Below are 144,179 nucleotides of genomic sequence, written 5' to 3' on the forward strand. Positions count from 1 at the left end.
AAATTTGACTGAACAGTGCAGCAGTGAGCAGCGAAACTGGCTGAGCAAGAGAAGATTGAGAGGGTCTCATGTGACTGCAGTGAAATGTGTCAGTAACTGCTTTGTCATTATGTGAAACCAGCCTGTGGAAAAGGAAATTCTGTATTTTCCAGCTCTGCTGCAATACAAATGCATTCCAGTGGGAATATCCAGGTGTAACTGATCCCATGCCAACCATTCCCAGCAGAGAGGGATGTCCCTGGCTGGGGATGCCCAAGTGGCACAATTAGCAGCTCTAACCCCCTGAGCCTGCCCCTTGTTTGCTGAACTGGGCTCCCGATCCTGCCCGCAGGAGAATTTCCTCTGTGCTGTTGCTCCCTGGGGATGGGGATGAGCCTGCAGCAGGACACCGGCCACAGGGAAAGGGCAGCTCAGGAGCAGTGTGTGTTGGGAATGTGCTGGCAATGGGCTGCTGCTTGGCACTGCTCCCACCACAGCTTAAAAATGCACATTTAAATTATCTTGGCTGTCTTACACCCAAGAAAGCACTTGAGGTAGCTGTTCCAGAGAGGGGCAGATTGTTCCCATTTCAAAAGAGGTTAAAAAAATATTAAATGGATATAATTTCTGTCAAGAGCTCTTCAGGGATAAAATGTGCTTTATCATACCTCGTAATCCAGCTGTGGAATCACTGTCTGCTCGGGGAAGAGAGCTGGAGACCTGGGAACACAGCTGGGGCTGTGTCCGTGCCAGGGGACAGGGATCAGGAGCATGCAGAGGGCTTTACATTTCAAGAAGGATCTAAAGATAGTGTGAGCAGTCCCCTGGGCCAAGCCTAAGCGTGCCAGCCCTGGGGAGTGCACCGATGGCACTGGGAATGCTGCTGTGGGTGTTGCTGGCTGGCACATTGAGAACACGAGCCGGTGGCAGTGTTGGGACACTGGAGAAGTCTCCATTCACAGGGAGCCTGAGCAGTGCCACTGCCAGGCTCCTGAGGTCCCCTCAGCCCAGCAGGGCAGCCCAGGGCTCACTGGGCACTCAGTGTCACCGGGCACAGCCGTGGGGCCCAGGTAGCCACACAGGGCTGGGACTACGCTACCACTCCAGGTCACACCAGCACTGCTGGCCTCGGGCTTTGTCTGCAGAGCTGATTTGCACACCCAGGCCAGCCTGAAATGCACCCAAAGTGCACTCAGGAGAGGGCAGTGCCCGAGCTGTGCATCCCTGAGGGTGTTTGTGCTGCCAGCTCTGCTTTCTGACATGGAAATGGTGCTTGGGCTGAAAGCAGCAGAGCTGATGTGTGTGTGGGGCTGAAGGCACAGCTGGAAGGCACAGCTGGAAGGTGCCTCTCACTGAGCTCCCAGAAGATGCCACTACAAATGCTGGGGCACCTCATGAAATACTGCGTGTCTGGGCTGGTTCCTCCAGGCCACGGTGCCAGCTACAAACCCCTTTTGCCAGGCAGGAAATGCAGTTTGCTGTGCGTTACTGACCTGGCAGGCAGCGATGTGTGCCGGTGCAGGGACGTTCTCCCCTGCCCTGCAGGGACAGGGGCTCCCCTGGGAGGCCTGTGGGGTGTCCTGGGCCTGCCTCCCACGCCCTCCCGGCACGGATCGGGGCCTCTCCCCCGGGGTTCAGCAGGGATGTGTTTCAGATGTGTTCCACCAACCCTCCTGAAGAGTTCTCATGGCGTCTCCCTCACCCTGAGCCAGGCCTGCCGTGTTTCCAAAGCCTGCTGAGCCAACAGGAACTTCGTGTCTCCTTCCTTTTAGGGCTTTTTTTTCTTTTCGGAGCCCCATTTCTTGCCTGGTTCACAGGGCTTTCTCAAACTCAGGTAATTACAAGCACTTTTTAAGGATTAACTATCTCCAGTGCCATTGGAATGCTGCTCACCCGGACCAGAGGACTGTGGAGGTCGACATTTGAAATTCAGCTGATTTCACCAGGGAGGGATTATCTGAAGAAGCTGAGGGACAAACAAAATGCCACAAAATGGGTCTTTTCAGGAACACAAATGCAGCACCAGCTGGTGTTCTCCAGAGCAGTCCCCATCCAGGTGAGTTCCTCAAGGCCCAGCACAGCTGCTGGGGCAGCAGCAAGGTTTTTATTGCTGTAAAGGATTTCCTGACAAATTCTTGTAGGGAAATTCTGAACTGCAGACTGAGCCTGTGGCAGCCCCACCAGTGGGGTTATGGTCCTAGAAAAGGTAGGGATGCTTGGAAGGAAGGCAGGATGTGGCCTGAGGTTTGCTTCTGCCTCACACACCAATTCCTGTCTCAGCAGGCAATACAGAGGCTTGGAACACACCTGTGATTTAAGAGCACTTTATTGTTCTTTAAGGCTACTTTTAAGTACAAAAAAAAAAGATGGCCTGCCAAACCTTTTTTTTTTTTTTTTTCCAGGTGAAACAAGGCCACAAAAGAATGGTATATTACAGATTTACAAACACAGAGAGAATCTTTCAAACTGAACTGTAGATAACCTGGCTCTGTGAAGAAGCTTCACCACGTCTCGTGATGGTGAGTTCAGTTTAGTGTCCTTCCACCTCCCCCCAACCCTTTGGCTTTTGTGACATTGTTGTGTCCAGCATCTGCTTTACTGGACGTAGCACATTAAATCTTTATTGCCCTCAAATCCATTTACCTATCTCAGATAAGTAAATGTAACCTTGTAAAACAGCTATTATTGAAAATATTAGCTTTAAAAACATTATCTTATTTGTGTTTACAAAGAAATAGAGGAGTCACATTTTCCACAGAGTCCATCTACAGTATTAGTATTGACTGTTATACTGCTCAGTAGCCTGTAGCAATAACAAACGAGTGGCTATTGATGCTAATGCAGTGTCCTCATAGAATAACTGTGTTCCTGCACTTTTTACTGTATTACAGACAAATCTACAACAAAAAAAAAAAAAAAGATCAACTTTTTTCTCCAAACAAACGAACGAAAAAAAAAAAAAAGAATGATTACAATAAAGGAAAGGGAAAAATTAAATAGCTACATATCATTAACAAATTAATTGTTCCTCAAAAAATACCTACAAATTTCTCTGTACATTCTTTACGCACAGCGTAACGATGGTCTTAAAGTTACCTATATAAAAAAGTGTTCTTTTAACAATCTTCCTACAGAGAGTAGGGTACTGAATGCCAAAGCAAGGAAGCGTTGACTACCCAGTAAGATGGTAGTGAAATGTGTAAAACTGGGGGGCTTAGGTGTTGGGTTGGGGTTTTTTTTGTGGTTTTTTTCATTTTTTTTAAAGAAAACTGAGCAGCCACCTTCTCACCAAGAGTAAGAGCCAATCTCCCGATCTCTTTCTACCCTGCACCTTTTCCAAATTAAATAGCTTAACTTTAAAAAAAAAAAAAACAAACAAAAAAAGCATAAAATAAAAGCCACAATGGACCCAATACTGTAACATAGTCCATAATACATCACGTGGAGTTCATCTTCCAGCCAGTTCTCACTTCCTACGCTGAGCCCATCCTTTCAGGGAGCCCAGGATAAAAAGCAAGCCCTGGCTGCAACTGTCCTGGGAAGATGGAATGTACTGGGGAGAGCAGTTACACTTAACAAGAAGAAGAGAAGCTCTTAGCACTAGCACAGCTGTGGTTTTATGCCTGCCTCTACTGCCTAATTTCTAGTTAGTAGCTATTAATATAGCAAATGATAATAAATGCAGTAATACCTGTATAAAATCTACTGGAGGAATGTATGCTGCGACTTGGCATAGGCTGATGGATAGGCTTAGAAAAACCAAAATAAAATAAACAAACGGAAAGATCATCTTTCACAAACTGTAACGATCTGTTGTCCAGCCAAGATCTGTAAGGGTAGCAGTTCCTGCAGCTAGTTCAGGGTGGATTACACAGACTGGGGTTTGGGAAGCAGATCCCTGTGAAGCAGCAGTGCTGCACGAGGCCTGTCCTGAGCTGCCCTCGGTGCTGCTGCCACTAAAGTGAATAGCAAATACAAATATCATAGAGTACAACTGTACCAGCAGTAAGTATATCTAGGGTTGTTACTGACAAAAATAAACTAATTCTGAAGAGAAGCTAATAAGTATTATGATTCTTACTGTCTATACATTAATAGATACCAGCTATTTTTCATAAAACATGCATCGTTAAGCACTATGGAACCCTCCAACCTCAGCTCTATTCTAACAAACTGCAGTGTTTAGGAAAAAATGCCCGTGTTCTGTAAATTATGCAGTCCAGTTGCAAGCACTAAGCACCTGAAATCTAAAGAGAGAAAGACCTATAACCTGTATGAGACTTCCCCTTCCAAAGCTGTTTTGCTCTAAGAAAAATCAAACTGATAGAAATGTCATCCTTAAACCCTTTTTTCAGCAGTTTGCCCTCAAAATATTTAGCCTCTTCCAGAAAGTTGCTGTGCAACTTCAGTCCTCCTCCAATAGTGCAAATCATACATGACAGTTCTTTTCAAGTATATACATACAAAATTACTTCACAGAGGGAAAAAAAAAAAAAAGCAATGTAAGCAAACCAGACAAATTCTAGTCTTGAGAAGCTAAGAAAAGCAAAAAAGCACTTGGGTCAACCAACTAAGTGTAATGGCTTTTGTGGATTAGCGTGCATTATTTTTTTAAGGGGCAGCAGATTTGCATCAGAGGTTTCTTTGGTAATTGAGGCAGGAAGAAAAGGATGCTACATCATATGAATCTTTATGAAATAGTTCCTGCTATCGTCTTGAAGGGCACCCTTTTACAAAAAAAAAAACCAAAAACAAAAACAACCAAAAAACAACAAAGTGAGTACACAAAAACATGTGTTGCAAACTAAACCTCCCCTCCCCAGCACTACCGAAGCACTTGTTCCAAGCTCAGTCAAACCATGCAACTCCCAGCGGGAAGGGCGCTGTCCTCAGGAGACCACGGAGGGCGAGTGATTGTGGCTGACCATGTGCGAGGAGGGGGACGCCTGGCCCCGCCGCGCCGCCGCCTCGGGGCTGCCGCCCACCGCGTCCTTGGCGGCCTTGATCTGCAGCCACGTGTCCCCCAGGGCTTTGGCAAAGTGGTCATCCACCGAGCCCGTGATGGACACCGAGTTCGCCACCGGCTCGGGCTCCTTGTAGTTCTTGCCCAGGCTCCTGCGGAAGTGCTCCTCCACCACCGGGTCACACGCAGCGGTGGCTGTGGGGACAGCAGCACAGGGGCACTTCAAACCCTGGCACTGCACGCACGACCCGCACCTCATCCTGGCTTTTCTCACACGTCTTGGAATGGCTTGCATTGGAAGGACCTTACAGCTCAACCACCCCTGCCAGGGACAGCTTCCCCTGTCCCAGGCTGCTCCAAGCCCCGTCCAGCCTGGCCTTGGGCACTGCCAGGGATCCAGGGGCAGCCCCAGCTGCTCTGGGCACCCTGTGCCAGGGCCTGCCACCCTCACAGGAATATTCCTTCCCAATCTCCCATCCATCCCTGCCCTCTGGGGCATGGGAAGCCCTTCCCCTTATCCCCCACCCCAGGCCGTTGTCCCCAGTCCCTCCCCAGCTCTCCTGGAGCCCTTTTAGGAACGGGAAGGGGCTCTGAGCTCTCCCCCCAGGGCTTTCTCCTCTCCAGGCTGAGCTCCCCTCATCTCTCCTAGCCTGTCTCCAGAGCAGGGGGGCTCCAGCCCCCAAAGCATCTCCCCTGTAGCTCAATGCCCTGTCACTACAAGTCCCTGTCACTACGATGGCCTTCCTCACACTCTTACACACCTGGGAGGGAAAGGGGTGGGCAAAGGAGGTGGGAAGGAAGGAGTTAAAATGAAAAAAAAAAAAGGAGTTAAATATTTTTACGTTTCTGTGACCTGGAACAGGTGAGCATTTATATGCAATTGTATTTCTCCCTCAGGCAACTAACAGCTCCAGCTCCAATTCTATGGAAACCTTCATCCAAAACCATCACCCAGAACTTATATTTAGGCTTAAATGGAGCTAATGATGTAAAGAGTTGTTTAAAATCAGCTCCCAAGCCTGCTGATAGCAGTCAGGTGTGAGGAGACCTCATCCTAAACTGCAGCATGCCAAAAGCTGAGCTCAGGGTTTCATCTTACTCCACACACTTGCGCTGGGAGCAGCCAGAACTAAATGAATCAGGAGCAGCAGTAAGTGCTGTAAGACTATTACAAAAGCCTTAAAAGGCAGGTTTGGTCCAAGAACTGTAGTAATTCCTCAGACTAAATGGAACAGCACTGCATTTTTACAATTTAGAATCAGTATTTGTGTGCCTTAGTAAGAATTACTTTTCCGAAAATACGTGGAACTGCTGGGATCCATGGCACAGCCCCCCTGCTTGATCCTAAAGCAATGCTTGATTGATCCTAAAATAAATCCACGTGTCATGCACAGACACCTCTTCACCTGACAGGAACAGATCTTTTGTGGAAACACCCAGCCCTGTTCCCATGCCCACTGGAGCAGCTCTCCTGGGACCAGCAGCACCAATTTGTGAGAAAACTTATAACATCTGAGATCCCCAAGGACTGATTTCTCCAAGAGTCCAAGGGTCTCCTTCAGCTCCCAATTCTAGTTATCAACAGTATACTGAGCTTCATAAAAATAATTTTAAAATTACTATTAATAAAAAATACTAATAATTACCCTGCTATGGGCGTTAGGTTGCTGCCTGCATCATGCTGGTATTGTTCCATGCACACATCCTGGCTGCTGGAGCCTCACTGCCCTGAGCTTTTGGCAGTGCTGCAAGTTAAAGCTCTGCCCCAGCAGGTAAAGGACTTGCAAGGGAAGGGCTGAGCCTCCCCTGTGCTTTCTGTGCAGTGAGAGTGAGCAGGAACAGCCCAGCTTTCCCAGCAAGTACCGCCTGAGCAGATTTCATGAGCAGTGCTAATAGCACACCAGGCACAAAGCTAAAGCTCCCTGCTTGGGTTGCTGTAGCAACTGCCCTCCAAAGGTTTTTGTGTTATCCATGCAGAGCAGGGTGCAGGGTCCAGGCTTTGGAAGGGTATTTGTGGCTGCAGGAAAGATTTCTGCGACTGCAGCTGAATCACAAGAGTCTCCTGGCCATTGAGAGAGCAGGGGAAACTACAGCTCCTAAAAAAAGAGCGTGGGGGGATCTGTCGGCCCTGGCTGCTGTTTGTCAGCTGGATTAAAATAAACATAATGACTTATTTGTCTGTGTGGGGTGCTTGGTTTTTTTTTGGTTTTTTTTTTAACAAGCTTTTCAAAACAAGAACACCTCTCTCTCCCTAGTTCTGCAGCAGTACCTCCAGCTGTGGCACAGGAGGAGACAAAGGGGTGGCCATCGTTTCACCTGCTTTTCTCCCTGTCAATATGGGCACAGTGGGGACCCCTCTGCTCTGCTGGGACCCCAGTGAGGGCAGGCTGGAGGGTGGCACTGTCTTAGGGTGCAGTGCCAGATGTGCTGGGGGTGTGCATTCTGTTTGCCCTCTGTCAGAGGTGGGGCAGTTCTCTGCTGTTCACGGGGCAGTTTTCTTTATCTTTCCCACAAACCAAGCCTCCCTCCAGGAGATCCCTTCTGTCCATGGGCCAGCGAGTGTCCCTGCATGGCTGATCCAATTCCATCATCCCACTGGGAGAAGCTCCACCATGGGGAGGAGCCAAGCATTCCTACCTGGATACAATCTGAGATTTTGGCACACCAGGGCAGCCTTTTCCCACTGCATTCCCAGAGGAGCAGCTTTCTTCTCCCCTGCATTCCCAGAGGAGGACCAGGCCCATCTCCAGCACCCCTGGACCTCCAGAGGAGAACTCCCCCCTTGTGCAGGATCCCTGCTCCAGCAGAACCACAGCTGGCACTGCAGGAGGGCTGAGCCACCACTGAATGGGACTGTGCCACCACCCTGACCCACAGGGTGCCAGCTCCTGCTCTGACTCTGCCAGTGGGGTTTGTTTTGTATCACTGCATTTTATTTCAATTTTCCCAGTAAAGAACTGTTATTCCTACTCCCTTATCTCTACCTGAGAGCCCCTAATTTCAGAACTATAATAATTCAGAGGGAGGGGGTTTGCATTTCCCATTTCAGGGAAGGCTCCTGCCCTCCTCAGCAGCCCCCTGTCCCTGCAGGCACTTACAGCTGGAGGGTCTCCTGTAGGCAGCCCCGGAGCAGGCGCTGTGGGCGATGGGGCAGTGGGACAGGTTGCAGTTGCGGTTGTTGGCAGAAGCACAGGTGATCACAGAGGGACGGTTCTGAGGGGACACAAGCACAGCGGCACGCTCAGCAGCAGCAATTCAACCCTCTGCATGTTAACCCCCGAAAATTCAGCTGTTTCTTGGATTAAAAATGAAAATCCACATCACATTTCCACAACAGTTGTTATGTAAGTGAACAGAAAAAGGGCAGTGTGAAGGTAAATCTTAAAAATAATTTTACACTGATTGTTGCAACTTCACAGCAACTAAACCCATAAGCTATCTAATTCATATTAACCCCCAAATGTTCAGCTGTTTCTTGGATTAAAAATGAAAATCCACATCACATTTCCATAATAGTTCTTATGTAAGTGAACAGGAGAAGGGCAGTGTGAAAGTAAATCTTAAAAATAATTTTACACTGATTGCTGCAACTTCACAGCCACAGCAATTAAACCCATAAACTATTCAATTCATATTAAACCCCTAAATATTCAGCTGTTTCTTTGATTAAAAATTAAAAATAAAAATCCATTTTTAAAAATCCATTGCATTTCCATAGAGGTTATTTCAGTGAACAGAAAAACGGCAGTGTGCAAGCAAATCTTTGAAGTGATTTTACAATGACTGTGTCAACTTCACAGAGTTCCATATCAACACATTAAATGTTTGTTTCATTCTGTGGCCACACATAGAAGGGGTTTGCAGATTTTCCAGGTATTTGTTGTCTTGATGTTATAATTTTTATTCAGAAGTTGAGTTTTCCTAGCCCTACCTCTGTATTCCACAGTGCATCCCAATCCTACGGGATGTACAATAAATATGAAGAACTCTGAGCCTGTCTAGACCACAAATCCTTTCTTGTGGGAATTCACCTGCCTTTCCAGGAGGTGAATTAATTTATACTCAATACTTAATTAACTTCACTGTCATTCTCAGCACATGCAAATTCCCCAAAATGTCTATTCACAGCTACATTGCATTAGGACTCCTCCATCTGTACTTTAAGTGTAACCATAAAATACTCTTTTCAGAGTTGTTTACTATGGACATTTACACAAAGCCTTGGGAAAAGAAATGCCCCAGTTTCTCCAGGTGGCCGAAGGGAAATAATACAGGTATTGGATTAATTCCATATATTTGATGATGCAAGGAGTCCATTACACTCAGTACAAATTAAGTAGTAAGTGTTCAAAAGATTACCTGAACTGATGGAATTTAATTTCTTGACCGTTTTACAAAATTTTACCCACAAAAAAAACCCCACCTACCCCCATAGAAGGTCAGTGAGGAAGGAGAGCATTTCCCTTCTTTGGTGGTACTTTAGGCAGAGTAAGAGCAAGGCCATAAAGTAAAAGAGCTGAGCTTTCCAGGGAAGTTTAACATCATTTTTGCCAGGCCAAAACAGCAATGAGGTTATTTACATCTTACTGCACTGGCAGCAAAGTAGAAAAAAGTAAATAAAGAAAAACAGAAGAATTATTTGATTTTTCTGTAAACAGTTCACATGTGGGAGTAATTATTTTCTGTAGGGGTGAGGATTTTGTGCCTCTCAGAAGTGGTTTTTGAGAAAGGCATGTATTTAATTCTCTTCAGAAGAGTATTTTGGACACGCAGGAGGTGGGAAGCAGAGAGAGACAGGTAATAATATCTCAGAAATGCACATGCCAACACCTTGAAGAACCCAATAAGGCACCTTGCAGAATCCTCTGCTATGGTTCTGTGTGCACAGAATATAGAAACCTTTATAAAAATATTGAGACAAACTGAGAATTTAGTAATAATCACTAACTACAGCAGCTGAATAACCCTGTCCTGCTGCAAATAAGGTATTCTTCTCCTACCTGTTCTATTAGAAATGAAATCCCATTCAACATGTTAAGGTTAAAAAACCCCCAAAACAAGGAATCATCAAAGTAGGATTTATTTTTTTTCAGTACACTTTTTATTTTGGATGATTCCTACTCTGTGCTCTTAGCAAGGCCTCGCCCCAACATCCCGGTTCAAAATGTCAAAGAGAACAGAGAGGGATCCCGGGAAAGCAGAGCTGGGGTACATGGGCCAGTTTAATTTCTCAGTGCTGCAGCCCATCACAGCTCAATTCTCTGCTTTGTCTCTCCACTTGTAGGAGGGATAAAAGTGAGTCTGACACATGAGGGAACTGTTCTTGCCCACAGAAATGGCTCAGCTTCAGCACTTCCGCAGCAAAACAAACGCCATGTGCAAGATGGCAAAGCAAAGAACCAACAAAAAAACCTTAGAACCACTGCAGCACATGGAAATCGGGCACAGAATAATCCAAAAGAATGACTTGGCTTCAGGAAAAGGGAATGAGTGACGCCACATTGCTCTGAACAGCACAGCAAATGCTTCTGGCTGGCTACAGCTAAGATCACCCAGAGTCAAACTGTCCCTTTGGTCTTGTACCCCTTCTGGAGGGGGGAGAGACCTGGGACAGAGGGGAGGGGAGCAACAGGGACCACCAGGAGGGGCTCAGGGGATGTCCCCAGGCACTGCCCAGCAGGTGCTGGGCCTCCCTGAACCAACCACACTCTGAATTCCCAGTTAAAACTCATGCATTCCCAAATGAAAACACACACATTCCCAAATACAAACTCATGCATTCCCAAATAAAATGCGTGCATTCCCAAATAAAATGCATGCATTCCCAAACAAAATTCATGCATTCCCAAATACAATTTGTGCATTCCCAAATACAAACTCATGCATTCCCAAATAAAATTCATGTATTCCCAAATATTTCCAAATAAAACTCATGCATTTCCAAATACAGCTTCTGCATTCCCAAATACAAACTCATGCATTCCCAAATAAAATTTGTGCATTCCCAAACACAATTCATGCATTCCTAAATACAACTCATGCATTTCCAAATACAACACATGCATTCCCAAATACAACACATGCATTCCCAAATACAACTCCTGCACTCCCAAATAAAAACTCATGCATTCCCAAATATTCCCAAAGAAAATTCATGTATTCCCAAATACAACTCCTGCATTCCCAAATAGTCCCAAATACAACTCCTGCATTCCCAAATAAAAACTCATGCATTCCCAAATACAACACATGTATTCCTGAATGCAACTCCTGCATTCCCAAATAAAAACTCCTACATTCCTAAATACAACGCATGCATTCCCAAATACAACGCATGCATTCCCAAATACAACGCATGCATTCCCAAATACAACGCATGCATTCCCAAATACAACACATGCATTCCCAAATAAAAACTCCTACATTCCCAAATACAACACATGCATTCCCAAATAAAAACTCACACATTCCCAAATACAATGCATGCATTCCTAAATACAACTCCTGCATTCCCAAGTATTCCCAAATACAACACATGCATTCCCAAGCTTGGGAATGTCACAATGAACACCGAGGAGCTGTGACATACAGGGTGCGTTTTTAACCCCGTGCTGCCCGGGAGCAGCCTCTCCTCTCCCCTGGCTGCAGCCGCCCCAGGCTGTGGCTGCAGCCGGAGCCCTCCCCGCGGCCCGAGGCCGATCCCGGTGCCAATCCCGGTGCCAATGCCGGTGCCGGTCCCTGTGCCCATCCCGTACCTGCTGCCGCTCCACGCTGCTCAGGCTGGGGGAGATGCCCACCGTCCTGGCTGCATCCACGCTGTTTTTGGTCAGTGCTAGGGGCTGCTCCATGCTCAGGCTGGGGATGGAGGCGTACATGTGGTTGGCGTGGAGGCTCATGGTGGGGGCAGCGGCGCGCTCGATGGGGCTGCGGCTCCGCTCCCGGTGCTCCTTCCGGTAGTCCCCGTTGGCAGTCTTGGTTCTGGCAGGGAGCAAACAGGGAAAAGGGATTCGTGGGTTCCAGGCTGTCCTGAGACACGCGGCACTCCATCAGCTCCGTCAGGAATGCACTTTGCCAGGTGGAATCCCCCAGTGGGATATCCCGAGAGAAGCCAACGCCCCCCACCTGCCAGCTTTGCCAACCAGCATCTCTCTTCAGCCTGGAATTTCTTCAGATACTCATCCACACGCACCAAGAAACAACTTTTCCAGACTTCTCTTTACCATACTACTGTCCCACTCCACCTAACACTGCAATATTCTCTAAGCATTGTTGAAGCCCAAGGAAAGTTTCTTTTCCTGAGAAGACATGGCTGATATCAGCAAAAATGCAGGGAATCAAGGCAGGAAGCAACATTTTCAGAGGAGAAAATGAAGGAAAAGCAAACTACACAGCACTTTTCTCAGAATCTTTTATTTACAACTGCTCTTTCAAAAGACTAATTTCCAGCTACTCCTGAACAGTAAATCCCTGTAGATGGGCTCACATAATGAGCCCATCATTCACTGCAGTGAAAAGAAAGCTGGGTTTGTATCTGTGGATGAGGGATTTCAGTTTGCACACTGCAACAGAATTGTCATTAAAGGCAAACCAGTGACTGAAGGGAAAAGCACTTCTCTCATCACCAGGTGAACGTGGGCATCCCCAGCAGCCTGGAGTCAGCAGTGCTGGAAGAGCTCACACACTGCAGTGGGGAACAGCAAATTCCAGCTGCAAAAGCACCAGAGGAGACCACTGGCTCTAAGGAAAATAAAAATAACAGCCTGTCTTTGGACCATTCCTGAGTACCAGTGAAACACCCTCTGTGTCCTGTCTATAAGTATGTGAAATTCAAGGTGGTTTTCCTCCTGTTTTTTTAAGCCTATCGTGGCAAATTAAGATGAAGGAACAATCTTTAAAAAGGCTCTGATGAAAGGCAGAGACAGAAAAGGAATCAATATTCAATGCTGAAGCTACAAGACCTGCTTATTTCAGTGTCTGAGGAAGTCTCTCCACAAGCAAGGCTGAGTTAAAACAGTCCTGCCAATCGAGGGAAAAAAGGAGCCCCTAAAACACCACATGGGGTGTGGGGATGTCCCATGGTGATCCTGCCCAGCCCTAAATCCTTTAGCCTCAACATCCCCTGGTCATGGATTCCAGGCTTTAAACTACATACTTTTTAAAGTCCCTTTTCTTCACATGCTCTTTTTGTTTCTTTTCAACCAAAAATTCAATGGCTTGGATTGCCCTAGCCCTGACTCTTGAATTAGGAGAGAGACAAACATTGCTCCCCTCTCATCATCGTGCAGCCACTCCCAAGTTCATCTCTTCAACAAGCTTTCATTCCAGTAATGCTTTCTTCAAATAAAACCTGTATCTTTGTCATCTTGGTGGCCCCTGTCAGTACGAGCTCAAAGTCACCTCCTTCCTGGAGATGAGGACCCAGATCTCTGCTGCATTCAGGAACAGCACCTTGGCTGGACTACTCCCAATTCTTCTGTGCTATTCCTCAGCTTGCTCCAGAGTCACTTGGCTGTACAGAAATTATTGCTCCTGAATCAAATCTCAGCTCATTTATCGTGGTAGAAGCTGGGTTAACATGATGCCAGGCAACCAGTGACTTGGGAAGCTCAGGACACAGGGACTCTGTGCCAAATTCCCCTGGCAGCCTGGGGAGGGAAGAGCCAAAGCACAACAATACAGTCTGTAACCCTTTGCATCTCCTTGGCCCTTTTCACTAATTACAAATTAGCAGCTGCAGATTAGGGGAATCCACCATAAAATCCAACCCTGGAGGTTTCACAGCTGGCCCTGTGTGTTCCCCAAGCCCATTTTCCAGGCTGGATTTGAGCAGCAGCTCACAATTCCCCAGGAATCACTGTCCCAGCACTGCCCCAGCTCAGCTCCAGCAGAATTCAACTGCAGGAGCAGCCTCAGCAGGAAAGTTTGGAATTGCAGTGCTCTGAGCTAATGACTGATGCAAATGTGAGTTAATGGCAGCACAAGGGGCTCTATATTTAACCTACAGTAGCTCCTCTTGGATTACAGCATGGAAACAGCTCCTGGACATGGGAATGATCCCACCCCAGCCCTGAGCACACAGGCAGGAGCCTCACACACAGCCTGGACAAAGCCTGGGATATCCTGGGAACCAGCAACCCCAAAACCCACCTAAAATCACTGTTCAGCAAATGCTTCTTCTTGGTGCTGCAGTGCAGAACCTCTGTGGCTGCAGCCAAACTCTCACTTTTCAACTGAATATTAGCTGGGCTACTACAATTAAAATTACAATTTGGAAGCTGCAAAACCAACAAGAGCTCCAGGAGATTCCTACTTCTCACTGCCTCAAAGAAACACAGAATCTCTGCTCAGAATCATTCTGTTTTGTTTTAGTAAGCACAGGCTGATTTTCAAAGCAAAAGTTTTGTTTACTCCCCAAGAAATGCTTATAACATGAAACAAAACATGTACCTACACCAGTTGTTTGGGGTTTTTTTGTCTTAGAACTCCCTTTTCAACAACTTAGTGTTGCATTTACTGGGAGGGTGGAGCTGTCAAGTGACCACTGATGAACAAACTTACTGCAATTCCCAAGCAAAATAAACTTTCCATTTTACACAACAATGCTTATTTCACTCATCCTCACCTTAAATGAAGAGTCACAGTCCTACATATTGTTGAACTGGCAATTTTTCTGCCAAAAAAAACACCAAACCAACAACAACACCAACAAAAAAACCCCAAACAAAAACCCAATCCAAACAAAAATTATAACACAGAAAAAACCCATCAAAACTTTTCCCTGAAGACTTTTGGAAGAAGAGACCAAAAAACTGGGCAATGGGGCCAGTTTGTCTCCAGGAACAAGCCCAGCAGGCAGACCTTCCCTAAAGACACCTAAAATTATTGAGTTATCTCAGCAATCTCAGCAGACCACACCCCAGGCCTTTCTGTAGGCAAATAATTCTCTCTTCTTAAATTAGAACAACTCCTCTTCCGGGCAGGGAACTGCTTATAATCCACTCCCTAAAAATCCTCTCCTCAGTTCATCCCCCTTCACCTCATACAGTCTCTGGAAAAACTAAAAAACACCTGAAGTTTCTACTTCCACATCAGATAATATTTCTTCTGGAAATGTACCGGCACCGTGCAGGACAGTACCATGAAAGCTCTGTCCTTGTGAAAATACAGCAACATTTGTGAGCCCCTCCTGTTCACACATAAATAGCAAATCCTACAGATTTGTCAGACAACTGTAAGATTATTTACAGGGCATTCATCAATTTCATGTTATGAGGTAATTTAGTTTAGAGCGTCACTTAAAAAATAATATTCTATGGAAAATTTGTTGTTATTATCATGATGATTCTTGTTTTGCTATTAAAGGCTTTATCTGAAGGGGCAATCACAAGATAAGTGTGTGAAGATAATCATATTTCACTGAAGTCCACGAGCTCCAACATTCCCCACACTCTGGACAAGTTCAGAGATGCAGCTCTCAAGTCAAACGTAAGGACCCAGAATGACAAAGAAGGATTTCTGACCAAGCTTGAAAAAGAACCTAAAAATAAATACTACAAACAAATCCAGCTGTCCAAACAGCTTTGCCATCCCTGGACTCCAGTTTGTCTTAAAAATCAGCATATTTTACCAACCCTGAGTCCATGAGCAGTGGGGGGGATGCCAGAGCAATTCCAGTGTTTAAAATCCAGTAATTCCCATGGGTGAACCCAGAGCAGAGCCAGGCACAGGGATCCATGCCCACCACCCCCATTCCCTGCCAGCACAGCTATCCCAGCTACTTCCAGCTTCATTTTAGCAAAGTTAGACATGATCCCAACCTCCAGTGAATTTCTCCAATCCTTAAAAGCCAGCCATGCTTTTCCAGCTGCTCCCCAGTGGATCAGGGCACTTACCAAGCATCATGTGCTGGGGTGGCTGTCCCCAAAGCCACAGCCATGGCAGCGAGCAGCTCCAAGGCGGGTGAATGCCCCTGCTCCCAGGGTTTTGTGCCGCAGAACCTCCACAAGAGGCTGTTCTGCTGGCTGGCACCGCCAGGGGGGAATTCACAGCCGGCCCACAGCAACAGGCGGCCCCTGCCAGCTGCTGCAGGAAAAGGGAAAAAAGAGGCCCACGAAGGGGACAGCGCTGCCTGCACTCACTTCCAGCCTGCAGAGCCCTCAGGAATGCTGCCAAAAGCATTACTGTACCTCCAAGGCAAGGAATCACAGACGGTTCTCACTCCCTTTGGCAGAACCGCAGCGCTGGCTTGAAATGGAAGCTCTAGAGTTTGACTCGCACAAAGAACAAGCACCCCTTTTCTTCACACAAACATAATGCCTTGCTGAAGAGCAAACTTTCATTTCTGCAACCTAATTCCAACAGGATTTGAACATTTTCAGCATCTTTATGATATTTGTTTTCCAACATCATCTACTGCCTTTATTCACTAGGTCTGGAAGAGGGCAGCTGCTTTTGTTAAAGGCTGCTTAAGGATTTCCAACCCACTGATACAGAATATCTGCTCCACATGGTGAGCATCATTCCCTGCAAAGGATCTACTGGCACACTTTAATGCTATTACTGTGAGGTGGGAAAACTGGAATTTAAACTGGTATTTCAAAATGTGATTATATACATCCAGGGAGAAAAATCCTAAGAGTTCCTTACTCAGAATTAAGCAATACAAATTCACTAAAAAAAACAAACAAAACCCCCAATAAAACCTGGAAGCAGCAGCAATTTGCTCTGAGTCTCAGCCAATTATCTAAAGTATTCAGAACATGAAAAAATACTCCAAGCAGCCCAATGCCCTCTTGAATGACTGTCATCTAAATATACAGCCCCGTTCCATCCCACTTTATCAGCTATGTGCTTCCCAGTTCCTTTGAGCAGCCTTTTTCTTTTCTGGCTCAGAACTCCATCCCAAAACTTGCAGGGATCCTTGTTTTTTGCAGGAATCACTCCCGCCACAGAATCAGCTATGGTTTCCTGAGAAACATAATGAATACCCTTCCTCAAAGGAAAGACTTTAAGTCTAAACCATTGAAAAAAACACTAAAAAGGAATGGGATCATCTCATACAAACAAACACAAGTCAGACTTTCTATATTTATCCTCACCAAAACAGGATTTTCAGAGATAAACCTTGGACAAGAGAGTTACTTGCAAATGGAATCAACCAGGAGAACAGATTTCACAGTAGAAGAAAGAAATCAATAATAAGCTGTGAAATGCACAAAGGAGTGTCCCATTACAGCCTGCACCAAGCACAAATATTCAGATACAGATAAATTTCCCTTCCTGAAGCCTTCATACTCACAAGTATGAAAGAATGCGAGAGACCCGCATGACATAAGAGCTCAGTCCAAAGCCAAACCCACAGAACTGAAACCTAAATCTAATGTAGAGTAAAATCAATTAACACAATCTCAGATCCTACTCGTTTTTCTCACAGGATTCTTTTTTAATGGCTGGCCACCTTTGCTCCGACACTCACAGGATGGTTTTAGAAGACAGCACTGGTTGCTTTATAACAGCAAAACTCAGGGATTTATTAAATTAGAAGTCCTGTCACTGCTGGAACATGTGTACAAAATGCAGAAACAATGACAAAGCGACCTCGCTGCAATAGGTACAGACTGCAGGTTACCCGCAATTCAACTTTTTTTAAAAAGGGGAAAAAATGACTCGCTAATCTCTCTGTTCTGCACTGCTGCTGCCTTGCACAGGTCCAAATATACTCCAACTCCAAACCTACTCCAACTCCTGTGTTTAGGTTCTCTTTTGCTGGGCACACTTGATGGCTCATTCTAAATTTCCATCATTTTTTGAAGAGCCTTTATGTGAGGCCATTCCTGAGACACAAACAACAAAAAATTCACTTATAATAAATACCCAGGTAACTTCTGAGATGGTAACCAATGTCATTAATCCTACTGAGGTAGCTTTAACAAAATTTGCCTGTAAAGAAAATGTTAAAAATCATTAATAGCTCAAAAAGTGCAGCTTTCCAAGGAACAAGAGAAAGCTCCAGACTGCAATGTTACCATAAAAAAAGTGTCTAGGTATAAATGAAAACTGCAGCAAAAGTTTCCTAAAATGCACAGTGGTTTCTGGACAATAAACATAACCTTTTTCCACATCTTCAAAGTTTTGTTTAACTCCTACTAGGTGGGAACCAGCAGCTGAGCTCCCATGCAAGGATTGAGGACAAGAAGTGAAAAAGTTTCAGCCTCCCACCAATCCCATCAGTCCAAAAGGAGAAACTTTCTGATCCTCTAACCTGTACCAGGGCATCTCTGTCTTCCTTCTCCCAGCTCCTGCCCAGGAGCAGAGCAGTCCTTGGAAAGAAGGCAGGACAAGCAACCAACTCTTTGGGATTTATCTGATTCAGCCACCTCTCCATAAGTCTCTCTTCAAAGAACAACAGTAGCTCCAGCTGCCTCTGGAAAATCCTGCACTGCACACTAGAAAAATGCTGCATGGAAGGATTCTCTCTGCCAGTGTGAAGAGCTAAGGATGGGAGACACAAGTGTTTGGGAAGCTGAGAAAGGCCCTGCAGAGGATGTGGTCTGTCCTTGGGAGGTGCTGCTACTGCACTTTGGAGAGCATTTGTCTGGATGGCAGTTTCAGCAAAACTCAGACACATCAAAGTGTGCCAGGAACTCCATCCTACAGCTGCCAGTCCAGCCCAGAACTCAGGTTTCCCTTCTAGCTCAAAAGTGAACCCTGAGGAAGCCACCACAGTGCCTGGGTGTCCTGAGGTACCTGAGGCAGTCAAACAGAGCTGGTGAAGCAGAGGGAGTGGAGCAAGGCAGGATACTGGAGGTGCTGGGATGAACAGGATGGGATCTAGAACAGCAAATCACTGCTGGAAGGGAAAGGAAGACTATCCTTGCAGAACTCTGAGCTGCTTCAAGTGCTTAACGCACTTTGGATGCTTGGAGGGGAGAACTTCCAGGAGAGCAAAGATAAAAACATGAGGTACAAGACACTCCACATTTCTAACAAGCAGGAAGGAAAACCTGAGTGCAGGGAAGGAGCAGGGAGGCTTTAATGGAAACATCTCCACGGTCAGAGGGGTGGAAAGGGATTCATTTGTCCCCACTGCAGTGCCCACCCAAACACCTCTGGCACACATTTCCTCCTGCACTCTACCCATCCATCAGAGGGGTCATGCGCAGCTTTTTAATTTCTTCTGAAGTCAAACTTGGCACATGCAACGAGTCTTCTATACCTAGTCACTGGAAAATACCATAAAAACTATTTATGATCACCCAGAGAACACTCTGGGCCAGTGTCAGGGAAAGGCTGCACATCCAGTGCTGCAGTGGGTCATGTCCCAGGGCACCAGGACCAGCCACGGGCACTCAGCACTGCCAGGGCACTTCAGGCTATCCTGCAGGCTCTGGGAAAACCTGCTGGTGCTCAAACTCAGTGGTGAAACCCGCCAGGAGAGTTAAAGGAAATACAAAATGTCAGCTACATTCTCTTAGAGAATTCACTGGGTTGTTTCTTGCAATACTTTTTACTATTTTATTTGGAAAAAGTACTTTTGATCATTGCCCAATGCCTGTCATGGAATTGTTTTTGTAAAAGTCAGTACCAGCTTGAATCAATCCTTGAACCCCAAATTCTCACAAGTCTGTGGCTTTTCCCCTAGTTCCACCACCTAAAAGCCTGCATCAGGTTGAATTTTACAGCAGAGGAGCAGATTAATAATTTTCTCCAAATAGACAATAGGGGAAGAAAAAGATATCAACAGCATGAGCATGGCCACTTTATTTGGTAAGAGCTTTAACAACACAAACCAGCCTCTGAAAATAAGGTCACAGTGCTGGAATTAACTGTGCCAAATCATCAGGAGAAAATAGGACAGCACAGCCTTCCCTCCCAGCTTCCCTGGGTCTAATGAGAAAAGGGCCTGGGATCCTTAAAACTTACAAATTATGGTCTCTGTCCATCAGACACACACTGTAACATTAGCTGAGGTGAAGCAGGAAAAGCTGAGAAACTACAATAATTCACTTCCAGATATTTTAAAAATTCTCAAAAAAAAACCAAAACAAAACAAACCAAAAAACCCAGGCTCTTTAGGCCTTCAGACCAAGAGTAGTGTTTAAACAACTGGTTTCAAGAAATTAGACTTTTTCACAGGCTGTTTTAAAGAAGGAATAAACATTTCATTAAAAGTTTATTGAAACTGTTTGCAATTGCTAATAAAATCTGAATTACCAAAAACTCTAGAAGCACTATAAAAACAGTAACAGCTTCATTGTATATTGCACAACTATTCAGACCAATATAGTAAAATATTTCCTTGGAAAGCTGGTAACCAAATGCACCCCAGCAGCAACAGATGAGTGTTTGGAGGGCATTTCTGCAGCTCAGCCACCCCACACTGTGCAGTCAACAGTCTCCTCCCACAGCAGCTTCTGGGGAATTAGAAAAGCAAATCACAAGCAAAAATGTTTGGGGACTTTGCTTACTCCCTCCCTTTTGAGGGTATTGGTTTGTGAATCATGACAGTTAGTGAGTAAAAATGTGACAGGTTTATGAAGGTTTATGAAGCATCATTTGGGGAGCAGAACATCACTCATGTCAGTGGTGTCAGTCATGTCCACATGGGATCCATCTCCATGGGATCCACCCACACCTGACACCACCACAACAGAGGGCTCAGTGCCTGTATGGGCCATTCACTGAAGAGCTGGACTGATGATCCTTGTGGGTCCTTTTCCACCCAGAACGTTCTGTGCTTCTGTAACCCACCCACACGGGGTCCACCCACAGTGGGATCAACCCAGCTGGGGACTCATCCACACCAGGATCCCCCCACATGGGATCCATGTCCGCAGAATTCCCACTGGGAAAGCAACCCCAGCACTGGGATCAAACCCTCCAGACCCCAATAGCAGCAAAGCCATTTTATTCCCTTCTTTCTTTGAGGATAAACCCCAAACCAACCCAGCCCCAGCCCTGCACAGCCCAGCCTTGGGGCATCCTACAACCCCCAGGCCTGTAGCTCAAGGATTCCCTGGGACCCCTCAGCTTCCTCCCTCAGCTCACCGTTAGGGAATTCCAGCAGTCTGCCAGCACCTGGCAATGCTGCAGGAAGGAGTTCAACCTGCCAGGCTGTGCCTGCTATCCCACAGCATCAGCACTGCCAGCCTGGGGAACAAAACTACTGATTCAAGTAGAAATTAATGTAAGGTTTTATTCCAAACTTTACCCTCACACAGTCATTGTCTATAGCAACTGTGTCCATAACACTCTCATTCTCAAGAGCACAACTTTCTAGTAAAAGGCACATCTGTCAAACTGCGGAAACATCTGGGAAAATGGTTAAATAGAAAGAAGTGAGATTAAACCTTTGTTTCCATGGGATTGGATATACATCCAGAGTATGTTTGCAAAGGTTACTGGTTCTTTTCTGGCTTCTAAGATCTCAGGATTTTGGATTGGTGCTGAATTTCACCCCATGTAGACGCAAGTTGATTCGCACAATGTCAAATTTTGCTTTCACCCTGGGGTAAAAATCCAACACCAGGGCTCAAGGGATTCTCCATTCATTTAGGAGCTGGATTCCATGATCCTTTCCAGCTCAGAATATTCTGTGATTCTGTGGCTCCCATTCCACCCCTGAGTGCCCAGGGCCCTGGATGTCTTCCCTAAGTGGGTGATCAAACTCCTCAGTGCAACACTAACACAGCTTTGCCCTGAGAGGCAGCTTGGAGCCTTGCCACGCCAGGGAAGGGTCATGCTCCTCCACAAAAGATGGAAAACGAAAGTGGAAAACACGATATCAAAGCAGAAATCTGGAGCTGGCTAACAAACCCCTTCTGTTTGTAAGTGGAGGAGACACCTGAGCTAACATTGCCTGGTTTTTCAAGTACCTCAACATCTACCCAAATTTTGACAGATAGGTCTTTTTGTGAAGTACTGATAAGCTATCAATCAAATTGCTTTTAGCCCTGAAACTGTTCCTAACAAACCTTTCACATGTGCTCCAACTGAAAGGGACTGGAGTGCTTTCTGAAATTCCCCCGTGGCTAAGAACTGCACAACTCTGTGTTAAATATTAACTCAGATATTGTGGCTCTTTCAAGTCTGTCTCTGAAGGTTCCATTTGACATATATTTCTTGAAAACAATTTAATTTTGTGCAGCATGTGATCTCCATTAATAAATAAGAAAATGTCTGATTCACTCCATCATTCAAGCAACGCAGACAAGAAAAGGGAAAAAAATTAGGAAAAGCAGTTTGAAACCTGCTCTGTGATCCTTTGACCACTTAATCAACAAGAGCCACATGGGCTAAGTTCCACTGAGGAGTTCAGCTCCAACAGGACTGCTTTGAGAGCCCCAGGTGAAGCCCAAAATCCTTCAAGGGCACATCTGTGCCGAGGACTGGGTGAAGATGCTTCACTCAGCGGATGAGAGACACTTTGGGTGTTCTTAACTGGTGTGCTGGGGTTTTTTCCTGACTCCAATTTGTCACAATAAAATGACAGTGGGAACATATTTCTCAATACCACATGAAGTTTGGAACCCAAAGAGCAGCAAAGAGCTTCTCTGACAACTCCCACGCTGCCTCTGAGAGCCAGCTCTGCATCTTTTCAAGCCCTGCTGGAGCCACGTTCCTCCACAACAGGGACCTGATTTTCTGCAGAGCATTTCCACCCTCTGTTCTCAGCCAAGCTAAGGAGGAAGGTGACAAGAATCCTCTAATGAGGAACTTTATTTACTCGATATTTCAAATCTTACTCAGAATCCCTTTGAGCAACTCTGCACTCACTGAAGATGCAGCTGAGCCTGCTCTGAGCAGGAGGTTGGATGAAATGGTCTGTTCTAGCCTGAATTATTCCATGGCCTTCAAATAAAGGTAACTTTCAGCACACTTTTTTTTTAAAGGATGCCCCACTAATTCCTATCGAAGTGTCATTAAAGTGAGCAAATGCCATTGGATATTCATGGTAAAAACTTGTGGTGTAAGGCAGCTTCAGAAGTGTTTTGGGTGGGATTGACATCATGCTTTAGTGTAACAAAACTGAAGACAGCCCAGAATTTGAATAGTCTGAAACTACACATCATTTTACACGATACACACTAAAGTAACTTATTCATGTGCACACCTTCTATTACAAGAAAAAGCCAAATTGTTTATCATACAAACCAAGAGACAATTATTCCCTCCCCTTCACAGCTGCGAACATTTAGCTTTAGGAAGATTTTTATACGCAAATAAATTGCCATCGCAATCCTAAAGCCACCAAACCAAACGGGAACGAGGGGAAAATTCTCCATGCACAAGCCCACTCGTCTCAAACCCCAAACACCAGCTTCCAGGCTGACGTACTCCGCACAAGGAACAAAGATCACGGTCCCCGGCTGAATTGCAAAGGCCATTTCTTTGGAAGGGGCAGCGCTGTGCCCGCTGGCCGCGCTGGGGACTCTTAGGGCGGCGGGGCGGCCGGGACAAGGCGGCCTTTGTGTGCCCGGGGCTGCGGAACGGAGCGGGAGGGACCGGCACAGGGAGGAGAGAGAGCCGGGAGGGACGGAGCGAACCAGCGACAGAGCCCGGGAGGGAAGCAGGGAGCCCTGCTGGGAGGCAAAGAACCCGGGAGGAGACAGGGAGAGAGGAAGGAGGGAAGAAAAAGGGAAGAGGGAGCAGGAGAGCGGGGAGGAGAGCGGGAAGGAGGGAGGGAGCACGGGAGGAGAGCGGGACGCAGCCAGGGAAGGAGAGAGGGAGGGAGGAGAGCAGGAGGGAGAGGGAAGGAGAAGGGGAGGGAGGAGAGCAGGAGGGAGAGGGAAGGAGAAGGGGAGGGAGGAGAGCAGGAGGGAGACCGAGAAGGAGAAGGGGAAGGAAGGGAGCAGGAGGGAGACAGAGAAGGAGAAGGGGAGGGAGGAGAGCAGGACTGAGACGGGGAGGGAGGAGAGCAGGAGGGAGGGACGGAGGGAGGAGAGCAGGAGGGAGCCAGGGAAGGGGAGCAGGACAGAAACAGGGAAGGAGAGAGGGAGGGAGCCAGGGAAGGAGGGGGCCCGGGAAGGAGAAAGGGAGGAAGGGAGCTCGGGCAGGAGGCCCCGGGCTGCAGCGGCGGCCCCGAGCCCGGCAGCGCTGCCCCAAGCGCCCCCCGGACGGGCAGGACGGAGCCAGCCGCCCCCGCACCGCACAGAATTCTCGTGTAACCCTAGTTCCCAATCACTCTGCTGTAAACCACGGTGGTTTTGGTGAATTCACGGGAAAACAAAGCCATGGTTCAAGCCGAGCCTCAAAACAAGCCCCCTTCTCCTCCACAGGGCAGCACGAAGCCAAAAGCACCTTTTACTTTAGCAAGACTTTGAACCTCAGTGAGTGAATTTCAAGTTAAACACCTGAGGGACACACCAGAAAAAATAAGGGAATTCTGTATTACCTGTCACTATATTTTAATTTGGAAGTACTTGTTCTTCCCAGCCAAGGAGTTTATGGGAGTTCACAACTTCTATCACCACAAAAACACAGAAGCTATAAAAGTACATGAAAGGGAGGCAGTGTCACAGGCTGGTTTTAAAAAAAAAAATTCATCCACAAGCTCTCAAGTACATTATTATCCCTACACTGAGAATTCTCTCCTTTGAAAAAGCACCTTCGATAAAGTGTTCTTCGCACAGTAATTCCATTACACATTTGAGGATCCTGCTAGGCTTGCCAGAGCATTTGATTCACTCTGCTCCAGAGACTGCACTCCAATAGTCGTGTTTTTCCACAATAAAAGTAAACATACCCAAGTACAGCTCACAAATGATCCTTCAGGGAATTACACCTGAGCAGGGAATGTCTCCAAGCACTCCATTTCCCAACAAAAGGCTGACGTAACTGGATTTCTAATAACACATCCAAAGCCTTTCAATGGATTCATTCCTGCTGAAGCACAGTGGGGTGCTGCTACCTCAGAGTTAAGATCAAATTGCTAACGAAAAGGTTCCACCATTTATAATGAACCAAACACACAATTCTTGGCCTATTTAATTACATTTCCAGCCACAAGATGCTGGTGTTAAGAGAATGAATACACAACTGCTTCCCAGTTCTACCAGCACCATCACAAAGACCCAAATGCCTGAACAAGAGCTGCTGCTGGAGGTTATAAAGACTTCTGTCAGCTGTGCCCAGGTTTTGTGTCAGGAACACTTTCATCCTGTGCTTTCAGGGCACTTGGCCCTGAAAAGTTCAAAACACACAGCCTCAAACTCATCTTTACAGTCCCAGTCACAGAAATGTCTTTGCTGACGCCACAGACATCGTGGCACCTGATCTCCACACTCCACATCTCTCACACGTTTGGATTTCTAAACTGAACGTTGTCAACCTTACATTTCCAGAACCTCCAAGTCACTACAACGGCTGCCATTATCGTACTCCAGAAAGCAATTCTTTCCTCAGATCTACTGTGTTTTCCTGGGTGTGAACAAGTCAAGCTTCCACAACATACTTCCCATCTCCCAACTAAAATTCTCTGGACAGATCCACAAGGCTTAAGTAAACCAATTCTACAGTTAAACCAGAACATCAGAATCATAAAAAGATGGAAAAATATAAAAAACAGTCAAAAAATAACTGCATTGGAGTCAGTGACAGGGAAATGAGAACAAAATTCAGAGAATGTTTGTGAACTTCTCTGATATATCTGAAATACACCGAAATCCAGCTATTTCAGATTAATCACAAATGTTTGAGTTTTTATAATATTCCATTGAAATCATACTTTTGTATGGCCAGATCAAACTTACAAAATAAAGTAGAAAAAGAGATGGCCTCATGGATGCTATTTTAGATTATAATTTATCTGCAGCAGATGGTTTAATTGAAACAGATTAAGTCACATGAACCCTGGGCAGAAAACCTGTGCTTTTTATTACAAGAAGAAAAGATGCATGTCTCATATACAAAATCACAGAAAGAATCTATTGCAAAAAACCATAAAAATGTACCACACTGGAAACTATTAGACAGCTCTGACATACAGCTAAGGGATCACATGAAATAACTGCCTGCATCTTTTAGTTTTGAACCTTGATTGCACATGAATCTGTTGCTTCAGACTTCATTATTTTTATGGCCTCCGCTATATAAAGTGTTATAATGTACGTAACCGCCAGCTGTGTTTTATTTCATCAGTAGAAAATGAGCCTTAAAAAAAAAAATCACACTTTTCCCCCATAAAGTTACATAACATTTCAAAAATGCCATAAATCTCCTCAGTTGTGTCATGTATCCAGAAATGCAGCGCACGGTTCTTTCCAAGCCCTCCTGGCCCCAGAGCAAGGCTATAAATAGTTAATTTTTTCGGGGCGAGGAGGAGGTATGTTGTAAATGAGAAGCCAGCTTTCATTGTTTTGCATTACTTCAGCGCTGGATTCCCGATTTGTAACAAATTCCAAGGCTGCAGACCACGGGCCCAGCCTGTGAGTAAGGCTGCTGTGATTTATGGCAGGATAAATCCCTCCGTCCACATCCCATGACTGTGGAATGCGCGGAATGCCGGGGCTGCAGGAGCTGAGGCAGCAGCCACAGGAGCTCCATCCATGCTTCCTGCAGGCAGGAATGACAGGAATTCTGCAGCAGTGCCAGCCAGGCTAGCATTCCCAGGAATGGCATCTGCTGATTGCCCAACACAGCTCATCAACGCCTTACCTGGCCGGCACATTCCACACCTGACTGTCAGAGCAGGAATGTTTAGCAACAACTGCCGCTTGCCCAGTTGTCAAGGCAGCCCAGGAAGCAGCTGGCTGGGAGCTTCTGGCCTCAGAAAAATGCAAAGCACTTGTGTTCCTCCTCCTGCTGCCGCTGCTGCCTCCCCACCCCCAGCCAGAGAGCCTCAGAATGGGGGGAAGTGAAAGGAGCGCCTTACAAAGAACGAGGGAACAATACTGCAGAAATCGCAAGGTGAATACGTATGGCTTGCTATAAATAGTTAGGCTGAGCTAATTCCTGTTACTTCACGCTGTACAAAAACAAAAGAAAACATGAAAACCCATCTAATCGCGGCGGCTCTTGTGCAGATCTCCCACACAAACTGGAACAAAGGGAAAAAACCGAGCGCAAAGTTGGAGCCAGGACACGATTTTAGCAGGCTTTAGCACGCAGCGCTCAGTTCCGCGCGGGGACAGAGGCGAGGCACTTACAGATGCGGGCTGAACATGCGGCTCATTTTGGAGACGTGGTCGTTTTCACAGTCCAGCTCCTCGTCCCCTTGGTCCATGCTGAGCTTCCTCTTGCTGGGGCTGATGGGCGGCGGGCCCGTGCGGTGGTTGCTGAGCGCGGGGGACTGCAGGGGCTGCATTCGGGGCTCCCCTCTCAGCGCCGCTTCACCTGCCCGGGGAGACACGACAGGGGTCACCGCCACGGGGACAACAGTGACAAACACCCCCCCGGGGAGCACGCAGCAAAACCCCCGAAATTCCCCAGTAACGCCCCCCGAAATTCCCCAGTAACACCTCCCGAAATTCCCCGGTAACACCTCCCAGACTGTACACGTGGGATGCGGCCGTAGGATGGACAAGGCATCCCAAACCAAACAAGCGGTGAGAAAAGGCACCAGGAGAGGGCTAGCTCAGCTCACCCTGGATGATCCCAAAGGTTGAACTAACCCATCTTTGCTGTAGCTTTTTCACTCAGATCCCCCCTCAGCTTTTCACTCAGATCCCCCTCAGCTTTTTCACTCAGATCCCCCCTCAGCTTTTTCACTCAGATCCCCCTCAGCTTTTCACTCAGATCCCCCCTCAGCTTTTTCACTCAGATTCCTCCCCTGGCAGGCTGCAATCCCGGTGCCGGGCTGTGATTACCTCACTCTGCAAACCATGACTATTCACAGAGAAATAAAAGCTTTGTTCCTCTTCTTACAGTCGCGGTTATAAATTCCAGGGCTACAGTTCGCATTAATGCCAAATATTCCAGATCTAAAACTGAATAAACGTTCAGATTCTCAGATGATTCCCTTTATAAAATGCTGTCCAAAACAAGCTTGTCTGGTATATAACTATGCAAGTGAAAAATTAGGGGGGAAACTGGAACTTGCTGATTCAACTTTTAAATATGTCCCTAAATGTCTTTCTCTCTACTTTAAACCGGCATTTGGACCCAGGAACAAAAGAGCACAATTCTTCACGGAGGAATCACAGAAATGCTAATTTCCAACTGGCAGCAGACTGAGTAGATGGTAAGTTTTTATATCATCTCACACTTCCCAGAAAAAGCCATTTTCAGCACACGGGAGCTGTGTGTGAGCATTTGCACGATGCTCCAGTTGGCTGTGCGGAGCACAGGGCAGATCGCTGCTAAGCAGGCGTTAAAGCGTGACTTTTCCCATTTCAATCGAATGTCTCACCACTCCTATAGCCTGGAGCACAGTGCTGCACTTCACCACCGTGGGCTTTACTGGAACTCACATCCTCAGGTCATATTTAGACCTCATAGGGATTTAAAGATGAAAAAAAAAAGTGCTTTTGGGGCTCCATCAGGGGCTTGGAGAGCAGCTAAATTAACTAGGGTTACCTATTCTGGTAATATCCCTGAAATAGCCGCCTTTGCTGGAGTTTAGAATTTGTATTTTTCCTACACCGCCAGAAGCATTTTGTTTTTTACACAGCCGTAATTTCCAGACCTAAAATTAGGCCTAAGTTAACTCCATCTAGAGCCCTGTGGTACCTGACAATGGAAATCTTTGTGCGCCACCACACATTTTCACATCATCACTGAGGCAGATGATTTATAAAATGCTGCCTTAATTCCTACACACGACAAATAGCATTTTGTTGGAAAAAGAAGGAGCGAGGAGAAAACCTCCTGAATGTTTACCAGTAAAAATAAGCATTCTGCCAATTTAGTCAGCATAATATAAACTAGCAAATATACGCTGACCTATAATACACCACAAGCCATGATTTCTATTAAAGACTCTGGCACCAAATCTAAATAGGAACTTTCCATCTCAGCTCTAAATAGCAAAAACTGTGCCCTGCTGCAAATGCTCTGGGACAGACACCCAGAGCTCTCCTGTTCCCACCAAACATTAATTGAGGAGTGTCCACAACCACCCCAGGGCCACGAAAAAAGCTTTTATCAACACAACATCTCTTGGGAATTGTTTTCAGATCACTACATTTGCGCATTTTTCCTTTGTATTTTGCCAATAGAAACCCCCACGTCCAGGGTGTTCACGTTCTAAACTTTCAAAGCAAACCACATCACACCAGTTCCTCTCCATGAGGAATCTCCCTCACTCGTGTCTTTGAAAAGGAATAACCTAAAAGCAATGTCAAAAGATAAAGCTTTCAGCACCTGAGGCTGGAGCTTGTGTCCTCCCACCCATGCACAATCACTCTTCTCCCTGCAGCATCTCCCATCACTTCTGGGGACACCAACACAAAATTCCACAACGGCAATTACAAATTCCATGTGGGCACCTCACTCCCACTGACTCCTGAGCAGCTCCTAACAGTGCCTTGGGCAGGTTAAACACCCATGTAAAGCCAACTTGGGTGTTTATAAAACATCAAAAATCTCCAGGCATTCTTCAATCTAGTAAATCAGAAACTTGCCCTTTTTCTCCCAACAGGACCTGATACTATACAATTACCAAAATTGGGGCTTTTTTATTTCAAAATTAAAATACTCATTTCTTCTATGTATGGTAAGAACAAAAATTATATAATTAGCATTCAGATTAAGTATAAAATCTGGTAAAAATGGTATTGTATGCTGGAAGAAACATACTTTAAAGAAATTTAGCAAAGAAAGGAAGGACTTCTAACGAAAGCCTATCCAATTTGGTAATGCATTTTCCTGATTATGCAGGGAACACCAAGACTTCAGCCAAACATACCAGGATCTGACCAGCACCACGGGGCCAAAATTAATCAAATTAACCAAACAAACCAAACTTTATAGGGGGGAGCAGTGAGAGTCTCTTACAGGACAGACAGACAGTTTGGTTTGTACAGCCCCTCCTGCCCACACCAGGCAGGAGAACAATGTCAAAAAGAGTCCAGATAAAAGGGAAAATCAAGGAAACAATCTCTTTACATTGTTTGGAGGGATAAAATGCAAATTCCTATACTGGTTTTGCACAGCACCCTGAGTTCTCATGGGGTCTGCACATTTGATTAGGGCTAAAACTGCTCTTCATTTAAATAACATTCCTTCCCCAGCACTCTCCTTCTTACCAAACGTGAATTTAAAGCAGAGAGAGAGAAACCACAGAGGAGACTATGGCCCCAAATGCTGTTTTAGGGACTAGATTTGTCTCCCCCAGCTGACCACACTCCATGGAAACCAGACTCCCATCACACAGCTGGCAAGGCAACACTCTGATAAAACAACTGTGTTTTATAAATTCCCCAAGTCCAAACTCCAGGCTTCAAAATTCATTACTGTGACGGCTTGTGTCTGCCCTGCAACTGAGAGCAGAGATAGCAAACACATTGATTGTGCCTCTCATAATGCTCCTCTTTGTTTCAGCCAGCAGCTGGTGGAAGGCACTCCAGATCTGCTGCTTTCAGATACTTCTACTTACAACTATTCATACGAGTCCTTTTTTTTTTTTTCCCTTCTCCTCCTCCTTCTCTTTTTTTATTAAAACTGTTGGGCAACATGATAAAGCACAGACAAGCTAAACAAAGATAACACCGTGACGTAGTGTCTGCCTATAGAGCAGCTCTGCTCTCGCTTGACACCAGCCCATGCAGTCAGCAGGAATGTGCTTTATTTTAACCACTTAGGAGCCTGCCTGAAAGTGCTTCCACTCGGCACAATGTTTGTCAGGCCAGCGGGGCTCTTCCCACCCTCACGGCCCCGGGACAGCTCTGTGTAAACAGAGGATGTCCAGCTCTGTTTGCCTTTCTCTGGCCAGCGGGCCCCAGCGGAACGTCCACAACAGCAAAAGTCGTGTTTTAACAAGTGTGCCTTGACAGAGAGACACCAGAGGGGTCTGAAATCTGTCTGAGAGCTCCAGGAGTCACCAAAGACTGGGAAAAAAATACACACTGCTCTGGCAGCAAGCTTCCTTCCTGTGACTCGGTATGGGCTGCAGGGACCCAGCGCTGCCATATGCTATCCCTGCTCCCAGCTTCCTCTGTGCTGCTGGTAACGCACGGGTGCGAGCATTAATCACAGCCCAGAAACGCACAGCTCAGTGCCTCTGTGCTGCTGGTAACGCACGGGTGCGAGCATTAACCACAGCCCAGAAACGCACAGCTCAGTGCCTCTGTCCTGCCAGCTGAAGAGCGGCACGGCGCAGACCCTTAGGCAGGTTAGAATCAAACTCCACCAAAGAAAATCCCGGCACTGCCCTCGCCCATTTTTTGTTCTGTGTCTCACAGATGGATTTATCCACAAGGGTGAATTTCTGACAAGTTTATTAACTTTTAGGGAAAAAAAACCAACAACTTAAAATTCTTCAGTTGTGGTGTTTGTCATCAAGGTCCTTACCTTAAAGGTCCTGGATTGAATTACTATGACCTCAGGCCACTCTATTAATTAAAAAAAATCATGGGCAAGAGCATTAAACAGACTTTAATTAACGGGCATCACACCTTTAATTACTTTTTCCAATACCTGCAGACAAACTCTCATTAGTGAGAGGAGTTGCCTCATGGTCTTAAGGCCAAATTCCCAGGAATGAGTACTACATGAAGACCTTCAAGGGCAGCTTTTTCTCTTGATTCAAGATCAATATTTACTTTCATGGCATATGCTGAAAAGCCAAGATCTTCACAAAAGCAATACAGATGTGAAAAAGATACTACAAAATAAAATTTATTTTATTTTCTATCACTATGTTCTAAAAATCATTAGGAGATTGAATAACAAATAGACGGTACAAATTTCTCAACTATTGAATGTTTTATTCCACTATGGCAAACACTGAAATCAGTCTGTGCCAACATAAATTGGGATAAATGGCATAAAAATTCCAATTCATGCACAAAATAAAAATAATCACATGATTTGAGATATCAAATACCAAGCAGAGAAGCCACCACAAATTACCCAATTCAACAAGTCATCAGAACAAGTTCTCAGCACAGAATTGCATGCAGCACTGAGTCCCCGTGCAGATGTGGCCAGCTGCCTGCTCTGGGTGTTACTGCACCTCCCACTGTACAGCGGGAGAGGATTGACAGCCCTGGCACTGGGAAATTCCCCTGAAAGCAGATCTGTGTGAAACAGCCTGCCGGCAATCTGCAAAGCGAGCTGTCCCAGGCAGATCTGCTTCACTCGCTCGACCAAAGGCAACAAATGAATCCATTCTCAGGAGGAAATCTCGGGTCACCATGAAAGGCATCCCAAGAAGAATTACAAATTATATTATATGTATCATTGCTGAGCACTTCTGCAACCCCCGCTCGGAAAAACAAACAAAATCCCTCATCCCAAAAAAACAGCATTCTGCACCACTACTTTATTTCTGGGCTGCTTCTACAGAAGTTATGATTTAAGATGAGCTTAAATAAGACTTAATTCTGGGAAGTAGTAGATCAACCACTGTAAACAGAGTCACAGTAGTCTGCATTTCCATTAGAGTACATTAAACAGGCCTATCTGGAGAGCATAATAAAACAGCTAACTACAGAACAAAAAAAATTAGGTATTAATGGCAACAGCCTGATTAAAACATGCTGCTAAGACATCAGATCTTGGAAATATTCTTTATTATAATTGACAGATTTCTTGCAGCGGCCAACTTACCGATTCCTTTATCTGCCACATATTTTACTGACTTTCTGCTATGATAACAAAAAGCTAATTTAGGAAACCAGAAAGTCACATACACATGTGGAGAAAAACTGGCAAAAAGCCTCTTCTCCTCCGTTTACAAAATATATGAACAGCACTTACTCCTGGAAGCAAGCTCTGGCTACCACTGTGCAGAGATTTGTACGCCAGAAAACCCATGGCCAAAACCAAAATACAGTGATTAAAGTGACTGCTCTGGGCTGCCTCCTCCAGCTGCCCCTGCCTGCCAAGCAGGGACACGTTCTGCTCCACACCGCAGGCAGGGACATTAAATAGTGACCTCTGCATTCAATCACCTCCACCCGCCTTCCTCCTCTTCCCTTCAACAGCTTCCCAAAGGAGCCAGAATTTGGTGCAGCAGCAGCACTGGCAGCCCGCAGCAGGCTCGCTCGAGGATCCTTCCAAAAATATCTTGTTAATCAAAATTAGAGATCATTTCTACTTAATGGTCTTGAAAACGCTGCATTATGCACCTACCAAAACCTACAGTGCAACAGGCAGAACATGGCAAATTTGCCTCCCCCAAGCCAACATCACCCTATCTGCTCCCTCAGAGGTAGTGTGAAAAACTAGACTACTCATCTGAAATTCCCTCTCCTCACGCTGTAAAAGCACAGCTGTACAAAACACCATGGCTACATCGACTGCCTTGGCTGGGGAACTGCTTCAGTTCCACAAACTATTTCACAAATACATACGATTAATTAAAAAAAATATTTGCTGAACACTTCAACAATGGCTGAAAATTTTCCCTGAAAAATTCAGGTACCTGGTATTTTCCCTGGTACCTGAAAATACCTGAGGGAGTCTCCTTGGTAAGGAGGCAAGAATTGATGGCGTGGGAAGAAACAGGGCAGCAGATGTGCCACAGAGAAAGCAGGGTGGAATAAATTTTAATGCTGTGGTCTGGCAGGGCTCCTTAATATTTCCTCTGTCAACTGCAGCTTTCACACCTCAACAGTTGTGACTGTGAGGCTGTGTTCACTTCAGCCCAACAATGAACTCAGGCCTGGGTCTAACTTTAGACCATGAGATTACTTCATGAATTCACAGCTCTCACTAAGATCACGTCCCATTTAGGTAACTCCTACAAAACTCTGAATAAAGTGTTGTTTTTTCTGCTCAGAGTACCTGTACTCGTGCAAACTGTGGTTAAAACAAGATTTCAGTTATCTGGCAGGCAAGATTTGGATGAAGTCAGTGGTAAAACTACACTGATCTCCAGGTAAATAACACCAGGGTTGGCTGCAATACTTGTTAACATCAGCATCAGAAAGAATTTCTCTGACAGAGGATGGGTTTGTGCTCAAGGAGCAGGGCTGCACCCCAGGAGCACCCTTTGAGCCTTTCTGCCAGCTCTCCTGGGAAACTCCTGCATCAACCATCCAGAGTCAGTTAAGAGGGACTAAAAATTAGCACAATTATCATTTTGTCTTTGCTCACAGAAGAACCAAGCTCTGGGCTGAGCCCAGCTCCTGAGTCCAGCCAAGGGCAGCAGTTTGGGCACCCCAACCACAGGAGGGGAGGAAGGAAGACAAAGGGAGAAGGATCCTCTACACTCCATGCAGAAAACAGTCAATTCCATACTCTTTTTTGCTTAGCAAACATGACATTCCTCTTTACTGGGCAGCAAAAGACAAGTGTGATAGTGAGATTTTACTGAAAATGTAAAAGCATTATAATTTTTTTTTTTTTGTGAGTGAAATATAATTAAGTGAACGTGTTGAAGATGTTGTTTCCCAGACCAAAGGTTTCAAATCTAGGTGTTCTTTTTTTGGTCACCGAGACTGAGTCTTAAATGACTTTGTTACATAAAAGATGGCAAAACAAAACCAATCAAAGACCAGCTGAAAAAATCCAAGCCAGAAGCCCTGCCATCCATTTCAAAAGGAAATGAAAGTCACAGCAAGGTCACGACAGAAGAAATTGTAAAACTGGGGCTAAAGCAGTATTTCAATGCACTAAATCCTACCTTATAGCTGTGTTGTCATGTGATGGCAAAGAGAGACAAATTCAATTTGTGAAAGCTCAGATTTGAATAATTCCCCCTGAAGAGAAAATATTTGTTATCCTCCCTCTGTTTGGTTGGTTTTGTGTTTTTTTTGGATATTGCTTCTGTTACTGGATATTCAGGTTTAACCTACCCCCACTCCAATGGCTGTTATTCCATGGCTGTGATCCTGTAACACAAATTAAATTCTGGGTGTTCAGTGTCCCTTGTGGGTATGAACACAGTCAGGATGTGCTACAGCAACCATGCTTCAAACATTCCTTCTGAGATGTTCACTTGCAACGGAGTCATATTAAAAGTAAATCCAATAAATTGTGCACAGTCTCCTTCATAAGGGTTTGAAGCAAAAGGTGCAATAGAAAGGTAAAAAAATATTCCACTTATTTCAACTGGAGCCTATTTTTAGAAGTACTACAGGCTTTTATTGCAGTTTAAATTAAGCATGCTCTGAACACCTTTTCTCACATTATTCTCCTTTGCTACATGTGGAAAAAAATTCAGACCATCAAGAAAATGAGCTCTCTAAAAGAGCTGTGAAATCTGATATCGCACTTTCCAGCAATGTTTCTTTTATTCCCATTTTATTTCTCCCCAGATTCCCTACCTGGAAGGCAAAACAGCCCTCAAGAGAGGATAGAAATGCTTTAAAATATGAACAGAAAAGCAGATGGATTTAAAATGTTAGGAAAAGACACGGACGGGTGGATGCTGCCTTTGGGATGGATCTGGAATAAAGCAGGGTCACTGCTCAGGGCACTGTACAAGATCCTGAGGGGATCCCTGGGACTTGCATCCAAGTGACCACATTCTCTTCCTAAACCACAGTGAAATGAGAAAAAAAAAAATCACATTTGGCACTACAAACACAGGGAAAAGTTGGATTTCCACTTTGGTTTTGCTACCTGATGTGCAGCCTCATGGTCTCCCACATGAGAGAGACACTGCGCCCCTCCAGCCAAGCTGGACAGAATATCCAAGATTTTAATCCACTGAGCAGCAGAACAATCCCAACCCATCTCCCACAAAGAATCCATTGTGGAGAACAAAATCCCTTTGTCCTTCAGAAGGGGCTCCAAAATCCCTTGTGCAGAGGGAGAGCAGAGCGAGGGAGCAGCGACAACTGCGCGGGGCAGGGGCACCCTGGGAACCCTCAGCGAGGCAGGGGAGCCTTCCAGAGGGAAACCAGATCCTCCCTGAGCATGGCAAAGGAGCGGGATGTGCCAGCCTGCCCCTTCCTCCTGGATGTGCCAGCCTGCCCCTTCCTCTGGGCAAGGAGCGGGATGTGCCAGCCTGCCCCTTCCTCCTGGATGTGCCAGCCTGCCCCTTCCTCCTGGCAGGGCTCAGACAGGGCCCAGCCACTGCCCCAGAGAGGAAAACAAAGCAAATGCAGCTCAGCACAAGCCCTGCATGGTGCATAATACAGGACCTTCAGCCTCTGGATCTGTGTTATTCTGAGGTACAGCTCAACACTCCCTCAGATGCTGCTCTCATGCAGTGTTTTATTGTCCAGGAACTTGTGACAGCTTCTAGAAAAGTGCAGCTTATGAGACTCAGAGGAAAGGATTCCATCTAATTTCTCCAAGGTTATGGATGTTGGTGCAAAGAAACTCATAAAAGCTAAAATATCAGCATTGTTCCTGATGGGACTGTCTTCCAAAACAAACAGGTACACAGCACCACTAAGGAAAAAGTTGAAACTAAATCTGTGCCTCTAACAGAGCAGTTTTTAATCTTGGGTTCATGACACACAACTACTACTTGATTTTAATGGAGGAAAAGAAAATGATTATGAAGGGATGTACAGAAAAAAAAATCAGCTAACCAGAGAGCAACAAAGCTTTCAAACTGTGGCTCCACTACAAGGTTTAGCTGTGCAAAAGCTGGTAGCCCAGAATGAATTCCTGCCCAGAAGGACTGAAGGTGGTGGATGTGAATTCAAGCACTCCCACCCAGGCCAGCAGCAGTGCTGGGATGGCTGGAGGCTGTCCCAGGGATAAAAGGGAGCCAGTCCTGTGGTGCCAGGGGATGGATGGCAGCACTGGCCAGCCCAGAGCCTGGCTGCTTATTTCACAAGCAGGGGGTGCTTTGTGGGGCCAAGTTGCAGGGTCACTCCAAATCACTGTTCTCTCCAAGGGGAAGAGAAGGCAGGGCAGATAGAGGGAGGGATTGTGTTTGCTACCAAGAAATTACATGCTGTCTGGGCAGCCTTTCTCACAGTTTTCTGGGCACTGAGGACAGGTTTTCCAGAACTCTTGGAAAAACAAGAACAAGCAGAGGTTCTTATTTTTGAAGTTATCTTGACAGTCATGGGGTTGGAAGGGGTGAGCAGCACCAAAGTTACATTCTGCCTTTAATTAGGGCTGTGTCTTCCTGCTCCATACCTAACTAGTCCTTAGCTGAATCTCCTTTTTGACAACAACTCCAGGCTCCTTCTCTATTTAATTCAGAGCTGCAGAAGCAACTCAACCCTGACAGAACCCAGAAACGACATGAAGTGCAGATGGGTTGGTAAAACAAAGGTAACCAAACCACATCAGCTGTGTGTTTGTGACCCACCACTCACATCACACTATTCCCACAGGAGGCAGAAATCAAACCTCTCACTGCACTACTGGGATATAATTCCCCAGTGAATCACCTGGTAAAACCTTCCCCATCTCACTTGAAAAACATTTCTGCAGATCTCTACCCCCTTATCACACATTTAAGATGTTCCAGCCCATAAGTAAGCAGGGGTTGTATGAACTGTGAAGTTTTTAATGGAACCAAACAGCAATGCTGGGGGCAGTGAGACACTGCATAATTAATTAAAAGGTTTGGAAGCCCTGCTTCAGGTCATAAATGGGCTCAGCCTGGCTTGCACTGCAGGAACACAGCTGGACTGCTATTTCATTAAGTCTCTGATCCCAACTCATCCTGCAAAGAGAATATAAAAATTAACATCTGTGGGCACATTCCTTTTATCCAACTCAACAGGCTCTGATCTCAAGGAACTGACCTGGGGAGGTCGTGTGGCTCAGACAGGGGAATTTCAAATTCTTCCCAGCATTGTCTGCAGGGCCTCGTTCCTTTTATCACCTAAAAAGACTCAACGCCACCCACATAAGGAGATTCCATCACCTCCGTTTCGGTGGGGTCCACTACAGAGGGACCAAAGTCACAGTATTTGGGTTCAAAAGCTCCTGTTTCTCCTCCATGACTGCTGAGCACAAAGTAAGGATCAAGCCCGTACAGCATCAGTCCAAGAATCATTGTTCTTACCTGCTTAGCTGAGTAATGACATATTTTATTTGAACATCTTAAACAGGTAAAAGCAACTTCCTTTACTAAGAGGTCACAGTAAGGTTTAGCAGCTGTGGCAAAATATTCCAACTGAGGCGCTTGGAAAGCTGCTGTCAGCTTTATCCCAGACTTCCGTCAGTTCAAGCAGTTACAGCTCTTTATTCCCCACTGTAAATAAGGATAACAGTCATTGTTTATTTCACAGGGCTGGCTAAAAGTTGCATTACCTGGACTTCTGTGAGAGCAAGGCTTCTGCAGAGAGGATTAAAAATATATGCAAATGCGAGCATTAAAATGTTTGTCATCACACTTGTTGCTAAACACACCAGTTGAGAAACTCTTGAACTCAAACAGGGTAGCGTTCAATTTACTGTACTGCAAAGAACGACTCAGAACATGCACAGATTAGCTGTTAAGGCAAGATAATGTACCTCAAAGCAGTCACACTCTTAGATATTTGGGCTTTTAAGAGTTTTTCAAGAAAGATAACAATTTTTAAAACTTTTCTTTTGTGATGAGCCGAGTTAAATACATGGATTATGTAACACTAGAGAGAAGCATTTTTGAAGATAGAGAGCCCAGCCAAGGCTCTGTAAACATCCTTGCTAATGCTGGAATTCCTATTTCTGCTACCTTTGGTAAATGGCTCAGTGTGATGCCTGCAGCAGGACAAGAGCAGAGTGTTCACCTCTGGGTTTGGAGTGTTCAGCAGGAAAAGTGTGCACGTCAGCATCGGCCCAGCTGGCCCGGGGAGATTCAATCCACGCCAAGCACAGAGCGGCTGCGAGAGCTCCGAGATGGCACAGCAGGAAACCTGCAGGGTGGGGGCTAAACAAGCACCAGTGCTCACCAGATGTCTGAGGAGGACATCTAAATGGGATCCGGAGCATGAGGAAGAATATTAAATAAAATTTTAAAAACCCCCTTCAATGCCATAAATATTTATACTAAATCCAAGGAACTGGCCGGGTTCAGACTTGCCTTATATGAATCATACAGCACTTCCCTCATTTCATGGGTTCTGGAGAAAAGCACCACAGAGGAGCTGCCACACTTGTGTCGGCTTCTTTTTCTCTATGGTAAGAACAGTTTTTGTCGAGCTGCTTTAGAAGATGTTGCTTTCCAAAGAATATAAACAGAACAACTGAATAGTCCTATTTTACTTGGCTAGCTCTTGTGTGGCATTTACTGATCTTCCCAGATCATTTAGATTCATAGAAATAGTTTCCCTTTGCCTGGACAATTTAATTTTCTTTACAGGGATATTTAATTACAATCAGCAGAGCATCACAGAAAACAACTCCAATGTTGTAATCAGGAGCCAAGAAATCATATTTTCTGAAAGGTTCTGCTTTGAAAGTGTCCAAACCTGCTACTGTCACAAGTATCTTCACTTACTTTCAGAAGTGAGACCTAGTAAACATTAGCAATTAAGTAACAAAATTTAAAGCGTCAATATCATCTCCAAAGTGCAAGCACAGTGGGTTGATATCATTTGCAAAAGAAATAAATCCCCACTCATTCCCAAAAGAACAACAGCTACTCAAAAAGATCCATTTGGCAGTTTTGGGTTTTACTCCTCTCATGCAGAAGATGGCTGGGCTGGACACTGTAGGTTGTAACTACAAAGGATATTGCCAACCTGCTGATCTGAGATTTTGAGTTAAAACAAAACATAATAAATGTTCCAAATTGGTTTATATTCCTATACAAGAGTGCATTTCTACCCTGGGCAAAAAAAAACCCTGACTAAATCTCTCTCACATCTAACTACAACCCATATTTAAATGCAAAAAAAAACCTATTTCTGCATGCTGAGAAATAAATATTAAGCCTCACAAGGCAGGAAAGTGCAGTGCTGAGAGGTTTCCATGCCTGCCCTGTCAAATGGGTTTCCAGGAAAATCTACTGCTTTTTAAACACAACTGGTTCCAAACTTTCCCTGGGAGAGCAAATATATTTCCTGGAACCTGCTAGCAACATTTGGAAGAATAGGAGGAAAGTTATACACTACAATGCCTGGTTCTCACAGCTGACAGGGAACACTCCAGAGTGATGAGGAGTGAAAAGGAGCATGTCTTTAAATAATCAGAGACTCTTGTAACAAGGGGAATTAGGAGACAACAGGAGCCATGGGTTCTGTGAGGGAACTGAGCTGACACCAGCCTGGTGAAGGCAACTTCCTTTCCTCCCTGTGTGCCACCAAGGCTGCAACATTCCACCTTATCCTAAAAATTATCTGCTTCTACCATGAACACCACTTGTGGATGAGCTTTTTCTCCAAAACCGAAATAAGGCACAAGAATCACACGCATTTTCGGGGGGAAAAGCTGGGCTGCACCAAGTGTTACTATGTGTAACAAGTTCTTGCTTTTAACACTAGCAACAACCAAGTTTAAAAGAAAAGGGAAAAAAAGTGTTGCTTAAAAAAAAAAACAAAAAACTGTTACCAAACAGTGCCATGAAATTTAGGCAAGGAAACACTCTAAACTCCTGTTTAAAAAAAACAATCTCATATCAACCAGCGCTGTGAAACTTAGATAAGGAATGATTCCAACCTCAGTTTCACACTGTTGTCCCCACCATCCATATCACCCTGAGATTTAAGGACTGCCATTCCTATTAAAATGGGATGTCTGAAGACCTTTGATGGAGTCCCATCACCTCACCTTTGGCTGGACTTTTCCTTTGGCTGGAAGCAATGCTGAGGTGCTGCTGGGTACCTCAGCTTCCCCAAGGTTGCACAAGAAGCTGCACTGAGACATTTCTTAACAAGAATGACCTTTTCTAAGGGAATGGCCTCAAGTTGCATCAGGGGAGGGTTAGGGTGGATCTCAGGGAAAGGTTCTACCCCAGAGGGTGCTGGGCACTGCCCAGGCTCCCCAGGGAATGGGCACGGCCCTCAGAACTCCAGGAGCTCCCAGGGATGCCCAGAGTGGGATTGCTGGGGGCCGTGCAGGGCCAGGAGCTGGACCCACGGTCCCTGTGTGTCCCTTCCAGCTCAGGACATTCTGTGAACTGAAGTCCCCCACGCTTGCCTTACCCTCCAGTCAGTGCCAGCTACTCCTGCTATTAAAACCAAACCTCTTCCAGCTCCATCCATCTGAGACGCGAGGTTTACAAGTGGGCAGAGATAACCCTAATTAAGAGCTCAACTGCCTGCTCAGTGCCCTGGAGGCTCCATGTGCCCCCATCCCTCCCAGGACACACACCAGTGCTCCCTGAGCTCCTCTCACCCCTGAGCCCCCTGGCAGGGAAGGCTGAGAATGAGAACATGTAAAAGAGCTGGGAGATGAAGCACCAGGGCCAATCTGCCCCCAGGAAATCCCGAGGGAGCCTGCTGGCACTGCTGCCTCTGTCGCTGCCTCATCCCACAGTTATCCCCAAAGGCGGGGACAAACAATGCCCCTGTGTGTGCAGCTATCCGTGCTGATCTGGAGGGCAATTTGCAGGGGGATGATCCAGGCTGCAGGAAAAACTGGCTGCCTTTAAAGAAGGAATTCAACCCCAAAGCCCTCCCGGTTCTCTAACGCTGAGGAAGTATAAAGCCATTCTTGTAAACACTTCTCCAGGAACGTGTGTTCACCACTACCTCACACTATTATCAGTGAGAAATTATAGGCTCTGTCCTGCTGGATTATTGTTAGTGTAAACAACTTTGCTAAATTGCTTGGCACTGTGTCTGCATGCAGCATGTTCAAACTCTGCAGTCTATTCAGCCAAAATCAAATATAAAGGCCCATCTGTATTAAACCTCGAGAAGAAATTAATAGACTACTATTTTCATGCAAAGCAGATATTTAAAAAAGGCAAAGCCAATACATATGGATGAACTTTTTCATTCATAATTTTAGATGCCACACAATGAAGACTGTTGTTTAAGCTTTATTTTTTCTCTAACAGCTCTCCATACAATGCACTGCATTGTTCAAACTCTGGAGCAATTTAAGCTTTTTCAATGTCTCCTAAAATCCCTGGATTTATATCCAAAGAGAGCTGGCACTGTAACAAATTTGACTTGTGAGTAACAAGTTACAGCCTTTAAGCAAATTGCTCATTAACACAGACTTCAACTTACTGCTACAAACCTCACTACCTTTTATCTCAGGAAAAAAAATATGCTGCCTATCTTATCTACAGAAAGCTGTGGGATAACACTCTATTATATTTGGGGTTTTAATTTCCTTGTTTGAGTTCTCAGTACAAATGCTGAACTAGCATCCAGGGCGAGAACAACAGAACTCCAGGGAAAAAAAGAAGTTCAAGTATGACCTAAATCTATCCTGCCTTTGATGAAGGAGGAAAATAAACTGAATTTTGATGTCAGTCCTGAAGAGGATATTCCCAACTTCATGCTAGGAGGAAATGAGCAAGAAAAGCCCAACTGTGAAGCTGAGGCTCTTTGTTTTTTTCCTGAAGATGAAAGAGATTGAAAATGCAAAACCCACTGAATGTCCTATAAATGGGGAGCGTTCTGTAGGTGCATCTTAATTTACATGGCTTTGAACAGAAATGTTACACTGTGCTACAAATAAGAACACCTAATTTGCCGTGAAGGAGATTTTTATCCAATTCTTAGCAGAAGAATAGTGCTTAAGTAATTTTACATATTTAGAAACTAACCCAAACTTCGCAGTTAATAGGAGAAACTGATGTTAGAGAAAGAGAAAAATGCAAGGTCAGCAGAGAGAGCTGATGGAAACTCTTTTTTATAACTTAAGAAAACATGTTGCATTTCATTAAAAAGCAAATGAAGTTAGCAGGATCTGTGCCTCTGATAGCAAACATCTGAAGCGGCCTTTTCGGGAGGACACAGACATTTTCAGGATGCTTTGCAGTGCCCTGAGAGGACACCTAGCTCTGCAAGCCAGGGAACGCTCCAGCCTTACAGGAAGTCAGTGAAATAATTATGTAATATGCCTCTAACTAATGAAAGCTGTCCTGCAACCAAAAAGGGGTGTTTTGCTAGAAATCTGGATCCAATTTTCTTCATTAAAAAAAAAAAAAAAAAAAATCCCAGTCTTCTGGACTATCCAGAGAACTCTGCATAACTGTTCTGAGTGCTCCAAGTAACATGCCTGGGGGATTTCTTAGCATCTTATTGCATTTCTTTATACCTTTCCCAGCACAGCAGTTCCAACCCTGAGAATGCAGCAATAACCCAGAGCATCTGAAACTGGGAGAGAGAGAGGAAGGAAGGCAGAAATCTGCCTTCCAACACAGCACCATCTGTGATAAACAACAGAACGAAAGGGATCTGCCTGGAGACTGCTCCTGCTCATGCATATTCCGTGGGAAAGCAGGAGCCAGAACTGGCTGGACAGCCCTGGAGTCAAAGAGCAGCATCACCTGTGCTCTGTTTTGTTTAACTCTGAGCACTCCATTACCTCAGCACCGGGCTCACAAGGAATATTGAGCTGGAGTGAAGCGAGTTTCCACCACAAAACGAGATGCAGATGTTCCAGCCCTGAATACCTGGCCGGATCGAGTGGCTGTCATTCGATAGGCAGCGCTGGGAATGCCAGCCTGCCTCCGAACGCTGCTTCTCCCTGGCCTCTGCACCTCAGCCAGGGCTCCCAGGAGCTTCCCCACGGCCCTGAGCTCATTAGGAGGAAAACAATGATCTGAAAGCACCACTCATTAAACTGGCCATTGTTGATCACTGGCAGCAAATGTTGAGTAGAAGAACATCAGATGTATTCACGCTAAAGATGAGCGTCCAGATGCCAAGGCAACAATTCTCTAATTATTTCTTCTTTTCTTTCCTATTGCACCAAAACTGTCACAATAAAGTGCTTGAAACTGTTGATCATCACTAACATAACTGTCCTTTTCCACTGGTGAGGACTAAGTATCCCCATTTCAATGATTTAAAATTTTTCTTTCACTGGAAAGGGATACAAAACTCAAATGTCTATTTTATGCAATTTGTTAAAAAAAAAACAAAAACAAAAACAAAAACCAACTCATTAACATTCAGATTTTCCTCCAACAGCATCAGTTGGATTTGATATTACCATGGGGCATCACTGGGGCTCAAAGCTAGTAATGAGATTAAGAAAACCCTCCAAAGGACACAAATAATCAGTGTAAAACAAACAACCTCAAGGAAAGGAAATAGCTTTATCCTGTGCTTCAGAGTTATGGACCCCCTTTCTAAAACTCTTTCCCCTCATTTCTGGTTATAATCCTTTTCCTGGCTGTGGCTGTTTTAATTACATGAGCGTGCAGAAATTTCCAAGAGGCTACAAAGGCACCTTTAGAGGTCATTTAGGAACCTCCTGCTCAAAACCAGCCTCAGGCAGGGTAGGATGCTCAGGTGGGGTTTGAGTATCTCCAAAGGTGGGGGCTGCACAGCCTCTCTGGAGAACCTGTCACCAACCTCACAACAAACACTAAAAGAAATCACCCCATCTTTGAGAAAACAGCCAACCTCAGCTGAGCTTTCACCTGCAGAGCTGAACCTGCAGCACAGCCTCACTTTTGGACAGCTAATGGGAGAACTTCCAGCTCTCCCAGTCCCAGCCCAGCCCCAGCAGAAGGACAATTTGCTGTCCACAAGGCAGATCCCGTCTATGTTATCACCATTTCTCCTCTTCCCCCGGAGAGGAGGCCAAAATCAGAGATGCGTTGAATGAACTAAACAGCACCTGTTTCCAAAATCAGAGATGTGTTGAATGAACTAGACAGCACAATATTTCCATGCTGGGAACTCCGTGGCTGGAGCGTGACCACGAATGGCACAATTTAGGAGCAGACTGAGATGAAGACACGGCTGAGGTTCTTGGGAGGTTCCTGCCCCTCCCAGGCAGGGAAGGCTCTCCAGGGCTGGCATTAACTCAGCAGCCTGCAGCTCACAGATAACAAATTGCTATCTGGGACTCTTGCTGGGCAAGAAAAAGCAGGACTCCTCTCGGGATGCAAATCACACCCCTGTGCTCCATGTCGAACTGAAAGGCTGCCAGATGCACACACTGGAGGAACTTTTCCTATTTCTTAGGTATCAACACATCTCTGATGCACAGGCTGTTGCAAATCCAACAGTCCTGGTGCCAGAAGAGTAAAATCACCAGTAAACTGAATAAAACACGCTGACATAGCTCACCAGCATAGAAATCATCTCAAAAACCAAAACCAATACTTCCAGAGAGAATCTAGAGGAACAAGGAACCCATCTATTTCCTGTGGCCTATAGGCCCATCACTCTTTCCTCTGATATTTCAAACCTATTTTTATCTTATCCTGCATCTCCAGAAGTACTTTTCAGGAAGGCATCAATTTATAAGTAGTTCAAGTGTGGCCTTCAGTAAATCCTAATTAGCTGAGTTTCAGAGGGCGTTTTGTTGTCAATGTAGTTACTGCTGCAACAGTGTCCCTGGAAAGACAAGATCCATCACTGCTGACACAACTCACTTCTAAAATAAATACTATGGCAGAGGCCAGGAAGATCTGTAGGCATCTCTGAAACACCCTTAGAGTTCAGAGCAGATGTTGCCAGTGTTTACACTTTTTAAACCACTGGGATATAAACACCTCACTATAAACACCACTGAAGTTTTGCTTTTCTTCTCTTCATTTTGTGTGTGTTTATTTTAGTGTTAAAAATGTTAACTTCCAGAATAAGGAAAATAGCAACAGATGTTTAACCTAAACAAAAACTGCTCCAGTGGAGTGTATTCCTTAAGCTGTTCTTTTGCTTTTGAACTATTAAAGCTATGATCTGATTAAATAACAATTACTGGAGAAGAGGGTGGGGAATATAAAGGGGACTGGAAAGAATCTTCCATAAATATTAGGTGTAATTACAATGAATTGAACTAATGAGCCAAAACTACACAGCAGCAAAACTTAGTGAACACAACACTCAGAAAGATGCATTACATAAATAAAGCTTTGCATAAAATTTCATGGTCTTCATCAGAAGTTACCAATTGCTTCCAAAGAAAACAGTTATTACTGCAGAGAGCAGTGAACAAGGTAAAGGATCCTGAAATGAAAAAGTTAAAGGATCCTGAAAGTTTGTTGTTTGTTTTTTTTTCCCCTTTTAAATGAGTTTTCTTGCTCTAACAAAGAAAGCATGGCATAAGAAAGAAGCTGGGAATTCAACTTCATGGAATCCCAGCTCTGTATTATTCAGCTCAATCTTCAGTAAAAGAGCTTAATCTGAATGAATATAAACATATTTGTGCAGGAAAGAAAAAGCAGGAAAAAGGAGAAACAAAGATATTAACAGTACAACAGGGAGCCCCTCCACTTCCTGAAGGGAAGAAATGTGGCCATGCTGGTTTAGGGATAGAAGACACTGTAATTTCCAAAGTGAGATTCAGCTGCCTGCGTTCTGGCCTGGCTTTTTTCTGAGCGCTGTGAACAGATATCTCCTTGGCCTGGGTACGCTCCTCATTGTTTCTTTCCTGACAACTCCAGCAAGTTTATTTTCTGAACGAACATGGAAAAAGCGTTCCTGCTGAATCAGAAAAAAAAAATTAAAAAAAAAAGAAAAAAGCTTGTGTGTGGCTACAGCAAAACCAGCCCCGCTGCCAAGCCGAATTAGCTCAGTGGTGCCTTTCTCTCCAGGCAAAGCCAAGCCATAACCGCTGCTCGCAGCCGCACGTAGAGAAAACTCCGCGCAGATTAACAAACTGCTGCTGCCCTGTTACCTCAGGCGCCTTCCCAGCAGGGCTCGGAGGGCTGGCAGGGGGAGGGCAGCGAGCCCCAGCCCCGCCGGACACTGCGGGCCTTGTGCAACGCCCGGGGCGGCGCTGGGGGCCGGGCGATGGCCACGGCCCCGCGGGGACACGCCGGGCGATGGCCACGGCCCCGGCAGGGACACGCCGGGAGATGGCCACGGCCCCGGCAGGGACACGCCGGGCAGGGACACAGCCCCGCGGGGACACGCCGGGCAGGGACACGGCCCCGGCAGGGACACGCCGGGCGATGGCCACGGCCACGGCAGGGACACGCCGGGCGATGGCCACGGCCACGGCAGGGACACGCCGGGCGATGGCCACGGCCACGGCTCCGGCAGGGACACGGCGGGAGATGGCCACGGCCCCGGCAGGGACACGCCGGGCGATGGCCACGGCCCCGGCAGGGACACGCCGGGCGATGGCCACGGCCCCGCGGGGACACGGCGGACGCTCGGCCCCACGCGTGTCCGGCCGCGGCCCAGCCCCGCGGCGCCGGGACAGACGGACAAACCCCAGACGGACAAACCCCCGCCCGCCCCCCGGCCTTCAGTGCCAGCAGTGCTGCCGGCCAGGGAAAGGAAAGTTGGCACTGAAAACGCGGGTTGTGAAAAAAAAAAATTAAAAAAAAATAAAAAAAGAACAGAAGAAAATCACAAAGAAAGAAAGAAAGATATCCCTGCCCTGGTAACAAAGCTCTGACAACGGCCCGCGGGGCGTCCCGCACCGGCGATCTCCAAACACATCCCCGCTGACAAACAGCAGCGAGGGGCGCTCGGATATGGATCCATCCCTGGAAGGGATCCATCCGTCCCCGTGCGAGGGACCGGGGATCGGTTCCTCCGCGCGCGAGAGCACCACTGATTTCCCGCGGCCAGGCACTGTTACCTTCGTAGCACAGGATGCCGATATTGTTGTTCATCTTGTCCAAGTACTGGTAGTTCAACAGGTCCATCCTCATAAACAGCATTTATCGGGCTGGCGGAGACGAGCGGCTCCGGGAGGGGGAGGCAGACGCTGCCGAGGCGCTCCCGGCTCGCAAAGCCCAGCAGAGGCCCAGCCTGGAGCGGGTCGGGAAGGGGGAGCGGGCTCCGGCAGCCCGGGCAACGCGAGGGGAGCGCGCTGCGGGCCGCGGGGCGGGAGCCGTGCGGGGGCTTCCCGGGGGTTCTTCCAAGTTTTAAAAAATAATAATAATTAAAAATAAGAGCGCAAAAGCAAAGCGAAGGCGGCGGGGCAGGGCAGGCAGGGAGGGAGGAGGGCGCAGCCTGCTGCGAGCGCCGGCGCTGACAGCGGCAGTGGCCGGCACTGCCCGCCGGGCCCCGCTCCGAGCCCGCTGCCCTCAGAGCCCGGCCCGCCCCGCGCAGGCGCCGCCGGCCGGCCGCGGGTGCTTTGTGCGCCGCGGGGCCCGGCGGGGAGCAGCGGGGAAGGAGGGGACGGGCGAAGGAGGGAGGGCACGGCCGCGTCAGAGCCGCTCGCACAGGAAACAGCGGCGGCAGCAGCAGCAGGAGGAGGAGGAGGAGGAGGAGGCGGCGGCTGCGAGGGGAGGAAGCGGCGCTGAGGGGCCTCCTCCGGGCACGGGCGGCAGCGCGGCGGCTCGGGGGCGGGTGCCGAGCCTGCTGCTCAAACTGATTCTGCCTCCGTGCGCTCCCCAGCACGGCCCCAGCGCCTCGCAGCGAGAAGTAATGCGGCGCTACAGCAACAGCAGCCATGGAATCACGGCGTGGCATCACAGGAATGACAAATGGAATCACAGGAATGAGAGAGACAAAATAAAAGGCGTGAGGCAATGGCCACTGTCCCGTGCATGTAGTTTATATATAAATAGTTTTAAAAGGTTTCTCTCTCTCCATATAAACAGGCATCGCACGCATTGCTACAGTTCTACCAGGGCACAGCCAGATCGGATTTTTTAAGGGCTATTAGTGGTTAAACATTCCGGGCTCTGGCTCTTTAGCAGCTGCCAAAGCTCCGGCTGAGATGACAGAGACGCGGAGGCTGGAGCTGCTGCAGCTCTCTCATCTCAGCATGCGGGCTGCCCTTCTGCAGCCCCCGCCTGCGGCTCAGGGCTCTCAGACAGATGTGTGCCACTCGTCCTGACGCGGCAGAACGAACATCTGGGCGGGTGGCAGCGTGTGCCAACCTGATGGGCACCAGCTCGCGTTTCCTGCGGCTCATCAGCACCTGGCTGATACAAGATGAGAAATAAAAAAGGTAATGGAATCCTAATGTTCCCTCTGCCCTCCTCAGCTTGGAGCACAATTCATCCCTGCCTGTCTGGGATGGGGAATCTTCATGGTGCACACAAGGGCAGAACCAGTAGAAAACTTCAACTTCCACCCTGAGAATTTCTCCCCTCTGCTAGAGAAGGGGAAGGGATGACATGACAAGGGCAACTCAGGGAGTGACACTCTGTGATGGCATTTTGAGAGTCACTGCTTGAATGCTCTGGGTATTTTGGTAAGAACAGGTAGCTTCAATTCACTGCTGGTGTCCACTGAATATTCTAAGATTGCCTATGACATAAAAAAGGTTTCTCCCCACTTCAGATACACAGTGCTGAAGTAACAGCACATTTCTTAAACAGTATCTAATAAAAAGTTTTGCAAAAGTTGCAAGCACACAGACCAAAGCAGCGCATGCTACTTTCTAGAGAGAGAAACATCTTTAATAAAGAGTAGCGTATGGTGATTCTTAAGCAGGGCATGAGAAGTTTTGCATACTCAGAGATATTCTACACCAATCCATCAAATTAAAACAGCCATCTAATAAAGACAGCAAGAGAAATCTGAGCCCTCTAAGATATAAACAACCACAAAAATCCACACCTACAACATTAAATAAGAGAGGCACATTTCTTCAGCATGAAGTGCAAGTTCCTCACCAATGTGGGGACAATATTTTGATATGTACAGTTTTTTTACATAGAGAGCATCCCTGAATTCACAGGAATGCAACACATTTATCTGGTGCTTGGGAAGGACAAGAAGATAAGTATTTGATTTTTTTCACTTTAAAATACTTGGATTTTTGTGGGAAGTGCAGGTGATGAGGAAGAAAACACTATTTAAACTCCTTCAGAGCAGAGTTCTGTGAGACAGGGGGCACATGGCCATTACACATCCCAGGCCAATTTGAATTCTCTATATTCAAAGTTACATATTTCTTCAAGCTGTTTGGAAAAGTGTGGTTGGGTGCTGTCCAGAAACCACTGACTACTCAGGAGTGCTGTCCAGACACTAATAAAGGAGTTAATTCTTCTTTATTAGACCAGCAGTCACCGGTGTGCAGGTTTTCAGACAGTAATGATCCTTGTTAGGTGAATGGCTTTCAGCATTTCAGTACAAACTCTGATTGGACTTGTCAAGTGTTGCATAATGAGCATGCTTCACAATAAATAATAATAAACTCTACCAAACATCAAGAGCTTTTTGAACTTCTAAATTTAAATATCTATGCTGCAAACAAGGCAATGCCTAGTGAAAAAGTGGGGGAGGAATTTTCAGTGTAAACATATCCCTTACACTGCATTTTAAACCCAAAATCCATTCTTAGGAAAACTTTCTTTGAAAGAAATTTTTATCAGCTGAACAAACCCCAGTCCAGCAGACATTAACCTCAAATCCTGACAGGGTCAGTGTAAAGTACTCGGTTCCTGTCAGCAAATTCTCAATTCAGATTGCCGCTCATCGCTCTGAGAGACCTTCCACTGAACTGAAACCAAGGATCAGTGCAGCAGTGGCCGGCAAAAAAGGCTGCTTTTCATCAGTTCCTGCTACATCCCCATAGCTGCGAGCACAGCCGAGCTGAGGCATCTCTGCCTCTCACAGTCTGCAGCTTTTCCTCCAGGATCGCACCCTCCCTGCTCCGGAGCGAATCCCAGCCCCGGGATCCGCTGGGAACGCGCTGAACTTTAACTTAACGCAACAGCAGCCTCTAGAGGAGACGGGAAAGGCACGGCTGGGATGACACGGGATTGATCCTGATCATCCCCAGAGCAGGGCAGAGCCTTCAGCCTCTCGGGGATCCGCTGCACTTAACGCAGAAAGCAAATTCGGTCTGCACACAGCAACGGCTCAGCACCTCGGAACACACAAAAAGCAAAGCAAAGCAAAGCAAAGCAAGGTAGCAAGGTACCTGCAAGAAGAGCAGGTAAATCGCCACTGCAAAGCACCACTTGATATAAAAGTAAATCCTTACAACTCTGTGTTATTCACCTGGATTTTTGTAGGGAAAATTCTTAATATATCAAGTCTGTGATATCAGATGTGACAGTGAGAGTTTGTATGGGGTTTAGAGCATTTGAACAAGCACTGAGCTGCTCTAGAGCATTACAAACATACAGGGAGATGCTTTTTTCTGTGCCTCTTCCCTTCTCGACCCTCTCCTCTCTCACAAGTGCTGCTGCCTCAGGCAGTGCTGAAGAGCCTGAGAAAATAAAATTCCTTTGGTGCCTGCACTCCACAACATCTTCCAGGGGGAAAATGGGCAACACTGGCTGAGAATCAACCCCGCCGATGGGAGACAACTGAAATTGCACGCGTGAAGATCATCAGCAGAGAGCAACTATTGAAACAGTGACCAGTTCTGCAACTGAGAGAAAAAATAGTATTTACAGAGGCGAGACACACTCTGCTGTGTCTGTGTGGCCACACAGTGCTGCTCAGCATAATTGCACTTCTGAGCTGATAATTATCAGCTGCAGCTCCTCAGGTCAGGCTGGCACCTACTGGAACCTCAACGCACACCGAGGAGGAGGTGGAGGAATAAAGCAAGAACAGTTAAAAACAGCTTTTACCTTTTTTCTCACCCCAAGAAAAGAGCAAATTCGAGCTGAGGGTTGCTAGGTGGCGATGTGCCTGAAGGAAAAGGCTTTTCTTTTTCCACGCACTCCACGGCAGTGGGTGGGAAAAGCTGCCCTCAACATCCCTGTTCTTACGTTCGTTAGAGTGCGCTGCACAGGAAAAAGGTGAAACAAAAATTCTCCTTGAAGCAGGATGGGGTGTTTGCTTTGAAAGCCATTCAGGTGCGATGAGGAAATCCAGTTAAAATGGATTGAACACACAGCAAGCCCAGAAATGGATGACAAGGAAAATGACATTTCAAGTTCCTTGCAAGCAGCAATCTCCCAGCTGTGCCTCTGAGATCCACAAGCACAGCTCTTCCCTCAGTGAGTCACATAGCACAAAAATAACTTCACACACTTCTTACAAAGCATTAAGCACTCACAACTGCACCAGTGAACAGAAGATACCAAAACACACATCATTCCCATGTGCATTCTTCCACTTGTTTTCCTTAATCATAAGTTGCATTGCAAATAGATTTTTATCACACCCAACTACCTGTTCCCTTAAAATAAATCAATAATTAAAGAAAGCCCCATCAGGTAGGGCATCTCTGAGTCCAAGCTGGTGCCTTCCTGTTTGACCTGTCCCCTGTTTAAGGTTTCAACCATGTGCCAGACATTATAGAACACAAAAGATGACTTTTAAATTATCACTGGAGCTTCTCGAGCCCAAAATAGGAAGCTTACACCCAATATTGTAACAAAAGAACTTGTGCGTTCTGTCATTCTTGTCATAACCTAAACTTAGGGAATGCTGCTTAAAACTCCCAAACACAGCATTATCTAGTGAGGAAATCTGTTTATGAGTGTGCGAGTGCCACAAAGTGCTGGGTAGCTCACACTGGAATCTCCAGAGAACAAAATGCCAGGGAAAGCAAAAATACAGAGATGCCAAAGAGTGTCTGGAGCTGCAAGCACTCGTAGGGCCCAGGAATAGATGGTAATGGCTTGTCTGGACCGGCAGACGGACTTTTTTTAATATCTTTTTTAAATGCCTTGCTGCACTGCAGTTCTTATTCTGTACTACTCATTTCTTTAAAGACACACAGATTTCAAGCAGCATCTCACCGTGGTGGTAAATAAAAACTTCAGATCACTCGTTTGTAAATATTGAGTGATTTAGGACCAGCTATTTCATACCAGATCAGAAATTTCCAAGGTGTTTATCAACTCAAAAAGCTTTTGGTTAATTAAAGCCTGCCCTCAGCAGCAGGAGTCATTTACCTCCCACCCCAAACTAAACACACCTGCTGTCCTTCCACAGCCTTTTCCAGGTGGGAATTTGGGCCATGAAAGGCAGAATCCAAGGCAGGGCACACACAAAGCTTCCCTTGTAGTTTGGAGGTTTTTTTGGCAAAAAAAAAATATTTACTTCTGGGTGAATATATAAAATAGGCTCAGAGATGCTGGGTGAGGCCCCTGGTTTATCAAGAATATTTTCCATTTCTCACTGGTATCTTGGAGCTCTCAATTTGCTGGTGTGTTTCTCTTTTTGTTTTCTTAGGCTGGGCTGAGAACACTTCAAAAATGCAGCTAAAGCACACAACAGATAAATCTAGTTTATCTGGGTGGGAAAATGGTTATGTGCTAATTAAAAACTTGATAATCTTTTCTGTTATTTGCATACTAATTTAAATTTCTGAGGGGTTGATGATAATCACAAACATAATTCAACACGAACTACAAAGAGTCTGAAACACCACCAGAGCCTCCAGATGCAAACAGTGAAGTGCAAACCTTGCCATGCCCTGACATTGTGTTAGCAGGGCAAAAAATTACTTTCTGTTCTTCCAATAGGAGAAATGAGAGGATAAAAAAAAAAAAAGAAAATTAAAGAAAGGAGAGATTACTAAAGAAAAAATGCCAGTTTTAAGTCAGCTTGATGCTCAGGCATCTAAACCACTTTTAACTTAGGAAAATGAGGAGCCAGACTGTGTTTAGAGGTTAGATTGCAAAATTACCGTGTGTATCCCTCAGCTCTGGGAAGAAGCAAATCCAGTTTCCAGAAGCCACTAATTGCAGGGTTTAGAAATAAAGCAGAGAGCTCTAAGATTGCTAAAGTCTTTGAAAACATTTCCCCTTATAGCTCGCTTGGCAAGACATGAAATACACTTTTTTATATAAATATATATATATATATAAATGTGCATGGCCTAATTGAGCTTAGGTATTAACATATGTAAATCTGTGGAGCTGACCTTTGCTTGCACACAGACTGAATGTTCCAATAATTATAATCACCTTATAAAGGATACAAAACCAGGATTCTCAATGCTGTCCCATGCACTAAAATCAATCACAACTTCTCTGACGAAATGGAATCATTTTGGCTTCTACACATCACAGCAATTACTTATCCTAAATTTTAAGACTGAAATATTAATAAGTGGCTATTGCAAAACCCAATTATGTCACTTGCAACTTTTTCCATTAAATTAAAATGAAATTTCATTTGAGCTCTAAGGCTATTCTTTTCCAATTGAGGGTCTTGTTCTCTATTATTTCAAAAGTATTTGACCTTAATAATATTTTTTACCACACCTAAAAAAAACCAACAAAAAACCCCACCCAAACAAAAAACCTCCACAAACAAACAAAAAAACCCCAAAACAAAAACAAACCCAACCTTAAACACATTCTCACTTATCCCAAATTTTAGTGCTCACAAAAACCCAGCCACTCAAAAAGCCTTTGCTCAGGATGCTGAGGGGTGTCCTCTAGATTGTTAGAAGAAAAAAGAAGAAAGAAAACAAGAAAAAGAACAATGTCCTTGCATTATTTAAAGTATGAATACAAGAAGAGCATGTTTCAGTATATAAACACATCATATTGTATATTATTTATTCACACACAGATGTGTGCAGGGTTCTGTAGGACACAAGTGGAATGTTACAAATGGCCCTAATCCCATTAAGTCCTGCAGAGGATGCCCTTGTTGTCCAGAAGCACAAATTCAGGTCTCAGAAATAGAGAAATAATAGGGAAAACCTGACAAAAGCAGCCCCAAAAGCCCTCCCTGTTCCCAAGGGGAACAGCTGCTCTCCAGGCAGGACAAGGACTGGCACTGAATGGAGGCTGAAACCCCTTTTCCAAAGGATCAAAGTTACCATTTCCAATCCTACAGGTACATTTTCCTTCCAAAAATGAAACCCTGAGAATGCTGAAAATTCCCCACCAAAACTATTTTGCAGTGGAATCAGCTTTTTTTATTGTGCTTTCGCTGTTTTCTCTTTAAAAATAAATGAAAAAAGAAGGATTTTTTCATGTTTTGGATTAAAAAAAGACATTTATTTGTTATTAACTCCCAGCTTTCTGACAAACCAGTAAAGTCTATATTTACATTTCCCATCACTTCCCCCCTGCCAGCTCCGCCCTGGTTTTCTTAGGGATCACACAACCACATTTCAAAGCAGAGACTGTTCTTTAAACCCAATATTTGGCTTTTAATTTACCGAAAAGTCAAAAATCTCCTTAATTTACTAAAAATTTCCCTTAATTTACCAGAAAGTCATCAAAATCTCCCTCTGGTGAGCACTGCCCATGCCACAGCTTGTCCTCAAGGCCGTGAGGAACCTCAGGTGCTGCAGGAATTTGCAGTGACCACAACCTGAGCTTTGTCATGTTTTAGCACTTGCTTGTTTTTTGCCCAGAGGCAGAGAGGAAAGGATCACAGCTACCAAATTTTAACCACGAGGAAAGCCTTGGCTGTTCAGGTTTGTGGGTTTTATATCAGGTTTTTCACATCAGGTTTTTTCCCCCAAGGCTGACATCCACCCCCCCTTCACTTCGTGAAATTCAGCATTTCCCCAAAAGTGACAAATATTCCACAACATCCCCAAAATTTCCTCAGCCTTTTAAAATATTTTCCATCTTAACATCCCCTTTCACTCACTTCAAGCTACTCTCTCTCTCCTTCCAACAATCCCAACACCTTCCTCAAGCTGTGTTCTCCAGCCACCCTAAAGCCATTCCTCTCTTCCTGAACCAATCAATCCCACCTCACCCAGAGCCCCCCATCCTGCCTCACCACAATTTCCTAATCAAAGATTAATTCTTCATTAATTAGGCTTTAAAATTCCCTGTTTCCCTCCAGAGCAGCCCCAGCACAGGCCAAGGCACACACAACACCATTAGATACTGAGTCGTGGGATGCTGAAATCCCAAAAATGAAGTGGCAGATCACACTCTCAGGGTACCCCCTTAACTCTCCCTGTCGTGGTTCATTTCCTATTGACTTTTTATTTCCTTTCTCTTGAGCCACAGGTGCTCTCAGATCCATGAACTCAGTGTTTGCTTCTCTAACCCAGTGATATTCCACCTTCTTTCCAAAAAGCTGGAAAAACAGATGTCCTGGCTGCACTGCAGTTCACATCTGCCTTCTTCCAGGGCAAAGGGGGAAAAAAGGCATTATTTTGGGACAGGACTGGAGGCTAAAGAGGAAGAAGTCCTAATGGTCCCAGCAGCTCACTGAGATTAAATTCCCCTATAAACAAATCTCAACTCCCAAGCAAGAAAAAGAAAAAAAAATCAGCTGTAGGTGCTGAGCTGGGCTAATTACGTAAATCAGATTGCTGCCAAAAATTCTGGGCTTGTTGCTTGCAGAAGCTGGAGGAATTGAAGTGTCATATGAAAATGATTGCTGGGGCTGGGCCAGGCCAGCGAAAGGAGGAATCACATCCCTGGTGTGAGGCACTGATTCGCTGCAAGGATGATAAACAGAGACAGGCGTGCACCAACAAGCACCAAAGCGGGCACCAAAGCAGGGCATGAGCCTCTGCAGCAAAGCTCCCGGCTCACGGCCTGAACACTGACTTGTGGCAGCCCTGGAAATGGGGCTCTTACAGCCTGGACACTGACTTGTGCCAGCCCTGGAAATGGGGCTCTTACAGCCTGGACACTGAGTTTGTGCTAGCCCTGGAAATGGGGCTCTTACAGCCTGAACACTGACTTGTGTCAGCCTGGAAATGGGGCTCTTACAGCCTGGACACTGAGTTTGTGCCAGCCCTGGAAATGGGGCTCTTACAGCCTGGACACTGAGTTTGTGTCAGCCCTGGAAATGGGGCTCTTACAGCCTGGACACTGAGTTTGTGTCAGCCCTGGAAATGGGGCTCTTACAGCCTGGACACTGAGTTTGTGTTAGCCCTGGAAATGGGGCTCTTACAGCCTGAACACTGACTTGTGGCAGCCCTGGAAATGGGGCTCTTACAGCCTGGACACTGAGTTTGTGTCAGCCTGGAAATGGGGCTCTTACAGCCTGGACACTGAGTTTGTGCCAGCCCTGGAAATGGGGCTCTTACAGCCTGAACACTGACTTGTGGCAGCCCTGGAAATGGGGCTCTTACAGCCTGAACACTGACTTGTGGCAGCCCTGGAAACGGGGCTCTTACAGCCTGGACACTGAGTTTGTGCTAGCCCTGGAAATGGGGCTCTTACAGCCTGGACACTGAGTTTGTGCCAGCCCTGGAAATGGGGCTCTTACAGCCTGGACACTGAGTTTGTGTCAGCCTGGAAATGGGGCTCTTACAGCCTGGACACTGAGTTTGTGTCAGCCTGGAAATGGGGCTCTTACAGCCTGGACACTGAGTTTGTGCTAGCCCTGGAAATGGGGCTCTTACAGCCTGGACACTGAGTTTGTGCCAGCCCTGGAAATGGGGCTCTTACAGCCTGGACACTGACTTGTGTCAGCCTGGAAATGGGGCTCTTACAGCCTGGACACTGAGTTTGTGCCAGCCCTGGAAATGGGGCTCTTACAGCCTGGACACTGAGTTTGTGCCAGCCCTGGAAATGGGGCTCTTACAGCCTGGACACTGAGTTTGTGTCAGCCCTGGAAATGGGGTGTTTCCACCTTAACACTGAGTTTGTGCCAGCCCTGCTCCTGGGGCTCTTAAAACCTTAATCTTGAGTTTGTGTTAGCCTTGGAAATGGGGCTGTTCCCACCTTAATCTTGAGTTTGTGTTAGCCCTGGAAATGGGGCAGGAGCAGGACTGGCCACAGGCACGCTCCCAGCCCTGGGGAGCTGCTCCAGGAGCTCCCAAAGCACACACTGCTGCGTATAATATATATTATATTTTTATAGATATTTATTATATTTTTCTTTATGTGTTCATTTATATTTAAATATATAAACATACAAACAAATAGTATAAAATATAATCTATTAAAAATGTAAACATATATAAAACATCTAAAGTATAAAATCTAAATATAACTAAATATATACATATATTAAAATATATGTAAAATATCTCTATCATAAAATCTAAAATATCTATATATTAAATAATATCTAATATCTAATATAATAACATCTAAAATATCTTTAACATAAAGTATAAATATATAAAAGTATAGAATTACAATCTAAAAGAAATACATAAATATATAATATCTATAGTATAAATATATATAAACTATAAACTATAAAAATAATTTCTATGAAACTATAGAAATAATTTAATATATTTAAATTAATTTGATAAAATTTTTAAAAATTGATATAATAGTTTTCCACTTATTAATAAACTAAATTTAACAAAGAGCCCAAAATCCTGAGCTGAAGATATTCTACTCTTTACCATTTCATGTCTTAGGAATCAGCTTTCAGGAAAAATATTGTAATACATTATTTTTAAAATACAGAAATGTTTAAAGAGCACTGCTCCTTTTTTCCTCCAGGTTCTTTATGTTGCAACTCCATAATACTGCAGTTTTGCAATGCTGATGCTGTTCTTCAAGGCCCATTTCTCCCGTAGGCACCTGAAGATATTGCACACAATTTCTTTCTTTCAGCTTTTGAATCTAACAGATTTTTTTTTTCCATGCAAATTAGGGCTCAAAGTGAATCCACAAGCTCAGAACTGGAAACCAGAGAAAGCTTTTGAGCTGAACATTTTTATAGGCCGATCGTGAAGTACCAAAATGTTTGGGTTGGGCAGAACACAACAACTTTTAAAAAGTGTAGGTGGATAAAGGCTGATAAAATACATTTTCTCCTCTGGTGTCCCATCCATCAAATGCACTCAGCCATGTAGAGATCTTCTGTCTCAGAACAAATTCACTATCTTGGGCTTTCCCTGACGTCACATACTCGGACATCCATAACACAATGGAACAAATTATGGTATTTTTAATTCTATATACAGACAAGAACGCACCCAAACCGAAGCGACGTGATCAGTATTTTGACTTCTAGAAGGTGAATTGTCTCACATTTCATACAGATGATGGATTAGAAATATTGTGCATACAGAAATTTCTATCTGCAAGGAGCCCTGCACACAGGAATCCATCCGGTTTTCACCTGGGGCAAGTCTCCACCTCTGTGGCAGCTGCAGAAACGCAGGCAGGAAGATGAGATTCCCCTGAAGGCACAGAAGCCAGTCAGATCCTGACTCTCCAAGAACCACACCTTGCTTTCATCCACGCTCAAAATTACAAATAAAAGAGCTCCTGCACTGGATATTCCTTTCAGGCAGAACCTGTCTGACCTGTTAATGCACTGACAATGGATTTTAAACAGCACCAGCCTTTATTAAAGCTTTATGAAAGGAGCCCTGGTGGAACACCCACCTCCTTCTCCAGACTCTGCTCGGGCTGCAAACGTGTTGGAGCCCTGGCTGCTGAGAAATTCAGCCTTTCTGTGCTCCAGGCACCGACCCCAGGAGAACACTGCATTGACCTGAGGCCCTGGAGAAGCTTCCAGAATGGAATGACAGAGCTGGGACTGTGGGTGTGGAGTTTGAATAGAAGTGTGTGATATCACAGGGTCAGAAAACTAGAGTTTAAGGGTTTAGAATAAAGTAATATAAATAAAGCAGGATGGAGGCTTTAGGGCAGTGGCTGGTGCTTCTCTTTCTCCTTCTTCTCCATGGGTTTGGGTGGTTTTGTGTCATTGGATAAAAAGTCCCCATTGCGGGCACGGGTGGTTGGGTATTGGGTTAAAAGTGAAAATAATTTAGGTGTCATTTCTTAATTGGACATTTTATCCTTAAAAGGCCTTGCAGAGAGAGGGAGATGGGGCTCCGTTTTTAGTTTGTTAAAGTGCTGTAGAACTCAGGGTTTGCGAGACTGTGACAGAGATAAGAGCTATCAGACATCTGAGTCCAACAAGAAATACCATCTCACACATTTAATCCTGACCTGGCACAAAAGAAGCAAAGACTCCACACAAACTCCTCTCTTTACCTTTATCTGTGGGGGATATAAATTCAGATTCTCCCAGGGCCCACGAGGAAGGTTTGATCTCACAAGAAAGGGAAGCATTTACCCCCTGCATGAGAGAGAAACGGCTAATTCCTGCCTGTACATCTGCAAGCGACCAAAACATTGCCTTTTGGGAAAAGCTGGGTGAGTTGCATATCTTGGACATTCTGGGGTTCTTGTGACCCTTCACATGTCCCAGGGAGCACAATCTGCTCCCTAACTTCAGCTAAAAACCCCCACAGCCTGACTTGGGGCTCAGGAAGATGTCCTCACACAGTTTCTCTGATCAAACATAAGAATGAGGACTCCATGTCTACAAACCTTACAATAATTAGAATTAATTACTGTTCCTGGGAATGAGCGCGGGCAAGGCAGCAGCCCCAGTAAGAAATGTGCAGTGCAGATGATGCCAAGATCAAAGTTCACCTCGCAGAGCTATCAGCAGCCACAAAGGGAAACTCACCGTCGGTGCTATCAGATATCCCCAAATATCCCTGTGCACACATCCCTTCCACAGGCAGCACCAAAGGAACATAAAGCAGCTGCCTGTTGATTTTCCTGAGCAAATAACCCTCCCAGCTCCAGAGGCTTTAGATTTAGCCATGGCGCAGCACATTTGCCACCAGTAAATTCTTGTCACTAATAACAAAGCGGAGATCAGCTGCGCTGCCACTGTGGAAAAAACACCCACACAACACCCCTGGCAAAACTTCTGCCTGAAGTTTTATTTTAATGGAATTTTATGCCACCAAGAAAATCCATCTCTGGTGAGCTGTATCCCATCTCAGCATTCTTCCTTTTTTCCCTCTGTGTACATGTGGAAGATGAATTTTTAAAGCTGAACCCAACCTTCCCGGCCTGGCAGTGCCACTGCTCCCACTGCAGTCACCTGTGGGAACCCAGGACATCCCTCTGGGTGCCCTGGATGGCCAGAGCCGCTGGCAGGGGGCTCTGAGACCCTGGCATGCAGCCAAAGACACACGTGGGGTTTTGATCTTAGCCCATGGAGCAAATTACCAACTCTGTATGAAGAATTACAAGCCACACACACAAAAGTTTAGATAGTATAGTAGAGATAATCACGAAGTGAAAGGAAGGATTTCTGAGTGCTGTACAAGGGGGTTTTAAGCCTTGTACGCAGGGGTCCAAGTTTTGTACATGGGGGTCAGGGATTCTAAGATGGAGGGATTTGGGTGTGCCCTGTCCTCCTTCTTTCTCCTTCCTAGCCTCCATGTCTTTGGTGATGTTGGCACTCACAGATTGGTTTAGAGTAGAAAGTCACCATTCAATATAGATAGCAGGCATTGGGAAAAGGCATAAACATGTAACACGTAATGTGTGATATAAAAGATGGCACCAGCCCCCTGGGAGGGCAGTGTTTCTTTGTCTGAGCTGCTGAACGGGCCACAGCAGCTCAGGAGAAGAATCTTTTAGATAACCAACAATAAACAACCTTGAGAACAGACAACAGAAAACTACTGAGTCTTTCTTCGAAGGCACGGGTTGGAGGAGGGACTTTTCCATCTTTTGGGGTCACCCCAATCCGGGGGTGAGACCCGACAGTCACCATTCTCAGATCTTTCTTATTCACTGCTAGGCAGTAACATGGATTTTTTTATACCCCCCTTCCTCCTCAGGCTCACCACACACTGACCAGATACGGAACCCTCAGAGCTCTGTCAGCCTCACAAGTGCTGGTAAAATGTGCTGAAGCCTCTCTGCACTCAGACCAACTGCAGAGACAACCGCCACACTCCAGCATATTTCAAAAACACCATTTCTGTTCAGCTAATTTAGGCTTTATTTTATACTCCCCGACAGGCCAAGCAGCTCAGCTTAAAGCCTGCTCCATTTAGCTTTCCTTGGCTTGCTGGAAGATTGAATTTGTGTCAGGAGCGTCTGTGCAGTGAGACAATCCCAAAGAAACCAATTAGCCACATCAGGATTCAGCAGCAGGAGTGATATCTGAGCACTGCCAGAGGTTATCAAATACCCAACAGCCTGCAAAGTTTCACAGAAAAAAACCCTAAAAAATACTCTTAGAAATACTATTAAAATGCTGTAAAATAAATAACAATAAACTTAATAATAATATAAAATTATTAAAAATATTATTAAAATACTAAATTATATATATACACAATACTATATATAGCATATGTATAGTATATATACTATAATACTATACTTAATATAATATATGTTAAATATATTAATATACATTATATATATGCATTATAATACTATATTTAATATAATATATATTAAATATGTTAATTTATATACCATGTATATACTATAATACTATATTTAATATAATATATGTTAAATATATTAATATACATACTATAGATGCACTATAATACTATACCTAATATAATATATATTAAATATATTAATATACACACTATATATACTATAATACTATATTTAAAATAATATATATTAAATATACATACTATGTATAAACTATAATACTATATTTAATATATGTTAAATATATTAATATACATACTATGTATGTACTATAATACTATATTAAATATAATATATATTAAATATATTAATATACATACTATATATACTATAATACTATATATAAAATAATATATAATTAATATATTTTATATATATACTTTGTATATACTATAATACTATATTTAATATAATATATGTTAAATATATTAATATACATATTATATATGTACTATAATACTATATTTAATATATATAGTATTATACATACTATATATACTATAATACTCTATTTAAATTAATATATGTTAAATATATTAATATACATACTATGTATGTACTATACTACTATATTTAATATAATATATGTTAAATATATTAATATACATATTATATATGTACTATAATACTATATTTAATATAATACATATTAAATATATTAATATACATACTATATATGTACTATAATACTATATTTAATATAATACATATTAAATATATTAATATACATACTATATATACTATAATACTATATTAAATATAATATATAATAAATAATTATTAAGTAATTTAATATCATATATATTAAATATATTAATATACATACTAGATATGTACTATAATACTATATTTAATATAATATCTATTTCATGTATTAATAAACATACTAGATATATACTATAACACTATATTTAATATAATATCTAATAAATATATTAATATACATACTAGATATGTACCATAATCCTATATGTAATATAATATTTTAAAGCACTATACGATAGGGATACACGTCATTTGCCGTGCTGCATAACAGAGGCTGGAAAGCACCGCTGCCCCTTTGGATGCCAGCATGAGCAGTGCTGCTCAGGATAACTGAACAGACAAACAGGTGCCAGGGCAGGGTGCCAGCGGCTGACAGCACGCACAGATCCGAACAGAAACATCCAATTCCCACCTTCACACCCTCACACGTCTCCTCTAACACCCCGATGAACAGATGAATCCTGCTCTGCCTGAGCTGCAGCAGGAGCTCTGAGGGTTGGGATCAATGGAAATGGTTCCTATTGCACAGCGTGTCAGCCGGAGCAGGGAGCTCACGCAGCTGCTGCTGGGCCACGAGAACTTCCCAAAGCTGCTTTCCAAGGAAAATTGATAATGCACAGCCTGTAAACTGAGAACAAGCTGCGAGGGGCTGTATTGATGCCACCAGCATTTGTCAGCTGTTATTTCATCCCTCACATCATTATTTTATCCCAACATTGCGCTGCACAAACCGTTGTCACTGATTTAAACCACAGCAGATTCAACAGCTCCTTGTCAGAACAGTGACAAACCCAAACCCACAGTCTGAGAAAACAATTGGGGCCTGAAATATGATTGTAGCGGACTTCAAGAAATTATGTTTATTATGGGTATTTTTTTTTATTTATGGGTTAAAATATGATTGTAGCAGACTTCAAAAAATGCTGTTGCAGCTCTTAAAGGAACTTTTAAGTTGTCAATTCCTTTCTCTTGAACCTTCAACTTAATTCCCTATAGAATTCCCAGTTTCCTTCTCATACATTTACTTCAGAAGCACCTGGATATTAAACCTTATAAAATATTTATATATCTAAACTCTCATGAATTATGGGCTAAAACAACGATTCACACCATGGCAAAGAAATTGTGCTGAAAATGTTGGAGCACAAGACAGCCTTGTCCTTCCTTCAGCCCCATTTTTACCATTTCTCATCTCTTCTTTCACTCACTGTTAGAATTTTCCACTTTTGGAAGAGCAACTATCAAATTGCAGAGGTACATTTCAGTTAAAGCTGACAACACAAACCTTTAACTGAATCAAAAGTACCTTCCAATTTTTTCTTGCTATTTCAACAAAATGCAAAAGAAATTCTCATTAAAAAATTAAATTAGCTATTACTTAAAAGCATTAAATACATTAAATGTTTCATTACATTAATGACAATTAATTTCTGTGCAATCAAAATGATCTCAGTTACTTCACAAGTGGCATGGCGTGGGTTTCCTTACGGCCACACAAAATCCAGGATGCCAGTTCACGTGGAACATCTCATTAAACAGCTGGCCCGTGGAATACAATTCCAGCAATAAGCTGCACACTCATTTGCAGCCTCCAACCTATTACCCACTCACCAGGGCCCTCATAATGACAGGTGGAAAAAAATCAAAAATAAGACCTCAGAGAATGCAGAGATTAAATTGAAAGAGACTTTTAAAAAAAAATCCTTATTTACACCTTCTGTTTCTCAAAGGAACATCAGTCACTCTACAGCTACCAGAGAAATTATGTATCTTCTCTGTGCTCTAAAGAAGGCACAAGGTAGCATCATTTGCATAAATATTTCCCTCTTACTTCAGTGAACACGCAATTCCAGCCAGTTAAAAAGGAAAATGATGATCCCTTTCCAACTTAATGAACAGGAATCCAAAGAGCAAAGGGAAACAAGGAGTTCGTAAAAATATATTTGGAATCTGTCATGTCAGAGGGAAAAAACTCTGTCCCAGCCAAACCCAGGACAAAATCCAATCTGAGAAATAAAGAAAAGTTCTTCCACAAAGCTCCTTCAGTACTTTACACATGTTAATTTGGATTCCTGGAGTGCCACCAGAACCTGCTGTAACCAATAAGTGAAATTGTGAGGGCGGCACAAGGGCTCAGGTTGGAACGGGGCCGTGCTGGGCAGGAGGGAACAGCCACAAACAGTGGTAAAAATCCACATTTTTCTGTTGTCAGCCTTCCTCCTGTTCCTAATTAATATTTGAGCATGACAGAGCAGAAAGTGGCATTAATGGGTCTGCATTAGGGTCAGTGGAACAGCTCAGAGTGCCACGGGGCCCTACTTCTGAGAAGGAAAAAGAAAAGTAAATTTAGGACAGAGCTGCCAGATGATCAGACAGACACAGGCATGCAAACCTGAACAGGTGACCACAAAAAAGTGGGAACACATCAGAGTGCACGCAGATAACAATACCGAAGTCTTATTACAAGTTTTATTTTGTTTTATTCAAGATTTTATTACAATATGATACTGCAGTTGTCACATGGGTTTGGCCAGGTTGCCTCTGCTCTACCTGTACATCTACCTAGAGATGGATGAATTTAATCTACCTAGAGATGGATGAATTTAATCAATGGTTCAACCCAAGGGATCAACCCAATCTTGAATTCTTGTAAAACTCAAGCCCTTGGAAGCACAGAGCTTGCGTCTTGAGCCATTCAGCCCCAGCAGGTCCTCCTGGCTCACATCCCCTCTCTTGTGACACGGAATTCCCATTTGAAATCCCGCCCTGCCAGCTGGCCAAGCGGCTGTGGGGACATTTGGGAGTGACCAAGAAATCCATGGAATTCCCTTGCTGCTGTCAGCCCAGGTTCCAGCTGTGAGCTCAGGAGCAGGAGCCAGCCTGGGCAGAAAGTCACCGGGACCTTGAAAGGCAAAACATCTGCTGGGAGTCAGGAGAAGCTGAGCACTGCTGCTGGGCAGCTCAGAGCTTGCCACGGACACCAGGAACTACCATTTTAAAAAATTAAATAAACAAAAATTAGATTTGTGTTTATTAAATCTTCCAAATTCTTCTTGCTTTCCACAGAAGAGAACAATGCAAAGCCCATTATTCTCCTTCATACCCAAACATGGGTAAGTGACATTTTTTTAATAAGCTGTGCACCTATTTTATACAACAATAAAATTCATATTCGACTTTATTTATAAATGATGAATAATTAAATAATTATGAGTAAAATTTGTATTCAACATATGAATAAATTATTGATTGATAATTCTGTTAAGGACTACTATCAGTGTTAATGTATTTAAAACTAAGTAACTATTCAAATATACTTCTAAAATTGGGGTTCATAATTTTGGACTAAAAGAATAATTGGAGTAGGTATGAATGTAGCATAAGATTTTGTAATTACGGTAAGTACCAGCATTCTGCAATAAATATATCGTGAAAAATATATCCTGAAAAAATATATTCTGAAAAAAATTACATATATATATATTCTGGAAAAAAATACATATATTCTGAAAAAATGACATTCTGAAAAAAATGACATATATTCTGAAAAAAAATACATATATATTGAGGGAAAAAAATTATATTCTGAAAAAAATATATATCCTGAAATTCTCCCAGAGACAGATCCTTGCACAGTAAGATCACAGATTTCACCACTGCTCAACCTGAACATACTGGAATTCCAGAGCACTGCTGGAAAACCATTACACTGCCTGCTGATGAGGCAAATCTGAGGATAAAAACAACTGAAAGAGGTCCTTAACAGACCTCCCAGTTTGGAGGAGAGCTCAAATGGGACAGCGCCAGCTTTGCACGTTTATAAAATCCAACAGTGATCCAGGCTAAGCAAGAGGAGCACCAAGGTCCAGAAACTGGGCAGAGGGACAGAAGGAGCCATGGATGAGCTGGGCACTTTCTGTCAGGAGCCCCAGAAAAGCAATAAAGGCAGCTGGTTTCCAGGGATGGAGTTACAGCTGGGACACACGGATGTTCTCACCCAAACCAAACACAAACGTGGGCATGACCCAGAAAACAAAAGCAGCTCCTGCTCTTGGCACGGCTCCAGAAAAACCCCAGTGCTTGTGCTAAAATTGTTCCCTTGGAGACAAGAAATCACACAAAGGGCCATTTCTGCCCAACTGGTTAGAATTAAACCTCAGAATTCAGAATATCAGCAATAAATGTGTATCTGAAGCACATCAATCCCCGTGCTGTGCAGTTCTTATCACCCAGCACAACACTGTCGCAGGGGATGCACAAAAATACTCTCGGGGGCTTCTGGGGCACCTTTCCATCAATGTGTCATTAAACTTAAAGTCAGAACAGAAAAGGGGAAAAAAAAATAAGAGGAGAGGAATAAATCACTCTTGACTCTTCAATTTGCTAAATAAGAAGCATTTCTCCTTTTAAGCTCATGGATGACAGAGTTTTCTGTAGTGACGTGGTTTACAGCTGCCCTGCAGATTTGTAGCCAGAATTTTGCTTTTACAGGGAATTGGTTTTTTTGAGTCAGCAGCAAAAGAGGGGGTGGGAGAAATATTTTTGTAGAGATTTCTAAAGTCTGATTTCTAAAGTCTGATTAAATTTCTAAAGTCTGAGTCTATATTTCTAAAGTCTATATTTTTGTAGAGATTTCTAAAGTCTGATTAAATTTCTGATTAAATTTCTAAAGTCTGATTAAAATACGATAATATATAGTATGATATATTGTAATCATGATTATGTATTAATTTAGTGTTTATTTATTAACATTTATTACGATTACAATATACTGTAATTATAATCTATTGTAATTAAGAGATTGTTAACTTCTGATTGTGATAGCGTGAATTACAACATCTGCATTGTCTCATCCTTCACAGGAGACTAAAAATAGAATTAAAGTTTTTAAAACACCTCTCAGTTACCCCATCTCCGAGTCAAAGAAACCCCATAATCCAACAAGGGGGAAAAAAATAAAAGAAAGTCATTTTGATGTTTGCTTCTTGGAGAAAAATAGGTTTCTCTTCAGGCTGAAGGAAAGCACTGCTGCTTTTTTTTTCCTTCTTGAACAGCAGAACAAAAGACAGAAGTCGGTAGAGCAGAGTGTTAATTGACTGTATCCTCTCTTTGTTCCACCAGCCATTCCATCAGGACACCTTGGGCTGGAAAATCCGTGTGCAGGGCCCTGCTCCTGCAGGTCAGGATTTGAATGGCATACCATAAATAAAGTCTGGGTTCCCAGCCAGGGAGAAATGGAAATTCCAAACAGATGCTCATTAACTAAGAGCTTGCATGTTGCCTTTTACAACAGAACTGTAAAATTTCTATGATCGTTTCACTAAAGGCTGTGTGGCTGAACAAGGAGTGAAGGTTGCATAGGACCACCTCAATTTAAACTTTTAACTTTTAATTTACAGGCAATTTTAACTGCTGCTGAAAGAATTGGGTTTATAATCCTGAGCCCGGTTCAAGACACGCTGTTAGAGGCAACAAGGAAGTTACAAAGTGCTCTGTTCCAACCCTTCCAGACACTCGATAAAGTGCTGAAACAAGTACCTACAGAAAAAAAAAGTACATGAAAAAGAGTAGAGAAAGTGGTAAAAATGCCAAATGCAAAGTCCTGCTGCAATGTTTTAACTCCTCTGCTCTCCCCAGTTCTGCCCCGCTGCCATTTCCAGGAATGTCCTGTGCGCCCTCTGTGCTCCTAAAGGACATCCTGGAAAGCACCCTGCCTTTTTCTGGGCAGCCTGCAGTGCTTCCAGTTAACAAAGAACATTTTATTTCCCTTCTAAAACCAAATTAAACACGCCAAATAACGTGTACCGCGGGAAGAATGGCCAGATGTCCACTACTCCGGTCTCCATCCCCAGCAGAAACCTCCACGGCCAAACCCTAATGGGGGAATCGCTTCCCTGCATTGTCGGGGAGTTCAGGCTGTACCAAAGAGGGGTTCTGCTGAGACAGGCGAACCCCAAGGGCAGCGTGTGAGAAATGACAGCCCTCGAGCGGCGGGAACGACAGCCCCCGAGCAGCGGGAACGACAGCCCCCCGAGCAGCGGGAACGACAGCCCCTCGAGCGGCGGGAACGACAGCCCCTCGAGCGGCGGGAACGACAGCCCCCCGAGCGGCGGGAACGACAGCCCCCCCCGGCAGCGGGAACGACAGCCCCCCCCCGGCAGCGGGAACGACAGCCCCCCGAGCAGCGGGAACGACAGCCCCCCCCGAGCAGCGGGAACGACAGCCCTCGAGCGGCGGGAACGACAGCCCCCCCGGCAGCGGGAACGACAGCCCCCCCGGCAGCGGGAACGACAGCCCCCCCGGCAGCGGGAACGACAGCCCCTCGGGCGGCAGGAACGACAGCCCCCGAGCAGCGGCAAGTCCCGTGTGCCATCCCCTGGGCAGCCCGGGCCTCAGCCAGCTGCGCCTTTCAGAGCGCTGCTCGGCATCTGATGGCAAATTCCAGCCCCGCACGGAGATTCCTGCCCTGCCCTTGCCGGGCAGCGTTCAGAGAGACGGAATTTCAGCACACACCAGTTCTTGGGGGGCAATGCCGGCAGCCCCCGTATTTTATCCCGAACTAAGTGCGAGGGGCTGAGGAAGAAGAGCCCCAGCTGTGCGGCTGCCGCTGCTCAGGAACATCTGGGCTGCCCCAAGGATGCTGCGACTGTTTCCAAAGCGCAGGCAGCTGAACTTTTTCAAAATTCCTTCCAAAGGAACACGCAGGCCCTTTGTTCCTGCAGGAATTTCCACCCCTCCACTGGCTCTGCTAATGGGGTTCCCCTCCACTAAAACACGTCGAGGCGCCAGGCAGACAATTGCCCCATTTTCCAGCCTATTTAACACGTTGAAAACATCCTTTTATTTTCTTGCTACAATAAACTCGGAGGGAAAAAGAAAGGGTGAAACTGTCCGGGGGTAAGAATAATTCATTGTTTTTTTAAAACAAAACAAGCCAAGCAAGCAGTTGTCCTATGTAACACTCCTGCTTCCAAGAAAATCCTAAAATTAATGGGATGGCCCTGACAGCGCTCACAGGAAGCTGCTCTGGGAGACCCTGAGTGATACAAACAGCTAAAGGTTTAGGAAAGACAAAAAGGAGAAGGTCAGAAGTTCAGCCATTCAGACACTTTACTGAAAAACAGCTTTACTGGTATTTCAAACAGTGACGATATTAGTATTTTCTGTGGGGCTCATCAATTTAAAAGCAGAATACTCTGCATGTTATTACTCCGAGTTTTATTATTTCAAGCTTTTGGTATTCATACAACATCAGCTGATTCAGGCTGCATCTCAAGGATCGAACCACTTCTGTTTTTTCATCACATTTCCATACTTTCCCCTCTCCATTAAAAAGAAAAGGATGATTTATGTCACAAATTCCACTCCAAAACTAACTGGACTCCCTCCACCATTGATCAAGCATTACTTACATGACAAACTGATAAATGTACTTTTAACACCCCTCATGGCTGTTAAGGGATTACAAATGTGGATTTTGCTGACACTGCTCTTAGAAATGAGAGCTTTTCCTCCAGGAAACTTCAGTTTCTCTTTTGCTGGACAGCACAGATAAGCTCTGACCACAAGCACAGTTGCTAAATCATAAAAACTATTCCATTACTGAACTGCACATTAATTTCCACAATTAAAGAACCCAGGGTATTTAAGTGAGTGGCAGAGCATCACCAGTCTGATCACATCCCTCATTTTTAAGGGCAACTTTTTGTGTATATCAAATATCTGCCTCTTCTCTGAACCAGCCTGGCAAAAAAAAATGACCAAATCAATATTTTAATTAGCCATAAAAGAAGAAACAAACATCCATGTGGCGATTCCATCAATATACGTATTAGAAGTTATCCTGGAAAAGTTCTCACCCGCCCCTCAACCAAAGTGCTGAAGAAGGTGCCAAGCTCCAAAGGAAAATTTGTGCTGGGTTGGTTGATAAGAGACACTCAAGAGCTGACAGACCCTGATTAAAAACCCCCAAACTCTGAAAGCACTCAGGAAAACCACACGTACAAAACACTGTTAAATTTATTCACCAAATGCAAAGTAAAAATCTGAATTCAAGTGGTTGTGTTGCCCTCAACCAAGCAGACTGCAGCAAGCACTGACCAGCTAAACAAAAACTTCATTACTGGAGGAGCCCTGGAAGTCACAGGAAGAAGATTTTGAGTAGAAGCATCATATACAACCTTTTCATGGGAAGGCAAATTCTTACTCAGGCTCACTGGGAAAAGTCAAGACAGGGATTTCATCAGTCTTTGCAATCACTCCCAGGTAAAGGAACAGAACCCAACACTCTCCAAAGCAAGGAATTTTGAAGGACACAAACTTATTTTAGATATCAAAAGAGCTCCAAACATGCTCCAGAATGCCCTTATTAAACCAGTTTGATTCCCTTCCACTCCTGAAGCAAAAATTCCATGGATGAGCAGCAATACTGAAATCTCTTAATTCAGGATCCAAGACCTTTTCCATTTATTTGTCACAAGATTTGCTATTTTTCACCCACAGGTGCAAACAAAATACAGAGGGCAAGTCACATAAGATTGTGTTCTACTGGAAATCTTTCCTTGTTTTGAGTGATGCTTTGCTGTAGAATATTTCCTGTCCTTACACTACAATTCCTCCCAGTTCTACTCGGAATGGGTGAAGCTGTGAACAGAAAACACACAAGGATTGTGACAGGAAACTGCTATTTCACACCTGTGCAAAAATGCTGTCCTGTTGCCCACTTTTCTGAAAGCAGATGAATCTCCAGGAAAAAAAAAAAAGGAAAACAAACAAGAAACCCCAAAACACACAACCAAACTAATGCTGGACAATCCTCACAATCCTCTGAAACCAAACTGCAGATGAGCCTTGAGACCTCCCTTGTACCAAGGGCATTCACAGATGAAACTCCATCCAATTCCTCACTTTTAGTCCCTCAGAACACCTTCAGGACTGGGGTATTTGCAGTGCTGATGTAACTGCTCCCACAGAAGGATGGAAGCTCTTTAAAGTCCTGTAAACATTGATTTTAAATCCTGCCTCAGGCTCACTGCCCATAATTTGCCATAAATTCACACAACGAACAGTAGCAGTGTGGGTGGAAAGTCCTGGTGATGCTGGAAATATTTCATTGTTAATATCTTCAACACGAACAAGAGCACTCCAGTCCAACTCTGCCATAAATACTGCTCGGTTTTTATTGAAATCAACAAGTTCACAGAGCCACCATCTTCTTCGATAGTGCTAAAAAAAAAAAATAACAAATTCTCCTCAACCCAGCCTTGAAGCAGGATCTTTTTTTGGGATCAGCTATCCAAAACAAATAATCATGGCATATTTATTCATGAGGGGGTGGCAGCCAGCACAGAATTCGTGCTCCTAATGAACTCCTGGTACCAGAGAGGAGCAGTAAAAACTGCTTGGTGGCTCTTGTCTACACCAGGATTTTATTACAAAGTGGATTAGGGCAGGGATTTTAAAGCACAATAATTCTTCTGTACTAGAAATATCAACTGTATGGCCTGGCTTAATTATTTGAAGTGGATTAAACTAAACCACATAAAAGCAACTGTTGCCAAACAATAACAGTGTTCACAGGCGAGGAGTGTGGAATTGCAGTCCCAGGCTCCCCTGCACACATGTGACTGATGGCACATGTGCAAGGAACATGGATTCATCACAGATAATTTTTTTTTTAATGTAGTTCTCTATCAGTTTTGCAAAACATAAATCAAGGCTCAACAGGTATGGATTTGGTCCAAAGCACTAAAATGCAAAGTTCTACCCAGGAATTGGTGGTGCCATTTGTGAGCTGTTCCCAAACCTCTCATTTCCTTCTGGATGTGGATTTTCTCCTGCTTGCCCACAGCAGGCTTTTCACTATATTACCCTGAGAGAGTGAGAAAAGACATGGCTTTTCTCATTCTTTACCACGTTTTTAAACCGGGCTTACATATTGCAGGGAAGTGTAAATAAAAGTGTTCCTATAAATCCACACACACTGAGTACAAAGTGCTTACAATAAAATCTGCAAACACAAGTCCTGATCACTGTTTTGCTTCACTGTTCTCTCAAAGTCAAGATTATGCTTTTAACACTCTGTTTGTGACTGAAAGACCAGATCCCAAACCCCTTATGCCAGATAAATAGGAAATGAAAATCCTCCTCACTGCTTGAATACTCGCTTCAACCCTACCAGCTCACCCTGTGCTCTTCCAAAAGCAGCCAAACTGAGCCCTGAGCGGATGAGAAACCAGAACAAACCCGGGAAGAACAGTGCAGGGAGAGAAGAGGAATGAGTGCCAGGCATCTCATTGGAAACTGCAAAAATCAAGTTTACAATCACCCACCTTCTGTAAGCTTTAGGGCTGTGATAACAATAAAAACCCAGCATGGGTGCACATCATAAAGATGGTTATTTCTTCTAAATCCCATCCCTGAAAAGATCCCAGCAAAACCCTCCAGGTGCCATGTACAGGTGAAATAGTTGCACATCACCTATGGCTCCTCACCAGGGCAAACAGATTTTTTACAGCCTTTCCTCCACTATCGAGAAGTCAGAAATTAGTGACCAGCCTTTAACATGTCTGGCTAATAATGACATCATTGCCTGTCTTCTTTTGTTCAGCCTTCTTTTGCTTTTACGTGTCCAGCTCCACTGTGGAATAAACCTAAATAACTGCTTCCATCTCCGTGGCAGGAGTTAAAATCCCCAAGTGCAGTAGCCATTCCTGCTCCATAATTAATCCTTCCCATGACACAGCAGTTAAACAAATGCGGTTCATAAATTTTCATTGCCAACAAGTGCAGGATGATTTCAACTGGGAGCTGCTGAAATTCAGTTTATAGTTCCTGAGCTAAAGCAGGGCTGAGACTGAAAGCAGCACCCAGGGTTAACTTAGCACGGGATGGAAACTGGGCCATCAACTGGGGGCCACCCATCAGTGCTGGCCATCACTCAGTGGCTCTGTCCTGGGATTTATCCCTCCCTCTTTTCCTTTTCTCTTTGCACTACCATAAATACAACACTTTATTTCAATAATTAAATTGTTCTTGTCTCAGCCCACAGGTTTTACCCTTTTTTCTGATTCCCTCCCCATCCCAGCAGGGCTGGCGAGTGAGGAGCTGTGTGGCACTCGGTTGCTGGCTGAGGTTAAACTCATTTCTTTAAGTGCTGCTAAGTTGAAAAGTATTTGTTTTAAACAGCTCATGATTTGTATACACAAAGACACTTCAGTGCTATTGGCCCTGCAGCGAGTGCCCACAGAGATAAGAGGATCCTTCACATTTCAAAGCATTAAATTCATAAATATTGGTAATATTGCTGCACTCCTGGTCATTCCTGGAATACTGGAAACACTGCAGAATTCTGTTTTAGACAAAGTGAGTGGGGAGAGAGAAATACAGACAGCACCACTGCTAGAACCTCACTGAAAGCTCAAGGATAACAGCTAAATTCAAGATTTAAAACCCACTTCTTTTAACCCAGAACAAGCTCAAGGATAACTGCTAAATTCAGGATTTAAAACTCACTTGTTTTTACCCAGAACGAGCTCAAGGAAAACTGCTAAATTCAGGATTAAAACTAACTTGCAAACTAACTTCTTTTTCCCCAGAGCGAGTTCCAGGAGCTGACAGAGAAACGCACAAGCCCAGGGACAGCCCTGCTCATTCCTTTGCTCCAGCAGCTCCTGCACTGCAGTGCTTTGGGGTGTGATGGAACAGCAGGGCAAGCTGGAGACAGCACAAGTTAGAAGCTGCAGAGTGGCATAAATCTAATTAAGTCTAAGTGGTAAGACTAAAGGAATGTAAATTAGAACCAGATACACATCAGCTCCCTCACATGCAAGTTGCACTGAATCAGACTTCCTCTGGATTCCCTAAATCCAACATTCCCACCCTGCGGAGCTCAAAATCGAACTACAGTCTTAGGCAAGAGTCAACCAAAAAGAATGCATTTAAGCTCAAGAAAACCAAGAGGAGAAATTCACAATATACTTTTTTAAAATGTAGCCAAAAGAAATTCCCCCCCCCCAGGTCAAAATCATGGTTGAAATTATTTCCTCAAGGAGCTCCACTGCTGTTCATTTTACCAGGAATGGTCAAGAACTGGGGCAAATCAACCAAATCATCCCTCCACAGTGGCACCACTGGAAACCTGGTGCTTATCCAGCAGCAAAGGGAACGTGCAAGAGCAGCAAAACCAACGTTCCTTACAAAGCAGATTTGCAGCAGCAACCAATTATTTTATTCAATATTCAAAGCAAAAAAATATCCACAGAAGAAATGGACAAAGGAAGAAAAGCTGCATCCATCTTAAAAGGTGATTTCATGCACAGAAGTGACTTGCAAAAGCACCTTGAAATTCAAAAATGCCATTTTTCTAGTCAGAAACCCAAAATACCATTTTTCTCCCGAGGCTGATACCCAAAGCGCACACACTACTCAGAAAGCACCAAGGACGTTTCCTTCTGAGCATGCAGGGAACAATCTGATCTGTGAACTGCCACTGCAGCTTGGCAGAATTGAAAATATTACCCTAACAAGAGTTAACCCATCTGAAGCTCTTACCATGAATGGCAACACCAAAAATATTACCCAAATAATACTGAAAATATTACCAAAATACTACCCAAATAATGGGCAACGTGAGCCTCTGAGTATTTAAAACCCTCTAATTCCCTTTGGCTGACAGAAAGGCAAATGAAAAGCTCATTACTAATGGTAAAAGTCAGACTAAAAGCTTTTATCAACTGAAATCTTCACAGCCCACTGGTGCCCACCCAGTTCTGAGTTCTTAAATGAGATCTAACCAAAATAATCTGGGAGTCTGAGTTCTCAACCTGGCCGGAGTTTGACAGCAGCTCCACCATAACTTGTTGTCTGCTCACAATGCAAATGCAACTGGGAAAAGAGAGGCACCTTGACATGAATTAAACACATTTTTAAATAAATTCATATTTATATTATTTATATTATTCATATTTTTGTATCTGTATGTATACATTATTTTTTTCCGATCCAGTCATTCTCTCCTGCCCACTGGCCAATTGAAGTGCAAGGTGTTGGGTTGGCACCTGAGGAAAACAACCTCCGAAGGGTTTCCTGCACATCTCTGTGGCCCTGAAAACAGCTTCCTACACATCTTGGGCTCAGTGAAAGCCCAGGCTGGGTGAAAGCAGCCTCTAGGCTGCTCCACAGTGCAGACACAAGGCAGCTGGGTGCAGCAGGGCAAGGAACTTACGCTTCTCATCATCAGCATGGACCAGAGATGCTGCTCTGGACAACACGTCCAAGGGAGTCTCCATTCCTCTCTGGATCCTGCAAAATTCAGAAGCAAGGTTTCAGAGAGCGGACTGAGCACCCGGAGCACACGCACACCCCAGGCTCACAGGAGCACTAACGCACAACAGCAGCATGAGAGCAGAAAAAACCCACAATCCAACTTTGTGCTGCCCTTTTCTCGCTCCAGCAGCACAGGACTGGCGCAAAGTGCCACTGCTGAGAGCAGGGAAATCAGTGCTGGCATTGCCTTTCCCACCAAACCCAGCAGAACAGCAGCTGCCAGGTGCTGGAGCTGTCACACGCAGGGCAGCAGGGTCATCTACTCCCTGGTGCAGTGGGTTTGCCCAACAAACAGCTCTGCAGAGAGACAACAGCAAAGAAATTGTCCCGCAGTGCAGGGCCAGCTGGCCTGGCTGCCTGCATGGCCAGGGGCTGCTTCAGATCCTCAGGATTCCAGAAACTTCACCTCCACACCCTCTGCCATGCCCAGTCCAAATTTTATTATTTTATTAAGATTTTTTTTAACTAATAAACACCTAGCTGAACTCTGGATATGTGAGAAACCACACACGGAACTGGATTTTTTTTCAATCATAATCACACCTCAGTAGCTGCTTTTCCCTGGATTTTGCCCCTTACAACACACAATTTTAATTTAAAAATTAATTCCCACCACATTAAAAGTGCCTATTCCAGCACTACACCAAGCAACAGACTCCCATAAAACCAAGGGTTGCATTGCAGCTTCTCCAAGTTTCACAGGAATGGCTGCAAAACTAAAAAAAAAAAATGTTTCAGTATGAAATTCCAAAGATATGGAAGGGAAAGGAAGGAAGAGAATAACATGCTGTCAAGATGCTTTTTACTACGAGGCCAACAACTTATATGTGTTTCAAATAAAAAGGCAACAGCACAGGCAGAACTGTTAAAAAACGGAGAAAGAGAAAAAACCCAGAACAGCTAAATTTTGTTGAGGTTTTTCCACAAAAACCTTAGCAAAAACTTCTCTCATAAGAACTGTTTACTGTAACTTACTTTACAGTATGAACGTAAAAAAAAAGGCAGTGGCAACTGCAGAAATCTCAAACACATGTCCAGCGTGTACATTGACTTAACAACAAGCACATGTTTGGGGAGCAATTTCCTTGACTTTGCACTAAAACAATAAACCTCACCATCCTCACTCCCTCTTCCTAAATAAGTCAGACTTTAATCAAAGACTTTAAAGCATAAGAGAAAGGATTTTAAAGCATTTGTAAGTTGAAAAAATGTATTTTTAAGCTTAAAGCTTATATTTTAAAGTTTAAATAATGAAATCCAGTAGGATTTACATAAAGCAAAGTAAGAAGAAGAGACAAATTTGAAATAACCAAGTATATTGAGGATTAAAACATGTTTCTCCCTCCCTGCCAGAATCAGCTTCTGCTCAAGAATATTTTAACTGAACTTATAAAGTCAATTAACTCTTTAATTTAAAGACAATACCTGTGGGGAAGAGGTTTTAGAAAACAAGATCTTAGCTTATTTCACTATTTGTCTTCACGAAACGTTTCTTCCTTTCCCTCCTGGCCGCATCCTCCTCCAAACCAAAGCAAAGGTTTGGAAGAGGGCACTCCCTGAATCCCTCTAGCACCATCCCATTTGCACCCCTCAGACCTGGATGCTTCATTTCTCTCATAGCTTTTGTTTTCTTGGACTTTACTGACCCTCTCACACCAACTCCTCTGGCAGAGTTAAAACTCAGCTGGAAAAATGATTTGGATTTGTCTGATCAGGGGATGCAGCTACGCCAGACTGAGATAACTCAGGACGCAGTGCTAAATTCACCCTGCACTTCAAAGACAATAATACAGACATTTTTGATCAAGTCTTTAGGAAAAAAAATCAACTCGTGACGAACAGCAATGCAAAGGATAGTAAAAAGTCTTATTAAAAACTAATTGACTACATTAAGTTTCTTAGTGTAGTCGTAACTATATCAATTTTCTTAATGTAGTTAAGAAAATTTTTGTACCATTTTTAATGTAGCTTCAATTTATTTTATTTTTTTTCTTTCAGCTTTCCAGTAATTTTCAACTAATGGGAGTAGCAGATGCCCAATCCCTTCCCAGACTGTGCTCCCAGTAAGAATTAACTGGTGACAGAAACCCACACTGGGAGGAGGAAACAGGAACCAAGGCTTCATCCAGAGCAGGAAATTGGACACTTTAAAAACAACTTGACTCAAAGTGGCCTCAATGGAGCTTTGCAGCTTTGTGTGTTATTAAAGCTCACATGATGAGAGAGCTGCTGAGGTGCTCCCCTGGCATCAGGGCCCTGTGTTCATTCAAAAACTGCAATTCCCAGGCTGGAACCCCAGATATTCTGGCATTTTGAAACGGAGAACAAAAATTACCTGCAAGGAGCTGCACACTGCCAGATTATTTTTTAAACAGTGTTAAATATCTCTTTATCTCTAAATTAGACTAACAAATCAGTGATTACAGTTCAGGAAAGAAATGAAGGTTGCTCAGGAGAGAGAGAGAGAGGAGGAATCCTCTCTTAGCTCCAAATTTAAAACCCTGATTTGATCAGGGCAAGGTCAGAAAATGCTGCCTGGAATGGACAGCCCAGGCACCCTGGGGAGCCAAGTTTCAGAAAGGAAAGACCAAAAACACTTCCCAGGCTTCCAAGAAATCAAATAAAATTAAAAAAAAAAAAAATTAAAAACCACGAACACAGAAAACCACACACACACAAAAAAAAAAAAGAAAAACACCCCAAAACCATCACCAAACAAAAAAAAAAAATAAAAACAAAACAAAAAGCAAAACGAACAAACAAAATCAAAAAAAATCCCACACCCACCCTGTTAATAAGGAGACTCCTGACCAAATCCAGCTATTTCTCAGTGTGACACAAACCTGTCTCTGCAGCAGAACCCAACCCTGAATTTTTGTGTGTCTCCACCAAAGCACAGCTCTCTGCAAGGGCTCGGTGAGGGAAAGCAAGGAGGAGTGAAACACAAGACACAACTGGATTTCCCCTGGCTACAGCTGAGTTAAACTCCCTGGAAACAGTTTCCCAAGTAAATCTCACAAATCTCTTTGTAACCAATCTCACTGGTTAGGAAGCCTTAGCTGCTGGATTCAGGACACAGGAGCCAAAAGCACTCGCACGAGCATTTTTATCCAGTGTTATTCCAAATATTAGTTTAATATCTTCCAAAGTGCTCTTATCCATCAGCTACTGCTCCCACTCAGCGCTGCCCTACTCTGTCCTCTCTCCCACACAGCAGCAAAGAAACCTTCTGCAAAGCACTAAAGACATGAGATGGGAAATCAGAGATGCCTGAAAGACTGATCTGAACACTGAGCCACCGGTGACTTTTTAATGCAGCACCAGAAGCACACAATACCCACTAGCTAAAGAAACAGCCCTTCATTTGCCCTCTCCTCCCCTTCACCTTCCCTCTCCTGACATTTCTGCAAGACCCAGAAACACACAGGGTACTCTCAGCTTTACAAGTGCCTGCTAATGTTTTGGGGTGGTTTTTGTTGTTGTTGTTGCTGTTTTGGGGTTTTTTGGAAGGCTCTAGAGAAGTGAAAGCTTTAGAAAAGGCACAGTCGAGCGTTTTCAGGGATTTATGCAGCACCTTCCAAGCATCGGGAAGGGGCAAACCCTGAGGTCGCTTGTTTGAAATTCAGGTCCCAGGCAGCAGAGCTCCTCTCACTCAGCCCAAACACAGACAATTATTTAATCCCACCAAAGGTCTTGTACACCGGGGGGATGTCAGGGAAGAGCGAGACACAGAGAACTTTACATTTGATTTTAAAAAGGGGGAGTGGCAAAGGGAGAGGAAGGAAAGAGAAGCAAAGATGATGTTTGGGCAGTGAGCTGACACAGAGTCAGGATGGGTCCAGGACAGACTGAGCTCCAGCCGGGGCCAAAACCGAAGCCAAAGCTGGGTGATGAGAACAGACAGCAGTGCAGGCACCACAAAAGGAGAAGAATTTGGATACGGAATCCCAGAGAGAAGTCGCGATGCCTGGATTGCAGCGGGGCTGACAGAAGAGCAGCACACCTGAGGGACACCGAAGGCAGCCTCAGACCTGCCGAGACACAGCTACAGCTGCCGGGAGAGAAAGGCTGACAGAAGAGCCTGGGACTCCAATTCCCACCTGCAGACATCACACAGACAAAGGTGGAGGGAGAAGAGCAGGATTAATAAACAACGCCCACTAATTACAACAATGAAAAAGCAATTCATGAGCACTGAGAAACCATCAAGAGCAAAGGGTAGATGAACACAAGAGCAGGGAAAACAAGAGGAATTGAAAAGAGCGGTCAAAAGCAGCTCCCACCTGGGGAGAGACAGCCCCGAGACTGCCCAAATTCATACCCAGAAAGGCCAAGAAGGAACAGACTCTGCTGATTTCAATGGAAGAGAGCGAAACTGAAGAGGAAATGCAAACACAATAGATCAGCACGACCAGTAAATCCACACAGGGAAGGACGATAAAGCAGAAGTTTGATGCAAAATAGGTAAACATGGTTTATTTTTTATGACAGGAGAGAGTAAAGTATATTTGCCCCAGGAATGAGAACAATGATAGGCACGTTGTAATCAATAATTTTCCCAAATAGGCACAATAGATTTAAATTTCTTCAGTTCTACTTGTCGACAGAAAAATCCTATGCTGAGATTTTAACATTTTACATTTCACCCATGTGAAATGATAAAACGTGAAATGCTGAAAGTGTAAGTGCTCGCTATAGCATGATTACCAAGCAGCACTGATCACTCCCTATTTACAATTCAAAATCTTGAGAGTAACTTCAGCCTATTTGGCTAAACACCACTCCTTTTTTTATGTATTTATCCCCTACTTTGGGGTTTCTTTAAACCATGCTTGTTATGCACGTGGAAAAAATGTGTTTGAGCAGGCAAATCTTGAACCAGAAACAACAATTTAACTCATCACGCAGAAAATTATGAGCTTAAAGCAGAGCTTTGGCATTTTACCTCCTGCTTTTTACATAAACCCCCTTAACAAGGTAACATTTTAAGAAGCAAGCTACTAGTAATGAAAGCAAAGAAATTTAAGGGGGGAAAGTCCAAGCTGACCTTGTCTTGTACCCACAAGATCACTCAGAGCATCCCACGTGTTACCCAGTCTGCTGCAAACACATTATGAAACATTTAAGCACAGTACAGAGAACTGAACCAAAGCTCCCTTTTCCAACAGAAAACTTCCAGGTGTGTCCAGAAACAAACCAATTACCCCCTGCAACATGGAGATGCCCAGAAGGTTACCAAAGCCGCTCGTGTGTAAATAAGAAACTGATGGTTTGTGGTGTGGATGCTCTTAATTAACCTGCCCCAAAGGGCTGTACAGATATTTTCTATCCTATTTTAGTTACCAGGTTAATTTTATAGCAGGCTGTCAGAGCTCAGCAGCACTCCTGGGTGCTCAGCTCTGGCCCAGTTCCTGCTCTAGGGTGGGTCTAAAAGCTGACCCCATCCCACAGAGGGGTTCCTGAGCAGGGAAGGAAGAGCATCCTGCCCCAAAACATCCATCCCTGCTCCCCACAGCGTGCTGGGGGCTCAGCACACCTGCTCCAGCACGGGCAGGTCACTGGGACAATGCAAATGTACAACAGGCAGGCCCAAATTCTACCAAGAGTTAACAGGCCAGATCTGTATCTCGCTGGTGAGTCAAAGCAGTTCTTGTAACTGAACCCCAAAAGCCTCAAAGCTCGATCCCCAAAAACCAGATTACAAGTGTGTATCAATAAGAAGAGATGTAGAGAATTTAAGCAAAACACATTCCACATTTGAAGTCTCCAGACAAGTTCACAGATAGGAAAATAAAAATTAAGGGCCTTCAAGTCTGGAGAAGAGCCTTTAAAAGTTTATTATTAAGGCAGGAGAGGGATATTGCTGCCCAATTTTATAGAGTTTTGGATCTGAGGGTTCTCAGTAGCACTGCCTGCAGAGTTTCACTCAGGTTTCCCAAACTGCAGTTTGTTTCTCTAGGAGGAACACTCTTTAAACAACTCTCTGTTCTAAAGCCAAAGAAAAACCAAGCAGGTAAATCACCCTGCAGGAGAAATCCTGGAACTCTTGATCAGCCAGGTCCTCTTTGGTGTAACTTAAGAAACGGCCATTATTTCTTGTTCCTGATAATCCTGAAGCACCAACACAGCAGAAAGGAAGCGAGCTAGCTTTATGGGTTCTCCAGTCCAGTGGAAACGGCTGTTGGATTCCCATTCATCCACTCTCAGGAAAGGGATGCGCTGGCACCAGCGCGGACAGCCTAACTCAGGGCATTGATTGCTGCTGATCCCATGGGGAACAGGCGGCCAGCGTGACACCACGCCGCTAAGGGCTCCAGGAAAACCCCTGCCCACGGAAGAGGAACGATGCGGCGCCGAAAGCCTGCCCGGCGCCCTTGGGACGCGTTCGGGAAGGTTTCACCGCTGCTGCCCGTGCGGCGCGGGGGCTTTCCCTGCACGAAGAACACGGAGGGCGGGAGCCGAGCTGCAGCCAGCGGCAGAGTCCCGGGCTGCGGATAGCCCGAGCTGCGGATAGCCCGAGCTGCGGATAGCCCCCCGGGGCCGCGGATAGCCCCCGGCACGCTCCGGCCGGTCCAGCTCCTCCGGGTGCTGCTGCCTGCGAGCCGCGGCTGCGGCCGCCGCAGAGGAACCTGCCCGGGGCCACGGGGAGAGCGGGACCTGCCCCGGGCCACGGGGAGAGCGGGACCTGCCCCGGGCCACTCCAGCGAGTCCCTCTGCGGGCATGGGGAGCGGGTCCCTCCCCGCCTGGATCCCGACACCGCCGGGACGTTCCCCGGCCGCCGGCAGCGCCCAGCCCGGCGCGGCTCCCGCGGGGAAAGCCCCGCAGCGCGGAGAGGACGGGCCGGGGCAGCCCCGTCCCAGCTGTGTCCCAGCTGTGTCCCAGCCCCGTCCCAGCTCCGTCCCAGCCCCGTCCCGCCCGCCGGCGCCGCTCCCTCCGCCCCCGCGGCCACCTGTGCGCGCTGTCCCCGCGCTGTCCCCGCGCACTCACCGGCGCTCCGGGCGGTGCCGGCAGCGCGGCCGCGGCGCCCCGCGGGCCGGGCCGGGCCGGGCCGGGCCGGGCCGGGCGGAGGCAGCGGCGGCGGTGCGGGCCCGGAGCAGGCGCGGCTCGGCTCGGCCGGCGCCGCTGGCCCCGCTGGCTGCGCGGGCCCGCCGAGGAATCCCAGGAATGAGGGAATTCTGCGGCGAGCAGGTGGGGAGCGCCGCCCGCCCCCATTGGCCGGCCGCTCGTGACGTCAGCGCAATTAGGGTAATGAGGCGCTGACGTCACATCCTCGCAGGTAGGGAGCGCGCGGGCCCCGCCCCCGGGGAGGAGGGACGCGGGGCCGGAGGGTCGCGGGTTCGAGCCCCGCGACGGCCGGGGGCGACACCGGGGACAGGAGAGCACGGGCGGGGACAACGCTGCTTCTCTGCCCCCCTGCTCTAACCCTAAACCTGGTCCTTCCCCTGCAGGAAAAACTACAGGGAAACAGCGCTGAACTAAACCTCCAGGAAAAGAAGAAAAACCCTCTCTCAAGAGCAACGCGCTTTTCAAAAGCAGAATTAAAGCACGCTGTTACAGCGTGTGACAGAGCGGCTCGGTGTCCCCAGGCACACCGAAAGACGCACGAGTGACGAGTTTCAGAGGTCACATCCCCGTCCTCCGCCCGATCTGGCGGGAGTTGCCGGGAGCAGCTCCGGCGCTTTCCTGTTTACTGCTCGCCCTGCAGCGGGGCTTTACCGAATCCCTTCTCCCGACTGAGTCACTCCGCCTGGGAGGAGCTGCCGGCCGCCGGGTGTGGGCGAGAGCAGAGCTGAGCCCTCCTGGGCACCAAAGTGCTCCTGTGCCCTCCGCCGGCAGGGCCGCAGCTGCCCGGCACCGAACCGGAATATTCCCATCGCCATCGCTGGGAAAGGATCGCGCCTGTTCCCACCGTGCCGGCACAGCCCCGGGCATTCCCACGGCAGCGTCCGTGCCACGGGTGCCACTTCCAGCAATTCAGGAGCAAGTCTTGCTAAAACTCGGCCTGTTTTTAGCAATGATACCAAACCGAGCTGTCGGGCAGCTTGTGCGTCTGGAGGAGCCGCTTCCCCAAAGCCAAGGCACCCTGAAGAAGCTGGGAGTGCTCCCAGGCTCGCAGAAATGAGTTCCAGAGCAGGAGAGGATATGGGAAAGTGCTGCAGTGATCTCCTGGCGGCCACCCTGAACATCAGCCACCAAACAGTCCCACAACGGGGCATTTTATCCTCACGAGGGTCTGAGGCGGCCTCAGGCGCCTCTTGGAGCGCATCGCGAAGGCAAAGAAAAGGATAATAAATCAGCCTGAGCCCCTTGAAGAGCTTTAGGGCTGCAGCTTTGAGGTGGAACCCAAAAGGAGCACGGGGCAGCTGAAACAGAGAGCGGTTCCGTGCAATTCTGCTCAGGGCGTTCCTCCCGTCCTGCTCCTCCTCCCTCGCTGCGACAAGGGACGCACACGAGCAGCAAAGGCACGGCAGCGGGGATTGCTCGGGAACAGCAGCACCGGGGCACGGCACGGCCTCCCTGAGGTGCTGCAGCCGGGATCTCTGCAGGAAATGGCGCAGCGAGCAGGGCTGCAGAGGCAGGGCTGTGGGAGGTGCGGGCAGGGAGCGGCCGGGATGACCCCACACCCTGTGCTTGGACTCCTTCAGGGTCCAGATCCCATCTAAAAGTACATCAAAATCACGCTGACACCGAAGAATTTTCATATCCTCGCAAGGACAGGTCATGAGATCTCCAGGCCACCAAAAGCTAGCCAAAAGCACGTTCCAAACCTAAATTAAATCCAGATTTAGACTCCACACGCTCAGGACAGCTAATAGGAACACTTCAGTTGATAAAACAAATTAAATGCATGTAGTGTCAGAACAACCATGAACCTAATTTTATACATGTTGCAAAACCTTCATCTGTGACATCTATAACAATGTAATTTAAAAATTGATACTGTATTCATAGACTACTGGAGATTATTTTCATTGCCAGCAGGCAAGAAGAGGGGTTTGATGATCTAATATTTGGGGAAAAAAGCAGTCAAAACAGTAATGTAAAACTTGTTTGAGAAAACAAGGTACTGGACAAGAAAAACATCATTAAATGTGGAAAACAAAACCACAGGCACCGAGAAAAGATCTGACCTAGACATTGGTGCATATCACAAGAATTAATTGCTGCAGACTAATTACAAGACTTTTCAATATGTATCTCTGAGGAAAAAGGTCTGCCACTCCTGTTTCTAACTGCTGGAGGGAAGAGGTGGGAAGGGTTTCTTTGTTTAACCAGACAGAGCTCCTGGGATGAGGAGGAGCTTGGGAAAGGAGAGGTCAAAACAGCTTTTGATCCTTTGGAGCTGCTGTTGCTGCTCCCAGCAGAAGTTTTAGAAGAGGATATTTATGAAACATCTCAGGAGCCTGAGGAGCATCAGCTGGCTGGGAACGGTGACCCCGAGCATTCCCTACAGACGCACACACTTGCACTGCAGTGAGGTGACAACATCTGTAAAAACCAAAAAAAATGAAGCGCAACTTGTCAAACGTTGGGGATCTTGGAAAACAGATCTTAGCACAGCACAAAAAAACCTTGCTGGGGCTGCTGAACTCAACACATGCTGCTCACCAGGCAAATTCACACATTAGGAAAGCAAACCCAGCCTTGGGTGATGAGCTGTATTTTGTTTTGCTCGGGTGTTAAAATTTGGTTTTCATTTAGCAGGAACTTTCTAACCCAATGGTATCAAAAGCTCTTTGCTGACTCAGATACCAGCAAAAATTGACTTTGCTGAAACCCCAAACTCACCAAGATAGCTGAGGGTTTGTGGCTGAGCTAAAATAAAAGTCGTGCTTCAGCACCCAGGTAAGGCACCCGAGGTAGGATGCAAATCCTAGGATGCCACTCCTGTTCCAAATGTACATTAATCACCAAAAATTAATCACATTCTTCACAAAGTACGGCCAATGCAACAGAAGGTTTAACCCCTGTGTGAGGGAGCTGGGATTGTGGCTGGCTGTGGATCTCAGCTGCCTCAGGACCATGTTGTAAGACATTTTTGGTTTTTTTTTTTCAGTATAGAGGCAGGAAAGGTCCTGAAACCAGAGGGCAAAACCCCACATTCTAGCAAATTGCAGTCTGCAGGGAGATCCCATGGCCTAATCTCTGTAAAAGGAGACTCAGGGGTGAGCTTATCACTCTGCAGCTCCTGGAAGGTGCCTGTGCTCAGCTGGGGCTGGGCTCTGTCTCCAGGCAGCACCGACAGAACCAGAGCACACAGCCTCGAGCTGCACCAAGGCAAATACAGGTTGGATAGCAGGAAAAAGTTTTTACAGAAAGAGTGATAAAGTTCTGGCATGGCTGCCCGGGGAGGTGCTGGAGTCACCATCCCTGGGTGTGTTTAACACAGCCTGGATGTGGCACTGGGTGCCAGGGTGCAGTTGAGGTGCTGGGGCTGGGTTGGACTCGATGATCTTGAAGGGCTCTTCCAAGCCAGTGATTCTGTGGTTCTGTGAACTCTGTAATCCTACAGCCCCTACTCAAGCATTAATCCTGTAATTCTTATTGCAATTGCCTGATGTCTGTTCCATGACCAACCAAGAAAATAAAGCATTTCCACTATGACAAGAGTTGGTTAAAAATGCCCTGGGCATGTTTCTCCCTCCACACGGCCCCAGCAGTGGCATCCCTCACTTTTGGGACAGACTGAAGTTCTCCCCACCACGGCACCCAAAGGGATCCAAACCTGGCCTGCTGAACTATTTCTGAGTGATTTCAGTGATTTCTAAGAGCAGCAAAGGGGCTGCTCTGCAGTAGGGGGCAAAGGTTGTGTGGCTTCAACCATCAGTGCAAGCGTAGAGCTGCAAAAAGCTCTGTTTTCCTTAGATGCCCATCTAAGGAAGGAATTTGCCAGCTGGCATCGCTGTATGTAAAAAAAAAAAAAAAGGAATTTATGGAAGTTCTTCCAGTTTCTTGCTGCCATCCCATTTGGGTTTTCAAAAAGCAACAGTACAGATACTTTTCCATCAGCCAGGAATGCCTGGAGTTCCCTGGAGTCTGCAGGGAAGCTCAGTGTGGACCAAACTCTGCACAAAGATGATGCAGATGGTGCCAAAAACAAACACTTTCTCCATTATTTGTCACAGGTTTAATGAGGCATGGCAGTGCTTTGCCATCTCTGTCAGCCCAATTACAGTGCATGCTTCCATCTATCCACACCTTCTTTCATAAAACAGGTCCATTTTACACCAAGTGACAGCAGCTTTTAAAATCTATGTGTTTTAGCACACACAGATTACGTGGCCTCAGAAGCAAAAATCTTTTCAGCAACGATTAACTCCTAAACTCTGAAGCTAAAACTCTTCCTTGCAAAAATCCACACTCAGCTGCACTGCAACTCAAAGCTGCCTTATATAAAAACACACCCCAAATTCAAAATACGTAAGATCTAATTTTTTTTGAAGATAGTTTATTATTCATTACACCACAATGTGTTAAATTGCAGTAATTCCAGCCAGACAAGTTGATCCAAACTGTAAGTTGATGGAGATGGTTATTTATTACCTGCTTCAAGACAAAGCTTGCCCTCTTCATAATTGTCTGCCCCATCATCCAAGGAAGATGAAAAGAGACAGAATGATTTCAGTTGGAGCAGGGTCAGAACAGCAGCATCATCTTCAAGCAAACAATGAGATACTCTGAGACTCACACAGAACATGAACACCACCAACTCTGCTCTCTCAGAGCATTCAACCACAGGGGCTTTTTGCTTGCTTTGTTCTAGAAAAGATTTCACCCCATGGAGGTTCCCATAAGATAAAGACAGACAAGATAGCTGAAAGATATTTAATACTAAAGGAGTGTCAGATTAACAAATTAAAAGCAACACCTGGCCACATCCCACCGGTTTTAATTTGTTAAAGTTTTGTTAAACACTGATAAAAAGACCACAGGTGGTTCACAGCAGAACTCTAACTGGCAAGTTTAGTGTAAAGGAAAGGTCAGTACAGCCAGTGATCCATAGCTGAAGGTAAATAAGCAGAGTAACCTCTTCATTGTGCACTTTTTCCTTACGCAGTAAACATCCACCTAATAGATTTCACTCCCTATTTGATTTGCATCCTGTCTCTCACACAGGACCAGAAACTTCAGTGCAAGTGGGATCATTAAAATCACAGACAGGTTGCAGCTCAAGATGAGATGCAAAGTTATTTTCAGTTTCCACATCAGTTCACAGTAAGCTACACAATTTCCATACATTGGCAGGCTGTAAGAAAAGGCTCTTCAGCCACAAGGATTTCTTCCAAACCAAAGCCACCAGCAGCAGGTCACTGGACAGAAGGAACTGGGCACCAAATGGTGTCCAAAGCCCTTTGGAATATCCATCTCTCAGCTAAGGATGCACACGGAATCTGTCTGGAAGAAGCAAGCTCAGCCCCATCTGCTGGATGCAAACACCCACCCTGACTGGCACACTGCTCCTGGGGACCAGCTCTGCAGTTCCTGCAGCCTGGCCTAATTACTACAGGCTAATTACTGAGGACTTGGGACTCTTCCAGGCTGGGGCTTTCTGGACGAAGGTCAGGCATCTCCTCAGGACAAGTGGAGCCTCTCCTCAGCTTTCCAGGTGTGCCCGTCCCAGGGTTTCTTCCCCAAACGGCTCACGGGGGGGTCGGGCTCTGCTCCCAGGGAACAGGGACAGGACAAGAGGAAAAGGCTTCAGGCTGTGCCAGGGCAGGCTCAGGCTGGACAGGAGCAGGAATTCTCCCAGAAAAAGGGAGCTCAGCAATTGGAACTGCCCAGGGAGGTCTGGAGCGCCCATCCATGGAGTGTCCAAGGAATTCCTGGATGTGGCACTCCTGGGCTGGGGACAAGGTGGGGACAGGGCACAGCCTGGACTCAGTGGTCTGGGAGGGCTTTTCCAACCTGAATTATCCTCTGATTGTCTAATAAAAATAACACACCAATTTTCAATTCTATACTGGGAAGGGAATCCTGCTAAAATTAATCACAGATAAACTTGACAAACAACAGAGGAGATATTCTTTAAACAACAAAAGCATAAAGCTAAATAAACCAATCCTTGCTTTAAAAGCAGCTGTGCGAATACAATCCTTAAATATAATCCACTGAAGAATGCTGTAAGAATTGGAAGTGCAGTGATGGATTTCATCATCTACTTTGTCTGCAGGGAACTCACCTTCAAGCTGCCAAAGTGCTGCTGACTCAGGCTCCTCCTTGGCAAGGACCTAAGGCAGGGCTGCAGGGACAGAGTTAGCAGGGGTGTGCAGGATGAGCACGAGCTCACCCAACCCCAGACTTGGGAGGCAATGAGGGGAAAGAAAGAGAGAAAAAAAAAAATTGCCTGGAATTTCTTGTGCAAATAATTTGGTTTTAAAAAGCTTTGCCCCAGGCTGTAAAGCCAAAGCACAGTGACAGCATCCTGAGGCAGACACTGGGAGCTGCTCTGTGTCAGCCCTTCTTGAAGCATCCTAGGAAGGGAAAAACTTCTTGGCTCTCACTGCAGTACAGAGAGTGAGCCAGACTCTTCACCACTGCTGAGAGCGAGGCAACTTGAGGATGGCAATATTAAAAAAAAAAAAACAAAACCACAAACAAAACCAAAAAAAATCCACTGAATGTTCCCCTCCCATGCTTCACTATGAATTTTAAAATAGGAGGTTTGGAGAAGCTTTGGCAGGAGGCAGAGATTAAGTAAATAATCACTGTGTGGGAACACAAGCTTTCCAATTTACCAGGCGCACTGTGGAGCTAAAGAGATCCCATACAGAGAAGTAATACAAATTAATTCAGAAATGAGATGTTTTACTATTTATTTGGCTAATTTAATTGAGTAGGGGAGGTATCCTAAATATCAGGTTCAAGGCTTTTAAAGAAAGTATCAGTACAACAAAGGGAAGTGAAGGAACCAAAACACAGAGTGTTTGTTCTTGGTCAGTTTTTGCTTTATTTTGCTTTTAAAGACAGCTCCTTGTGGCTGCAAACTCCTCAAGATCAAATTTAGTCAAATTTAAAAGGGGGAAGAACCCTCTATACCCACTACACTTGCAGAGATTTTCAGTCTGTCTTCGCAGCTGCAAGACCTTCCGTTTCTCAGAAAAAAAATGTGCAAAACCATCCAAACAGTCCCCACCACTACTGGCAAGAACTCGGCAGAATGCCGGATTATGAGGCAAAAATTGCATGGACGTTCTTAGACTAAAGATGTAAATAAAATATCTGGAGTTTGCAGGAATGATTTCAGAATGTATAGTCTGAAGCTTCCCGTTCATGTAGTAAAACTGAATCCATTTCTAAACATTTCTGATTGAAGCAAGCTGAGTAAGAGGTTAAAACATGCAGGAGTAAAGTGATTACTGCCTCTCCCTAAGGCAGACATTAAGTTCAGGAACAGTTAGCAACTGTGGTGGAGATTTTATCTAGAAAAACAGGTAAATAAAGTCACTGCAAAACTTTGTGAAACCACAGTACCAAACATGACAGAGCAACTGTTGACTCAAACAAAGAGCAGAGCAGAAAACAGCTATATAGAGGTAATGTCTCTTTTTCCTGCAGTAGGAACACAAAGAAAATTCATTTTCTACACAGACTATATGGCCAGCAGAGTGACTTTGAAAATGAAGAATACTTTGTCCTCTCTCAACACCTTATCCAGAAAAAAACATCAGAAACACACTGACCTGATATTCTGACCTTCAGGGCATATTTCAACTTCAACTCTATTTTTAAATTAATTGCTGGGAAAAGGCATGAGTCACAGCCCTGCTTGGATCCCCCTGCACTGGACACTCACCAAGGGCTGTGCTCATTCTGAACTTTCCCAAGTCAGAGCAGGCTCCTGCTTCAGCACCTCAGTGTGAACCACAAGGTTCAGCTCCCTCAGCCACCCAGCAATCCTGGCCTCTGTGTCCATCTTGATCTTCCCAGTTTTGGCACAGGTGTTTGTTGCACACATCAGGAAGCTCTGGGATGCTGCAAAGTGTTTCTGCCAGGAAGGGATCCCAGCTCAGCTGCCCATGGCACCTTCCTTGTGCTCAGGCTGCGGTGCTGACTCCCGCCTGCTGACAGTGAAGGTCAACAAAAGCTAAAGAGAGGCCCCGGGGAAGCACAGGTGAGAAACTCAGGCTCTGCACTTACAGGTACAGCTGGAATTTGGAGGGTCCCACAGTCAGGCACCTGGAGAATCTCCCTGTTCCAGCACTTGGAGAAGGGGAAATGTGCAAGCAATGAGGAACACATCATACATGTGCTGATGGAGGTCAGCAGCCTGTGTGGTTCAGCTTCGTGCCCTCCCCAAGCCGAGTTTAGGAGCAGCCAAATGATTATGTATGCAGTCACATTTTGGATTTTTTGATTTCCCCTCCTTCCTGTGTCATCCAGTTCATTCCCTCTGGAGCAGGAGGCTGTCCCACACTCTCCTGGCACTGTGGATGTCAGAGGCAGTGAGGCCCCTGCTGCTGACTCACCTACACAAACCCTCAGCAGTTTGATTGGGTCCAGGCTCTTCATTACAAAGAAGCCTTTTAAGACATCAGAAATAAATCATCTGCCTGGTTGCCTTTAATGAAAGCTCTGCTACACAGGAAAAAGGGGGAGGGAGCATGAAACAATATCCATGGTGGAACAGCCAAGCCAGAAAAGAGGGATGTCTGAAGAACAGAATGAAAGACTTGAGAATTAAGTCAAGAAGAGAAACAATAAAGTATGGAAATGGAGCAGGAAGGTATAAACAGGAAAGTTACAAGTGGAATGAAAGGCTGAAGTGACTTTTCTTGGTGAAACTACAACCACACCTCATTAGGACAAAGAGGCAGTAACCTATTCCCATGTCCCAGCTTCCCGTGCAACAATCCCCGGTTATTTTAGTGGATTACAGCTGTAAGGGCAGAAGAAATCATTTCCACACAACTGGTGGGGACTTCAAAAGCAGCTAACAAGGCTGAAATCAATCTCTCTTCTCTTAAAAGTTTTACATAGCAAAGCTCTGTAACAACTGCCCCAAGTACTCTCTTAACAATGGTGAGGAGTTCACAACGAGCTGCTCAGGGCTATGATTCATTCGTGGCTCTCTGCCAGAAAAATAAATACATTCAAGACCAGTGGCCCCAAGGGGAAAGGTAGGCCACTCTTAAAAAGCACAAGATGAATGATTTACAGAGCAGGATCCAGTTTTCAGCCCATATGGATGAGGAGGAAGGACTATTTTACATGTCCAGGAGATTTAGTGCATGGACTTGGATACTGGCAGTGCATCAACAGATGGAGGGAACTGGGAACTATCGAGCTGGGATTTGCAAAACTCACTCCAAAGAGCAAGAAATGACTTCTTATATTGCTGTGCACAGAGTTCATAAAGCCAAATGAAGCCTTGCAGTGGGTATCCAGCAACACAAGACAAACACAGCCGGCTCAGGTTACAGGAAGTGCAGTCAAGTCCCACCTGTGCAGGGACAGAGGGATCCTCCGGCAGAGTGACAGTGACAAACAGCTCAGAGCTGGGCAGGGCCTGACTCCACACAGCATCTGCTGCACATAAAAATAGTTAATTAGCTGCTAAACAGCCAGCAGTACTTCACTTTTTTCCCTTTCTCTCCACAAGAACATTATTTCTGGGATAAATGCTCAGGCAGCAAGGTGCAGGATGGAGCCTGGCTTTCACTGTGGGAGTGAGGCCAGATCATCTCACAGCAGACTGATTTGTCACTGCCCTCTAATGCTCTGAACCACCATTTCAGTAGCCAGCACCTTCAGAAACACCAAACCCCACTGCTAAGTGCGCCTGTAACATTCAGAACACTCTCTCTAATGGTATTGCTAAGGGCTTTTAAAAGAAAGCTGCTTTGAAATGCTAGCAACTGCATTTCATCATAAAAAATTCTAGATTTCCCTGGAAGTGGCTTAAATACCCTAGTTCCACTTCTTATAATAAACACTTTTCAAACTGGGGACTTTGGCCTCTTACTAATAGGGCCAGAGAACGCCAGGGCCATACAAACATTCTTTGCCCCCATCAGCAAAGGGACATTTGAGGGGATTTGTTTCACACATTCTTTCATCAATGGATAATGCAAAGTGTGAGGAACCTACCTCTGACCTTAGAAAGTTTCCCAGTTATTTATTTCCTATTTCACAGTAACTATTTCCTGAGTCTGGATTAAAATGTCAAACTCAAATATTTAAAAATAATCAATATTTAAAAGTTTCCCCGTGATTAAAGCAAGCCTGTGTGAGTCCTATTACATACAATAATGTATTTTCTATTCTCTTTCTTAAATTTATGCTCTGAACTTCTCCCTGGAAACAATTAGCAGACAACTTCACTGCAATAATGTATTTTTGAAAGTGAGATCACTAAATCCCATGTAGCTTGAGAGATGGCCCTGATGATCACATAATACACAAGGAAAAAACACAAACATGCTGATCAGGAAAGATACATTTTATTTCCTTTTTTTTTACTATTAAATTATGTTCATCATTGACAGTCTCACAAGGAAAATGAAACCTTACCTGAGTTTATTTCTATTAAGGAAAATTTCCCAAATTAGCAAACCCACCTGAGTCAGTGTGAAAAACATTCTATTTACAAAAGATCCTCCCAGTTTGTTGCACCAGACATGGATACTGCCAGCAATGCCCATTCTTTCATGGCATGATTAATGCAACAAGTCATGTAAAACTCCAATTCTCTTTAGTTTAGCTCACTTAAAGGGAGTTCAAGTTTCACCTTTGTGGGCAGTACTTTAAGGGGAAAAAAAAAAGATAATCAAAGAATTAACCAACCTGTGCTTTTGTTCATAATATTCCAAATTTTCAAGTGTTCTGATGAAATCTTCTGCCAAACAACAAATATTGCATAAGTCTGCCCAAAGAGATGCATGGAATTCTGAGTTTCCTTCCAGCTCTGGCCCTTGTGGCAATGCTCATGAATTGGGCACTTTCCATCTCAGCCTCATGAGAGGAACGCACAATTTCATTATCATTAAATATCCTTAATTATTAATATTATTAAATAGCCTTATTAAAGGATGTGACACCTGCCAAGCTGCTCTTTTCCCTCTCCCACAGGGTGGCAGTTTTTGGGACTGAAGATGCCACAGGGAGCATCCTCAGAGGAATTCCAAGGATGAAGCTGTCAGGGCAGGAATGTCACAGGGCAGTTCCATATCAACTGAAATCTCAATGGATTCTCCAGTTCTGGAAATCCCTGAAAGAACTAAATTTGGGAAATTGATCATTTTGAGACTCTGAGGGTGTTTTGGGAAGTAAAGCTGCCACCACATAGAAAATGAGTCACTTTGGGTTTTAATCCATCTGCACAATCAATCTTTTTTACTTAGGGTTCTTCACAATACACAGGAAAATTCATTTCAGTATTTACAGAGTATAATTCCTTTGCCCTATTGCCAACAAACCTCCCGGTAAAAAAGTTCCTATTTCATTAAGAAAATTGGGCATGTAAATCATCAGAACAGACTTCTTAAATACACTGTAATCTTCTCAAGTATGCAAAGTCACATCTGCAAAACATTTAGAGAAAAAGTACCATTTATTTACCCATACACAGTATGTACAGACTCAGGATGGCTTCTTTAACCCTCCCTTTGTCATCTTATATAATTTCTTCAAACTGTAAGTCACAGATTTCTTTGCCCCTAAAAAAGAAGAAAAAAGAGAAAAAAAAAATCAACATTTAGCAAGGCTGACTCAGGCAGAAGGTGCTTAGTGCATCAAATGAAGGCTTTCCCTGGGGGAAGGACAGCCTAATCCAGCAGGCAGACGTGCAAATAACCTTCCTGTCACAGGCAGAACACAGTAAATAACTGAGTTCTGTAAAAATGAAATAGTAAAACACTGCTAATGCTATCAAAGCAGAGCAAATAGAGCAGAATTCTGGTAAATACCATGCCACGGCATACAATAGAGGCAGACATCTCAATTTGCAGAGGTCCAGCAGCAGTTGTTGCCTCCAAGCATTTATGAGCTTTAGATACGATGGGACTGAGGATGACTCCCACGAAATTTGTAAAATGCATCCTTGGAGTTAAACAATTTCTGAAGTTCCAGCAGAGATGAGCCCTCTCTTACAGACCTAGAGTAAAACCCCACAGCCTTTTGCTGGGTTTAGTCACAGAGTATTTGTAAATTTAAAAACAAAACACTGTTACTCTTGGCATTTCAGGAGGGTTCTGAGACCCCAGCCAGGGCAGCTACTTGCTTTTCCTTTTTTGTTTAAAAAAACCACCCCAAACCAAACAAATAAACCCAGAACAACACACAGAGTGACTGCTCAGATTACAGCACAGTCTAATCACACCCTTACAAATTCAGAACTGAAAAGGCAACTTTTTAGGGCTGCACACAAAGCTCTAATCTTGACACGTGCACAGATTAAAGGTGCACTAGATGATATTTACTACAATCTTTCCTGTGTTTATTTAATAGAACACCTGACAAGACTGACTAAAAATACACACGGAATTTAGCCAAAAGTCACACAACATCACAGCCCAGAGCACAAGGAAAGATTTGCCACAAACAAGGAACCACAACCCAAGTTTAGCCATGTACTGCACTGGATTTCTTTAGCCTTTTGGGGGGCAAGTGGGAGGGGCATAATAATATCTGATTTGGAAACACCTCAAAAAAAAAAAAAAGAAAAGTGAAAGAAAGAAACCAATTAAAGATATAATATTTTAAGTGATAGATGCATTTAAATTCAAGTCGCAAGAAGACAAATTAGTTGGCAGCAAGAAGGAAAAGTGAAATCCCTCATTTCTGAAGGAATGTGGCAGAGCCTCTGAAAACAAACAGACTACAGAGAATCAGTTCTGCACTTCTCACGTCTTCAACTGCAATTTAAATAAACTCAACTCCACCTTAGGTAGGAAAACATCCACACATGTATTTTGAACTGACAAACCCATGTGCATCCCATACACAGGCTCCAACTTTTCCACATTTACTAGGCTTTTGCAAAAGCAAGCACACTAATGAAGCCACGACAGGCTTTTCTTTGCAGCATCTCCAGTAACAAGGAAATAACCACGTAAATCCTGAAGTGCCTGACAAATCTGCATGGAGATTGCACACAGAGCAACAATTCCTGCAGCAGCACAAAGCCAGGCTGGGTTCTGGCACGGCAGAAATGTTAAAAAAGTTAAAACTGTGTAAGTGTGGCTCTGGCAATGCCCAAGCTGCAGGGTGCAGCCCCTCTGAGAGAGGAACTGCTGCTCTGCCACACCAGGGAATTCCAGGTGCTTCTGGAAGCGCAGCGCAGCGTGTGGCAGACCCACTGCAGCACAGCTGCTGCAGGACTGCAGGGAACAGCGCAGGCACTGCAGCCTGCGGGGACACTGCTGCTGTCAGCCTGCGGGGACACTGCTGCTGTCAGCTGCAGGGAACGCTGCAGGCACTGCAGCCTGCGGGGACACTGCTGCTGTCAGCCTGCGGGGACACTGCTGCTGTCAGCTGCAGGGAACACTGCAGGCACTGCAGCCTGAGGGGACACTGCTGCTGTCAGCCTGCGGGGACACTGCTGCTGTCAGCTGCAGGGAACGCTGCAGGCACTGCAGCCTGAGGGGACACTGCTGCTGTCAGCCTGCGGGGACACTGCTGCTGTCAGCCTGCGGGGACACTGCTGCTGTCAGCCTGCGGGGACACTGCTGCTGCCAGCCTGCAGGGACACTGCTGCTGCCAGCCTGCGGGGACACTGCTGCTGTCAGCTGCAGGGAACGCTGCAGGCACTGCAGCCTGCGGGGACACTGCTGCTGTCAGCCTGCGGGGACACTGCTGCTGTCAGCCTGCGGGGACACTGCAGGCACTGCAGCCTGCGGGGACACTGCTGCTGTCAGCCTGCGGGGACACTGCTGCTGTCAGCTGCAGGGAACAGCGCAGGCACTGCAGCCTGCAGGGAGCTCGCTGCTCTCAGCTGCAAGGAGGTAGATTCCTGCTCTCAGCTGCAGGGACATCGCTGCTCTCAGCTGCAGGGAGGTAGATTCCTGCTCTCAGCTGCAGAGGGATAGATTCCTGCTCTCAGCTACAGGGAGACAGATTCCTGCTCTCAGCTACAGGGACACTGTTGCTTTCAGCTACAGGGAGATAGGTTCCTGCCCTCAGCTGCAGGGAGATCGCTGCTCTCAGCTGCAGGTCGATTCCTGCCCTCAGCTGCAGGGACATCGCTGCTCTTGGCTGCAGGGAACGGTGCAGGCACTGCAGCCCTCAGGGACATCACTGCTCTCAGCTGCAGGGAGGTAGATTCCTGCTCTCAGCTGCAGAGGGATAGACTCCTGCTCTCAGCTGCAGGGACACTGCTGCTCTCAGCTGCAGGGAGGTAGACTCCTGCTCTCAGCTGCAGGGACACCGCTGCTCTCAGCTGCAGGGAGATAGATTCCTGCTCTCAGCTGCAGGGACACTGCTGCTCTCAGCCTGCGGGGAGATAGATTCCTGCTCTCAGCCTGCGGGGACACTGCTGCTCTCGGCCTGCCCACCTGCTCAGCAGCACATCCTTCCCGTCCCTCTGAGCTCCACCCAGGGCACGGAAAGAGCCTCTGGCCCCGCTGCCCAGCGCAGGTTTGTCCGTCCAGCCCAGCTGCTCCCCAGAGCAGCCCTCGGGCTGATGAATCACAGCTGCAGCAAAAGTTAATGGCTGTAATTACGGCTCTCTCTCAGAATCCGAAGCGCTTGGACCACATGAAAATGTCTTTTACTTCAGCTCTGAAGCTGTGACTCGGTGGTTCCGCCTCCCCTTTAGATTTTTCCACTGTAGGACACAGAACAAAGCCCTGATGCACATGGGACCGAGCCCACAGCGTTTGTGTAAACACAACCCACAACCCGCGTCTGGTTTCACTTAACGATCCACGCTGAGCTTTGTGCAAGTGTTGGTGCTGTAAGACAGGCTTTGGCTGGGAGTCCCCCAAAGTGTCCTGCTAGGTTTGCCTGCCTGCAGTGTCCTGGATTGTCTTTGGATGGATGTACTGCTGGACAGCTGTCATGTGGAGCAAATAATTATATATTGGTAGCATGCACAGATATATGCATATTTACAGTGAAGCCAGCAGTTATCTGCTCAGGCAGCTGATGAAGAGAGTAGTTATCACAAAACCTGAATATTTGATATGTAAACTGTTCCTTAAAAAAAAATCCTTGAAAACAAATGCTATTCAGCACATTTGTCCTAACTTAAAAGTATCTTGAACAAATGAAACCTGCTCCTTTAAAAAAATCCTTGAATCCCTGAAAACAAATGCTATTCAGAACACTTGTGCTAACTTAAAAGTATCTTGGACAAATGCTTCAATTGATGATTTGTGATGTCAGACCGTATTTATAGAAAACTTTACAAAGCTTGCAGCATTCCTTGAGTAAAACATAAAGAAGAAAGAAGCTAAAGAAGTACCAACATGTCCTTCAAGGGCGCTAAATATAAGAGTTGCAGAGTGAGTTCCCAAAGCCCAGGCAGGCTCTGGCTATGTGGGAAAACAAATCAAAGCCTGGTGCCATCTCTAATGGGAAACAGAGAGGCAACCTCACCACAGCCTCACAGAAATACACAGGCACATTTTCAGAAACTAAATAGGGCATTTAACAACAAACAAAAACACAGAGCTGGGGCTCCACTCGAAAACCACATTGGCAGAGAAAGATGAGAAAAGTTCTCTCAAATGGGTTGAAATTCCTCCTTGTGCTCCTTGCCAGTAATGTTCATACCCAGCATGGCATCTGAGCACAGCTGTTGCTGATTTACCGTGGAATTTAGAACTACTGGACATTGCACTGCCATGCTGGGGCCCAGAGCAGGCATCTCACCTTTGCTGGTGTTCTTAAGATAAAATAATCACCTAAAGAAAACAGATTGTGTCCCCTAGAACACTTCAAAAAGAGTCATGGCCAGCTAATTAAAATGTTCTTTTGCAAGGAAAGTATTTGTACAATTATTAGGAACAGCAATAAAAAGCCAAAGCTTAATGGAGCCACAGATTTCATGATTCTCTTTCATAATTCTTTCATTTTAAGCTACTCTTCCTGACATAAGCACTGCAGAAGGTCAGAGCCTTATATTCTTCCTAAAGTCTTTACTAGAAAGTGTGAAAATAGGTCTTAGGGGAATAGAATATTAGACAAGATTTGGAAAAAGAATAAAGAAAGAAATGCAGCATCCTTAGGGACTGGATTTAAAGCTCCACACTTTCCTGTAAAACACATTCCTTGCCTGAGTCAAGCAAATATTTCCATGCAGGAGCCACATTCCTGTTTCCTCTGTGTAAATTCTGTACCCTGTGAACATGGAGAGCCCCGAGAGCTGGCACAGCCAGGAATGCTGCCCCAGTGATGCATTTTGAATTAAGAAATCATGACTGGGAGAAAATCTTCATTAGAAGATACTGACAGACTTAATATAAACTCAGATTTAATATAAACTCATAAGTGTTTGGAGACAAATATTAAAAAAAAAAGGGCAAAAGGTTTTTGCTAATTAACTCTAAAGCCATGGACACCATCCCTCCTCAATTCCAGGGCAGATCACACAAACATCACACCTCAAAAATACTGAGGCAACATCCCTGAGCAGGTAAATTTCACTCCTGAATTCTGTCACTAATGGTTTTCACCAGATTCTGGCAGACAAGTGCAAATAAATTAAACCACTGCCCCCCCCCCCCCCAAAAAAAAACAAAAAACAACACCTAACTATGCAGAAAGTAAGAAAAATCCACTCCCCCAAGCCTCCTTGCTTAAATTTGGCTTGTGCTGGAGGCAAAGGCCCAAAATTGCTTTGCTCTACCTAAACCAAATAAAAAAAAATATGTTTACACCACTAAAACCACTAGTAGAAAATAGTTTTTTACATATAACTCTATACAACTGATGAGAAGGAAACTACAGTTTGTTTGAAAGAGAAAAAAGCCACTCTATACAAAGCAAAGAGCAGTTAAGACCAAGGGAAATAGAGACATTTCCCAAATAACTGATTTCAGGTGCATGAAGCAGAATGATAAAAAATGATGATAAAGTGATGATAAAGTGATGATAAAGTGATGATAAAGTGATGATAAAGTGATGATAAAGTGATAAGAAATGAAGATAAAAATGCCAAGTGTTACTCAAAGAGGCATGAGGACTCCCCAAAGTGCCAGTGCCAGGAGCGGCTGTCAGTGGCTGACTGCATGTCACACAAGGGGAGCCAATGAGCCTCAGAGGTGATTTATGATCCCCACAGTTTCACCATTTCTGTTCTACTCCTGCACTCACCCAGCTCTGCTCCACAGGACACCTTGAATTCAAGAAAATAACTTGAATTCAACAGGAATAACACTGGTTTTGACCCCTCCCTTCCAATTCTTTTGCTCCACAAAATCTCCTCTGCACAGGTCCCCGAACAGAGAAGATGAAAGCTGATGCTGTTGTTTGGTTTGTTTATTTAAGAGTCACCCAGACTCCAGTCCTTTTCAGCATTTTATATTTTTGCAAGAAAGCCTCTGCTTTAAATGTTGCTTTTATTTTCCAGGGACTTTTAGTGAAACACACAAAAAGTTTATTCTTTAAACTCCTGTAACAATGGCAACTTGGGGCCCTGTCATTTTTGCTGTGTGAAATCAGCAGGCCCACATTGACAGAAACCCCACACATTCTTACCAGCTGTCAGGATGGTTTTAGCACTCTGCACTATACTGGAGGATCTCACAATTCCTGAGATGCCTGCAGAGGGAAAAGCACACAGATGTTACCCATCCAGCACTTGTGTGGGGATTCTTTTCCCCTCCACCATGCACAAGTTAAATATTGTTCCAGCTATACAATCAAGCCAGCCTGAAAGTAAAACATACATTGAGAAAATTTGGGTTTGCTCTGCTTTTTCATACTAATTAAAAGTATTCTCTAAACTATTTTAATTTATTTTATATGTAACAGACAGAAAAAAACCCATTAAAACAGTATTAAAACAGGCAACAAGCAGTAGGAACTGATCAAATCCATTCACTTAGTGTTCCCATTAGCTCTCCACTAAGATGATTAACCACAAAGGATTCAGAGTTGTTTCATCTAAGTGCTGGTAAATTAACATTCTAGAGCAGAACACTCCCTGTTTGCTTCTACATGAAATTGGGATTTGGCACTTCTCTGATCAAGCAGAGACACCTCTATTGTGCAGCTCTTCCCTGGCTTTTCTAAATTACAGCTTTTGGAGATAAGGCTTGTTTACCACTGCACTGTGGCACATTGAGTTGTCATTGTCCAGGGGTTCTTAACAGAACAGTTTAAAAAATGGTACCTTTTTCTCAGAACTATGAAGCTATACATGTTCTAACACATATAAAAGCATACTGATATGTACAAAACTACTCACATCACTGAATAATTGAAAGAAATGTAGAGCTGCAGCAGTCTCAGAGCTAATCTTTCAAACTCACACATTCTGCATTGACTCACAGAATATAATTTCAAATATTTTTAAATCCTGCTTCCATACTGAAGAACAAAGCTTAGCATAATCCATGTGTAAGTAGGGATACAATATTCCACTGTAAAATCATTTGAGGGGTAGGAATAGGGAAGAGAAAGGAACAAATTGTGTTGATGTAGCAAAATATCTTGGGACAATGCAATTCAACTTGAGTAATCAGCTCTGTCTTGTGGGATTCCCAAATGGCTTAGCCTGGCCTTTACCCAGATTGATAAATGAGGAAAATGCCTTGGTCACAAAAGTGAAAGAATATCTTGATTTGTTCTCTTAAGAGTTTAAACTGCAGGGCCTGAGAAGATGTGTCCGGTTTGCTGCTGCACTGCTGCTCCCTGTGCAGCCACAGCTCCAGAAATAGAACCACAGCACCATCAGAGCTCTGTGTGCAGCTCAAACACAGCTCCCTGCTCCCACACCCAGCTTTTGGCCCTTTACTGCTTCAGCCCAGCCCAAGAAAGAAGCTGAACAGCTCCATGTCCAGGTGCAGCTCATCCCATGCTGTCCATGGAGAACTGCAGCACCCAGCAGCTTTATTTACCCCACAGAAACCAGGCTGAGAGCTCCCTCAGCTCCCTGCTTAGTGTCTAGTGGCTCCCAGGTTTCTTGGGAATTTTTGCCAAGCCCAGGGAGCTTGCAAAATTTACTACCTGGAACAGAAAACGTGCCCGGTTCATCAAATGCATAAAGAACCCCAAGTACTAAACTTTTTCATTTTCCTGCAGTGTAGCAGAACATTGGTGTGTGCAGCATCAGCTTTAACTTGCTCACATGACATAATGCTGCCTCAGAGCAGTTGTGCTGATGAGAAGCACCTCAGCCTTTTCCCTCTGAGCTGGAGCTCTCTGCCAGGGCTCACATGTCTGGGCTAACCACGATGACTGGCAAGGGAAATGTCAGCAAGTCAGAAAATTACCTCAGCCTTGCAATTTCTGACTGGGAGGATATAAAGCTCAGTATTTTGATGAAGTTTTGCCTGAAAATGGAAGCACCAGAGTTAGGTGATCTAAGCAGGCCACACTATTATCCCTCAAATTCTGCCTATTTCAGGATCCAAACCAAAACACATCTTTCTGTATCACCAGGAATGCTATTGATAATATTTCAGATAACCTGTCTGCAATCAAATCCAAACCCAGGCTTTCAGGAATGTATCTCATGATTATCTGCTGGATTTTTTCACCCTTCTCTTTACCTACCCTTCTGATACAGGAGAACATATACATAGATTTGTGTATCTCTCATGTCTTAAAGGAGAGTACAGACACTGCTCCAGACCTACACCTACCTTGATGCACCAGAAATCCACAGTCAGGGTCATGGGCAACTTGCAGTAAAATTTCTTCCACGTCTCTGTTCTTTCCAGGAGGGTTTACCAGAGCAGTTATCTTTTGTTGCAGAGTCTTTGGCAAAGCCATAAGTTGTGTAAACTGACCTTCTGGACTTTTATCAATCTGAATGTTATAAAAGTAAGACATTAAAAACATTCAGTTCTCTTTCTTTTTTTTTTTTTTTTTTAAGAAGTCAGAAAATTGACCTCTGAAAAATATCTCACAGAACCTGATCCATTTCACCAGAAAAGGTCCTTGACAATGCTCATAAAAATTTCCCAAGAACAGGGAAATGCAGCATCTCAGTTTTCAACTTGAAGAATGACTCACTGCAAGGGCTTTTATTCAAGGGAAGACACACATGATCTTGCTGTGCCCGCAAGTAAATTTTCATTGAAACTGTATCATTTCTGTTGTATCCAATTTCCTCTGGAAACGTAAGTACAGGATGATAAAAAAAAGCTCCCCGAAGACCCCTCAGCTGAGTTTCTTCTGCCTGAACATAATCAAACTGCAGACACACACACACTTCAAGTTTAGCTCAAAAACCATTTTCTCAGCCTTAAACTCCAAGCCACATCTGGTTTGTATAATTTGAAGAAAACATTCATCCCACATTTTGCAATCTAAATCAGAAATCCAATGAGCCTTTTTTGAATACAATGATATCAACATGCAGGCCTGGACAGATTTCTCCAAAAAGCAATGCACGATGGGGCAGAGCTCTCCAAAAGAGGAGGAAAATCTGAAGAGCTCCATTCCTCCCACACAAGGTTTTAGCCACTTCATGGAGACATCAGACAGGAGTCTGGTTGCCCTCTCCACTCCCTTTTGTCAGTGTGGAGAAAATGATCTCCAGATGAGTCAGCCACAACTCCAGAGGCAGTGAGAGCAGGCAGCTCTGAGCTCTGTGTGGGAGGAATCCATGTCTGAACCAGAGCTCAGAGCTGGGCTCTGCCTCCCCTGCTTCTGAGGGACCTCTGAAGAAGGAATGCTCTCTGTAGCTCTGCATGTCCTGGAGAAAGGGGCTCCGTTCTGTTAACTGCACCCCCAACAGCACTCAGCCACCTCAGGCTGGGCAGCAACTGCCAGTAAGCACAGGGAGGTGTGAGCAATAAAGCATTAAACACTTGGTTGATTAAATGCCCTCATTTTGCTGTTGATTTGAAGCAGTCTTGATGACTGTTGTGGGATTGTGGAGAGATTTATTATCCAGCAATAAATTTGCAGTATGCTACCAGGATTTGTTTAAATGAATTTTTTCTAGAAGGAAATATTACTAATTCTTTCCCGAATTCATTTAAATATTGCTTCCACCAAACTGTTCACAAGCAATAAGGAAACACGGAGACAGCTGCAGGATAATACAGGTTTGCCTGTGTTTTACCCCAGAGCATTGCAGTGAAGCTGTTTACTGTACTCAAGCCTGCAGTTAAATGAATTTCTAATAAAGACACATCCTAAAAGGTGGCATTTGGGAGAGAATTACCAAGGCTTCAGGATAAAGAGATGCCCACATCCATGAGACAACTGGTGCTATGTGTGACTTCACCAGGAAGTTTATATCACGCTTGAATATTCACACAGGGACATGCAGATTACAAAGGGCAAAACCGCTACTGACTGTGGCATCTCTCCCCTAACTGCACTGTTACACCAGAAAGATGGAATTCAAGATACTGATCACTTTGGATTTCCCAAAAAGCTAAGGAAAAATGGTTTTGTATGGGTATTAATGCCAGAATTTCACTTGGGTTTAGTCAGGTGATCTTCATAGCTAGAACTTGAGGAGTTTTTTTGTGAGATGCAGTTTTTGATTGCAGAAAGTTGCACCTCTGAGTTACAGCCTCATCCCTCTAACACAAACCATCTGTTTATTCCTCACTTCCTAGCCTGTCATTTCCATGTGGAAGCCATTAGAACACACATTTTACGGTGATCTGCTCTGGTTCCCTTGCTGGGGTCTGTTCTGTGCCCATACTCAGTGAAAATGAGCAGTAGCTCCTCCATATGAAAAACCTGGCATTTAAGGCAAGTCTGCTGGTTGCAGGATTAACTAAACAAGAGAAACACAACAAACAGCGAGCACAGAGACTACAACTGCTCTCCTGGTGCAAGGCATGATTCCTGCCTTCTGTCAGTGATGAAGCACTTGCTCGTTTTAAAGCTGTTCCGCAGGAGAACACTTGCCTCGAGCCTTCCCAGATGGTGCTTGTACACCACTTGAGGGCAGTCCTGGAGTATGGTACTGTACAGCTTCTGGAAATGGGCCACGTTGGGCTTCACTATGTTCTGCACTTTGGATTTGTCTTCTCCTATTATCATTCTGAAATCACCTAGGCAGGAAAAGAGAGAGTTAAGCCATTAGGAAAACCCCAAAAAGATGAAAGAGAATATAATAGAAATCAACATAGTACAGAGCTGTCATCTAAATCTCTACTCTCCAATAATATACATGCCAATATAATCCAAAATAATCATCTTCTAAGAGTTAAAAAACTATTCAAACACCTTCAAAAAATGTCCTGGAAGACACATATAGTAATGTGGTCTCTGATACAATGTCATCAGTCTATACGTCCACATCTTCACTTGGAAACAAAATAATTCCAGCTGTCAAGAAACAGTTACAATCTTTGCAAACATAACCTCAGTCTCAACAATTCCTAAACAGATGTCTCAGTCCTCATACTCTGTATCCAGAAGCAGATGAGCTGAAATTTTCCAATGTGAGAGGCAGTAATTTGCATTGCTTCTGCACTCCAAGGGCAGTACCTGGAGCTCAGCTAATGGCAGTCATAGTGAGATCACTGGATCACTTTTCCTCTCAGCCATGTACTGCGTTCATAGTTTCAAAAAGCAATTCCTTTTAACACCACTGTTACATTACTGGCCTTTACACTTTCTTTCAGATCCACGACTGGGATGTTTCAAAGAGAATAAATGAAAAGCCAGTCAGTCTGTATGAAAGCATTCCACTACCTGTTAGGTACCAGCCTGGCTGCTTGCTGGGTTTCCAGCCAGGAGCTGGATGCTCAGTGTAGCTTGTATCAACAACCAAAACTCTGAATCAATTCCTTTTTCCACTTCCCACATTCAGGAGATAAATGTTGTTGAAAGGTGCCAACTTGCTAGCCTTCCTTAGTTTATTTCAGTTTATGCCAAGCCACAAAACAAACACTTCGCATATAAATGGTACTGACTCAGTGCTCTCAAAAAATGCAGGAAAAAATAAAAGATAAACATTTTCTAAATTAAAATATGAACAACTCTTCTCAGCAGTCTCCAAGGAGACTGATTAGAGTAACACATAAAATCAATTTTGTCTACTAGTACAGCCTCTGAAAGACTTAACGAAATGGCAGCAAAATAAATATCCACAAGCAGCCTTTTTCTTGTACATTCCCAGCTGGGAGCTGTGTGGCTTCAGCTTTGCTCACACAGCACACCCAGTCTCAGCATTTTACTGATTTTTGCTTAATTGTACTGTTTCAAAGAGTATTTAAAAAGCATCTTGGTCACTAGTGCCCAGCAAGAATCCAGCGCCAGTGCTGGGCAGGTTTCAGGTGGGGGGATGAGCACTGAACATCCCTGACTGGCAATCCCACCGCCAGCACTCCCCTCCTGATGCTTTAAAACAGGCAACACTTCAGGAGAGAACTGCTCTGGAAAAGCAAAATCTGAACTGCCCTGAGAAGTGTTACATAAACCTGACACTCCTCAGTACAGCCAGGCTGCAGCTTAGAACCCCCTTAAAAAGCCCCTTTTAAAGCTTCCTTTAAAAGCCAAAAGTGCATTTTGTATGAGCCAAGGAAGTGCTGTGTGAAATACAACTTCAACCAAGCTCCTTCACAGTAATTCCAGTAAGGATGTCAACATTTAAAAAGCAATGCTGAGTTAAATTGTAACAATTACATCTTATATTGAAAAACTATTTGCAGTACCTTACCAATTTCCAAAAAAAACAAAACAAAACAAAAAACAACTCAGCAAATACCAACCAGCAGTGTTAAATGTAAATCAAAGAATCATAATCAGGATATTGAAGTTAACTAAGTAAGAGCCTTAAACACAGCACACTCGAAAAGAGATGACAAGGTATGAGTCAGACTATCAGATGATTCAACATTGCACTGAGTGGAAAGAAAAAATTTTTTTCCCAAGGTTTTGAAACATTCCACCAAAACACAATCCATGCAAACAGGAGAGAACCCCCATTATTTCATCATCTCCACTCACTCACACTTAGCTGCTCATAAACCAAGCAGGTACAGGCAGCGCTGCTGAGGCAGCTGCACCTATTTCCTGTGAATAAACCCAGTTACTGGAGCTGTTACATAACCACCACTCAGAGAGAATTCTCGGTGCATGCAGCAGCGCAGGCCCAAAGCAGGAAGGGAGATGACACACGGCACTCCAGCTGTGCTCCAAGCACAGCTCTTCTCAGCCACCCCAGACCCCCACACTCACCAGCGTAGGAGAGTCCAGCAATCTGCAGGTACAGCTCCTCTTCAGAGAAGCTCTCTGGCAACATGAGGAAGGCTGCTGTCACTGCACTCTTCAGGTTGCTGACAAGAGCAGCTTGCAGCCTGCTGTTCTCATTCTGGGCCAGGATTTTCACCTGGAAAAGCAAAGCCATTTGGAAGCAAGACCTCAGCAAAGCACTACTGAAGTTGGAGCTAGAAATGTTACTTATTTTTCATGCTGGATTGAGTAAGAGATTAATTTAAGAGTAGCTCTTACTAGCATGGTACAAGTACTAGAGTATCCCCACTTCGTGAGAGAAAGGAACATGTTTTTAAGAATTAACACTCTGCTAGAAAAAGCTGTTTTCACACACGGGTTTGGAAGAGCTATATGCATCAGACATGAGCTAATCACCTTTTCATACTTGTAAATTTAAGATTAATCAGAAAAGGAAATATGAATGCATCAACAGAAATACTTCACGTGTGATTGTGCAATAAGAAAAAAGACTATACTAAAAGAGAACAGAACACCAGACAGAGTTTTCTTACTCATCTTCATTCCTTTTATTTTTTTAATAGAGGACTCCCCTATCAAATGCTTCAAGTAGTTTCTCAGTCAGGGCTTTATTTCTGCACTTTGCATGAGCAGAATGTGAAGGGGATCTTCACTTACCCATGAGGAACAGATCACTTGAATGCCTCTACCTGCCACAAGAAGTGTTTATTTTTAGGAAACATTGAAACTGCTCAAGACCAACTAGAGAATCCAATCACCTAGGGTATGGAAATACACTGGAATAACAAGCAGATCTTTGGTAAGAACTGAAGACAGAAACACTGGCAGATGAAGGGAAGCTGTTTTAGGAGATGGATAACTGTGCACTTCCAGAAACAACCCCCCTAGGAATCCCTGCTTGGTGGGAGTTTGTCTTTTTCAAGTGTTCTGGTTAAGCAATCCTGTCTTGCTTATAAAAGGCAGCTTTTTAATATTTGTCTACTCTAAAACACCTTTGTGAACAAAGGTAGTCCTCTTGATTTTTCTCAAATCTCACAAAGCAATTCACTTAGATGTACATTCTTAAATTGTTGCTACAGGGAAATCTAAGGTGAAGTCAGAACAGAAAAATCTGTGGCACTCCACAGTCACACAGGTGACTGCAGTACCTTAAGATTGCCATGGAAACATCAGCAAGTATGGACATGCTAAGGACACCACAGTTAGATCCTTTTGAAACATGAAACTCCGCAGAGATGCTATTCCTCCTCATGGAAGACACCAGCCTTGCCTTAGAGAAGCAAAGGGAATAACTTCCTCTTTTTGCAAAAATCCCCCCTAATACAAAGCAGGATTTTTTTGAAAGAAAATAATACAGCAGGCTTCAAAATCTGAATGCCTGAAACACTGACAGCATTTATGTACAAATTTTCAATGGTTTAGAGAGCTGCAAATCTCCCAGGAAGTCAGAGTGCAATGGTTATCACCCTGCTAAAACACGAACATTGATTCTTGGGGTAAATCTGACAGAGCACCACAGTTAAGGAAGGCTTTTTCACAGTACAGAGAATTTATATTCACTGTACCATGTCACAAATGAAAGCAGCAGCAAATGCAGTTCCACTGAAAACAGCTATTCACTATTCACTGTTGAAGTGCCATCCAGAATTCTCCCTTCAGTTATCTTTCTCAATGGATTAAGTTTCATCCTTTACAAAGATAACAGCTGCTCTAACCTGGATCATGCTGTAATACATCTCTGGAGATAAAGCCAGCAGTCTGAGACAATCTATTCAAACTTTCACTCCAAGTGTTTTAGCTAAAAGCATAATTAACTTCTCTTCCAAGACCTGAAGAGATTTCCCCTGCAATTCTCCCCCTCCTCTGGTAACAAATTTTCCCTTAGCACTGCTGCCATCTGCTGAAAGCACCACGAGGCAGGCACAAGGGGGAAAGCAAAGATTATTTTTTATGGTCCAAGTATGGAGGAGAAAAACCAACATGCAGAACCCATGGCTGATTCAATTATGAACCAGACAGTAACTGCACAGCAAAGCTGCTTTCATCTTTAAAGATTTCCTTTCTGTAGCTGTGTTAAATTTTGGCCACCCCTATAATCTGTTATAAAAGGCAAATAATATGTTTAACATTAAAGGGACTTGGCATTAATAGAGTTATTCAAGATTTACTACAGGCAGAAAACTGTTATTAATATACTCCCCTTTAGGGGTTCTTTTTCCACAGAACATCATTAGGAACTACATTTCACCTCCTCTCAGAGATTATCCCTCTGGGGCTACACCCCTAAATCAGGGCAGATAATTTGAGCACAGATCCCTAACAGATAAAGTTCAAACTCTGACTGATTATTTTCCAGCCCTGTAATTTCCTGCATTTCCAGAGAGAAAACGGAGCAGTTACCGGCTTTTGTAGGCGCCCAGCCACATAGAGAGTTTTCCAGTGAAACAAATCCTCAATCAGGGCATCAGTGCTAATTACTCCATATTTTATCATCTGGAAAAAACAAAGCAAAATAAAGGCATTTGGAAAAACTTATACTTGCACTCTTTTCCCTACATGGACCTTACTACTTGCTATAACTGTCCTTAATCCTAAGGTACACATACTTCCAATCCAAAACTGGAAAACCTTTTTATGTTTTAACTAACACACCAGGTAAAGAAAAATCTCCTACTGACATTCCAGCTTCTGTAGGGAGAAAATGGAATGCGGGAAACTAAGATCCTTTCTAGAATCAAAGTTGCAATAAAATCAGCGGCCAAATATTACAATAGCTGGAATAATCCACATTATCCTTTATGATATTAAAAATATCATAACAAATATTTATATTTTTTAAAAAAATTAAAAATCAAGCAATAGTTTGTCAGAGACCTAAATTAAAACCTCCAGACATTTATGTATCTTGTTATTGGGAGGTGGGGTGTGTATCAGGGAGTTTTTTTCTTTTGCTCTTTGATGTTAAGAAAAAACAAATAGTGATTTTGCAGCTTATTTTATGTAACTGGAAAAAACATGGGACTTTCCACTGTTTGTTACCAATCTGCAGTACCTGAATTTCCAAAGATTATCACCACAGCAAGGCAGGCAGCTCCAGAATTTCTGGATACCAAAGGACCACAGCCCGTGATATGACTGAGTCATTAGAACATAAGAGCAGGGCATAAAGAGCCAAGAACACAACGTCGTGGCAAACACCACTGGTCCTTCAAATGAAATCCCAAATCCCTTTTTACATCGAACAAATAAGGGTTAAACCCCAAAATCTCGTACAGGGACAAGAACAGCAAGGCTGACAGTGTTTCCCTCACTCCTCCCTACCAAACACAGAGGTGCAACAACAGGATTGCTGGACAAGAACCACTCACCAGAATTACTGATTACACCCAAGTCTCACAGGTGGGGATATGAGGCACTAAACAACACAAATGTCAGTTCCAGCTCGCTGTTGTAACTTGCATTTTATACCCAACAGCCCACTTTGCTGTTACTACATGGTCAACTGCTGAAATGAAGCACCACCACAACTTCACCACCAGCAAAACTGGCAGACAGATAGCAATAAGGAATATAAATCCAGTTCCTGAAATGCTTTAGCTCTAAGTTCCAAACACTGCTCACACTTCTAAGGCACAAGACAGGCTTCTCTGTTTGCTTTTTAATTAAAATGCTGTTAGTGAAGCAGTTTGAGACATAAATATTGAAGATACCATGGGTTAATCTACAATTACAATCTGCAATATTTGCTTCCTGAAACCTGCTTTAAGCTAATCATTTTAATACTTCACAGACATAAATATTTGACTTAATTCACTCAGACTGCTTGTACTTACCCTGCCATTGCATGGCACTAAGGTGTTGTAGTAAATTCCTGCTCCGTATCTCTGTATGGTACTTATCTTTTTGGGCCCAAAAAATTTAAGGAAGGAATAATGACTCCTGTTCTTTAGCAAGTTCATCATATGCCAGGTCACAACATCATCTACAGCAAACACGAAGTCCAGCATATTTGTCTGAGGAGAACAACAGGAGTGGTGGGGTTTAAATGTCAAGAAGAACCAATGTTATCATAATAATTTAAGATATACACTGTATCAAACTTCCAACTAAATATTTTCCATGAGTAAAAAAATAAAAAAAAAACCCAAACCACAAGTATTAATGTCAGATACAGTTCAGAGGTTCCAGTGAAGCTGTATGTTTATAGTCGAGTACATCAGACAGTCTAAAATTTTCCTGTCCTGGTCAAGACCAAACTTCAACCCTCCAAAACAGGGGAGCAGGTGTGAGATCTTCACCACCCTAACTCACAGCTCGGTGGAACAGCGCTAATGAACAGCACTTTTTGGCCATGAATGGGGGAATGTGGGCAGATAAAGGCACCACCCAAGAGCTGGCAGCAAGGAACTGCATTTCTAGCATATTCCTTCGTAGTGTATTTCTTTGCTTTTGTCAACAAAGCCCAAAAAATAAAAATAAACATTATTTCCAAGCTGTGGCCCTCAGAAGACGAGGAAGCCCCCCAGACTGCCATTTCAGTGCGGCAACATATTCGAAATTCCCTTCATACGGTGCACAGCAGTTGGACGAGATGCAGTAACTCTAAAAGCAGCGGTAAACAACCTGATGCACACTCGATACACACTGTGCTGAGAGGGACCCCGAGCCCCCGCAATGGCAGCCCCTGGGCTCGGCCCGGACACCCGCCCCTCGCTGCCCCCTGGGGTGTGGGATCGCTGCCCCTCGCTGCCCCCTGGGGTGTGGGATCGCTGCCCCTCGCTGCCCCCTGGGGTGTGGGATCGCTGCCCCTCGCTGCCCGCTGAGGGTGTGGGATCGCTGCCCCCTGGGGGTTTGGGATCGCTGCCCCTCGCCGTTCACACGCCGCAGGGCCGGAGGCGGCTCCGGTACGCGGAACGCCGCGGGGCCCGAGCGCTCACCTCGCCGTGCTCGGCCGAGGCCCCCGCCTGCCGGAACACCCCGGAGCCGTAGGCGAAGGCCAGGCTGAGCTCCTGCGGGAAGTGCGCCAGGACCCGGCGGAACTTCACGGCCGAGCTGGACAGCACGGGCAGCGCCATGGCCCCGGCGCCGGGCCCGCCCGGCCTGGCCCAGCCCGGCGCTCCCGCCCACCGGCGGCGGGAGGAGAGGCCGCGGCGGGAGCGGCCGCGCCGCGCTGCGCCCCCTGCAGCCCGGCGTGGGCATGGCGGGCTGCCCGCGCCGCCGGGGCTGGGCTGGGCTGGCCGGGGGGCGCTGACAGCGACCCGCTCCGCGTCCCCTCGGTGCTCAGCGTCCCCTCAGCGCTCCACTCAGCCTTCCCTCAGTGCGCAGTATCCCCTCTGTGCTCCATTCAATGTCTGCTCTGTGCTCTGCTCATTGTACTCTCAGTGCTCCACTCACGGTTCCCTCAGCGCTTAACTCAGGCTCCCCTCAGCGCTGGCCTCAGGGCCCCTCATGGTCCCTTCAGGCTTCCCTCATGGTCCCCTCAGTGCTCCCCACAGGGTACCCCCAGCGTCCCCTCATTGTCCCCTCAGGGTCCCTTCAGGCTTCCCCGAGGGTCCTTGTAGCGCTCCCCCAGTGTCCCCTCACGGTCCCCTCACTGTCCCTTCATGGTCCCTTCAGGCTCTTCTGAAGGTCCCCTCATTGTCCCATCATGGTCTCTTCAGTCCCCACACAGGGTCCTCTCATTTTCCCCTCACTGTCCCCTCAGGGTCCCCCCGAGCTGCGCTGTCCCTCCAAAACAAGCACAGTGAGGTGATGTTCACCATGTGGGCCTAACATTTAGTCTTCCATCCCACTGCTGCTTCATCTTAATTTTTTTATGTCATCACAATTCTGCACCCTTTCTTCAATTGTTTTTCATCCTCTTTCTTTTTAATATATTTTTTTTAATTCATATTTTATGCTGTTCTGAGGCTTTCCTCAGGACTTGTTGCCGGCGTTCCGGTTCTTCTCACATCCCCCGGGGAACACAAACACAAACCCACAGCGTTTAATCATCGTGGCTGTGCTCAGGGCTGTCTCACGCTCTCCTCGTGCTGAGCCTGCCTTGCTTTGAATGTTCAAGTCCTACACAATAAACCTGTCTGGGCTCCGAGTGAGCGCTAAATGTACAAATGGGCCTCATGAAATTGAAGCATGCCTTATTCCCTCATGATTTTACACTTGCCTGCGTCTGGTACCTAAAAATCACATTTTATCTTCCTGTGGTTTATGGCTTTCAAAATTCCCTACCTGAGGTCTGAGGGAAGGCTGGCAGTCAGAGATAAATTTATGCTCTCACTAAATTCCAAACACAGTAAGATCTTCAGACATCACTGGCCTCATAATATCTGATGAAAACAAATATGAAATGTTCCGTAACTTTGTTACACCCAAGAAAGTTTGATATACACAGCTAAGTCACCGTCTATACAATTATTATTCTGAAGACAGATAAACATATGATAAATGGGCAGTGGGAATTTTGGGAGAGAGCACCTGAAGCAAGAGAACAATCTTGTATTGGCAAGCAGTGTAAAACTTAAACGACGTGAGGCAGGTTCCACCATAAAACTGCACCAGAGCTCTACTTTTTTGAGCTTTCCTACATCAAATTATGCAGCCAGAGAGACCCTTCTGAATATTCACTTGCAGAGGAGAAACCATAGCATGCTAGGAGGAATGTGTTTATATTAGAAATAATCACATCATAGCTAATGAATTTTTATTATTCTGAATAATAAGGTCCCAAAGGTGCAATTATGGCTGGGGTTTGGAGACTTTTGTTCTCCCCCAGGATTTTGATTTAGTGCCCAGTAATGTCTCTGAACTGATTTAACTCCTCATAAGTCTGATCATGGACCTTGTTCTTTCTTTAGTAAAAGTATTTTAGTTATTAAAGGTATTAATAGCACATTGATATTAAACGCTACATCAATATATATTAAGTATAATTAGTAATTATTATTTAAATACTTCATGGCATACAATATAAAGAACAGCAATTTTTTTGAGCTTACATTTTAAGTTTTTTTCCTGCTTCTTAGGTTAGCCAAAGATTTTGCATTACTTTTTAGAGAATGATCTCACTCTACAGAACCATTTATGGAAGTACACGCATAAACATTTTGGTGATATAAGTAACTGGTATTGCTTGGCTGGTTCTTTTTGTTGTTATTTAGAAAACTTCATGCAGAAACTTTCAAATATCTATACTGACTTACTGGTCACTTTTTTTCCTAAACTCTATTCACCTTCTTTGCTGCTATAAAGAAGTCTAATTTTATTACATCAAAATAGAAGCTGAAGGCCTTTATATATATTGTTATGGATGGTACGGAACTAGAATGCACTTATTCTAATAAATAAGTAAAAAAAGGGGAAGTTTCTTGGAAAATTAACAGGCAAGTAACCTTATACTGTTGGCTGACATTAAAAATTAAGGTAAGAAAGCAAACTTTTGAGAGGGTATGATTCCACCTTTACCTTTCCAGCTCAAATGCTCTCCTTGAGGCTTCCAAAGTGAATTTTGTTCAAAACCTTAGAGGCTCTGCTTTTCAACTTGTTCTTTGCTATTCTTCTTTAGCTGACTTTCATGTATTTTAAGCTAAATTTAAAGTTTGTTTCTTGCGTCTACTGCTGACTTTTAAATTGATTTTGTTTCCAGCAGCACAGGCAGTGTCGAGATTAATCGTCATCTGGGATGAGACTCAGAGCTCATCTGAAAGTTTACGTAAAGCTGTATTACGTCTCAGACTGATTCTGAACCTGGCCTCTAATCTGTTTCTCAGTGGAAGTTTTGCTTTGCTAACTTTGGTAAGAAAGCCTGCAAACACCAGAAGGTCTCCAGTCTGATTTTCACTCTCAGCCAGCACTGCTGATGAAGGGAGCAGTTTTCATCTCCCCGCTTCTATCAGTGTAGGTGTTTGCGTGGCTGCAGATCAGAACAGATTGGGGAATTGATGTGGGTTAAAACCAACTGTTTGGGGTGGTTGGGGCTTTTTAAACCAGTCTAGTTTTAACCAGGTCGCTGTGTGCTTCACCACACATGTTTGTGTTAGTATAAGCAGGAGAGATGAGAAGATCTCTTCTTCTGTTGACAGTGCTGGTTCAAAAGGGAAAAGTACTTGTTTGGGGTTTTTTTAACAGAATTTTCGCACTTAAAATCTTGCCTGTGATTGAGTCCATGCATTAAAGTTGTGTAAGGAAGGGAACAGCATTCTGCATATTGCACAGACTTTTGCTTTTATTCATTGCCTTCCAGCCAAGCAAGTTCTAATACTTACTACAGAGAGCATGACAGGAGGGTGACCTTGAGCCTTTATTTCATTTTTTGGCAATAAAATGCACACTTTGAATAGCCCCCACAACAATGCATGTGTAGGTTTTTTTTTCCCTGCCTCGCTACCCCTGTGCTCTCCAGCTCCTTAGAGGGAAGGGGTCTCGCAGAGGTTGACTCTGTTCAGTGTCTGAATATCTCTGAAAAGAGACATTTGCAGCTCGCTGTATCTATCGTACAATAGAAAATTCCACTTTGGGTCTTCACAAAGTCATCTTAATAACAGCATTTTCATTCAAAATAATAGTTTCACTAACTTAATATGGGAATCTGAGTACTCACAGTCTGTCAGTCCACGAGTTGGTCTGGAGCTGGGCTCAGCTCTGCTGTGTGGCTCTCTGCAGCTGGGGAATGCTGTGGTTTGGGAGGTTTTTGGTACCTCACTGATGCTGCTTTTGCTCCAGAGTCTGCTCAATCAGTTCTTCCTCTGCTCTTGCCTCCATGGATCTTTCTCCAACAAAACTGACAACTTTGTGCCCTTGGGTTTTGCAGTAGTGGGGAATCTGTCCTACTTTTCCACAGCATGTGTCTGTTTGGTGGAGGTGGCAGACTCCTGTGAGTGTTGAGTTGCTTCTTGCCTGTAACCGTTAAAAAATTCATTTTCATAAAGTAGTGGCAGCATCTGGAATCAGCAACTCATGTTGTTTGTTTGAAATTTCTGTGTGTTTCTGTGATTGCACTATTTGAAATTCTCCATCACTCCATCTTTTATTTATTTAAAGCATGGGTTCTGGTAATTGTTGCTGGTGCAGCTGCACACACATCTGACTTGGATTGCTGTTTTTATACGCTAACAACTAAACACCACCAGGTGTCCTCTGCTTCTCTACCAGATCTGAATTACCTCCTGGAGATTCTCCTCTGGATTGGAAAATACTAATTTTAAACAAACCCCTGTGGTGAGGGGTGGTACACAAACCTTTTCCTCAGCTTTGAAGAACTTGTGGCGAGCAGCCACTTTGGAGTGTTAGGGGATTTGCAGTGTATGTTACATTTTGGTAGCACAGCTTTCCCCCGGCCCCCACAAACTTATCTGTGACCCCATGGCTCATCAGTGTCCAAGGGATCGTTTTTCCAGCAAGGACAGAGAAGAGCTGGCTATTTCCAGGTGTCTGCTCCAGCAAGGACACAGAAGCAGCTGGCTATTTCCAGGTGTCTGCTCCAGCAAGGACAGAGAAGAGCTGGCTATTTCCAGGTGTCTGCTCCAGCAAGGACACAGAAGCAGCTGGCTATTTCCAGGTGTCTGCTCCAGCAAGGACACAGAAGAGCTGGCTATTTCCAGGTGTCTGCTCCAGCAAGGACACAGAAGCAGCTGGCTATTTCCAGGTGTCTGCTCCAGCAAGGACAGAGAAGAGCTGGCTATTTCCAGGTGTCTGCTCCAGCAAGGACACAGAAGCAGCTGGCTATTTCCAGGTGACTCTTCCAGACCTGTTGCTGAAAGCAGCTCAGCCATCACCACACACAGGCCCATCCTGCTCTTACCAAGAACTTGTTAGCAGAAGCCGTTAGTGTCAATCTACAAATGGATTTTTGCTAGAATAGTAGTCAAGATAATTGAAATAAAAATGAGCATGAAAGTTGGTAAATACTGAAATTTGTGTGTTTTCTTCTTGCCTTGGTCCTGTCTCCTTGCTTGTTCTAGTCAGGAAGGGATTTCTGTGACAGACAATGTGTGAGAGAACATATTTTTACACAGCAACACAGCCTTCTGTGGGATGCAGTGAAGCACTGGGAGATGAAAATCATGCTGTGTCCTTGCTGGTGGTGCACTACAGGCTGCTCCATCCCGGGCCAGGGAGATTTATTTTGTCCCCAGCAACTTCTGAGCTCAGGAAAATGACCTCTCTCTATGGGAGCAGCTGAAATCCCCCAGGAGCTGGGAGCTCCTGTTTTGCAGAAGTGATCAATAGCACTCATTCTGAATGCTTTAAACCAGTATCCCACCTCCCAGCTTTTAGGGAAGTTACACCTTATTTTGGATAAGAGATAAGAAAAAAAGGCCCATTTCATGTTTTTTTCCTTCTCTGTGGAGACATCAAACAGCAGCAAATGAGGGTGTTCCCTTATCAGATGGAACAAATAGAAGCCGTAGGTTATCCCCAGTTAAATACTTTCTATTTTAGCTTTGTACTCCTGAATTATTCACAGCGCTGGCTCCGGAATGGTAACAGAGCTCCAGCTGCATTCCCAGCAGCATTGACCTAGAGCCACACCAGATGGTGGCTCCTCAATGGCTCTGCGAGGCAAGTGACGACACCAGCTGAAGGTGGTGTCCTCAGAAAGAAATCATTTCAGTGCTGGCACTGTGTGGGAATAAATCACACAGGCTCCATTTCCTTCATGGTGGAAGAGGCCACTCTTTACCCACATTACTCCTTTTCATGCAGTTTTACAGACCTCGTGTGTTACTCCAATTGGTCAGTAGTTTTCTGCCAATTACTTTATTGTTATTAACAAGTTGCTATCCTGCACTGGTTGGTCACTCAAACCCTTGGTGTGCACGTGCAGGGACAGTTGTTTGTGAGAGATAGTTTTCATTTTTCTGTCTGATGGTGTAAAACCAGTTTATACAGGTGTAAGTTGTTTTTCACCCAGGAATAGATTGTTATGTTAACAAGCTGCTCACACCAGGATTGCTTTCACACGGGAACTTGCAAAATGCTGGCTTTGAGAAGGCCAGCCACTGATTCCAGGACAGCAGGCTTGATTTTGTGAAGCCTTTCTTTATGATTTTTCTACCTTACTGCAACAGCAATGCTTTCAAGGGCACTGACTGTGATAGGATGCTTCCTTACCACCCTTTATTTTTAATATCCATTTTGTGAATATTTCTGAATGTAATTGGGTGATTGACCAGAATGTTTGTTCATTCTTGTAATATGTGTAGATGGTGAGAAGTCATGTCAAGGGTGTTAGGCCGAGGCTGTGATGGTTTGAGTTGCTGAATGATCCTCATGGATTCTGCAATGGTATTCCTGTGTATTTTAATTAATCAGCTGTTAATTACACCTTAGCCACATTTGACTGCGTGCTAATTCCTCAACGTGAGATCTTGTAGTTAGCGTGTACAATTTATGTGCTGGAGGAACTTTATTGGACACCAGCTTGAATTCAAGTGTCTGAATTGAAGTGGATTTAACTGCCTATGTTATTATTAATATGCTAATATATTTAAATCCAAAGGAAGGCAGTTATGCAGCTTCAATACAGGATTTTGTTTATTAGCCTCATAATTGTAGCCTCCAAACTGCATATTCTCACCATGATGAGTTATCAAAGCAGAATTGAAATTCTGTGCACACACGACAAAGAATGAGAAGGATCATTAAGCAGAATAAACAGCTAGTGACACTGAAAAATACATTACAGTGATATTTTAAGCTAATGCTTGTGTGGGCTGTGCGAAAGCACAAAGAGTTTATCTCCTCCAATCATTTCTGCAGTTCTGCTACTAAACAAGGGGCTTGTTCTGCTGCTTCCCTTTACCTGCCCAGGCTGGGCAAGGCCCTTCGGACAAGACAGGGAGGACAAGAAGGTGACAGGGCTGCAAAGGGGGATAAAGATGAGGGAAGGTGTTGATCTAGAAAATGGCTGATACACACTTGGTAACCATTTCTTCCAAATATCATTTTGAAAAACTCTCATTTTCATAAAGAAGTTGGTCTTAATCGGGAGGAATATTTTGTCCTTCAAAACAAGTTAATTTATGTTCTTTATCCTTTCTAGGTTCTAGTCCAACTGGAGGCTCTGTGTTGGTATAAACAGCCTCATTCCATGACAGATGAAAGGAAGAATTGTCACTCTAGTTCCTCATTTATGAAAATATTCACTGGTATTATACTATCAGTGCAATCCTAGCTGCTCTTCCATTAGTTAAGCTGATTTATTTGAAACTGTTAGAGTGGGAGATGCCATCAATGGAATTCATATTCTGTGAAAATTGGAGCTTTTAATACCGAATGCAGTTTATAATGTCACGGCAAGAATGCATGATGATCATGACAAATGAGAATATGCATCTTTTGACATTTTGTAATCATTTAGAAATGACCATGCTTATCTGCATTTCACATGAACTTTGTTATCTGTAACGGAAATGAAAAATATTTAAAAGGCCATTTTCACTTAGCTAATCAGTTCTGTAGGTTTATGTTTCATTTTTTATTCTTTTCAGGCTCCTTGAAGTGCCTATGTAGTTCTGTCTGAAATGCCTGCAGTCCACATGTGCACTTCACCTGAGCCGTGCTTTTATTTACTTTCCAATTCTCCATTTAATTGCATAAGGCTTTGTTTTCCTTATTTAGGAGAATCTCAGAGGATTTAAACTGCATTGCAGAGCAACAGTTACACACTAAATCTTTTTTGTGGTGAATTTTTTTTTTTTTGGTCTCCCTTGCAGTTAGGAAATCTTCAAGATGCTGTGTTTAGCAAACACCTCGAAATTTCAGTGTGCTCATAATTGCATAAATGCAAAAGAGAAATTACTAAATTTTAACATCTGCTGAAAAGGTTGCTCTTTCCTTTTATGCAGAGGTTCAAACTGTTGCAAAAATCCCAGTGATGTGCTTATTTTGCCACAGCTTTGCAGACTCCTTGTTTGTGTGTCTTATAGGATATCTTATGTGATCCATGGCTTAATACATAAGGAGAACATAGTTTAACTTTTATTAAACTCCTGTAAGAATATAATTTAACTTTTGCTTGGGGTGGTGGAACTACCTGACTCTGAGTGTTACAAACTACATTAATCTCATAGTTAATTAGACTCATAAAAAGCACAATAGAAAATGAACATAATTAGTCATTCATAAAGATATCCTATAAGACACACAAACAAGGCAGCCTGCAAAGCTGTGGCAAAATAAGCTCATCCCTGGGATTTTTGCAACAGTTTTGAACGTCTGCATAAAAGGAAGGAGCAACCTTTTCAACAGATGTTAAAATTCAACAAGTTCTCTTTTGCATTTATGCGATTATGAGCGCAGTGAGGTTTGGAGATGTTTGCTGAACACAGCACCTTGAAGATTTCATAAGTGCAAGGGAGACAAAAAAAAAAATATTCACCACAAAAAAAGGTTTAGAATGTAACTGCTTCTCTGCAATGCAGCCCAGATCCTCTGAGAGGCCTGGCTTTGCTCATTCCATCAGTCCAGGTTCATTAGCTGCAAGTAGGTAACACTTGGGTGCTGAAAAAAATCCCCTGTATCAGTTATCAAAATTCAATCAGACTGCTGGTATTTTTCTAAAAGTCTCACACTTCTATTAATTGTTGGAATTTATTTGCCTTTTAAATATATTGAGAATTCAAACAGTAGCTTCCACTTGCAGACCATGAACATCCCAGTGTGGCCAATAAAGCAGTTTGGCTTTCAGAGCTGTGTAAGGTTTGTTGTTGCCAGAGGGGAAGTTTTTAGATGTTCTCAGCCTTGTTAATACTCTGAGATTCTCAAAAACCACTTTGCTGTCTGTCTCTGTTTGTACATATGTTTTTGTAAAATATTCTCTGGATTTTGTGCCTGCTTTAGATTCCAAAACAAAATAGGACATTGCTGTTGAGTTTCTTTAAAGAATTTGTGATAAGCTGGTGAAAACAGTCTTGCACATAGGTGCTGAAGCAAGAAATTAATAGTATAGATCTGTAAAATTCATCTTAATTGTGTCATGTCCAAAGTAACACTAATCATAGATAGGTAAATGTGGAGAAACCCTTTCCTTACAGGAAAAAAGAGAATTCCCTAAGAATCTTCACTTTCAAAATTCATCCCAAATCTTTGAGGTGCTCTGGATGAAAGCACTAAATTATCTGGCACGGTGTTTTAAAATCAGGATGTTTCACAAAACCCCTCAAGTGTTTTGTGGTGGAAACAGTATCAAATGGTTTGGAGAGATATAATTTGAATTCAGGTAGGTGGTTGGGGGATTTAGCATTGCTGAACTGAAATTAAAAAAGGAAAAGAGATGAATGCATTTCAGGATAAATGATTTATTACAGGCCTACCAACTTCCCCAAGGAAACAGTAAAAGGAGTTTTGTTTCACAGATTTAGAATTCTCTCAGACAAGGTAGGAGAGGAGCAGGAGGGAGCAAGAATTTCTTGGGAGAGAAATACAAAAATCCAAAATTTGTGCGTAACTAGGGAGGAAATTCACTGCCCACTTTTCTTCAGGTTGGTTTGAATGCAAGTGTGCAGCCATGGAGAAAGCAACACAAAGTCTATTCTTTTTTGATACTAAACCAGAGAAAAGTAATTTCTGATCACTGGATTTTCTCTGAATTGAAGGGCTCATATTCAGTGCAAACTGCACTGAGCTACTGCAGAGATGGAGGCACATAAAGGTGAATTTCAGAGAAATTTTGCTTACTTCTAGTTCTTAAATTTTTATTTATTTTGCAAAAATTCTGCATTCCAAAGGCTGAGAACTACCTAATGCATCCAGAAAAAAAAAAAAAAAAAAAAAAGCAAGCTGCAGATAAGCAGTAATTTCAAACCAAAATCAAAGATTATTAAAGAAGCTTGAAGTGGTTTTAAAATTTTTTTCTGCACTTCAAGCCAACTTTTGAATTAGATAACTTGAATTTGAGTACCACTTGCATGATGCCCTATTGCCCTCAGGATTAGGGTTAGTGGGAATTTCTACTTGTCATCAGAGAATCTGGAATTTTGACAGCTGTGAAAGATGAAGATGCAAATCACCTTGGTCTGTTCAGATGCACATAAAATGCTCTTTCTGACATTTTCTGTAACATAAATGGTATTTACTTAAATACAAGGTTGTTAAATAAACAAATGTAGACTGTATTACTTAGACTCATGTCCTACAAAAAGTTTACATTACCTGCTCCTGTTTGGACTGCTTGTAGAAATACTCTTATTAGATTTAATAAATAATATTTAATAAATTAGATTATTAGATTTAATACATTTGATTTGATAAATAAATATACGTAATAAGAGATTTAGAAGCAAATACTTTACAAGAATACTAGACATTTTTCTTCTGCTTAATTAATTTTGCCCAGTAACTTGTAATTAATTCTTTTTCTAATGTATCTCTTTATTTTAACTATATATTTGAGTGCCTGAATTTTGATCAGTAATTTGGGATGTTCTTCTGATTCCCTTCTTTGGTGTGTCAGTAAAAACTGGCAAAGTGGTGTAATCCCATCCCATTCTTATCAGGCTAAAACCTTAGAAGCCTTGAGATTATATTTCAGTTTAATCTGAAGCCACAATGATATTGAAGGGTTTTATGATACACAGAACAAAAAAGTTCCACGGTTTCTGACCTGGTAGTGTTAATGACATTATCTGGGGTTTATTTGTTTGTTTGCTCCTTGGACTATTGCTCCTTTCATGTGCTGTTTTGTCAGAGCAAAACCACAGACTTTTACCAGAAGTCTGGGAAATACTGAAAAGCTTTTGCTTAAAATATCATTTACATTTGATGGACTTAGAATACAGATCAGGAGCTCTTTTTCCCAGCAACTTGAATCTACTTCATTCAGAATATATTAAATTTTGGCTGTTTGCTCTGCTCACTGAATTCCTGAATAGCTTAATAATTACAGCAGGGGAAAGAACTCTTCTCACCTAAGTTATCCATCTTATTTAGGCAAAAGTAAGTGCCACTGTTGATGGCAGAGCACACACTGAAGCAGTTGTGTTAGTCACTGCTCTCAGCTAGCACAGAAGGTTCTCACGTTGAATCAGGGAGATGTCAGCTGCATCTCTGGGTATTTTTAGTCCCTTCCTTAGGTTCTAATTAGCAGCGTCTTAAAACACAGTGAAAATTCAGATGAATTCTGGACTGGCTGTTTATCTTTGTAGTAAACGAGAATAACAACTGTTTCTAAGTAAAAATGCTGTATTTGAGTGCCCTGTTGGAAACAGTCTGGGCTAATGATGCAGGTCAGCTTCTGTAAAGATAAACAGTTTATAGCAGCAGTTCTTGGAAGGGTCACTCTGCTCTGGTGATGTTGGGCTATAGATCTGTGTTGGAGGTGCTCCTGTAGCCTTTGGGAAAGGATGTACAGCTCTGCTAGCCCTTCACCACAGAATTCAGGGCTGTCTGCCTTCATTAACACCAGTGATCTAATCATTCTGTGCATACCTGGGCTGGAAACCTTGGATACATTTCGAACCCAGACTGTGGGATGTTACTGCTAACTCCTTTTTCAACATAAGTGATTACATAGCCAATATATGCCCAAATTTAAATTGTGATAGTCTTGAATTTTGCACAGCAGTTTTTTAGAGATTTGGTCAGTGCTAGATTCCTTTCTCCACACTTATTTCAAGTTGCCCCTACTTTATTTCAGTAGGCAGCTAACAATTTTATAGGTATGTTTGGCAGATTTAATTACACATTACTGAGGAGAAAAAGATTTCTGTGTTAGTTAAAGAAAAGATATCCTCACCTTTACAGGTAGCCTGAATTTAAGGAGTAGAACATAAATTGGGTGATTAAAGGGAGCTGCCAGTGCTCCTGTTTGAGCAGTGACTGGAACACATTTCCCATGGCAGGTGACCAACTTTGGCCAGGTGGAACCTGCCTAGTTCCTGACTAGCTCCTGCTGTTTGTGTATGTCCAAAGGAAGAATATCCCTATAGAATGTGCAGGTTATTGCCATAATTCTGAACAATTACAGGGCAGCACAGGAGGCATTTCTGAAGGTGAGCTCTGCAGTTCCTTGGCAGAAGCATAGGAGAAGCTGGAGCAGCCACTTGGTGCTTTCTGTTGCTGGTCTCTGGCCATGTAGGAGGTTGAATTCTCAGATCTATTTTTCTGCTGTCTTCCAAGAGAATTGAAATGTCACCGCTCATGTTTTCAGACTAAAATGCACAGCCTCCCAAAATACTCTATTGACTGAGTAGTTCACCCACTTTAAGCCAGATCTGTAAGGAATCCAAGCCAATTAAGCTGGCTCAGATCTCAGTTCTTTAAGACTCCTCCATTCCAGAGCAGGAATCAATGTCAAGTGCTTCTGTTGACATTCTGGGCATTATTAAAAATCGCCAGCCCTGCTTCCTTCCCTAATAACAACAGACTGATCCTCCTGACAATCTTAGGGTTTGATTTCAAAGTGAAGATTTCATTTTTTATTTAAAAAAAACCCTATATATCTCAAGTAACCAAATAATGAAAGCACATTGGCAATGCAGGATACTTCACAGCTTGGCACTGAGTGCTTTCTTTTACACGGTGACATGTGCAGAGCTTCTCAGACAAAAATGAATCATGAGCAAATGATTTTTTTTCTCTTACAGAGAGCACTGGAGAAAAATAGAACTGCAAAATACCGAAAGATTTCTCCCACAGGACAAACAGAGGAAAGTATAATAGGGTCTTGTTCAGAGAAGACTCTTAATGGATTGTAGAAATTTCTGCCGGCTCACAGTGTGGCTTTTCTGGAGCTCTGATCGGGGCAGATGCAGCCCATCAGCTCCAGGGAGCCCAGAGCTCATCCTGCCTGCAATAATGAGACCTGCTGGGGAGCAGAGAGGGAGAATTCAAGTGTCTGCACTGCCTCTGGGTGTGCAAAGCAAACCTTTCCTGCCTGTGACATGTCCTGTGGACACACAGTTAAAATCTAACCTGCTAGAAAATTACTAAAACGTGAGAAACCGCTCATTATTTAGTGAGTCATATCCTTAATACAGCTGTAGGATGAAGAATAACAAAGCAATGTGTAAGAAAGGACTTGTGATATTCTGAAGGGAAGGTGAATTAGTCAAAGTGTTGCAGAAGAACCTGAGTATCTGCAGCACAACCAGAATTTTAAATGCAGGCACAGATTTATTTTTTAGTTGAGCATCAAAAATTCAAGTCTAGTGAGCGTCAAGTCAGTGCAAGTCTGGTGTATTCTGCAGGTAGCAAATACTGATCAGGGATTCAGACAGACATAAAGAATATTCCTGTCAAATTTACTCATGGGAGAATGTCCATCTTTAATTCAGTCAAATGTCCGAGATTGTTCATGTACAGACTTTTCTTGGGCATTTCTCATTGCATCAGGTTCCCAGTGTTTTATTTCAGGACTTCCCTTTAATTTTTTTCCCCCTCTTCCCTCAATGTTCCATCACCCACCCTTCATCTCCAGAGTTTATCACAAGCTTCCCTTTCCCCCTCAGAATGTTCCACTCAGTATGTTTGCCTTTTCTCCAAGCTCTGAGAAGCCCAGCCTTGGCTCCCTCTCTCACATCTTACCCTGCACATCTGGGCAATGTTCACCTGGAGCTGCTCCACGTGCCTCGAAGGCCTCCTGCACTGCCCAAGGACACCCTGATGCCTAGTTGGGACAACCTAAAACCAAAATTAAGGGAATAAAAAGCAGTTCTATTTATTGCAGGGCCTTGAAGTACATTTCAGGCAGATGAAATCCCCCAGGGGCTACACCCAAAATGGACCAGGGGTCACGAGATTTTATACTTTTATAAGTTTGGTCCATTTGCATTTTGGGGGTTCATCTTCCAATCCCAGCTGCAGGTGATGAAGTCATTTACCCCAAGGTTGCTCCCCCAAGTCCCTTTTGTTTCCATCTCTGGGCCTGAGGCAGTGAGGTGTCCTTGACTGCCAGGCCTGCAGAGGAATTGTTGTGCCTGCCCAAAATGGGAAAGCTGCAGCTGACACTGGGTGTGGGGTTCTACCCTAAAGAACTGCAGGAGTACAAATAAATGAAAAATCTAAAATGCTAAGGCATTGACCCAGGGGCTCCCTGCAGGGTGGTGAGTCTGGCATTCCCTGGGATGCAGCATCACCATCTGCTGGCCCCATCCCCTCTGGACACTTTGCTAATGCAGAAGAAATGGTCAGGGCTGTTCTGTGCATGGAAACAATTCTTTGGTGTTCTCCACCTGCTCTGTGCTCTGAAGGAATTGCTGCATTCTTCTTCCCAACAGGAAAGGTGAGATACAAAGCCCAAACAGAATATTCCTGAGGGTTCTCATTCCTTCACGCGGGATGGTTTCAGCAATCTGGCTCTTTAGTGACAGTAGAAAGCCATTTAATATATGAATAACACTTGCACAGTGAAAAAATACTCAGAGGTCCAAAATCCTTGTAGAAAAAAAAATGTACCACACTATTAACCAGATATGCTCCTGATAACATAAAATAATTCCAATACATTAATCAAGGTGATTAATGTCTGTGTGTTATAACATCCTTTCCGTATTGTATTCCAATTTTATGGATCCTATCCATTAAAAAAAAGTCCATAACCTCTACCATCACAAAAAATCCAAAAGTTGATTTGCTTGCAAATGAAGTTTTCTGTGGAATCCCAGATTGTTTTAACTTTTTGACTGTGGAATAATGACCACAATTCTCTCTCCCCTCCTCCTCAATTTTAGTGTCAATACTCTATTTACCATATATGAACAATGTCACAAATGATGACTATATGAAGTTGTTTTGTTCACAACAACAGAAATGTCATTTGGGCCTTTTTCCTTGTGGTCAGTCCATGCAATCCCTATTTACACCATGATTTAATAATTAAAATGCTTCTCCTCCTAAGGAAAGCTTCCTTTCCTTGCTGAATTTTAACAGGAAATTGGGGGTGATCAAATATATTGAGCAGTAAGAAGTGGTGGGAAATGTGTGTTCTTTCAGTGCAGATTTATACAAACAGTCCAGAAATGATGACATAGTGAGGAGCAAGCAGACTTAAGAGAAATTAAAGAGAATTTAATTTTCATTTAAGAGAATATGTTGTAGAGTTTATCTAAGGATATTTGTTAAGATACCCATTAAAGTTGTCTTCAGCTCTGATTTCACTTTCAGCTGCCACATGTCATGCTGATTCACTTCTCTTAAAATTTGGTATACTCAGAAGGAACTTGAAAAGAGTAATCAGTTCAGTTTTGCAGCTGATGATTTCTGCATTTACCCAATTTGACCACTTAAAAGAGCAGCATAAGTGAAATAATCTGTTCCTATGGCAACACAGAGAGTCTGGAGGAGCTTCCACAGCGTAGAGATGATCTTGAAGCCTTAGAAAACCCCACAAGATAAAAACAAGAAGTATGGATTCTGAGCCAGCCCATCTATGATGAGCTATGGGAGGACACAGCTTGCGTTATGCATTAGAATGCACTTTACTAAGGTACCTTTGCCTGGTTTTGGCAGGAGTTTCTAGAGCTGCAGCTCTTGCCTGACCTCACTGCTGGCTCTGCCAAGCAGCTGATGGTGGCAGTGGCAGCGTGCCTGGCTCGGGGAGGTTACAGCATGAGCCATGTGTTTAAACACTGAGGTGCTGGCAAGAGGTTCCTTGTGCAGAATTAGAAAATTATTGTTTGCTTTTGTTCGTTGTCTGGGTTTTTTCCCTTGACAAGTCATTCTTACTGTTGTGTTTATTTGTTTGTTGAATCCCTGATTTCCAAGGTGGTCTCTTCAATTGCTTCTTATAATTTTATAGCTGGGAGAATAAATTCCTCCTTGCTGAAAGACAAATCCAAGTTCTTGTGAGTGGTTAACTGTCCTGGAGAACAGTGCTTTGTCTGCCAGGCCAGCACAACTGAACACCCAAGGAAAAACTGTCTTTTCTCATGGGCACCATTGTAGAACAACAGCAGTGGAGAACAAACCTGCCAAAGCCAAAAGCATTGGAAGGGCTTTCACTTGGAGACAGTACAAAGTCAGAACTGCAAATAGGAATAAGTGGAAGCACATGAATATCTGATAAACGAATAACAATGTTATTTTCTAAATAACATGTCTAAAGTTATATATAAATGCTGCAGTACAATTCACAGCTGCCAAATTATAGCTTGTGTTGAAAGTCTATATAAACAATTTCATCAGTACAATATGCCTAAGATGAGGAAAAAAAAGTATGAAACTGAGCAAAGACAAGATTTCTAGCAGTTAAAAATATCTAGTTTGATACATACATGATTAGGTTATATATAGTAGGATCCAAATTTCGGGAGGGGGAAAGCTGAAGTTTAACACTAAAGAGAACTGTAATTTAGTGATGGAGATGCCCTGGACCTTATTGAAGGAAAAAAATCTAGTGATTTCTTCATCCTCATTTGCTCCTCACCATGATCCTGCCCAGGTGCTGGGGTTGTCTGCAGGTTTAGGCTGGGTCAGCTCCAGGACCTGCAAACTCTGCTCTGAATTGGGCTGGGGCTGCTTCCAGCAGCAGCAAACAGCAGCCAGCCTCAGGCAGGCAACCCCTGAATGTGGGGAGAGGGGAGACAATTACAAAATGTTCCCCTTCCAGGTCAGCAGCCAGGATTTCCTGCTTAATCCAGAAGAGAAATCTGAATTCATCTAGAGTTTCTTTTATGTCTGCAACAGCCTTGATCTTCTAAAGACTCCAATGTTTGCTAATAAATGTATATTTATTTTTAAAAAGAAATTTATAAATCTGCACAGCTCAATATAAATCCACGGGGTTTTTTCCTGAGTTCTTGCACAGCTCTTGAAGAGTTACTCACAAAACTTCTCATTGTTTGAAATGTGTTCCTGACTGCTTTTACTGTGGTCCTGACAGTTAAATTATTTGCTTGTGTACAGCATCCTTAAGGCCCATCATTTATGACTGCCCACAGTAGCTGAATAACATATGTTATTGTTAAAATAGACTTTATTTTCAGCTTTCTTACCATTTTAAGTGGTGAGGGTAAAGAACTTTGGAGAATGGAAGTATGAAATCTATAAGGATGAAATTTATAAGTATGAAATCTGTTATTATTTGTTACGATGAAGTTTTTCTCTTCTGTCTCCTTTTTACTTCCATTACCTTTCCCTAACTGGACAATGATGTGTATTTTAATGAAATTTGTGATTGAGCTAATTCAGTCCTCTGAGAATAAAATTAGTGTTGCCTGTGTTACAATAATTAGTTTAAGCTTGCATGCTAACAATTAAGAAATGCAGTGCAACTTTAACATTGTGTATTCAAGTTAGAAGGAAAATTTCTGTCCCTTGTTGGTTAATCCAGAAGTTCTGTTTTTCTCTCTTTTTTCTCCTTAGAATGTAACAACAGAGACAGATTTTCTAATAAAAATTTGCTTTTCATTCTTTCACTTGTCCTTTAATCTTGCTATATTATTAACAGCTTCAATAATTTATTTTAAACAATACTTTTAGAGCACCTTCTGGTTATTCATCCTGGTATTTTATGCAGCTTATACAGATATAAAACATTCTCTGTCCCCACTAGAACTTTCCAGGAAAGAAAAGCCTAAACACAAAACCAAACTTTAAAGCCCACTTTTTTTTTTAACTACTAGAAACACATATCCATTACAGGGTTAAGTTAGAAAATAACCTGGGTTGGGAAGTTTTAAATTTGTTAAATACAATTAATCTCTAATATTAATTTAAATTAATATCATGTAAATTCCTCCAAATAAGAAAACTGCTCCAGTAAGTTAGAGAATGCTCGGGTGTCCATGATGATGACGATGGGGATGACTGAGAGGACAACAATCACTTGGATGGCCTTGGCAGAAATGGTGAGCTGGACACGGCCAGTGGTGACTCAGAGGCTGACTTGGATGTTCACCTGGATGAGAACAGCTCAGATAAGGGTTGCCTTATCTGTGAGTGATGATGATGATGATGATGACAGCTCAGATAGCGAGGATGACTGGGACAATCCCAGTGTCAGCTCCAGCTTGGATGGCTTTGACTGGGATGACACCAACTTGGCCAGCTTGACTTGGATGACTTTCATCTGGATGTCAGGGAGTGCTGAGCCATGCCCATAGCACCGGGCTTTTTCAGTCCCACGTTTGAAGGGCAGTGGGAGTCACTGCTCTCTTTAGAGGTGGCATTAACCCAAAACTGCCTTGAAATAAAATGTCCTTTCCTTGGAGACTGTGTTCTCCTCCCTCTGCTGCTACAGAGAACCAGCAGTGATCACTGCTTTATCTTCCACATGGCACTGAAAGGTTTGACCAAACCCTCGTGTCCTTGTGTAGGGTTCAAAAAGGGCATTGACCCTTAAGAACATCTTACATGAATAGAGTTGTTGACTTGATAAATCCATTGAGGTATTTTTCTGAAAGCCAATAACTGTGGCATTCACATTCTCTGAAAAATCCCTTTGCCCAGGATTTTTATCCTGAGAAGATGAGAAGCCTCAGAGAAAAGCAAAACAATTCTGATCTCATTTGCTTCTCCTCTGTTTCGCTCACATGTGGAATGTGTTTGGAGATTGTTTACCCACGGGTGATTGTTTCATTGATTCTGCTGGGAGTTGTTTTCACTCTTTGGCCAATCAGGGCCAAGCTGTGTCAGACTCTGGAGAGAGTCACAAGTTTTCATTATGAACTTTTGAGCATTCAGTAAGTATCCTTTCTGTATTCTTTAGTATAGTATAGTATTCTTTAATATAACATAGTATCATAAAATAATAAATTAGCCTTCTGAGAACATGGAGTCAGACTCATCATTCCTCCCTGCCACGGGGGTCTCCTGCAAATACAATAAACAACTACATCCTTTTTCCATCCTTCTTTTTCTGTGTTTGTCACTTGCTTGGTGTGCATTTAATTTGTCTCATTTGGTATGTCAGACAGTAGAAACACTAAAAATGTCTCGCACACTCGAGTAAATGTATTTTCCATCATGCAATGCTTTCATTATTTTTCCAAGTATTCAGTGACAGGAGAGGACAGTAAGGCAAAAGAGAAAAAAGGACATTCTTTTGAAACCTTTCAAATAACTTGAACTTCTGTTTTCTGTAGGAATTTTATTTTGTGCATGCCTGTACAGGTTTGCAAATGAGGATAAAACAGGTTGCACACCTGTAAGTCAGACTGCAAACACCTGTAGGCAAGAGTAAACATCTTGGTCTGCAGGTGATATTCAACTGCTAAATAGCAGGAAACAAAAGCCAATGCTGTAGAACTTCAATTGAAGCTCTGGACCCTCTAGAAAACCCAAGGAATAAAGCAATGAAACCGTACCTGGTAAATGTGGAACACAGCTGGAGACATTTAAACTGATGGTGATGGATGTCAAACTGCGTTTGAAGAGGAGCACACTGCACTGTCCTGTTAAACAGCCAATTTATTTTTGCATACTTGCTGCAAGCTCTGGGTAAATACTGGAGATTCTTTGGGGAACAGGAATAGATACAAACTCCTGCAAGACAATGAGCAAAATGAAATCCTGTTTGCCTTTGCTTTTCCTGAGTGAAACAAGAGTTTGATAACTCAGTCAGCTCTCAGTGCGTCCAACATGGCTGAAATTCGTGTGTAGGAAAGAACTTGGATTCAATCCAAAGGTTTTGAGGCATTGCAGTTGAAGAGAATTAGTTCATATAATACAATGAGTTTTGTTTAGCTAAGACCAGGAGTATCTTTCATTTTTTATTTAACATTGTCTGTAGCCTTTAGCACTTGTAATATTCTGATTGCCACATATCAGTGGTGCGCCCACAGAAGACTCTTGCAAGTGCAGAACGACAAACGGAAAATACATTAAAAGTTGCTCACAGGAACATTCTTTCATCCTACAAAATCTTGGGAAAATATATACACAATACAATACAATATATCGCTGTCCTTCTTTGGGATGATCCCCAGATTTTCAAAACCCTTTCTGAGAATAGTAAGAAGATATGAGTAAATAACCTGAAATATGAACATGTTTCCTCTCTCCAGAAACAGTGGTTTCCCACTACACTTAGTGCCTTTATGGCTGACATTCTGTCCAATTTCCCCTGTTGTCCTTTTCGTAGCTGTATAACTGCATGTAGCTATTTCTCTTGCCAAGATTTTGAGTACCTGAAATCCATGCTTGGAAAACCTTTTTCCGAATTGTGAATAATTACAGGAGATTAAATATGTGCATTAAGAAAGAGCTGGCCAGAGAAACTGTTGGTTGGGGGATTACCTGGGAGCAGGGGAGAAGGACAGAACAAGGACTTAAAGTGATGCTTTTCACACTGCAGCCAATTGTCACAGACAACAGACTAATGAGTTTCTTTTGGCAAACTCCCCACCAGGTCTAATTAAAACTTTCCCTGAGCAGTGATGGTCAACACAAATTAAACAGGGCGAGCTGCTTCCTCTCTGTATCTCCCAGTGACTGACTGTGCTCTTCTTCTTCCAGGCCTTGCATGCAGCACCTGCTGGGCCACTGACCTGCAGGAGTGGGAGCCCTGAATTTCCTCCTCCACCAGGCTGCTCAGGGTTCTGCTGTTCCTGAGGGAGCTGTTTGCCTGCCCCTGCTCCCCTTTTGCCCTCCCCAGCACAGGTTCCTCCTTTCACAGGCATTCTGTACATATTATTTGCAGCAACAGTGAATATACCCATGTGACGACACTGAATATTTTTCTCTCTGTGTGAAAGAACTGACACTGTTATTTCACTGTTTAATCAAGGTGAAGTGCAGAGCTCCTGAGGAAGTCCTGTAAATAAACACACAGACTGCTAGGCATAGTAATTAGCAGTCATTATTTCTGTATGGTTAAAAATATCAGACAAACCTGGATTTTGATTGCTTCTTGGGATTGATTCAGAGACCTGAAATATTGTCTTTTGCTTGAATGTCAAATCTGTGCTAGGGGCAAGCTTGGCAGCATTTGCAATCCTGCAGCACTTTCCTGGTTTGCTTTTTCCCAAGTGACAGCCATCATCACAACAGAAAGGAGAAGTGGCAGTAAAACCAGTGGTACCTCACTTTGTCTCTAAATAGTTATGCTTTTTAGCCATGCCTTCTGAGGAAAATTAGGTGAGAGGAAAGCTAAGAGTTGGTTGACTGAGGCAGAAGAGGTAGAAAACAGCAAAAATAAATCTTAGTTTGGATTTTTCAGATCAGTTTATGAGAAATCTCGGGGTGAAGGTGTGGGTGGCACTGCCTGGGCAGGGCATTCTGTAGGGTGGTACCCAAACCTCGACCCTTCTACTCACACATGTTCCTTCCCTCACTGATGGACTGCAAACAGGAGTTCCTCTGGCTGCTCCCAGAACTCCTTCTGGTCAAACCCCTCTCCCTTAGTGGATTATCCAGAAACCCCTCCCGGGGAGCCTCTGAGGTGCCTCTGATTCAGCAGCCACATGAAGCAGATATCCCTGTATTTTTAGAGGCAGCCCTAATGGCTCCCATTTTGTGCTCTGGGGCATAAACTGATTACTGCTGAAGTCAGAAAGGAAGGCTGGCTGTGAATCTCTGCCTCTGCTCTGGGGAAACAGGCTGGACCCGTGCAGACTGTATTCCTCTGCTGCTGGCTCCTCATCCTGCTGTTAACGTGAGGTTTGTTCTGAATGCAATTACAAACTGACAGGTACATATTTATTCTAATTGCATTTCATAAGACTACTTAATCTTCATAAAGACAGCGGGTCTGCACAGTGTCTCTGTGTCACAAGCAGTGACTCATCAAAAGGAGGAGGGAAATACAGAACTTTCCATCTTCATGGTGCTCTGTGACGATCTAAGTGCGTCTAACAAGATATTGGGTCTTTAATTTCAGAATCAGTCTCCTTTGCAGGACTCTTTCCGAGCCTACTACTCCATTCTGACATTAGATGTGGGAATAATTTACAATATGTACTTATAAAAATATCTGGAAACCTTCTGTTTGGGATTTGATAGCTGAACATGAGGGGTTTTCCCAGCAGTCCTGCAGTGCTTATTTTCTGTTCCTACAACTAAATCACTCCAGGGAGGAGAGGATCTGTGCAGAAGGGGAAGGAATAAAGGAGTCGGTGCAGTTCATGAAGCAGGATTTGTAACAAATCAGTTTGGCAATTTCATTATGCTTCCACTCACTGAGGTGATGTAACAGCAACGTCAGGCAGATTAAATGATCTTCCTCCATCCATTGATCACTGATGTACTCATTTATCACTTAGCTCTAATTGGGAGTGTTTTGGGGAACATTTGCAGATCCTTGGAGAGGAAATGGAGCTTTAGTCAGCACACTGAAGGTAAGGATGGTTCTGGCAGAGGAGGGTGCAGGGCTGAGGCAGCATTCCCTCAGTCTCTTCCCTGAAATTCCTACATCCTTGCAGGTTTGGGATCCTCTCTGGGGCTGTCTCTCACCTCAGGCAGTGGGAGAGTGAACAGCAGCATGAAAGCTGAGAGAAGTGTTAAACAATGGTTCCAAACAAGCTGCAGCCTGGGGTTTTTTGACTCAGTTCTTCCTTTGCCAGTTATTCCTGGTGTTTCCATCTTTCTAGAAGTGATATATAAGAATATTCTCACACATACACTGCTGGGCCCTTGGGCAGGCCCTGGGGAGGTTCTTCACGATGGGGAGTCAGAGCTAACACACTCCTTTTAACAAAACCATGGGCACCTTAGGCGGTGAGCAAAGAAAACCACAGGAGAAGGAATTGCTTGGCAGTTCTGCCAACACCTTAACCCACAAAGTGATTTCTTTTCCCCCAGCTAGAAAGATGAAAAACAAATCTGCATTTTGAGAGGGGCTCTCTTCAGAACAGGCTGGCTGTCCCCTGGAGAGAGTGGGTGTCTCTTTCCAAGCCTGAAGGACATTGCTGCCTGGCCAAAATGTAAGTAGAGGCTATAAATAAAATATATAGTTTGGGCTGACTGGCATGGTATTTCCCACAGAAAGCCCCAGAGTCATTCCCCTGGGCTGCTCCCCCTGCACTGGCAGAAGACAAGAGCCACTTTTGGAGAATTTATTTTCATAGAATCCTTTGGTCTTGGACTGTAAAAGCTGCAAATTCAGAGCTTGCACCAGCTTGGGAGCAGGCAGAGATCACCACTTAGCCATAATACAATGATATCAAGGCAGAAGGTTGAACTGGAGTCAGAAACACAGGCTCTGCTACCTCAGGAGTCCCAGGAATAGGACTAGCACAGGAATAACAGGGTGTGTTAAACTACAGCATTTCTTAAATCTGTAAGAGTGACAAGTATTCCTGTAGAGTGTTTTTTAAAAGTACTAGGTAAATACAGTAAATGCAACCTGAATGGCCTTTTCCAGAAATTCTTATCATGGCAGCTAATGATTAGAGCATTATTTAATTGAGTTGCTAATATTAATTCATTAGCCATAATTTGTTTGTGGCTCAGAATTAGCATCCTGCTGTAAAAACATTGGATGGGATTATTAAATTGAAATCCCACTTAATGAGTTAGTGTTTTGGAAATTGGGAAGATTTTTACCTGGAACCTGGGCTGCTCACCTGGCTCATAGGTTCATGATTGCTCTGAAATGAAATCTAGAAGTTTTTTCTTCCTAGTGTATATTCAGCACTCATCTGTTCTGTGATCCAAATAATCATCCATCCATCCATCCATCCATCCATCCATCCATCCATCCATCCATCCATCCATCCATCCATCCATCCATCCATCGTCCCCAGCACTGAAAGGAAGGCTCAATGGCAGCCTTTAGCAAGGAACTGGATGAGATGGGATAGAAATGATATTTTCACTTCCCTCTGACAGGCCATGTGATTGACAGTGAAAAATTCCTCCTGAAGCCTGAGCCAGCACTGAGTGCAGGGCTGGGGATTTGCAGGAGTTTGACAGAATTCCTTGAGCCAGTGAAACCTCAGGAGACAAACCCCTGTGGGTTTTTGCAGGGGAGCAGCCACACTTGTGAAAGAGAGCAACACAAACCCCTCTTGGCCTTTTCCAGCAATCCCTGTCTCAGCAGCTAATGGTTAGAGCCCCATTTAATTGAGTTGCTAATATTGAATTGAGTTGCTAATATTGAATTGAGTTGCTAATATTAATTCATTAGGCAGAATTTGTTTGTGGCTGTTCCTGTGCAGAGGTATTGACTTCTGTGAGGAATGTGGGTGTAGAGGAAACCATGGATTTGGATTTAAGGGTATTTAGGGCAAGAGAATGCAGCACTTACTTACATTTTTAGCTGCTAGATGTAAATGAATTCCATTGAAATTTCAAGCAAAACAAAAGGGAGTGTGGTACAGGTCGCTGGGATTTCTGGGTGCCATATTTTGAAACGTGACTGTGCTGCTTGGAGACAGGCCTGCAGGAGATGCAGGAGGAGTATTTTGCTTCCCATGGAAGTGATGCTGTTTTCCTTTGCATGCTTCCCTCAGAAAGCACAGTTGGAATGTCAGCACATGGGTTTGCTCTCTGAACAAGACAAATATAACACTTAACATGGGGGATTTACCATCCTAATTCAGCTCCCTGCTGTGTAGCATTTCGAATGCAGTGTCTAATGACACGATCACATTCGTTTTCTCTTGCTCTCTCGCACACTCTGTTTTATTTTTGTTTTTCTTGTCCCTCCCTCCACCTCACTGAGAGCACTGACAGCTTGGACAGGATGAGTCAGAGCTGTTCAGTAAACAGGGACTATTCAATTGCCCCTTCCTATGCTAAAAAAAGTTGTATCACCTATGTCTAAATAGCCACCTCTTTGAGATTGTAGAAGTGGTTTTCAAGAGGATTTTAACCCTGCTGCAATAGACCAGTTGCTTGAAAATATTGAAAGCACACACACAAAAAAAAAAAAAAAGTCTGCATGGACTGATAAAAACAGTGGAAAATGTTGAGTCATGCAGGCCATTAATTAAAAAAAAAAAAAGAGAGAGCGAAAACATCAAGGGAATATTGTTAACACACAACTGACTTTTTATGGGTAGAAAAAAATCAGGCTAAAATTACTTTAAAGCAGAGTATTCGGTGTAAGAGATGGTGAAAAGAGATGGAGAAAAGCACCTTTCTATGGTCATAGGGGTTTTGATTTGAAATGGGATGAAAATATTTGTTTAGCTCAGCCTAAACACTTGTATGACACATTGAGCTTTTAAAATGCTCGAGTCGCTTTGGCATTCTTTTACACTGGCATATGGAGTGATAAATGTGCCACAGTTTCTCAATTCTGCCCTTTACATTCTAATTAAAGGAGAAACAACCCACTTTTCTGACTGTTTTCCAGAAGGAGGAATGATGAAATTTATGCTGGTTTGTGAGTTAGAGCCTTCTCCCACTTTCCCTTCACAGGACCTGAGAGAACAGAATCTATTTCATAACTGTTGGAGATAGGGATCTTTAATGAGAAAATCTTGATATAAAAATATCACAGTTTATTTCTTATCCTGAGAGAGGGTAAACAATGAAAGATTTCTTATGTTCTCTAGTAATGGTGGTGTTTTACATGAGCAAAAATCAGATTCTTTCTCTCAAGGGCTAATTTGGCATGTGGCTAGTCATTCCATACAAAACAAAATTAATGTTCCACTATTGTTCCAGGTTTTTATGTGGAAAAAAAATGCCCAATATTCTCAAAGGAAGTTTCTTTACATATCACTCCAGTTTGTCATTCCCTCACAGAACCAGGGAGTGGAGAGGACCCCTGAGTGTTCCTGTTACAACACTTTGCTGCCTGGTAATTGTAATTAATGAGACTAAACACCCAGGCTCTGTCCTCTGGGTGCTGCTTGTATTTGTAGGAGCTTTATCTTGTCCAGATGCAGCAGAATGGGCAGAAGCCAGGAGCAGCTCTAGCCAAAGAGCCAGAGCCACGAGCAGCTGCAGCAGGAAATCCTGCCTGCTGCAAACGGGCCTTTCACCAGGGAAAGGCACAGGGGGCTTCAAACCAAACTCAGTTTGAGGCGTTTTTCACAACTGAAAGGGACTATGACAATGTTCCTGTGAGTCAAATAATATCAGCAAGGTAATTGCCTGCAGTGGCCATCGAGCAAAAGCCAGAAGGAATAGAATTTTTGCAGAGTGAGCAGCAGAGGGACAGAGGCTGGAAGGGCTCTCTGGAATCACCTGGACCAAGTTCCCATGCAAAGCAGGGCTGCTCCTGCTCCTGGATGAGCCAGGCATGGCTGTGAGCAGCTGGCCAGGACAGAGCTCCATCCCTCTAGGTGATGCCTTAGGATTCATCTTTGTGAGAAATGATCCTCGCCTTCAAAAATTCAAGATTTATTAGGATCTTATCAAAAATGCAACAGGAGACTGAATAGAGAAAATATTACAGCACAGGAGCAGAGGATTTTCCCCACCATGGGCTCACCCACACAATGGAGGTTTTGCCTTTGAACCCTTTGAACCCTCCAAAAATTCTGTCCATCAACTCCTCCTTCCCTGCCCAGGGGTGGAGATCACTGCCTTAAATCTTGATTGGAGGGCAGGTGCTGCCATGGTAATGAGTGACCCTCCCAAATGTCCCAAACCCAGGCCACCCCTGATGACAACACAAGGGGGGGTAAAACATAACTATAAATCTATAAAGCTTCTCTTAACATATATACAGGATATTTGCCTTTTAATAGTGAGAGTCACCCATGGCATCACTCATCTGGCACTGCTTTTCTATTTTGCAGATCCTGTGCTGCTCAGGTGTGTAACTCCAATCTCCACAGCCTGCCAGCCACCATTCTTGCTCTTTATTCAGACACAACAATTCCTCTCTGGGCCTGGAACTCAAGGACACCTTTACTTTGCTTCAGGCCCCAAAAAGTACAACCAAAAGGGACTGGGGGAGCAAACAGGGGGTGAATGGCTGCATGACCTGCAGCTGGAATTGGAGCATCAACCCCTGCTATGGGAATGCCCAAACTGATAATTGTGTGAGGAACTCGTGCCCATCGCCCGCCTTGGGAGCAGCCTCTGGAGGCCGTGGCTGCCCGAGCTGTGCCTGCTGAAGGCTTTCAGAAATCCCCGCTTTATTCTCTGAACCTTGCCTGCCCTCTGCTCCGGGGGCCCCCAAAGGCACGGTGGGCACTGCTGGGGCTGCAGAGCCCTTTTCCCTGCACGGCCAGGGGGAAGGGCCCGAGCTGCAAGCTGTGAGTGCTGCCCTGGCTGTGCTCCCTCCACGTTTTGGCCATTGTGTTTCCAGCTGTCACCTGGCGCCAGGCGCCTCTGTGCCCTGCTCTGTGCCAGCTGAGCAATGCTTTATGCACTGCTTTGCACTCCTTGACCTTGTGCATTAAACCTTCTCATGGCTCAATGAGATCCTTGAAGCCTGCTTTAGATTTCAGCTGCTGCGTTTCACAGCCACCAACTGACAGATCTTCAATTAAGCCATTTAATTAGATACAAATGCACTTTTACTCTGTCTCCCACAGCCAGTATTTCCTTTTGGTTTTGGACAGAACTGCTTCCCGCTTACATGACAGGACTCCCTCAAATTCCCCATCTCCCACCATTGCTTCTCCTGCTGGAGGAGTCCCTGCCTTCTCAGCCCTTCCCACAACAAACTTCCCTGCACTCCTTATTGGCTTTTCCCCCCTTCTGTTTATCATTTCCAATCCATCTGTGTTTTTCGAGGTGGGACAGAAGTCACAGTTCCCCCAGGTATTCATTATAAGACTGTTACTAAGTAGCAGAACACCTTCTAATCCTCCAATTTCTTCTTAATCCTTTTCCTATTACTTTCTTACCTTTTCAGTGTCTTTTCTTGTTAATCCTGTGGTTTTAGAGAGCCATCAGAATATCTTCCATATATTTTCTGAGAGCTAACAGCTCATTTTAAAGCTGTAATTGAGTAAGAAAAGTAGTTTTTCCTGACTATGCATTGCTTTGCACATCTTGATGTTGTGCATTTAATTTTCTCATCACTCAATGAAATCCTTGCAGCCTGCTTTAGGTTTTAGCACACTGGAGAACTCATTGGTTTTCACCCTTTCTGGCAGAACATTCCTGCAAGTGTTTAAGAGTACCAGTCCCAAAACTTGGGCTTGGTGACCTCAATATTAATATCACTTCTTTGTGAAAACTCTCCACATATTCCTAACCTTTTTTGTGTCTTAAAAGATTAGTCCATGCAAAGGATTTTCTTTTTGTTCCGAGGGATTTTATTTTCCTGAAGAGCCTTTGGTGACATGTCAGAGGTTTGACATCCTCCCTAACAGTCCACTTATGTAATTTTGGCTGATACACTGATTTCTTTTAAGAGCTCCACAAGATTTCACTTAGCCTTTCTCTGATGGCAGCATCTTCCCTTTTTGCTTTCACTTACATTTTTTCCAGAGAATTTTCTGCTCTCCTAAAGTTCATGTCCTCGTCTGGTTTTAGTGTTCGTTTGTTTATTTGTTTTTCCCCCACTAGCTATTATGCCTAATAACATGGCTTAGATCATTTTAAGCAAATATGGGATGCCCAGAATGAGCTAAACTGTGGAAATAGGAGAGCTGTCATTGTAGTTTTTAAAGAGAAGCCAATTAATAACTGCAGCTTTCAAAACAAGCTCTGAAAATGTTACAGCGGCTTTTCAGTCCAGCAGAAAGCAGCAGAAGGTGTTCAGGTCTGGCTGGTTAAATAGGAACATTAAATTCTCTGGATGTGTCTGAGCACAGTCTTACAGATGAGGTGGTGATTTTGCAGAGTTGCATTTATTCAATTTTTTGCAGCTGCTCTCTGCTTCTCAATTTACAGCTGGAGCAGATATTGTTGCATAGGTGAGTTTCTCACTGGGTGTGGAGGGGATTTTCACGCAGGAGCAGTGACAGGGCCACTTGCTGTGGGAGGTTTGCTGAACTTCCTTCAAGAGAATTGAATTCCTGAGCAGTGCATCCCCGAGGTGTGGGCTTGCCATTTGTTGGAGTGACACTTGTGACACTGATTGGCTGCTGCTGGAAATGTGGAAATGAGAATACTTGTGCTTAATGGCTGGCTGGAGACAGACCCAGAGCCCTGACGTTGTGGTGACACAAATACCCACATAAAGAGGAAAGCAGCAGCTACAAAAGGAAGGACATTTGTGGATTCTTTCCTTTTTTTTTTTTTTTTGCCAGGATCAGGATTAAATGCACCAGACAGTACTTCTTGTTGGGACTCAGATGTCTGTTAGCTCTTTTCTCTGTTACAGTCTCACAAACCCTGAGCTCTTCACTCTAAAAAACTAAAAATGGAGCCCCATCTCTCTCTCTGCAAGGCCTTTTAAGGATAAACTGTCCAATTAAGAAATGGCACCTAAATTATTTTTACTTTTAACGCAATAACCAACCACCTGTGCCCACAGTGTGGACTTTTTATCCAATCACACAAAACCACCCAAGCCCATGGAGAAGAAGGAGAAGGTGAAGAAGAAGCACCAGCCACTGCCCTAAAGCCTCCATCTTGCTTTATTTATATTACTATATTCTAAACCCTTCAACTCTAAGTTTCCCATCCTGTGATATCACACACTTCTGTTCAAACCCCACACCCACAATCCCAGCTCTGTCATTCCATTCTGGAAGCTTCTCCAGGGCCTCAGGTCAATGCAGTGTTCTCCTGGGGTCGGTGCCTGGAGCACAGAAAGGCTGGAATTTCTCAGCAGCCAGGGCTCCAAGAGGCATTACTTCTATTTTTGACCTCTCTATTTTCCCTCTAAAACCTGAGTGATAAGGGCCACATTTCCCATGGCAAAGGCAGGATTTGCCTCAGTCCCAGCCCTGCAGGGAGGGCAGATTTTGCAAAGCACTGATTTCTATTTATGATCAATTACAATTTAAAAGCACTGCTGACCAATACAGAAAAATCCTCCCACAGTGTTCAATTTCCTGCACAGTCCCCAGTTTTATTTTTCTCCGGCTGCATTAGGTAGTGTGCAGTAGAAACACGTGCTCCAACAAGGGAATTGTGAGCAAGTTTAATAAATTGTAGATGTGAAAGGCAAGAAAGAACTCAGCCCCTGGTAACTTCCACGGGAAGGGATGCTGCTGTTCTGGAGCAGGCACCTCCAGCAGCTGTCCATCAGAACTGCCCATTCCAGCCCAAAAAACCCCCTCTCCTCTGAGTGGGGTGGTTATGCACAATTGCAGCATTTATCCAGTTTCGAGTTCAAGTGTGGGGGTTTTTTTTAGTAAAAGGTAGATTAACATCCGTAGCCTCTAACTTTGCCTGTTTTTGTGGGGTTTTTTTCTGTATTATGGAATCACAGGATGGTTTGGGTTTGGAGGGTCACAAAAACAGATCCAGTGCCGCCCTACTATGGCAGGGACACCTTCCACTGTCCCAGGCTGCTCCAAGCCCTGTCCAGCCTGGCCTCGGGCACTGCCAGGGATCCAGGGGCAGCCCCAGCTGCTCTGGGCACCTGTGCCAGGGCCAGCCCACCCTCATAGGGAAGGATTTCTTCCTAATTTCCAATCTGAACTCACTTTCTCTCTGTTTGAAGCCATTCCCCCTTGTCCCATCACCACATGCTCTCCTAAAAGCTCCCTCTCCATGTTTCCTGCAGCCCCTCCAGGCCCTGCAGGGCCACAGTTCAGTCACCCCAAAGCTTCTCCTGTGCAGGTGAGCAATCCCAGCTGTGCCAGCCTTTCCTGCCAGCAGAGCTGCTCCATCCTCTGCTCATCCTGGAGCCTCCTCTGGGCTCCTCCAGGTCCCTCCTGTGCTGACCCAGGCTGCTCTGCAGGTGGGGTCTCACCTGAGCTCAGGGGCAGAATGCCAATCCCTTTCCTGCTGCCCACGCAGGAGATGGGGATTTCTGGGCTGGGACAGGTCCAGCTCTCACCCACAGAACCCCAAATCCTCCTGCCAGGGCTGATCTGGGGCTGGTCACCCCCAGCCTGGATTGATCCAGAACCCAATTTCCAAACAGGTGCTGTTTGTACTGCTCAGTCCCTGCCAATGAAAGGGCCCTAAATATTGTTTGGAGCAGGTTTGTCCTCACAGATCTCTGCTGTCTCCTCAAGTGGCACGCAGTGTGGGAAGGCAGCAGCATCATGTGAGCCAGAACGTGACTGCTGGCAAAATATTCCAAAACCACTGAGAGCCCCTGGAGCCCTAGAAATGCAGGATTTCATCTGGGAGGTCTCTCAGCTTTTTTGGGAGAGCTGGGCTCCCGTCTTAAAGCTATTAAAAAAAATAAATTTAAAATAATAGGGAAGTATTCATCTGTGTTAAGAAAAGTTTCCAGGTGAAAACACAGATATCTGAGGCTGTCTTTCCAAGGGATACCCTTGGAAAAGAGGCAGGAAGCACAAAGTAATGAGTGGGTGCCTTGCATTGCAGTGGGGAGTGCTTTTAATTCCAGGATGCAGCAGAACCTCTGGGTAACCTGAGTTTGCCAAGGCTCAGGTGAGCATCCCCATGCCCTTCGTGCCAGTCCTCCCCCAGACAATCTGGCAGCCCAGGCTCTTTGCATTGCAATCTTTCAATTGTCCTATTTGAATACCAGAAATGTCATGATGAGATTTGATTCCAGCTCCCCATGTTTTATCTATCAATCTTTTATCTCTCCTGTTTTATCTGTTAATGGCTAATCTAAAAGTTTAATTACAAACTGGGTTATCTCCCACTAATACTGTTAGGTAGGTGCAGTTTGCTCTTTCCAACAGATAACTGGAATAAAATTATTATTAATAATAATAAAATAATAATTATTATTATTAATAAAAATATTTCAAATTTCTTCTTTTGGGGCCTGCTTTGAGGGAAAGCAGCAGCATGAAATAAAAATTGGAGGCTTGTCATAGGTGTAGTCTCTGCCACCTTCCACGTGTGGTGGTTGCTTTTAAGAAACACAAAGCTTAAAAAAAAATTCCAAAGTGACTGTAGAGGTGAAATACGGAGAATGTTCTTTGTTCAGCTCCAATATATCAATTTTTCTTCCCCCGGGGAGAAGAGAGCACAGCTCAGGTGAGCAGAGAGGCGGG

General features: G+C 44.2%; 2 protein-coding genes across 3 annotated transcripts; both read right to left on the reverse strand.

The window, feature by feature from the left end:
• Nucleotides 1–2,287: 2,287 nt before the first annotated feature.
• Nucleotides 2,288–83,106, reverse strand: VGLL4 (vestigial like family member 4). Of its 2 annotated transcripts, XM_038149040.1 has the most exons (6): nt 83,059–83,106; nt 75,970–76,046; nt 27,088–27,274; nt 11,698–11,920; nt 8,041–8,155; nt 2,288–5,137 (listed from the first exon to the last, which is right to left on the reverse strand). In XM_038149040.1, exons 2-6 carry the CDS (start codon nt 76,031–76,033, stop codon nt 4,869–4,871), a joined length of 858 nt encoding a protein of 285 aa, XP_038004968.1. In that variant the 5' UTR covers nt 76,034–76,046; nt 83,059–83,106; the 3' UTR covers nt 2,288–4,868. The 2 variants fall into 2 exon arrangements, with proteins under 2 accessions (XP_038004968.1, XP_038004966.1); XM_038149038.1 differs by lacking the exons at nt 75,970–76,046; nt 83,059–83,106 and adding an exon at nt 47,564–48,103.
• Nucleotides 83,107–94,369: 11,263 nt separating this feature from the next.
• On the reverse strand, nt 94,370–112,488 carry TAMM41 (TAM41 mitochondrial translocator assembly and maintenance homolog). Its single transcript, XM_038149453.1, has 8 exons — nt 112,287–112,488; nt 111,183–111,362; nt 109,750–109,842; nt 107,335–107,485; nt 105,055–105,200; nt 102,822–102,987; nt 100,711–100,773; nt 94,370–94,727 (listed from the first exon to the last, which is right to left on the reverse strand). Exons 1-8 carry the CDS (start codon nt 112,422–112,424, stop codon nt 94,651–94,653), a joined length of 1,014 nt encoding a protein of 337 aa, XP_038005381.1. The 5' UTR covers nt 112,425–112,488; the 3' UTR covers nt 94,370–94,650.
• Nucleotides 112,489–144,179: the final 31,691 nt, after the last annotated feature.

This window comes from Motacilla alba, chromosome 12 (assembly GCF_015832195.1).
Source record: "Motacilla alba alba isolate MOTALB_02 chromosome 12, Motacilla_alba_V1.0_pri, whole genome shotgun sequence".
Classification (NCBI taxonomy): domain Eukaryota; kingdom Metazoa; phylum Chordata; class Aves; order Passeriformes; family Motacillidae; genus Motacilla; species Motacilla alba.

Bases quoted from the DNA above. Each gene is read 5' to 3' on its own strand.
- VGLL4 (XM_038149038.1), bottom strand. From the start codon at position 47,645: ATGCTGTTTATGAGGATGGACCTGTTGAACTACCAGTACTTGGACAAG. The intron at 11,921-27,087 runs GTAAGTGCCTCG...GCTCCCTGCCAG, and splicing joins CGCATGTTCAGCCCGCATCT to AACCAAGACTGCCAACGGGG. The intron at 5,138-8,040 runs GTAAGTGCCTGC...CTGTCCCCACAG, and splicing joins CTACAGGAGACCCTCCAGCT to CCACCGCTGCGTGTGACCCG.
- TAMM41 (XM_038149453.1), bottom strand. From the start codon at position 112,424: ATGGCGCTGCCCGTGCTGTCCAGCTCGGCCGTGAAGTTCCGCCGGGTC. The intron at 107,486-109,749 runs GTAACTGCTCCG...TTGCTTTTCCAG, and splicing joins CTGGGCGCCTACAAAAGCCG to GTGAAAATCCTGGCCCAGAA. The intron at 102,988-105,054 runs GCAAGTGTTCTC...TATAACATTCAG, and splicing joins ACCATCTGGGAAGGCTCGAG to ATTGATAAAAGTCCAGAAGG.